Source organism: Panulirus ornatus, chromosome 13 (assembly GCF_036320965.1).
Source record: "Panulirus ornatus isolate Po-2019 chromosome 13, ASM3632096v1, whole genome shotgun sequence".
NCBI lineage: Eukaryota > Metazoa > Arthropoda > Malacostraca > Decapoda > Palinuridae > Panulirus > Panulirus ornatus.
The window spans coordinates 10,447,018-10,554,517 of NC_092236.1; the positions used below are offsets into that span (position 1 = coordinate 10,447,018).

The following is a 107,500-nucleotide window of genomic DNA, read 5'->3' on the forward strand; positions in this document are numbered from 1 at the left end:
GCATGTGAAGCGTCTGGGGTAAACCATGGAAAGCTGTGTAGGTATGTATATTTGCGTGTGTGGACGTGTGTATGTACATGTGTATGGGGGGGGGGGGTTGGGCCATTTCTTTCGTCTGTTTCCTTGCGCTACCTCGCAGACGCGGGAGACAGCGACAAAGTATAAAAAAAAAAAAAAAAAAAAAATATATATATATATATATATATATATATATATATATATATATATATATATATATATATATATATATATATAGAATGTGTCAAGTTTTTCTAATGCATCTTGCACGAACTATGCTGAACTCAGTTCGGGTCGAAATCCTTTCTGTTTATGAGGACATACGTAGTGGCAGTGGGAAGATTCATGAATTGCTGTGTTGCTTGAATATATTGAATTGACACGGCACTGGCTTGATGTTCACATAACGGGAGTATGTTCTGCTGTAAGGTTACAAGAAACTTGTGAAGGGCCATAAGAAGAAACCAGCTTGGACAAATGATTTTTTTTTTCATAGCCATGTGTACATGAACCACTTAGGGAATGAAGACACGATTCTGAACGCGGTAATAGGAAGTGGAGGCTAGAATTTGCATACCCAGAAGCCTTGGGTCTGAGAACAAGAGGATAGGTGTATCCAACACTCAAAGAAAAAAAAAGAAAAAAAAAGAAGGCGATGCTGAAGCCAGCTGCTGTCAAGGACACCATTCTATTCCCATTTTCTGCTTGATGTATAATGTTAATGTGAGCTGCTCTCTGTGTAGCAACAGCTCGACATTTGCACTCATGACGACTGGTTTTGTCCTGTCCGGGGCGTAGAGACGGGCCTCGTCTCTCTGCCCTGTCACCGGGTTTCCCCAAACCTCTAAACCCAAACAACAAACATTTCCCCTGCTTTTCGTAGCGTGTCTCCCCCTTGTCGATCACTGCTTGGCAGCCCATGCTACATTTTGGTCGTTCCTCAAAGTCTCTTGGGTTACCATTGTATTACACACATTGAGGGGTTAGTTGGAGGATGATTTGTCTCGGTGTAATTGTTTACACTCGCCAGCACTTTTGGATTAGCTGAGAGTAGCTCCAGGGTTTGTCTTTGTGTAACTGTTGACGTAAACTGCCACTGGATCAGTTCCACTTAGATTTCTTTAGAACATTTGACTGTAGAGCGCTTCTGCCTGATGATCAGTAGGCGGTGAAAATGCACACAACCTCTCCAGTCTCAGCTGGAACGTCGGACTTGTTTGCTGAGGTCCTGGCGGCATGTAGCCATCGATCGATTTTGCTAAAGTTACTGATTGAGCGGTTTTCCTGGCCCATATATGCTTCGTCATTGGTTCGGTGTTAACCGTGGTAAGTGCGGACCGCTTACCGTTCATTATATGTAGGTAGACGCAGGCAACATTTCCTTTGCCATCAACAACAAGTGGTGGTGTGGTTCCATAAGACTTTTGCTTCGTCAGTGACGAGGCAGTAGCCTCAAACCACTTGTTGCCTTGTCAGTCGATCAACAAGTGGTAAGACGATGCTTACTCACAGAGTGAGAACATGGAGAGATAGATGCGGTATTTTGTAGTGTGTATGATTGAACCACTTACGGTTTTTAACCTTTTCGTTGAAGAGCACGATTCGTGTGCTATGTTAACTTTATCAACTGTAGCCGTATAGGATGAGGTATTATGACTGATCCCGTGTTTGAATATATCGTTTGTGTATAACCGTTCTTCTCGGTTCCTGCGATCTTATGATAGTAGATATATGCATATTTTTGCATGTTTATTTTCTTTGGAGAGAGAGAGAGAGAGAGAGAGAGAGAGAGAGAGAGAGAGAGAGAGAGAGAGAGAGAGAGAGAGAGAGAGAGAGAGACATGGCCGTTCAGTTTGTGGTAACTTACTGTAAATTGTAGTCTTACTTACACTTATTTTTTCGGCATTATTTACTCTCATAATAGCCACTGTTCTTTATGAAACATTCGAGTTAATATCACCAACAATAATATGAATTGTTGTTGAGGTGATATTATCTCTGCTTAATTCTTACTGTTCGCCAGAAATTCACTATTATTACTCGCATGACTTTGTGGTACTTTCTTTTATTTTTTTCCTCATGAATAAGACGGATAGTTTCCCACGTCACTAATACTCCGTCATCAGTTTTGGTCATAATATAGTCTTATCAATGACAGTTTTTATCTTATTAATGAAGTGTTATCAGTGAGTATTTTCAACTCGCTGCTCACGTTGTTATTGTTCTTGCCTTATTGTAGATTGATTAATGACGTTTATTGCCTCTTGACTTTTCCCTTTTGATTCAGGCGATGATAATTGTTTCGTTATCATCGCCTTGATGCAAATATTATTGGTGGATATAGTCATTTAGCAGCACATTCAGTAATTACGTCATTATCGTAATGTACACACACACATGTAACTTACCGTATTACCATACTACACTTTCCCAGGTGGGGTAGTAGCATTTTCTTGCACTTTGAGACTGGAGCTGTTAGCCCCGTGCCGATCACTGCCATCACTGATTATTCCATCTTCACTGCGCACCGTTATTAGTACTGCACAAGGTTAGGTTATTGTGATTAGCGCTGCGGACTTATCATTTACTCATCTGTGACTGTCTCGCTGTACGGTATCATTTGCTCAACAGTAATTGAGTCTTACTGTGCAGTATTATTTACCAAGCAGTGAGTGCGTCTTACTGTGCAGCGTTATTTACCAAGCAGTGAGTGAGTCTTGCTGTGCAGCGTTGCTTACTAAGGAGTGACTGAGTCTTGCTGTGCAGTATTATGTACCAAGCAGTGAGTGAGTCTTACTGTGCAGTGTTACTTACTAAGGAGTGAGTGAGTCTTACTGTGCAGCGTTACTTACTAAGGAGTGAGTGAGTCTTACTGTGCAGTGTTACTTATTAAGAAGTGAGTGAGTCTTACTGTGCAGCGTTACTTACCAAGGAGTGAGTGAGTCTTACTGTGCAGTATTATTTACCAAGCAGTGAGTGAGTCTTACTGTGCAGTGTTACTTATTAAGAAGTGAGTGAGTCTTACTGAAGACTGTGACTCGTCTTCTTCAGTTTCATGCAGCCACACGTAACGTCCAGTATATACTTTCATTTTGTAGGTAGTTAGTACACTCGGTTTCGAAGCCCATGATGTGGCTGTATACTGTTAACAATAGTCTGGTGAATCATGCAGATTGTACCCTCTGTTTACGGTTGGGTGCAATGATTCCTGAATCTCATAGCTCATCTCATCAAGTTCATTGCCGAAGCTGAATGTCATTAAGACTGGAGAGAGAATCTGTGTTCCGAATCTAAAACGAGAGCGGTCGCTGTTTCGTCTCTAAATCGCTGAGGCAATTCCTTCCCATAGTTAAAAGGTCACTCAGCCAGATTACTATACACGTCAGACATACAAAGTACGGAAACGGATCGTCGACACCAAAGGCATAGAGGGGGGCAAACTGTAACACGTGATATGAGACAAACCCGAGGCTGTGATACAGATGGAGAGGTTTTTGCTCCCTGTTTCGACCCCTTTCTCCTGCCCTAAGGCCATATGGCTGATAAACGAGAGAGCAACTTTTTTTTTTTTGTTGTTTCAAGAGTAATTGAAGCGCTCAGGTGGTGGGTCTGCCGGTGAATTTCACTACGGTACCTGTTCCATGGATATGAGTTTCCGAAGGATACGCTGTTACTTACCTTCCCCATGGCTATCATTTACTATGCTCACGGCAACGCTTGAATCATGAGAGTCATTCCAGTCCATTCTCCTGGTCATACAGCTGTACTTGTTTACCAAATTGTGGCCTGCTGCGTCGTATATTGCTTCTTACAGTGGAGGAATACAATCTTCTCCTACATTTATTATTGGATTTTTCTTATGATAATGATAATGATGACACTGTTAGTAATAGTGATAATGATACTGATATTAGTGATAATGATGGTAATAGTAATAAACATTTTATTGAATTACCTGCAGCTGGAGGTTGAAGATACGTAGAAAAATAAAGAATAGTTGTTGGTGACACTGTTGTTTGTAGTGGCCTGCAATAGCCTGTGTGTAGGTTCGATGTTGTTGTGGTACCGAACTATCATAATTCGGGGACGAGGGATCTTAGGTGGCAGTAGGCGGTGGTGGCTGGCGAGGATGGTACACCGTGATGGTTGGAGAGAGTTGGGAGAACAAGTTTATTAATGAGCACCACTTGATAGGTGGTTTGAAGTAGGGCCCGAGGATGGTCTTTTACGTGCACTACTCAGCCAGTTACCTTCCTTTCTAGTACAGTAGCTCGTTGTGAGGTGGGCGGTGAGGAAGATTTGATGTGTGCTCCTGGATGTCTCTTATCATCTAAAGGTGCTGTTCACAGTATTATTTTTCCCCCTGCCTTCTTATTATGCTGGAATACAGTTAAGATGCATCCGTATTTGTAGAGTACAATTCTTATAAGTATCGTACGAGGCAAATGGCAAATTACAATTATGCCATTGTTTTGTGATACGAATATATATATATATATATATATATATATATATATATATATATATATATATATATATATATATATATATATATATATATATATATGTTTATATATACAAAATTGTCACATGACCTCCTTTCCAGAGTTAAAAGTTTCCACATTCAATTTATTCCATTGATCATTTACTTTTACACTATATAAAAAGTACATTTTTACTTTTTTCTATCAAGTTTCTTTCTCAGTTTCATGTAATGAATTCTGGATGTTCTGTTCTTGTATATTGTCGAAGGGTTGTCAATGGAAGCTTCTTGGAGTCACAGGACGAAAAGATTTATTTTCTATATCTAGTTTTACCACAAAAGATCATGAAAGGATGGTGCCCTTGAAGTACGCTGCTGGCTCGGGCCCACCTTCATTTAAATGCCGTGTATGAGCACTGTGAAACAATCATTTTTTTCATCAGGTTTCAGTGTCTGAATGTAACGACGCATGAAGAAACTGAACGCGGATGGAAAGTCGTATGTAATGGAAATGTCGAGATGACGAATGTGTTGGACAGAGATTCCTTTCGCAAGACGAGTTTGTGTTTATTGAATATGCGGCATCACCGATGGAGTTGGACGTTGAACTTGGCGAAGGTGTGGTGTGACGCTGTCGTCATGTATGGAGATGCTACTGCCGCCGCTGCCTGATGAATAATACCTGATTGATGATGAGTGGTTTGAACTGTGCCAGTGCTGTATGAGGCGTGTGTTTTATGATTCTTATATTCTTTGTATGAAGAACTATATGTTACGTACGGTATCTTGTATACGTCCTGTAGTATTCAATGACGAACGGCTTTCATGAAACGCCATGGTATGAGAATATTTCACGATCATCATCGCATCAAGAGGTTCTGTAGATTCGCTTGTCTGAGGCACGCCTTGCATGACTGGATGCTGCTTGATGAGTGTCATGTCAGACAGATTGCTGCATAATAAGTACGTTACACATTTGTTGTATAATGAGTCTGTTAACAGTATGCTGTTAGCTACAGTATGTGATGGATGGTGAATTGATCATGTGCAATGGGTAACGATAAATTTTTTTATTCAGATTTGCCTATTCATAATACTGTGGATCGTAGTGGTCTTCAGTCATCTTTATCCTAAAATGTTCCACCATTTTCTTCCTTGATGAATTTGAATTCAGGACTGTTGTAAGCATCAACCATCGTCCGTTTACACCCGTAACCCTACTTTTCCTGAACCTTTTTTTATTTTTCTCTCTTGGGGCTTATATGAGTGTAACCTGTTCTGGGACATCCACTCGTACCCCAAACTACTGTTAGGGTACGTTTTATAATGCCTGTCGTCCATGCTGGATGTGCGCTTATGTGAATGCATTTGTTGGCACCCGACGCTTTAAAGTGCCTGATATGTATAGGAACCAATGAAGATGCTTTAACATTGTTCGAGAACCGTTACTTTCGATTAAATGAAACTCCTCTCTCTTACCTTGCCTCTGAGCTGCTGTCATCACTTTACCCCCGTCGTCTTCGTCTGAAGTCTGTCCCTGAACTTTTGATATTGTGATACCCTCTGAATCCTCTAGAGTATTTCAACCGAGACTCTCGAGAAGTGACTGGTGCATGGTCCTTTATCAAGCTATCCTCATCTCGTGCCGATCCTGCATCTGATGTGGCCCGTCACTGAGGGGAAAACTGTGTTTTATGGTTGGATGGAAATCAGGAAATTCTTAATGGAAACCCGCTGACCAGATTAAAACAACACTTCGCGGAAATTATTTTGATGTCATCTTTTCGTGCCGATCTGACATCCAATATGGTCGCCAGAGTCCGTCGTTGGCTAGATTCGACTGAAATGTTTAAAATGATATTTTCGTCACAAGCAACGGTGCCAACTGAAATGAAAGTCAGTACAAATGTTCAGGAGACTTTATTGATCATTTTTGCGTTTTTCCATTTCACGGCTAATATGGCCGCCTCGCAGGCAAAGTGGTCTGTCGTAAAAACTCTGGAAGGCTATTGTCGGAAACCAATGATCAATGCACATTGAACCAAAACTTGACGGAAATGATTGAAGGATGGCCATGTATCAGCTCGCCTCTTGCTTCCCCGATCTAACGTTGATTCAGTTCATTTCGTTTTGCGGTTTCGAGGTTGATGACAAGAAGATGGGTGACAGTGTTGGGTTGGATAGGCTATCCAACGTTTGTATGACCCCAAGGTGTGGTGCCTGACGATAGCTAGGCTATCCAACGTTTGTATGATCCAAGGTTTGGTGCCTGACGATAGCTAGGCTATCCAACGTTTGTGTGACCCAAGGTGTGGTGCCTGACGATAGCTAGGCTATCCAACGTTAGTGTGACCCAAGGTGTGGTGCCTGACGACTAGCAGAATGTTTGTGTCGTACTGCCTTTAGTAAGAGAAGTGATTGAGAGGGTGATGGCATACACGAAACATCTGATTGCGCAGAAGCGATGTGGCTTCCAGTTAGATATGTAAGTCGTGCAGTCCATGTTTTTACTCTGAAGAAGTTTTGTGAGAAATGCCTTGGTAAAGAGCGCGAACTACATATACGTGACATTTATGGATCTGATAGAAGTCTTCTTAATGGATATTTTTGCAGATCTTATTTTTTTTTCTGTCACTGCATTACTGAAAGTCTGATATCAGAGACATCTCAGGCACAGTCGATTATTTTAGTGATCTCTGACTAGGGGTCATTGTTGTTGCCATTAGGTCAGTTTTCTTTCTTCTGTCTGACCTGATTTTCTTTTAGTTTTGTTATCAATACCCAGAAGCAGATATGTCTTTTCTTAGTTTATACCTCGTAAAAGAAGAAGGATTTGGAGTTGATGTCATCTGATTGAACATTTCTTTTTTCATTGGTTTATTGTTTAATGATTTTTATGCACATCCGTAAATAATATTTCTCTCTCACGTATGGTAAGACCAGTTAGTAACAAGTGACTGAAAGACGATGACCTGTGATGGCGTAATTCCTTGTTTTGCTTGAGTGATAATGTACGTATCTTATATAATTTTGCAATTCGGAGAAAACGGGTATTTCATGTAACATGTGGTGCGCTACGGCCGTAGAATTGAAGTTTTTGCCAACGTTGGGAGGGAGGGAGGGAGGAAATGGGACGGACAAATGCTCTCACACGGTGAAACTTTTTGAGTCATTATCATAATTCAACAAATCCCCTCAGAGAAAAAAGCAAACTGGTTGTTTATATCAGGCGTTGCTACTTCGTGACAAAAAAAAAGTGCATTTGTGTTCTTATGAACAGTAGTGACTACCTTCCTTGAAAATATACTTTCATCTACGGTGGTAAAGATCATGGTTTAACGTTGAAATATATGATAACTTTATCTGATTTGGTCGAAGAGAAGACGACCATTCTGATTAACCTCCTCACTGATTCAGTAGAGTTATTGTCGGTGGAAGTATCTTTCGTGTGTACTTAAACCGGACGGTAATGTTTCATTTTGCTAACATCCATTACGTGACTCGGAGCTTAATTGGTAAAATTAATACACTGGGAATATGTAGTCATTGCTGGCTGAAATATGTTCCATTGAATGGCATTACATCCTTGTTTCCGTAGGCAGGGATAAGGCGTTCAGATGTAGGAGTTGTGGAGTGCTTCCATTTAGCTAGGTAACGAGAACATCGCTTGAGTACATGAGAGGAGTGTATCCATAGGTGAGGTTTTGTACCATAGTTGTCAACTTCGACAGCCTCAGAATCGCCGGTAAGGCGTGCATCAATACGCTGAAAGACGTGCAAGAATGCGGTCTAAGCTTTGTTTTGGTTATGAAGCCCCTGCCGATGTTTGTAACGGACACACAGGATAAGAAGAATCAACCAAGCCACACATTTTTCATTCGTCGTTAGGGTTAGGTAGAGAATCTTTCTTTTTTGTTTGAACAGTTGAAAGCTGAATGATCTAAGTCTGTGGAATGTACTGTAGCTCTGGGGAGTGAGTGATTTCACCGAGACTAACCCAGAATTAGTGTTGTGTGGCGGGTTGGTTGGTTGCGTATCGAGTGCACGTCATTGCGTCAAGACGCCCTGAATTCTGTTAAGGACACAACCAGTGAGAAATGTTAGAAATACTTCTACTTGACCAGTATCCCTTCCTTACAATCTGGCAGCTTCATCGTCTAAAGCTGAGGCCGCAACTTTGATACTCATCGTGTATGTACCAGTGTTGAGTGGCTTATGTACCTGATTAGGTTTCTGTTGCATTAGTAGACCCTAGACACCACGGGAATGTGTAATCAGTAAAGGTTTCGTTCGGGGAGATACGCGTACTTTACGTGTACATTTTCAGCTCTGTTAAGAAGCTGGCTCGTAGAATAGATTGACACAGTTGATCCCTATAGAAATGGTTAGGTTTTAGAAGCCATTGATGGACCAGTTCATGCTATAGACTTAGTGGGTGGCCGTTACGACTCTTAGTATGTCCGTGGGGTCCACTCTGCTTGTGACCCTCATTGCTGCATAGTGTCTTTCATATTCCAAGGTGTGACTTCCGGATTACGTGCAAGAGTTTTAAGGAATTATGTTACACGTTCTTCGTTCTATATATATATATATATATATATATATATATATATATATATATATATATATATATATATATATATATATATATCGTGGACCACAAGTCATGAGATAAAATATACCCCAGACGAAGCCATGCTACTTGAAAGAGTAACATTGTCTACAAAAAATGGGAGGTAGTATATATATATATATGTATATATATATGTATATATATATATATATATATATATATATATATATATATATATATATATATATATATGATAAATGAAGACAACACTGAATGCTCGGATTATGGAGTTGTAAGCCTCTTGAGTGTACCTTGTAACATGTGTGTGGGAGAGTGACGATTGAGAGGATAGTGACATGCACAGTTCATTAGAGGAGGAGCAGTGTGGCTTCAGGAGAGGTAGACGATTTGTGGACCGAGTGTTTGCTGTGAAGATGTTGTGTGAGAAGTGCTTGCAGAAGGCGTGTACCTTACCTCCGTCGGGGTGCCTACGAAGAACTTCTACCATGTGGCGAAACTAGCGCGCCTGGCGCTTTCCTTCTCGAAAGAGAGTGAGAGTGAGAGAATGAGAGTGAGAGTGAGATTAGTAGAGGAGTAGGTTGACTCACTGACAAACGATTCTTGCTCTCTATGTTGTTCATGATTGGAAAATGAGAGTGATTTAGATTATATGAAGACAAAAAGGTGTGTGGAAAATGTTTTGCATAGTGCCCCCTAAAATTAGAAAAATTGGCTAATGGTTTTCTGTCATGGATGTGGTTGGTGAGCCTGAAGCAAGCGTGTTTAGGGGTTGCACTGTACATTGATGATCTTGCTGTTGAAAGATAGATTAGTGCAAGCATGACGGTGTGTGTAAATTGATCTGCCTGTGTAGCCTCACATTGCAGGTAAATACAGTTTGCAGTTCTGAAGCGAGATAGTTTCCTTGACATTGGACTCAAGATTCTAGGATTGACAACATTTCAACTGACCGTAAATGTTAATGAAACATTTTTTTATATAATGACATGATTTTGGGGAAAAGTAGTCACAAGGAAATGTTAAGAATTAAGAATTAAGAATAGTGTCCTTTTCCTCTAGTTCGTGCGCTTAGTTCGTTTATGGTGGAAAGCTTTCGTGTTGGGTAGTTCGTGCGCTTAGTTCGTTTATAGTGGAAAGCTTTCGTGTTGGGTAGTTCGTGCTCTTAGTTTGTTTATTGTGGAAAGCTTTCGTGTTGGGTAGTTCGTGCGCTTAGTTCGTTTATGGTGGAAAGCTTTCGTGTTGTGTACATTTTAACGCCTAGTTCACATCCGGGCTTAATGACGTATAGCCATCAAATCTCATTGCATGTAGATCCCTTTCCATTTACCCTCGTGAGGAAGGCAGTTGTGCTCTTGTGAAGTTGGAACGTTAAAGAAATAAGTCTCAGCGCTCACCCGTTCGTCTCCATATAACCCCAGTTTCCACATCATATATAGTAAGATACGTTCATAAGGTCACTTGTATTAGTCTCTACTTACAGGGTTTAGGGGTATCTATAATGGAAATTAATCCTTTACGTTTACAGTTCCCTCTCAAAATTAGCAGATGATATAACGTTCGTGATTCCTGTCATCGCTTTCAAGCATAAAAGCTTCATAATTGCAGTGTGATGATGATGTGTTCCATTGACACCATACAGTAGGGTCGTGTTGGGGGTGTTGATCGAGGGGTGCTAGCCATCATTTCAGGGAAGATTGCTGGAGTCACGAGTTTCTTGTAGACGTCAGTTTTTTCCAGTTGCAGGAAGGATTCTAAAACTGGCATGAGAGTCAACAGCTTTTCGTCCTCGGGTCATAGAGAAATAATACGATAAGAATAACGTCCTTCCTTTGAGAATGGTGTGCTCGTGAGGTCTGGGGTGCCTGGAGCTTGTGAGATCATTGACATACCTCGGAAGTGTGGCTTGATCGTAGTTGGTGGACGTTGTCTCATGGTCCTTCATAAGTATTTCCAGGTGACGTGTCAGAACGTAGTGAAGAGTAGAGTACCACGAGATGCAGCTGTGGTACGTTACTGTTACAGGCAGCGTTAACTTGATATTTACTTTAAGGCGAGAGTGAATTAGGTTGAATTGGTTTGCAAAACCACTGAATAGTAGGAATGGTATAACCAAAGTTTGAATCATTTTACATATCCAGGAGAGTCACATTATTTTTCTTAAAACTAGAAAAGTAAAAAGGTCCTGTTCTTCTTAGTATGGTCATCACAGCTGGAGAAAAGAAATAGTTCTGTAAGGGGTTGTAGCCCCACCTGCATCTGTAAACACACCTTAGATCTCAAGGGGAAAGAAGAAGGCACATAACCGGCCATCCCTGACTTACCAAGGGTCAATGGATTTATAAGAGTCGTAGTGGCCAGACTTGGCCAAAGGAGAAAGCACGAAGGCAGCGAACTGGCGAAAAAAAAAGAAGCCATATTAGTATTCGTAAGAGAGAGAGAGAGAGAGAGAGAGAGAGAGAGAGAGAGAGAGAGAGAGAGAGAGAGAGAGAGAGATGGGGGGGCTCTGGAACGGTGAAGAAATGGGGTTCAGGTTGAAAAATGAGAGAAAGAGAGAGAGAATTGGTGGAGCGACCATCTTTATGTGGACTGACCTCTGCCGGGACGGAAGGTGGAGAACGAGCCACCCAGATGAGGAATCAGTATTCCATATAGGGACAGACCAGGCTGTGTAGCTGTTGTGAAACGTGAAGTGGAAAGTGCCATGAGAAGGTAAGCAAGCAAGTGAGGGTGTTTAACTCAAGAATTGATGAGTAGTATGATGATGGAGGATGGGTGAAGATCGGGTGATTACTTTAGGAAGGTTTTAATTTTAGAAAAATGGACAGAAAAGTAATCAGGGAATACGAAGGAGGACGGGTGATACAGTTAATGCTAATAAGATGGTCGTGTTCATAAAGATGGCTTATGCTGATAAGATGGTGTATCTCAAAGCGGAGGTGGAAATGATGAAGAGATGGCGACCATCTTGTCGGATAGGATAGAGGGAAACACACCTTTGCCGTAAACTCGTCTGTGATTGAGTTGAGTATATTATGTTATTAGAAAGAAATCCTTGGATGTGTCACTTCACATGACGTTTACGCTTTACCCATTTTCTGTTCTGGGTTGAGTGCATGACGTCATTGCTTACAACGATCGACTATCTCAACGGCATAATGGGTCGACCTGTGTGATCGCTCCCTCTCGGCGTCGACTTATTTTCTTGTTGAAGGTAGATAATACCCAAAAGGGAGATAACAGTGATGGCACCTTTCAACTGGTGAATTAACGTAAATTCCCATTCAAAACGAAAATCATTATGATGGATTGTTACCAGATCTAAGACAGTCACGTCGTGTATCATCAAAGTCTTGATTTTTTTTTCTCGTAACTTACTAGACATCCAGTTCGTGGTAAAATGAAAAGAGATCAGCGAGGATAATGATAATACTCTAAAGTGATGGTCAGGTTTTATGGTGAGGAAGAATAGACGGTAGGTAGGGATCTGCGAGGACAGTAATAATACTCTAAAGTGATGGTCAGGTTTTATGGTGACGAAGAATAGACGGTAGGTAGGGATCTGGACAGATCGGTATGAAGGACAGATGTTGTCGATCAGACACATGACAGAGGTTTTGCAGTGGCCATCATGGCATGTTGTGGGTCGACCTGCTGGGTAGTCATATACTGCCAGTCTGGAGTTCAATCAGTAGTACTCGGTCAGTCATTTTCGGTCTTTTTTTTATTTCAATTTTTTTTTATATTTTTCGGAAGATTCTGTTTTCAAACCTTCATAAGACGCGAAAGTGGTCGTTGTTCTCTTGTGTAGCAAAGACAAAGAAATAGAGTCAACCTTTAATTTCACAAAGTGGACTTCCCATGTACAGAGTTCCTGCAAGATACATCTCGGTGATGATACTGTTCAAGGAATGGAGTTTTACACGTAAAGTGTGATGATTTTATGCATTTCCCGAAGACAAGTTGTGATTAGCTGATGCTGGAAGTTTGTGATCAACAATCATGTCAGATCTTGGTGACACCATGTTGTTGTTGTTACATTTCCAAGATATTGGTGTCATCCGTGAAGAAATGGGAGACAAGAGGTGTGAGGCGACCGAAGACGCTTGTCGTGGACACGTACGTAGTGGCTGGATGGCTGTCGTGGTTTCAGTAGACGCCGTGTTCTTGATGCCACACTGCTCATACCTCTGAATATGTAGTCAGCTTCACCGTACATGTTGACTTACGGGACCTCGTGCACTCAGCAAATAACTTACCGTCTTTTATGCTTAGATTAATATGTATTATCAGAAAAAAAAGTTTACTCAGTCGCAGCTAAGAGGTAATATATATATATATATATATATATATATATATATATATATATATATATATATATATATATATATATATATATATATATATATATATATATATATGATTTCACAAATGATATTTTTTTTGTACAAAATCTTGTAATCCTTTCTGCTTCTAGGTTAAATCGAACTGACAATATAGTTTATACTAATATTTCATTCGTTTGTGTGAAGCTTTACATGTTTCTTACAAGGAAAATGTCGACTTTATAAGCTGGGATGGTTGAGTCTCTGTGGACTCAAGAAATCAGTAAAAATAATTGTTAACGACCGTAAGGGTCGAACGGTTTAGAGGGTGTTGGGTAGTTATAGCCGCCGGTATTGCAGTTGGGTTGAACAGTCCTTGTTGCCGTCACTGTGTTGTACTGCTGGTTGTAGACGGTGGAGGTGACGTAGTTGGTGTTGTAGACGGTTCTGGTCTGGTACTGCGTTCTGGTCTGGCCTGGAAGCTGCTGGGTTCTGACAACAGTACGGTAGACAGTACGGTACTGGGTCTGGGCAGGCAGGGTGATGACAGATGGTACCACTTGTTGACTGTAGATGGTTGTGGGTACCACCTGTGTTGAGACTTGTGTTTTGATCACCTGCTGAGGTACAGTGACGGTCCTGGTGACGTACTGTGGTACCTGCTGTGTACGGTAGACAGTGGACACCTGCTGCTGTACCTGGGTGCGCGTTACGTATTGTGTCTGAGTGTTGGTTAGCACCACCTGGGAGAAGATAGTGGTGGTGACGGGAACCACCTGGGTGGAGGTGATGACCTGGGTCTGGCCTGGTTGTGTGATGGTCTGGGTAACAACATTGGTCCTAACTACGGTAGATGTACGCACGATATCTTGACCAGGTACGACGACGGTAGAGTAGATGGTGCTGTACTGGGTTCTGTCCACGGTACGGGTCTGTCCAGGAAGCTGCTGGGTCCTAGTGACCGTCTGCGTTTGGTAGACGGTGCTAACCACCTGCTGGGGTACGACTAATGTGGATACAACGTTCCTGATAATAGTTGTAGGAACCTGTTGCGTGCGAGTTTCATATCTTGTTTGGTATTGTACCTGTGTCCTGACTACCTCTTGTGTACGGGTTACGTAGTTGACCTGAGGCGGGAGAGTGATGACCTGTGTGCGGATTTGCTCCTGGGTGCGGGTGACCGTGACTGTCTGGTACTGGATAGAGGGCACCACCTGGGTACGTACGACCTCAGAATAGACAGTGGTGTAGACTGTCTGTGTCCGGTAGGAGGTCTGGGTGATATACTGGACGTCGTTGTTGTAGACAGTGGAGGGGATGACCACGGTAGAATACTGCGTCTGGGTGCGGTACACGGTGGAAGGCTTGCAGTAAGGCTCCTCCTTCGGTGGCAGGTAAGACAGAGAAGACTGTAAATCGATTCCATTTCCTAAAAGTTCCCGACGATGTCTGTTTGTATAGCTTCCATGAGCGAAGCTCGCCAGCAGGAGCAGCAACACTGGCCTCATTCTGTTGGGAAAGTCATGGATGTAGACTCACGATTATCAGTAAAGAAGGAGGCACAGTTATGATTCAGTTGATGGTATATGCTCATCGATGAAAATATAGTCCTGAATACTTACGTGCGCTCCGTAGATTGATTCATCAGTGTCAGGAGCTTATGCTAAGAAAAACAATTATTCTGTTAAGTTTTAATCATTCAAAACTTTGGTACATATCGGTACCGAGTGATTCCTGCTTACTGGACATGAAGAAATACACCATCTTATGAGTATACTTTTATCGCATTTTACTTCTTCTTTTTTTCGGTAACTTAGTTCATTGTACATAACAAAACTGTAAATATGTGAGACATAGTTCATAGATTATTTTCGATAGTTGAAGGGAATGGCTGGGGTGTCGTAATTGTATCCTGTATTTCCACAGGTGCCTGTGATGGTCTGTGTAACTGTAACCTGCTGAGGTCGGTTGATGGTCTGGTAGACGATCTGTTGCTGCTGTTGGGTCTGTATCGCCTGCTTGGTTACTACACGGTCCGGGCCGGGTACCTGTACCACAGAAGTTTGGGTTTGTTCTTGGGTTCGGATTACAGGGGCGGGTGTTACATACTGGGTACTGACGACAGTCTGGACTTTATAGACAGGCTGAACCCGTGTCTCATAACGGGTGGTGTAGATGGTGTTGGGCACCACCTGTGTGCGTACGACTTCCTGAGTTACCACCTGAGTCTGGACCCGTGTTTGAGTGACATAGTTGGTCCTGGTGACGACCTGCTCTCGTGTAACGTAAGCATTCTCGTAACGGGTGTTGACGGAAGTGTAGGGGATGACCTGCTGGCGCTGAACAACGCTGGTTCTTATGACGTTCTGTCCGGGGATTACTTGTGTCTGCACCACCTGCTGGTAGCGTGTTGAGGTTACATAGCGCGTGTTGGCCGGCAGTTGACGCGTCACGATGGACGTCTGATACTGGGTCTGCACGCGGGTCTGGGTTATGTCACGACCAGGGATGGTAACAACGCGAGTCTGTTGCACTACCTGGGTACGGTAGTTGACTACGGGCTGGTTGACGGTCTGTACCTGCGTACGAGTGACCTCCACAGGGACTACCTGTGTTTGAACTTGTGTGCGAGTGACGTAACTGATTTGTGGTACAACACGGGTGGATGTTATGTAACGCGTCTGCTGAATGGGTGGGCTTGGGACAGTCTGCGTTATCACTCTGTCAACAACGAGGTAGGTTGTTTGTTGGATTACGCTATTCTGGTACTGGACTTGGGTGATGACTCGAGTCTGGAAGAATGTGGTTGGCACGACCTGCTGTCTCACCATCGTTGTGGTGATGTACTGAGTGTTGACCTGGTTGACGGTCTGTACTTGGACTGACGTCTGGACGCGGGTGTCGTACATTATCGACGTGACTGTTTCACAGACGGGGTCTGGCCGTGGAGGTAAGTACCCACCCTGTGGGGTGGCTGAGGCCAGAGCCACCAGCAGCAGCGTCGCTGTCAAGCGCCACATCCTGCAAAGAGAAATTCCACAGATTAGAACAGCGGTGATTGGAACCCCCGCGTCTCAGCAACTCATTTGGGAATAAAGTCCAATCACGCGCCGCTCCCTCTGTGCAATTTCTCCATGCGTTGTGGGCTGACCCGAGAGGACTTTATCGCCCAGATGAGCCGAGAGCGCTGACCTGGATTTTCTTGCTCAAGAACACTTTTACTTGACGCAGTGTGTAACTCATCCGCACGCACATCCCTGGAATGCGGATGAGAAGCCAAATGCTTTCATTTATGTCTTCTCTTTGACGTGAAGGTAGTTTTTTGCATCGCCTGCGTAGCGAGGTAGACGCCAAGGTATTGTTATATCCATCGTCAGTGTCCGTTACTTGTCTTTCGTGGGTTGTCGTGAGTCGCGCGCTGGTTTGAGTGAAGATGCGTTTGACTGAACCCGTAAGGGACGGACGGATTCTGACGCATCACATTGTATACTTTAGAACTCTAGTCTGGATTTTGTCTGAGTTATGTCCCCTATTGAAGGTTCAACCTGGAATTTAACGTAACTCATAAAGAAAATCCCACCTTGTGACATGGCACGCAATACAAACGTTTTCATAATTTCCAAACAGTATTCTTACCCATTCTTATTTCAATCACAGTAACCATGGTGCAATGCAGGCGATACGTGTCCCACAGAACATCCTTCAAGCTTATAACCTCGATATGGTTGCATATTTGTAAGCTGGGTGCTCCGAAAACTTCTGAACTGATTTTACACGCGTTGAAATTCTCTTAAGTTCATCTTCGACATCTTCAAGAATTTTGACCTTTTTTATATTCTTTTACGTGTAAAAATGTGAAGACCTATTCAAGTCACGAGAATTTAGATGTGAGTCAGCTACCATAATCTTTTCCTCATAGAAAATCTAATCTTGTTAACTCCGAAAGCTTATTGTAAGGTGTGAAATGGTTAAAAAAACTTGTAAGCCATCTTGTATATGGCAGGGTTTGCCAGAATGGGCCAAATAACTCGCTCACTATATCTTATTTCAAACGTAATGACTATAAGCCTCGAATGCTGGCAAAGGAGATATCTAATGCAGTGTGTGAACTTGTTAGGTAGATGGAGTATGGGTGTGGGCGAGTGAGATGGACCGAGAGAAGGAAGAGGGGATCAAGAGAGATGGTACAAATAGAGGAGTGGCTGGCTGGCTGACCAGGTAGACGATGGAGTACCGTAGGGCAGTCGGTGAGCGGAAGAAATGATTGTGTACGAGGGATGGTGATCAGAGAGGTACGTATGAGTGAGTGACAAGTGTGGAGGAAGACCGAAGGTAAGTGTGGAAGATGACAATGAGGAAGTACGCCGATGAGGCGCCTGTCGCGATGGATGAGTCTGCGGAAATGTGCAGACGTCATGTTGTGCACTCTTGAGGGGCGTATTGAATGTCGGCAGGTCGAGCGAGATTCCGCATACTTCTAACATTTTTTTTTTTTGTCTTTTAATTCCCATTGACATGGGGTGGATCAGGTGACCATGCAGTAAATGCACCGGTTTTAGAATTGGGGTTTTGCCGTGCAAAGATCCCCCAGCCGTGATTCAGCAGCCCGGCTTGAGGGTAGAGTAAGACTAGCGCGTGCTCAGTGCTTGGGTGAGGAACTGTAGCCATCTACTCTGATAAGACCTCTGCTTTATGCTGGAAGTATTTCCGTGACGAGTTAAGGAAATCTCTTGAGTGCGCGAGAATTAGAATACCAAGCACCGGAACTAAACCACTTCCGCTTTCGATATCAGGTTCTTGTGACTCAGCAGCTGAACACCAGGAACTTTTTTTTTTTTTTGTCACCGATATTCATTGGATAGACTTTGCAGATGTCACATGTATAACGTCTTACGTCGATTATCAGTGTAGAGAAAAAAAAAAGGCATGAAAACACTTGTCACATCAGTTCAACAATGTTCACTTGGTGCAGTGCAGTATTTCACTTCACTTTTCTCGAACGGTATTTTCTGAAACACATAATTCCAAATCTTGAAAAGAACAGAAAAAATCTTATCTTAAAAAAAACCCACCTTGTGTGAGATGAGTTAGGCAGAAGTTAACACTGAGGACGACTCAGCTAGAATGAGGCACATGATTGGGCGGGCAATATTTATACTGTGGCTGCGGGAGAAGGGGACGGGCTGAGGTGAGGGCGGGAAGGCATACTGGGCGAGTGAGAGGCGAGTGTCAGGAGTTCCTCAAAGATGCTGGGTCACGGGTTTTCCTAGCGATGTCCTCCAGGGGAAAGTAAGCCTGCGAAAAGCGCTTTCTCCCTGGAATAATGCCAACCAAGAGCGCTCGACGGAGGGGAAAACTTTCGTAACGTGTTGAAACTGGCTTTGAGGGAGTGCAGTAGCATGATGATCAGTATGCCACGTACTGGCTCTGTGAGCAACGTGCTACGATTCTGAAGTTTGGACATCCAGTCCTGCGAGAGAGGCAGTCTGTGCCAGTGAGTCTCATTACCAGTAGATGACGGTGTTCGACGTAGTGCAGATGTAATGTTTGCATAGAGTATTGATGGAGTGATAGCGTGGCTTGTAAAAGTTCCTTGGTTCATCATGTGGTTGTCTTTTGCGCCGTCGTGGTAACCACGTACACGTCGCCCACATCTGTGGTGTGACGCACACAACCAGTCGAACATCAAGTGTGAGCCATCGCTCTGGGCCAGCCAAGCACCCGACGGGCCTGGTCGGAGGAACATATGTTTCAACCGTTTGCACACACTTCGTCACACAACCACTGGTCAGGAAGAGACCTACATTCTGATTATACTGATGATATATATATATATATATATATATATATATATATATATATATATATATATATATATATATATATATATATATATATATGTATATATATATATGTATGGAGTATCACTTGGTGTAGGAGGGTAGCAAGAATGATATATGGACGGAGAAAGCAGTGCGGGGTGAAGAGGTTTCTGCTGGGCGTGCCCTGTGATCCCTTTCTCTCGTCGGGTATGTTCTGTAAACCTGCTGTAAGGTTCATGTTACTGTTATGTATATTGATGTGTGTTCCTCTTGTCGTCAGTTTTGTGTATGTCACTCTGGTAGTACAGTGTCTTGTATTCAAGGTATATATATATATATATATATATATATATATATATATATATATATATATATATATATATATATATATATATATATATATATATATTTCAATTTTGCGCTCATCGTTCATATATCTGTTTGTGTACGTTTTTTTTTATAAAGTACTTTAGAAAACGTAGTTTGTGTATTTTTGGTATTTGATTTTTCTGTTACTGGAAACTGTTATATCGTAAGGTTTAATTCATTACTGTTCTCAGCTGTGTGTGTCGACTAATATGCAGCCACCAGTGATTAGCCTTCCTGCTTAGGCAGTGTTGTGGGAAGGAACACGTTTTGTTAAACTGACGCCGGTAATTTCATGTCATAGGACTTTTGGTCTTGGAAGAATGCGTGGCTTCATCTCCAGGCGAGGTACAAGTTATAGCCAGCCACTAGCCTGCACAGCGGCGAATCTCCCAAGACTTGAGATTTGTAGGTGTCGTGGTGACGTACAGCCTTCCATTACGTGTACGTGAGACTCGGCACCGCAGCTGTTACCGTGATAATTATATTCTTTTTACCTCTCCTATTTATACGAAGATGACGTGACAATTTCCACGGGGGGGGGGGAGGGGGGAAACTCCAGTACAGTTACAGGGAACTGACAGGTTTGCGTGCTCGTATAGTGTGACATATTTACATGAAATTTACTTGAACATTTAGTACGAGCCACTCAAGTCCATTTACGTGATATAAATGAACATTTGAAGTCCAGAAACTTTCTGTCACGTTTACGGGAATTTGATCACTGCATTAGTAGACATGAAACCTCTCCATCATATTCATACTAAGCTGGTGAATACCCCTTGTGGTGTAAGACTTTACCCGACACACGCACAGAAGTGACGGGTGCTCGTTTGTAGAGAAACTGAACGCCACATTCATACAGAAATTGATCAGTACTGTATACCGAGTTGTATACGTCCCTTATGCTGCTTTGGTTCTCATGATTTACGCAGGAAGTGCAGTGAAAAGAGCGGGGAATTTTGTCGGTTTAATGACCCCATAAATCCTGCGCTAAACTCTTATAATAAGTCAAAAAAGAAAATAATATACCGTTCACATCACCTGAAGTTACCTTTTGTCACCAGGTAGGTGTTGGTTGATGCCTGAAATGCATAAGAGTTGGTTGGTTTATTGCGTTGTTGGCGCAGTTTTCTTAGCACAGATACTACATCATCCATAAAGAATTTTTCTGTGCACACTTTTCGCGTCAGCGTCAATTCATCCCCATCGGCTACTGAAGAGTTGAAGAGTCTTCGTGGGGTTGTGGCACAGACTGGTGCTCTTTTGTTCCGACAGGTTAAAAGCGCCTGTAGCCCACCTGCTGAATGACCTATTTCTTCGGTATTTTTACCCAGATGTTATACTCACGTGCCTTCACGACCTTTACAGGAGCACAGCTTTTGATTGTCAGTCTTGTTGGCGTTTCAAAGACTTTCGTTCGAGTGTCTGGTCATGAATATTAATGTTACTCTCCAACCGTTTGGTGCTTCTTTAACGTAATCATGTTTTTCTACCAGCGTTTGTCTTCTCAATATAACTAATGAACTTTTTCCTTCCTTGACCCCAATGTTCCTCGACATGTCTTAACATGAGGCACCTCAGTGGGTGATGTGAATGTAGCGAGGCAGTGAGTACCTCAGCGGGTGATTGTGAATGTAACGAAGTTGTGAGTACCTCAGTGTGTGTTTTGAATGTAATGAGGTTGTAAGGACCTCAGTGGGTGATGTGAATGTAGCGAGACATCGAGTACCTCAGTGTGTCTTGTGAATGTAGCGAGGCAGTGAGTACCTCAGTGGGTGATTGTGAATGTAACGAGGTTGTGAGTACCTTAGTGTGTGTGTGTTGTGAATGTATCGAGGCAGTGAGTACCTCAGTGGGTGTTCGGCATACAGAAGTGCACCCTCATCTCTCTATTCATGGTGGTCGGCACGAGTCTTCCATCTTGCTCCCTGTGGATGCTCTAGGTGTGGTGTTTGTTTGTTAGTGACAGACTTGTCCTTTCTTCCACATATCTCAAAGTCATCTCCGTCCACATAATTCACAGTTTACTTACAGTTTCCTTTGTGTTCTCAGTTTGGATTTTTTTTTCTGTCATATTCTACGGGAAGAACTAGATGTATCTAGTGAATATATGTGAATATATACCGATTTGATAATTGCTTGTATGTGATCTGTCAGTATATGTATTATTTGTGCTAGGAATGTTGCCAAGACAGTGCTTGACGATGATATATACACATGGAACACCAAGTTCTGGGACGCTGGCGAGGTTGTTACTAGATCTTCAAGACGTTAAATGTTAGAACAGTGAGAACAAAGCAACAGCAGCAGCAGCAGCAGCAGCACCTGCATTAGTAGCATGATCATAAAGCTGAGATCACTGTTATACACAAGAAGATTTTCTCTCTTCATAGTCAGATCTGTGAGTTATGATAACTGGAATTACATGGAGGTTGTGGTGTCAGCCCAGCAAATGCGCCGTTTGTCTCTCTAGTCTTCTGTATTACCGTCTTTAGCAGTAACATGAACTGTTCCTTTCTTTCTTTCTTTCATACTATTCGCCATTTCCAGCCTCAGCGAGGTAGCGTTAAGAACAGAGAGAAAAAAAAATAAAATGAGAGGGGAAGATTTCCAGCCCCCCGCTCCCTTCCCTTTTAGTCGCCTTCTACGACACGCAGGGAATACGTGGGAAGCATTCTTTCTCCCCTATCCCCAGGGATTACATTATTCTTTTTCATTTATCTACTTAATTTCTTTTTTTTTTTTTTCTTTTTCAGCCTGTAAATTATGGATTACCTTCGCATACACTAGGCTTCTCGACTGCACGTTTGAGGGTTATCGCAAAATATACTATCAAATATATGAATACAAAATAAGAAAAGATACGATGGTCTTGTTCAAGATCTGACACTGATTACCCTGTCAATACACACAGCAAATAGTACTGAAACCACTATTATCGGTCGAGTTCACCAGTCCGATTCGTTATATATATATATATATATATATATATATATATATATATATATATATATATATATATATATATATATATATATATATACACACACACACGTCGTTGCTATTTCTAGCGTGAGCGAGGAAGCGTCAGGGAGGGATGAATGAACCTTAGAGGATAAAACTCGCTCGGCTTCTTTTGGAAAGTAATGCAAGACAGGAGGATTTCGAGCCCCACCTCTTGCACGCCTCTTAGTTGCCTTGTCCGACGCGGAAGAGATACGTAGTGTGTGTGTAGTGAGTATAAATCATGAAGGTAGTATTTTCGTTGTCCATGGCCGCCCGTCTGAATGCCACTGTTGTCGAGTTATGATATTCATAAGGCAGAAGCCTTGGCTAATGGGTTTCACTCTCGGCTTCACGCCCTTGATGGCTCACGGTGACCCACACAACACTGAATCATCTTCATCGTATCTCCGCCTATGTTTCTTATTTCATCTGTGTTCGAGGTTAGGTCTCTTCCTACGTATTCTTTTTTGCCTCATGGTTAATTTGTCTTCTGTAATGTATTGCCTCTTGGTATAAGTCTTGCAGGTTATGGTGTATTAGAAAGGAACATAACTATACCATGAATCCCTAACCCTCCATCCTGCTGCTCCTCTGCGCTAGCTTTGATTCAGCAAGTCATTGGCGTATCTTTAAAATGTCCTCCTCACAGCATGTACGGCACTTACTGTGAGTTTTAGAGGTAGTACTTGCACGGTACAAGAAAGGGGGTTTCTTGCCACATACCCTGGCAGGTTTCCCCGAGGCCGCTGCTCTTTCAAACCTTTCCCATCCAGGTGTCGAGGCTTGTTGAAGAAGATGAATATAGACGGAATATACTGATATAACGGTTTTCCCCGTCGTCCTCGACCAATCCGCGAAAGTCTTTTGATATTCATTTTTTGGAATACTTTCACCAGCTGCAAGTTGGTTGCATTGACAGATTTTTTTTTTTTTCTTAATGTTAGGCGAGACAGCACGGGTAGCCGAGGCCCTCATCAAGGTAACCGTTTTATCGACCAAACCTTTAGGGGTGGGGGAACCGACTGCCGCAACCAGGATTCGAACCTATGCGCTCGACCCAGGCTGGGCGGACCGTGAATGAGTCACTGTCAGGAACGCTAACCGTTACACCACGGGAGGCCACATATGCATAGGAACATATACGCGTTGCATGCACTTCGTGAAGAAATTGATGTTCGATGTTTACGCCTCTTTTTTTTTTTTCTGATGGTGCTTACCCACGTGTTTTCATTGTGCAGTCGTCATTCATTGTTATGTCATAACCTCCTGTGCTCTGGCTCCCGGAGCTACGTATATCTTCTTCAGACTACGTGTTTTTTTTTTCCCCTTGACCTTTTGACATAACCTGTTGAACCGCGTCTCATTCTTCTGCGAACCCTCTTCTCATTTCTCCTCAATCCTTCCTTGCTCCCACATCATAGTCGCCACGAAAGTCTTTTTGGGTTTCTGGTTTTATCTCTTTATAGATCCAAGTAAATATTCAGGATTGTGACTTATGGTCAATTATTCATTATCCTCTCCATCCTCGCCTTCAGTCTTAATCGTTAGTTTCATTTCTCTTAGGCTTTGGGAACGGAGAATGATGTACACAAGCCTCTCAACAGTGAAAGGGATATTTGTTTTAAAACCTGGCCTCAGTAAACTGGCCTCACACACACACACACACACACACACACACACACACACACACACACACACACACACACACACACACACACACACACACACACACACACACACACACACACACACCACACCACACACACACAAACGCATACACACACACACACACACACACACACACACACACACACACACACACACACCACACATACACACACACACAACGCATACACACACACACACACACACACACACACACACAAAATAAATTTTCAGTTAGGTAGTTACTGCAAAATTAGCAAAAGAAAAAAAAAAGATGCATTTTATCTGGTTATGATTCAGCTCCGACATGTGGTATTGTCTGCTGTGTTTCTTATGTTGTATAATTCATACATTTATTTTCTGTCGCTTTTGTGTTGGGGTTATTGAGCACAGGTCGTTAGTGAAGGTAATCTTCCCCCGATACAACACGGATTATCTTTTTTATATAAGCGTATTTTCTTTTTTTTTTTGTCAATACAAGACTTTCTCAATCCTTTACAAGATCTTTTTTTTTTCATCACTAAAATCCTTAACTTAACCCCCCCCCCCTTGCCTCGGTGATCAGTTTATTACGGTTAATTGGATGAAAAAAATGGAATGAGTTTGTCTAAGGACTCGAGAGAAGGTCCCCAGGACTCGCCTGGCCTCGGAGGGAGTCAAATCATCATAATCTAAAGAGTTTTTCATCTTACATGATGTAAATGATTACTGCTGCGATTGAGACTTATGCTACACCCTGTCATGGTTACTGTTGTAGTTGAGACTTATGCTACACCCTGTCATGATTACTGTTGTAGTTGAGACTTATGCTACACCCTGTCATGATTACTGCTGCGATTGAGACTTATGCTACACCCTGTCATGGTTACTGTTGTGGTTGAGACTTATGCTACACCCTGTCATGATTACTGCTTTGGTTGCGACTTATGCTACACCCTGTCATGATTACTGTTGTAGTTGAGACTTATGCTACACCCTGTCATGATTACTGTTGTGGTTGAGACTTATGCTACACCCTGTCATGATTACTGTTGTAGTTGAGACTTATGCTACACCCTGTCATGATTACTGCTTTGGTTGCGACTTATGCTACACCCTGTCATGATTACTGTTGTAGTTGAGACTTATGCTACACCCTGTCATGATTACTGTTGTGGTTGAGACTTATGCTACACCCTGTCATGATTACTGTTGTAGTTGTATTGTGTATTATGGGATGGGCATGCTATTCGAATACGCATGTGCGTTCAGAGATAAAGTTCCGTTCCAGGTAAGAACATTTATGCAGCTCGTTTGATTCACTTGTCTCGGGAGAAGGGAGTGCTCCTTGGAGATACGAAAGTATGGGAAAGACCATACGGTGAAAAAAGGTAAGTCTTGAGGCAAAAAATAAAAGAATTAGATTCCCCTCAAAGAGATGGAACAGTGTGGTGTTATGAAGTGTGTTCACAGCTGTGCTGTACCCTAAAAGGAAGAGAAGACCAAGTGACTCTGCAGAAGCTTTACAGACAGTCATAACTAAGAATTAAAAGCTATGTTAGTGGGAGGGGAGAGGTCAGCCCACTTTTTTTCTCTAAACAAAGGAATTTTTGACCTTAATAGTATTAGATTTGCAACGATTTTCGTCATGTTGAAGGGGAGTGTTCCCATGTTTGATAACGTCCGGTCCCGGGGACGAGAGTGAGCAGGCAATGGAGGGGTACGAATGGCGGTCTTAGAGGAAGACAGAGGAACGAACGTCTCTACACCCTTTACCTTCAGGCTTGCATCATGTGTTCTGCAAACAAAGGAGAGATGCAAAGTCATCCCTAAGGAAATTCGGCATAGAAATTCGTATTTTTAGTTCTCCGGGACTCCCTAGATTGATGTGGTTGGCATGCGACTTCGGAAGGGGAACTGGAGAAGCTGGGGATCAAAAGAGAGGAAGCAATTGCAAGATTGCGATCAGATATCACTCGGGGGTGGTGAAGCCGTGTTGTGGTGGCAGAGAGAGGGTTAGAGATGATGATGAGATCGAGAGTAACGGTCTTGTGTCGACGCTTGGGAACACGAGTGTGGGGAGGGATCGTTGAGAACCGTAAGGGGATAGTCCTCATCATTTCCATTAGCTTGTAGGAGGAATTCAGCCTGTCATTGTGGTGTATGTTAGAGCTCCTTGTACATGCGGCTTAAGCAGATGGGTAAGATTTATATATATATATATATATATATATATATATATATATATATATATATATATATATATATATATATATATATATATATATATATATATTTTTTTTTTTTTTTTTTTTTTTATACTTTGTCGCTGTCTCCCGCGTTTGCGAGGTAGCGCAAGGAAACAGACGAAAGAAATGGCCCAACCCCCCCCATACACATGTACATACACACGTCCACACACGCAAATATACATACCTACACAGCTTTCCATGGTTTACCCCGGACGCTTCACATGCCTTGATTCAATCCACTGACAGCACGTCAACCCCTGTATACCACATCGCTCCAATTCACTCTATTCCTTGCCCTCCTTTCACCCTCCTGCATGTTCAGGCCCCGATCACACAAAATCCTTTTCACTCCATCTTTCCACCTCCAATTTGGTCTCCCTCTTCTCCTCGTTCCCTCCACCTCCGACACATATATCCTCTTGGTCAATCTTTCCTCACTCATTCTCTCCATGTGCCCAAACCACTTCAAAACACCCTCTTCTGCTCTCTCAACCACGCTCTTTTTATTTCCACACATCTCTCTTACCCTTACGTTACTCACTCGATCAAACCACCTCACACCACACATTGTCCTCAAACATCTCATTTCCAGCACATCCATCCTCCTGCGCACAACTCTATCCATAGCCCACGCCTCGCAACCATACAACATTGTTGGAACTACTATTCCTTCAAACATACCCATTTTTGCTTTCCTGGATAATGTTCTCGACTTCCACACATTTTTCAAGGCTCCCAAAATTTTCGCCCCCTCCCCCACCCTATGATCCACTTCCGTTTCCATGGTTCCATCCGCTGACAGATCCACTCCCAGATATCTAAAACACTTCACTTCCTCCAGTTTTTCACCATTCAAACTCACCTCCCAATTGACTTGACCCTCAACCCTACTGTACCTAATAACCTTGCTCTTATTCACATTTACTCTTAACTTTCTTCTTCCATACACTTTACCAAACTCCGTCACCAGCTTCTGCAGTTTCTCACATGAATCCGCCACCAGCGCTGTATCATCAGCGAACAACAACTGACTCACTTCCCAAGCTCTCTCATCCCCAACAGACTTCATACTTGCCCCTCTTTCCAAAACTCTTGCATTTACCTCCCTAACAACCCCATCCATAAACAAATTAAACAACCATGGAGACATCACACACCCCTGCCGCAAACCTACATTCACTGAGAACCAATCACTTTCCTCTCTTCCTACACGTACACATGCCTTACATCCTCGATAAAAACTTTTCACTGCTTCTAACAACTTGCCTCCCACACCATATATTCTTAATACCTTCCACAGAGCATCTCTATCAACTCTATCATATGCCTTCTCCAGATCCATAAATGCTACATACAAATCCATATATATATATATATATATATATATATATATATATATATATATATATATATATATATATATATATATTTTTTTTTTTTTTTTTTTTATACTTTGTCGCTGTCTCCCGCGTTTGCGAGGTAGCGATATATATATATATATATATATATATATATATATATATATATATATATATATATACGCTACCTCGCAAACGCGGGAGACAGCGACAAAGTATAAAAAAAAAAAAAAAAAAATATATATATATATATATATATATATATATATATATATATATATATATATATATATATATATATATTCCTATGAGTCCCGGGGAAAATGAAACACGATAAGTTCCCAAGTGCACTTTCGTGTAATAATCACATCATCAGGGGAGAGACAAGAGAGAAATATAAGTCAGTTGATATACATCGAAGAGACGAACCTAGGACGCCATTTCGTCTCTTCGATGTATATCAACTGACTTATATTTCTCTCTTGTGTCTCCCCTGATGATGTGATTATTACGCGAAAGTGCACTTGGGAACTTATCGTGTTTCATTTTCCCCGTGGACTCATAGGAATATCTTGATCACGCGCAAAATTGTGATCCTTTCCAATATATATATATATATATATATATATAAGTTTGTTGAGTATTCCTGGTAAATTATATGGGAGGGTATTGATTGAGAGGGTGAAGGCATGTACAGAGCATCAGATTGGGGAAGAGCAGTGTGGTTTCAGAAGTGGTAGAGGATGTGTGGATCAGGTGTTTGCTTTGAAGAATGTATGTGAGAAATACTTAGAAAAGCAAATGGATTTGTATGTAGCATTTATGGATCTGGAGAAGGCATATGATAGAGTTGATAGAGATGCTCTGTGGAAGGTATTAAGAATATATGGTGTGGGAGGCAAGTTGTTAGAAGCAGTGAAAAGTTTTTATCGAGGATGTAAGGCATGTGTACGTGTAGGAAGAGAGGAAAGTGATTGGTTCTCAGTGAATGTAGGTTTGCGGCAGGGGTGTGTGATGTCTCCATGGTTGTTTAATTTGTTTATGGATGGGGTTGTTAGGGAGGTAAATGCAAGAGTTTTGGAAAGAGGGGCAAGTATGAAGTCTGTTGGGGATGAGAGAGCTTGGGAAGTGAGTCAGTTGTTGTTCGCTGATGATACAGCGCTGGTGGCGGATTCATGTGAGAAACTGCAGAAGCTGGTGACGGAGTTTGGTAAAGTGTGTGGAAGAAGAAAGTTAAGAGTAAATGTCAATAAGAGCAAGGTTATTAGGTACAGTAGGGTTGAGGGTCAAGTCAATTGGGAGGTGAGTTTGAATGGTGAGAGGCTGGAGGAAGTGAAGTGTTTTAGATATCTGGGAGTGGATCTGTCAGCGGATGGAACCATGGAAGCGGAAGTGGATCATAGGGTGGGGGAGGGGGCGAAAATTTTGGGAGCCTTGAAAAATGTGTGGAAGTCGAGAACATTATCCCGGAAAGCAAAAATGGGTATGTTTGAAGGAATAGTAGTTCCAACAATGTTGTATGGTTGCGAGGCGTGGGCTGTGGATAGAGTTGTGCGCAGGAGGATGGATGTGCTGGAAATGAGATGTTTGAGGACAATGTGTGGTGTGAGGTGGTTTGATCGAGTAAGTAACGTAAGGGTAAGAGAGATGTGTGGAAATAAAAAGAGCGTGGTTGAGAGAGCAGAAGAGGGTGTTTTGAAATGGTTTGGGCACATGGAGAGAATGAGTGAGGAAAGATTGACCAAGAGGATATATGTGTCGGAGGTGGAGGGAACGAGGAGAAGAGGGAGACCAAATTGGAGGTGGAAAGATGGAGTGAAAAGGATTTTGTGTGATCGGGGCCTGAACATGCAGGAGGGTGAAAGGAGGGCAAGGAATAGAGTGAATTGGAGCGATGTGGTATACAGGGGTTGACGTGCTGTCAGTGGATTGAATCAAGGCATGTGAAGCGTCTGGGGTAAACCATGGAAAGCTGTGTAGGTATGTATATTTGCGTGTGTGGACGTGTGTATGTACATGTGTATGGGGGGGGGGGGGGTTGGGCCATTTCTTTCGTCTGTTTCCTTGCGCTACCTCGCAAACGCGGGAGACAGCGACAAAGTATAAAAAAAAAAAAAAAAAAAGAAATATATATATATATATATATATATATATATATATATATATATATATATATATATATATATATATATATATATATATATAATATATATATATATATATATATATATATATATATATATATATATATATATATATATATATATATATATATATATTTATATTATCCTTTTTATCCATATTTTTTTTTAGTGTCATGGGCGGCAGAGGAAAGGACCTTCGATAATGTCAGAGGTGGAAAGTGAAGTGAAGAGATGAAAGGAGACAGAAATTCTGTGGTTTAACAGATAGAAATGAATTAATGCTCTGGTGAAGAGACTCTATATCAAAAGTGCACGTTGGGTTGATAGTAGTAATTGGATGGTTGGTCAAGACTCAGGTCAGTGGTTGTAGAGTCAGGTGGTATGCAGTGGTAGACGTTGGGGCGTTGGCATGAGGTGTAGTGTTGTGAGGACCAGTGGTTGTGGTATTAGTAGATGGGACGGTCAGTGGTTGTTCAACGGGTTAGGTGGTGAGGTGCGTGGTTGCTGAGTGGTTGGTGATGGCAAGGTGAGTGGTTGCTAAGTATTCATTGGTGGTAAGGTAAGTGGTTGCTGAGTGGTTAGTGGCGGAGAGGTAATTGGTTGTTGCGTGTGTAGAGGTGGTGGAATGGTATGGTTAGTTGTCACTCGGTAGTAATGGGAAGATCATATGTTGGAGGTTGATTTTAGTGAAGAAGCATCTTGGTAATTAGGTAGATAGAATAGGGATGGTCAGTGGTTGCTGAATTTTGGTAGTGGTGTAGTCATTTGACAGTGGATGGCAGTAATACGGTCAGTGGTTTTCGAATGGCAGTCTTGTAGTTAGTGGCGGGAGGATGAATAGTGGAGAGAGAGCCGGGGACTGGAGGGCGGGTAGTGGCGAGGAGGTCAGGGGTTTGGAGGATGGCTGGTGATGGGAGGGTCAGCAGCTCTGGGCTATGGAGTGGTAGTTAGAGAGAGCGAGAAGGACGTGTCCAAGCGTAACTAATCGTGAGAATACCGGATGGTAAGGTGCAAGGTAATGATGCCTCGGGGGAGGTCGTATAGGTGTGGAAATTCGGTAGAAGTCTTTGTCGGGCAGCGTTGTTGTGTTAGGCTCGGGAGGGAGACTTAAAGTGCAGTGAGGGAGTATCATTAATACTCAGTCAGATTGAGAAGGGAGAGGATGGATAGTCGGCGAATGAACAAATGATGGGGAACGGTAGGGTGGACATCAGGGCTGGAATGACTTAAAACAGGCCACTGTTAATCAGAATATGTGTATACTGGTACGGTAGACCTTGAACACATGCGTCGTTATATTGCTTCATGCTTATGGTTGGTTGACGACAGCTGTGTTACTACCTCACGGAGCGCTACTCCCTAAGTTTCCACGGTAAATCTTCGCTTCTTTTCATTGATTTTGGTAGAATCAGACTTAATGCTGCGTCTTCACACCTTACACCTTACCTGGAATGTGAAATATTAGTATGCACCATCACTCTTGAGTAATCATTTTGCCCAGTGAATAATAATGGCGACTTCGATTAGTAATCTCCTTTCATATAGTTTTAATGTATTTCTCTGTAGAATGCAAATTTGATAGGTAATGTGTACTTGTTACATGAGTAATTTGAGGGAACTGAAACGGATACAGTGGCGTTACGCTTTAAATACAGAGACAGTAAGTATTGCAGGCAACAGTTTATACACACTGATAAGTGAAGGGATTGCCACTTCACTGCTGAAGGATCACAATGTAAAGCATTTTCAGAGCTTCAGTTTCAGAGTATTTTCTTTGAGGCAAGTTATTTACACGATTAGATTGCTATGACCATCATTCTAGGCTCTGCCCCAGCGGATGGACGGTTCCTGGGACTTCGCTAACCTCTGGTTGCATCTCAACGACCGTAATGGTTAAAGCCTGTTGAGGGTCGTCGGTAACCGTAGCCTGTGTTGCAGTAGGGCCGTATGGTACGCGTGGTCGCCAGGGTGTGATGTTGATGGTTGAACACAGTCGAGGTCACGTAGTTGGTGCTGTGAACAATTCTCGTCTGGAATATCGTTCTGGTCTGGCCGGGAAGCTGTTGGGTTCGCACGACGGTGCGGTAGACCGTGGTGACTTGGGTCTGGGCGGGAAGGTTTACCACAGATGTCACCACGGTTTGGCTGAGGATTGTTGTGGTCACCACCTGCGTTGCTACTTCGGTGCTCACCACTTGTTGCGATACGGTCTCGGTCCTTGTGGTGACCGTTGTCACCTGCTGAGTGCTGGAGACCGTGGATACCTCCTCCTCCACTTGGGTTCGTGTTTCGGACACTGTCTGCGTGCTGGTGATCACCTCCAGGGAGGATATGGTGGTGGTGACGGGAACCACCTGTGTGGAGGTGATGACCTGTGTCTGGCCTGGGTCTGTGTTGGTCTGAGTGACGACGTTTGTCCTTACGACGGTCTCTGTACGCACGACGTCCAGGCCCGGTATTACAATGGTGGAAAATACGGTACTAAGGACGGTGCTCTGCACGGTGCGTGTCTGACCCGGAACTTGCTGAGTGCTGGTCACCGTCTCCGTGTTAAAGATGGTACTGGACACCAACTGAGTCACGGTGACTGTCGAAACAACGTTTCTGGTGATAGTTGTAGTTACCTGCTGTGTTTGGGTCACAAACTGGGTTTGCGTCTGCATCTGAGTACTCAAGACTTCTTGGGTCTGTGTGATGACACTCACCTCCCCCGGGAGAGTGACCACCTCTGTTTGGGTGTTCTCCTGAGTCCGGGTGACCGTGACTGTCTGGAACTGGATGGAGGACACCACCCGGGTACTTACGACCTCGGAGAAGACAGTGGTGAAAACCTGGTGCTTCTGGACGTTGGTCTGGGTGACATAATGCACGTCGTTATTGAAGATGGTGGAAGGAATGACCACTGTGGAGTACTGAACTCGTGTTCTGTACACCACTGACGGGTGACATGTTACGTGGTTCTTCGGCGGCAGGTATGATATGGAGGACTGTAGATCGATGCGGTTGCCAAATAGTTGACGAGGGGCCCTCTCAGCAGAACCACTCAGGGCGCAGCACAGCAGCAAGGGTAAGAAGACCGCCCGCATCCTGTCCAGAATATAAACAATAGAGAATGAAGCCAAAGGTTGTCAAGAAATAAAGGAAAACTCACATATTTCAAGTGAGAAATGAGAATTTCCACGTACTTACCCTTAACATCAGCAGTGTTGCTGCTTTAAGGCCATTGAAGGTAATCATATAACTGAATGATAATATTATGTAAACATTGTTTAATATACATAAATACAGAAGTCCTTGAAATTAGGTAAATGTTTTCGATACTGCATTTCCTGGAAGTAATGTTGTTATATTTTGCTTTACATTGTTCCCCCCATAATAGTGTTACATGCTGGCAGACTTTACTATTGCTTTCAAGTCGTCCTTCGTTTGTTTTTTTGGAGTCGTCAGCTTATTTTCCGTGCCTGAATGGATTAGCTGGGGGGTTGTAGTCGTAACCCCCAGATTGGCCACAGAGACCTGTAACAGTGAGTGTGACAGCAACCTGTCTGACGTTATTGACAGTCTGGAAGATTGTATGTTGTCGTTGCTGAGTCTGTACCACCTGCTGTGTCACCACACCGCCCTGGCCGGATGTTTGTACCACAGAAGTTCGGGTCTTCTCCTGGGTTTGTACTACAGGGGAGGGCGTTGCGAACTGAGTGTTGACCACGGTCTGCACCTGAGTGGTTGACTGAACCTGGGTCTGGAATACCGTGGTGACAACGGTGTCGGTGACCACCTGTGTCTGCACGACCTCCTGGGTAATGAACTGGGTTTGAATCTCGGTCTCAGTGACGAGGGTGGTGCTCGTGACCACCTCCTCGCTAGTAACCGTCGTGGTGTCGATGCGGGTGCTAACCGAGGTGACGGGGATGATCTGTTGGCGTTGTACAACGCTGGTACTGAGTACATCCGGACCTTGAACGACAGTTGTCTGCGTAATCTCCTCCACAACTGTAGACGTCACGGTGATGGTGTTCCCTTGTTCCTGACGTCTGATGATGGAAGTCAGAACGACTGTCTGGACGCGGGTGCGCACCACATCGGGGCCAGTGACGGTCACGACACGGGTCTCCTGTTTGGTCTGAGTGATGAAGTTCGTAACGGGCTGGCTTGTGGTCTGGGTCTGAGTGCGAGTGACTACCACAGGCACCACCTGTGTCTCGACTTGAGTCTGGGTGACGAAGGTGACTTGTGGCACGACGCGAGTGGATGTAACTAAGACAGTCTGTAGAGTAGGCTGGCCTGGGATAGTCTGTGTCACCACTTTGTCGTTGATTATGGTGGTTGCCTGTTGGATAACACTGGTCTGGAGCTGGACTTGCGTTTGGACACGGGTCCGGAAGAATGTGGTTGGTACAACCTGCCGTGTGAACACGGTAGTGGTGATGAACCGTGTGTTTAATTGGTTGACCGTCCGAACGTCTATGGATGTCTGCACGCGGTTGTCATATATGATGGAATTAATGACTGGACAAGCGGCATTGTTAGGTCTTGGTGGTAAGTAGTATCCTCTCTGGGAAGAGGCTGAGGCTGAGGCCAGAGCCACCACCAGCAGCGTCGCCGTCAAGCGCCACATCCTGCAAAGAGAAATTCCACAGATTAGAACAGCGGTGATTGGAACCCCCGCGTCTCGGCAACTCATTTGGGAATAAAGTCCAATCACGCGCCGCTCCCTCTGTGCAATTTCTCCATGCGTTGTGGGCTGACCCGAGAGGACTTTATCGCCCAGATGAGCCGCGAGATGCTTACCTGGTTAGAGTTGATTTCAGAGAAACCTTAGTTCCGTTTCATTCATGAAAGGAAGGTAGTTCATGCTGAAAAGTCAGTATATATCTGTGGTGTGTGTGTGTAGGCTACTGTTTTCACATTCCATTCGTAAAATTACAGGCTTCTCCAATGCTTTCTCATCTGTTTAGTATTTACACACATAAACGCACAGACAGCAAGAACACGTGCGACCAACCCCTGTTTTCGTTAAAGAATGGAGGAACTACAGCTTCATCAAACCCATGATACAAGTAGAGGGAGTGAAGAAATTCTACAAGGGCCCTTGAAAATAATAATAAGGGGTAAATAGAGAGGCTTACGAGAGTAAATTAGAAAAAAGTGCTCCCTGTTGCTAATAGGCAACTGAGCCATGTGTCGATGAAACAATCCCAATTACGTTCTGAGATCATGATTAAATTAAATTAATTCTGGTTCTGAGTTTGGCCGTGAACATTCTGAAGACACGTGGGTGAGCTGCGTACGATTGAGGATCTGAGAGAATGTTGTAATAACTTTCATACCGAGAGACTTAAAGCATGGAGGATTGTCATCATAAGTCCTGTGCCAGGCTGATGATATGAACGGCAGTGGAGCTAGGCAGGGAAAAGGATCTTGGGTTTGATATTGTCTCTCGATCATCTAGAAGGACATTGGATGAAAGGTATTTTGGGAATGGTGGAGGGGGGGGGGGGGCAGCGAGCGAGACTCGCACGCCTTAGAGTTGGTAAGTTTCTGATGATGGAGAATTTGATCTATAGAGAAATGGGACGTGAATACTTGGAATCACATGGGAGATAAAAGGTCATCGAGAAACAGTTCTTTAGAATGTTTTTAAGAGGATTTCTGTTCATAATGGTGTTGTGCACAGTAGAGTCAGGGGCTGATACAGTGAGTACGAGTTCTTATCCTTATGTGGTCATTGAGGAAATGGAAAGACAAGACGTGACGCCGGACTTCTTGAGCCTATGGTGTTGTGGAAACTACACAGATGTAACGAAGTAGCTTCTTTGGGAACATGAAATGGAAAGTGGAATTCCATAGTCAGAATGTAGAGCACTGTTATAGCAGGTTCTGGGAAACTGCAAACCATTAGAAAAGAGAATAATAAAGTTCGGTAAAAGACGTCGAAAAATGAGAGAATAAGATAATGTACAGTGCGGTGTAGAATGACAGGTATCACTGGAAAGGTATGAGAGAGAGAGAGAGAGAGAGAGAGAGAGAGAGAGAGAGAGAGAGAGAGAGAGAGAGAGAGAGAGAGAGAGAGAGAAGACAAGGAAGATTTTGAAGAAAAAAAAATGGACAAGGCAAATGGGAAGCCTAAGATATTCCATAGATTTAGCCGGAATAAACTCACCTAGACAGGCGATAATCAGGCAGAGGCATTCACAGGGGAAAGGATGCTGGAGATGAGAAAATGTTGCTAGGAGACGAATGATAATTTCAGGGATATTCACCGTGGAAGACACTGTAACCCCACTCCATATGGGATGGGATAGCGAGGAAGACTTGCAAAATATGGAAATTGTTAGAGAAGACATGGGTAGGCTAGCGAAGGTTTTTGATCCCATTCAAGCGTTTGACTCAGTTGAAATATCTCCATATGTACCCAAGGAATGTGTAGAAACACCTGATAAGGTGTTTGAAATGGTCAAAAGAAGGACTTCGTTGGAAGGTTGAATAGTGTCACGAGTGGAAGAGCATCATGCCGATTTTCAAGAAAGATGGTCGAGGAAACTGCATGTTTACGTGAGGTGCAAAATGAGTTCATGGAATAGAAGTGATGCTTAACGAATCTGTGAGACACCTGTGGTAGAGTGAGCTCCGCCTCAGACAGAAGAGATGGATGGGTAGATTGTGTGATCTTGAACTGCCAGGACGACCTGGAACTACAAGTTAGTTGGGGAGAGTCTGAGGGACTCGGATGGCGCGAAAGGTCTTGGGCTATTGGTATAATGCACTTCATCATTTGACGGACATATTGGGAAGGATGTGCGAGGATAGTGGGAAGGTTGTGCAAGGTCTGTTATTGGGAAGGATGTGCGAGGATAGTGGGAAGGTTGTGCAAGGTCTGTTATTAGCAAGAAACCGGGCCAAGCTGGACCAGGCGAATCTTTACACACACACACACACACACACACACACACACACACGCTCACACACACATACACATACACACACTTCAGTAGAATTTGAATAACACTATATGGTTTTCTATGGTAATGACGAACTGGTAATTACAGATTAGTCCATATAATTTCATCCTCCTTTTTTTTTCATCTCCCTTGTTTGCATATGATCAACATTAGTTCTTTCTTTTTTTTTCTATGGCTCCCTTCACTAGCATAAGAACATGTACTCGTAATGGACTTCATAACGCCCATGTACCACCAAGGAAAAGTTCTAATTCAAAGCAGTTTTATTCACATTCATCACGATAGGTCAAAGCGGTTCCATCGCACTTGTCACTTTGCAGGCGCGGTGGCCGGCCGGGCAGTACACACCACGTATAGAAACCTCGTTACCGGAGTCGCACTTGAGCAGGTAGACACACCTACCTTTCGATCGAGAATATAGAAGCGACAGTGAGAACTGTACGCTGGGAGCAGTACAGCCAGAGTGTTGCAAACGTTCTGGTACAAGAGCATATATACCGTAGTGTAGCGAGGGCGAGGGGGGCGGTGTTGCAGGTGGGGGGGGTTGGGGCTCTGCCAGTCAGGGGTGAGATGCTGGGGTGTCACTGGTGATGAAGGGGGGGTGTGTGTGTGGAGGGGAGGAGGTGACCTGGCTGAGAGATTTTTGTCATGGTTCTGGCGACAACGTCCAGTGCCGAAGGACAGTAATCACAGCATTTTTCCTTTTTTTTTTTTTGTTTGTGGTCTCTCATTCATATTTTGAAATGCATGACACACACACACACACACACACACATATGCATATTCGTCATTTTTTCGCGTTAGTGAGGTAGATTCAGAAACAGATTCAAGCTTTAGAGGGAAAAATCTTCACTTGGCTCCCTTCTCTTTTCCTTCTTTTGGAAAATTCGAACAGGAGAGGAGGAGTTCCAGCCTTATGCCTTATCCTCAGGAATGATGTGTGTATATATATATATATATATATATATATATATATATATATATATATATATATATATATATATATATATATATATCTTTTCTTTCAAACTATTCGCCATTTCACGCGTTAGCGAGGTAGCGATATATATATATATATATATATATATATATATATATATATATATATATATATATATATATATATATATATATATATATAATCTATATGTATCTTTTGACCTTAGGGGTTTGCTTGATTTATGTGTTGTGTATAAAAGAAAGAGTCTTGTTCACAATTACATTCTTTATGCTTCTGAAGAGTTTATGTGGACGACGCCATAAATTGAGAGATTATTCACGTGTGAGACGCAGGAGTATGAGCAGAACTTTGTTGTCACACCTGTCATTCAAAATCACTGCTTTTAAACGCCGAGACTTACGGCAGGGAAGGCATCGCGTAGTGTAGTGTAGAGAGAGAGAGAGAGAGAGAGAGAGAGAGAGAGAGAGAGAGAGAGAGAGAGAGAGAGAGAGAGAGAGAGAGAGAGAACGGTCGTGTCCTGTGTTTACAGGGAGAGGAGAAATCTCGCGTTTGATAAATATGAATCGACACGAAAAGTCTTCATCTATGATCAAAGATTTTGCCCATCGTGAGGATCGAGGAACAAGTGACGTGTGTAGAAAAAAAGAATGTATATATAGCCATCTAATCTGGATACACTGGGTGTGTGAACAGGTCGTCCAGTGTTACGACACGAGGTTCCCGCATGGCTGCCCCCTCACGTGCAGGGAGCGACCGTGGTGGATGTGACAGGCGTCATCTCGACGAAGGAGGGGGTTTGTCGGTGGAATTCTTGGTCAGTGAAATCCCAGCCAGGCTCTCGTGATTGGTTGTGAGATTACGATTTCTTTTGTACGAAAGAAAAGGATGTCCATAACATTATATATGCATATACATGTATATATATATATATATATATATATATATATATATATATATATATATATATATATATATATATATATATATATATGTATATATATATATATATATATATATATATATATATATATATATATATATATATATATATATATATATATATATATATATTGGAAATGATCACAATTTTTTGCGCGTGATCAAGTCTATTCCTATGAGTCCACGGGGAAAATGAAACACGGTAAGTTCCCCAGTGCACTTTCGTGTAATAATCACATCATCAGGGGAGACACAAGAGAGAAATATAAACCAGTTGATATGCAACGAAGAGACGTAGCTAGGACGCCATTTGGTAAACGTGATTGTCCAAGACAGGCAACGAGCATATCATAAACTTATGATGTGGACAAGAAGGTGAATTGTTTAAAGATTTTATTAACATTAAAGTTATCCAATTTGTATAGACCTTCACTGATTCTAAGGTTATAATTCTATGTGTATCTAATGATAGAAGGTTCAATAATATTTCTCCTGGATGCACCTATAAAGTGCCATGTAGAAATTGTTGTTATGTTAGGCAGACTGGTAAGGATCTTTCTGTTAGACTTAAGCAATATAGATATAGTGTAAGAACAGGACAACAATCAAATGCCTTGTTTAATCACGTTAAAAACTATGAATATACTATTGACTGGAGTAATCTTATTTACTCTAACTCCATTACCACGAGAAATATTATTGAATCTTCTATTATTAAATACACAAAGTATTATTTACATTTTATTTATTATATTTTGTCTCTGTCTCCCGCGTTAGCGAGGTAGCGCAAAGAAACAGACGAAAGAATGGCCAACCCACCCACACACTTATGTATATACATACACGTATATACATAACCTTATTATAACCTTAATATTAGTGAAGATCTATACAAATTGGATAACCTTTTGGTTAATAAAATTTGTAAACAATTCACCTTCTTGTCCACATCATAAATTTATGATATGCTCGTTGTCTGTCTTCGACAATCATGTTTATCAAATGGCGTTCTAGCTACATCTCTTCGTTGTATATCAACTGACTGTTATATTTCTCTCTTGTGTCTCCCTTGATGATGTTAATATGACACGAAAGTGCACTTGGGAACTTATCGTGTTTCATTTTCCCCGTGGACTCATCGGAATATGTATATATATATATATATATATATATATATATATATACGAATAAAGTGTATATGAACGCGCACCTTCATAGAACATACAAACCTCCAACAGCCAGGATCGAACCTGGGACCCCTTGTGCAAGAGGCAGGCATGCTAACCGCTAGGCTAAGGGACTATATAATAGGAAACAACTATTCGAAATACTAAGTACTCGAATACCCTTCGTCTCACAATGGTGAGCAACGGGGTCTATCGGTTGTTTCCGAACAGAACGCATAGCCAGGTGATAGCGTTGGAGGTTTGTATGTTCTATGAAGGTGCGCGTTCATATACACTTTATTCGTATTCATATAACTCCGCGTTGTACAGTTAGGTTCGGTAAAACGCTATCAGCTGGCTATGTGTTCTGTTCGGAAACAACCGATAGACCCCGTTGCTCACCATTGTGAGACGAAGGATATTCGAGTACTTAGTATTTCGAATAGTTGTTTCCTATTATACAGTCCCTTAGCCTAGCGGTTAGCATGCCTGCCTCTTGCACAAGGGGTCCCAGGTTCGATCCTGGCTGTTGGAGGTTTGTATGTTTTATATATATATATATATATATATATATATATATATATATATATATATATATATACATATATATATATATATATATATATATATATATATATATATATATATATTTTCTTTCTTTCGTACTATTCGCCATTTCCCGCATTAGCGAGGTAGCTTTAAGAACAGAGGACTGGGCCTTTGAGGGAATACTCTCACCTGGCCCAATTCTCTGTTCCTTCTTTTGGAAAATTAAAAAAAAAAAAAAAAAAAAAGAGGGGAGGATTTCCAGCCCCCCGCTCCCTCCCCTTTTAGTCGCCTTATACGACACGCAGGGAATACGTGGGAAGTATTCTTTCTCCCCTATCCCCAGGGAAAATATATATATATATATATATATATATATATATATATATATATATATATATATATATATATATAATTCATTCATTTTATAAATCATTTATATATACATATAATTACCCGGAACCTCTTTCTGAGTCCTGATGCTACCCAGGACCTATTTCAGAAGGATTCTGCGAGTCCAAGGGTGCGCTGCGTCCAGCATCAGGGAAATGTGGACTCCCTTGGAGTGTGAGAAATCCTTTGACGAAACTGTACTCCCAGTGAAACAGCCAAGCTAAAGGTGACTTTTCACTCGCGGTGTTAGCCGTGATATATATATATATATATATATATATATATATATATATATATATATATATATATATATATATATATATATGTAGTTATCTATGATTCATTTGTTCATTTGTATACTATCAGCGATTACGGATACTCACCTCACGGTCAGGTTTGATTGGGAAAAGTATATTGCTCTTTGAAGATGGGCTGCCTCAAGAAGACATATTGTAGGGGTCAGGGGTTACACTGAAGTAGATTAAAGAGCTCTCACAGTCTGGTTGTGGAAGGAAAGAAACCAACATTGACTTCGTCAGCCTTGGGCCGTAGTGACCTGTTGGATGCTGTCTCACCCAACCAGGGAACGTGGCACGCAAGCACCCAACCAACTCTCGACACCAGAAGCTTCGAAATCATATGATTTTTTTTTTCTTCTAGTCAGCCTGAGGTTGTTTATTGTCAATACTGCCATATATAGAAAAATGTGTCTGCTAAAGATAGCAATATGTATGGTTAGCCGTTTCCATAGATCACACAGCCTTCATCGGGAGGCACTCTGGCCGGGTTGGTTCCCCTGCGAAGAGCAGCTTGGAGACTATGAATGAAGTTTGTCAAGGACATCGGCTAATTGGTGGTAATACAAGGAGATATGCGTGTATCTGTGGGTGTGTTCTTATCTGCAGATACTTATTTCTAGGCCTCTTACTTCCCTGGCTGCTATCCTTCATCATTATCCAGTCAGTCACTCAATACACTGTCTTGTAGTCTTGAGTATTAGCATGAGTTGATGAGCTATCTCTGTACGTATACTATATGGCTCTAGGATAAGCAATTAAACATGTCTTAGAATACGTATGCCTTCTGTATATGCGTTTTTGACTTTTAACAAATAAGTGTCACCTTTTGTGACTCCTAGCCCCCAGAGTATAATGTCGTGTACCGTAGGACATTGATTGTGGTTACTGACTGTGGTATAAGTTTTATCCACATCCATTGACTCAGTCTTCAGATACTCTAGGGCTTGCGATCTTGACCTTGATAATGAAAGAAAAAGCAGATATTTTTAAGTATCGGCAATACAAATTTGGTCCGTAGCGAATATACAGGTCTTGAGATAACGTGTGCACGACCATGTAGTAGCGATCAGTATACAAGACCTTGCGATCATGACTTCCAAAAGTGAAACATGCGGGTATGTTTTGTATGCAGTGTTCGTTCTGCTAATTGGGTCCGAGTCTAAACCTCTCAAGTCAGGGGATTTTAACGCATGATCGGGACGCCCAGACTCAAGCACGGGCAAGGACAGAACAGAATGGCTTTCCGCCTGATATATAAGGTGAAAAGGGTCTGTTAGCGTTGTTTTCCCTCATTTTCTTTAGAACGTTTTCGTTGGTTATGTGAAAGATTTCAGGGGTATACTTATTTTGTTTTATTTACTGGTGTTTTACCAAGATGATTCATATCATTAAGGTAGTTGTAGAGCTTTGTAGCTCTTTAAGAACCTTCTCAGTAGTGAGCCAGAGTTCCCGACTTACCATCTAAGGGTGCATCACCAGTTTTGATTTGTCTGTCGCTCGAAAGGTATCTCTGGTAACATTTCTTGTTTTCTGTACTCTCTTGAGAGAGAGAGAGAGAGAGAGAGAGAGAGAGAGAGAGAGAGAGAGAGAGAGAGAGAGAGAGAGAGAGAGAGAGAGAGAGATGGTTAGCTCATAGATGTCACATCAACTCAAGATAAGAATGCACTAGATTCGGAACGTATTAGGTCACCCTCGTGTGCCTGGTTTCCAAACAGAAACTTAGGGAAGCCGCAGCCAGTTGCGAGCCGTTAGGTCCAATGATTAGCGACTGGGACACTCGTACAAAGCTCACGTAACCACTGTATTATCCGAAACAGTAGCCGTGGAAAAGAGAGAGGGCAGCAGCATCGTAGAGAACCGAAAGGAGTGGTTGAAGGTGATATCAAGACAGATGACAACTGCAGAAGGTTTTTGATTCCACTTCAGCTTAGAGATATATGTCAGTAGAGTCACCCTGATGACGCGATCACTGCTCCATGCTGGGTCATGTAAGACTTCTGTGGTTATGAAACAGCTGCGCACCAGAAAATTTATTCGGGCACTAATACGACATCCCCAGCTTTTGGAAAGCAGATTCTATGTTCGTATATGGTGGGGTTTCCTAGCAGGTGTGGAGGAGGGTAAGGTTATGCCAGTATCTATGTGCCCAGTATTGTAGGGATGATGTGTAGTGCTTTGAAAATCAACGGTAGGAAACTAGAGAGGTTTTAGCAAGAGGTAAGGGTAGAAATTGTGGTTTTGCTGATTCGAATTTGACCAAGTTACTGCTTCTAATTCCGAGATGCTGCTCGGTTCCGAAGCACAAGGAGAATATGTTCATGGCGAGTTCTGAATACAAGAGGGGAGGGAAGGTGGGATGGAGTGTGTAAAGTGAAACCATCCGCGTAAGAATTGCATCCACGTTAGTGTTGTAGTTTTGGTTAGGCAGTGAGAGAGAGAGAGAGAGAGAGAGAGAGAGAGAGAGAGAGAGAGAGAGAGAGAGAGAGAGAGAGAGAGAGAGAGAGAGAGGACTATGAAGCAGATTGAAGTACCTTGTGATTGAATAAGTTATGTTTACTAAATCTTGGTTTCAGATTGAGCTCAGTTACACAACAGATAAAGAAAAAACTGCTGAAGTTTTCCTTGCTTCGTCAGCTGTTTGAAAAGCTGGTGCTTAATGTTCCCATTATGGTGTGTGGTTGGATGTGCCATGATCGTGAATACAACGAATCTTTTCATGGTTAATATATTTTTCGTAATATAAATATGGTTAGGTGTGCCGTTTCATAATGCAGCCTCATTTCTGCTATTTTTAACCCCTTAGCAAAATAAGAACCGTAAACATGTCAGTGAGTATGTTCATCTGATAGTGCATTCTGTTTTTGAGGTGATTCATTCTGGTGTGAGGGTTTGATTCCGCATGATGGTAACTCATTCTGATCAGCCTGTGTGAGTGCTGCTGGTAATGGATTCATTTATTCAGAGGTTAACTTCAAATTTCTCTTTCTATTGCAGTTCAGCGATGGATGACGGCTTACGGGTAAGTAGCGACAGTAGAGTCTAGTGTTCCTGATAGACAAGTGTAATGTATTTCATGTGTTGTAGTTTCAGATGTAAAAGACAAAGATTTATTATTTCATGGTCTTGTAGGACTAAGTCATTACCATTAGCTGTTTATTTCCAATGGGGTGAATTTTAGTTCAGAATGGACGTTATACCAAGGTGGAATAAAGGTTTTATGCCAAAGTTAACTTTATACATGGTAAGTAGAGCTTATTATTTTTTTTCTTTTTTGTAGAAGTCCTGGGAGCATATTCTAATATTTTCCTTTCGTGAGAAGTTGGAATTATTTCTTTTTTTCTTGGAATTTAGAGAGGGATTTTAACGTGGACTGGTCATTATTAAGTTCTTCCTGAGTCATGTTAGACGCGTTGATTTTACACATAAAGGGCAGGCCGAGTGCACATTCCATTGTAACTTTTGAGTTGCCAGTGTTCACTCTGGGTAGCTTTGTATTGGGTGGGACTTGGGATGAGCGTTCGTATCAAAGCTGAATTTGATTTACTTGGAAAATATTGCGTCACTGGTCGTGGCTGGGTTGTTTATGTCTTTCATCTTATTCATTAATCACGTATTACATTTTCATTTCTATTTCTTCTTTTGTTCAGACTTGTACAAAGTTTGATTAGAGATGTTATATATTTTCTAATTTGGATCTTTTGGAGGCTTCTTAATGTTATAAGCAGAAAATCATTATACCGCACGGAAAAGGTGAGTGTATTTGTCCATCATGGTAGTCAAAAAGGATATGTTATCAATGTCATTACAATATAGTTATTTTTCTCTTTATCCATTTTTGTTTCAGTTGCTTGTGCGCGTGGAAATCAGCTGTTGATTGTAGTGGGAGAGGCTGAGGGATGTAGTCCAATGCACGTGTCATAAGGCCCCTTTCCTTTTTGCTCTGATTTTAGAACATATTACATATATTTGATGCGTCAGTAAACATCTCTACAAGACCCTGACAACAACACTTCACGTCTTCAGACCAGACCTGCCTGAGGAGCAGGCACAACACCCTTCAGCAAATCTCCACACGGTTTCCGTCTTTATTCATAATTCTAAGATGTTTGCTGTCAGCTGCATCTCCGTGGACTTCCTCGTTGCTCCTCCCACTTTTGAAGGATTTCGATACCTCCTCCTCCTCCTCCTCACATCCCTGTCGCTGCTTTCTGACCCCACCTTCCCTCCGTTATCCCTGTCGCGTCGAAGGTCTTCATCCTCTGTACTTTTGCTTCAGATGAGGGTGTTATGATAACCTTACCTCACTGTGTTGCATGGGATTCCACGACATATCAGAATTGCTTAATGACCTTACATCTTTCCTCTAATACCCTCTTTGATGTTTAGGAATTTGGTCAGCTTTCCCTATGAAAATTTCCCGTCTTGTGTGCCCTCAAACACGGAATGATTCTTCCATGCTCCTTGTCTCTGTGACTGTCTGTCTTCTTAGGGTTGTGGTCATCATTCTTTTCTCCCCGAGTTTTGCTCTTGGAATTGCAGTCCACATTTGATTTGTGTGAGCGCCTTCCGCTAACGTCATCCTATCGTCAACGCAGCCTCGTAGCCGCAGAATTCCGCATGGAAGGGGGTCATGAGATTATAATTCATGGTAATGATGTTAATGACAACATTATCATTTTTTTTCTCACTTGTTCGCCGTTTCCTGGAGGTTGAGGTAGTGCCAGGAGCAGGCGATGACGGCCTCATTTGGTCACATCCCTTGCCAAGCTGTCAGGTATATGTACAATGTCATAAAGGGGGCTGACGTATGTTGTCACTAGGGGGGGATGATGTACGTTGTTACTAGGGAGGATGTTGTATATTGTCACCATAATATAACACACACACACACACACACACACACACACACACCTTACCTTCCTGTTCCAGGAGTTCCTTCTGTTGTTTGTGGGGTTCTTGCAGCGCTCAGGAAGCCGACCACGTTCACTGGACAGGACCACAGATCGCAGAATGTAGTGATGTTCTGTGTGTTTATTTGGGGAGAGTGCGGGGCAATTGAGCACTGGGTGGTCAGTTTCTTCATTATGGTAGTTGCATCTTAGGCATGAAGAGTGTTTAGATATGTTGATTTAGTGTGGGGATTGTGTAGATCACGAGAAAGTGTAACTCGTGTATGACTGGGGGTGTGTGGTTTTGGATGGGTGTATATCTAGTGAGGTGGCATTTAAGACTTAGAATCGGGAGGGCTGTTGTTTAGTTGCTTGTTGAGTCATTTTTGTGAGTATATGCCATGTTAGTGTTGTATTTTTCGGGATGGGAGAATCTGTGAAAAAGACAGTTGGCAAATCAGTGTTATATCATGTCAGAGTTTTTTCATCCTTTTCCTGGTCGAAGAACCTTATTAGCGGCATAAGATATTTTCTGGAATCCCGGTTTCAATCCATCCATTCTCTCCCTTTCCTTCTAAATCAAATTTCTATACTTTCGTCAGAAGTTTGTAGAAGCCGTAGCCAAACTCAAGTGAAATATTGTGTATTTATATGATCATGAATTACTTCACCTTCAGGATCCAGTTTTTAAAAGTTATTACAGAACCATTGAAGGATGCGCATTGAACCCTTGCTATGCAGGGAACATTTGTTGAAAAACAGTGTCGCAATTGTTATACTTAACATTGGCAATAGAGACAGTAGATGTCATATACAGCTTTATTAAATAGTACAAAGGTCGTAGAATGCACCGTAAAGTTGTCAATCAGTGCTGTCTCTAGTTACAGGAAAATACACGTACAAGGGGCACTTCATGAAGCATTTTCTCGTTCTGATTGAAGTAACCTTCACATTGTTATTATGTTATGAGTCATTATAGAGGTGCGACTGTTCTGTAAGCCTTTTTCGTCTCCTCACCTTTTTCGTGTTGGCGTCTAAGAACGTCTTCATCCCCCCTAACCACCGATGACGAAGGGATTGGAAGGTTCTGGGTAGTTGTATCCGGTTTTGCAGTCAGGTTCGAGTGTGCGTGTGGCAGTGACGGTGTTGTACTGCTGGCTGTAGACGGTGGAGGTGACGTAGTTGGTGTTGTAGACGGTTCTTGTCTGGTACTGCGTTCTGGTCTGGCCTGGAAGCTGCTGGGTTCTGACAACAGTACGGACGACTGTACGGTACTGGGTCTGGGCAGGCAGGGTGATGACAGATGGTACCACTTGTTGACTGTAGATGGTTGTGGGTACCACCCGTGTTGAGACTTGTGTTCTGATCACCTGCTGAGGTACAGTGACGGTCCTGGTGACGTACTGTGGCACCTGCTGTGTACGGTAGACAGTGGACACCTGCTGCTGTACCTGGGTGCGCGTTACGTATTGTGTCTGAGTGTTGGTTAGCACCACCTGGGAGAAGATAGTGGTGGTGACGGGAACCACCTGGGTGGAGGTGATGACCTGGGTCTGGCCTGGTTGTGTGATGGTCTGGGTAACAACATTGGTCCTAACTACGGTAGATGTACGCACGATATCTTGACCAGGTACGACGACGGTAGAGTAGATGGTGCTGTACTGGGTTCTGTCCACGGTACGGGTCTGTCCAGGAAGCTGCTGGGTCCTAGTGACCGTCTGCGTTTGGTAGACGGTGCTAACCACCTGCTGGGGTATTACCTGTGTGGACACTACTGTTCGCACGACAGTTGTGGGTACCTGTAGAACGCTGGTTGCGTATCTGGTTTCATACTGTACCTGTGTTCTGACTACCTCTTGTGTACGGGTTACGTAGTTGATCAGAGGCGGGAGAGTGATGACCTGTGTGCGGGTGTTCTCCTGGGTGCGCGTGACCGTGACTGTCTGGTACTGGATAGAGGGCACCACCTGGGTACGTACGACCTCAGAGAAGACAGTGGTGTAGACCTGCTGAGTGCGGACGGAGGTCTGGGTGACATACCGAACATTCGTGGTGTAGACGGTAGATGGAACGACGACGGTGGAGTACTGGACTTGTGTTCTGTAGATCACAGATGGCTGGCAGTTGGCTTCTTCTTTCGGTGGTAGATACGATAAGGAAGACTCCAAGTCGAGACTGTTACCGAAGAGTTGTCTCCTAGGTCTTTCAACCGCAACTCCAAGGGCGCACCCCACTAACAGGGACAGCACCACAGCTCGCATCCTGCGGGGGCGTAAAGAGCTGTGATTAGGACAGGTGTGCGAGATTCATGAGGTGATATATGATCTCAGTCAACAGAAATAATGATGCCATCAAAAATGTCATGTACTTACTTCTGTAGATGAAGGTAACTGTTAGCTGTTTGGTAAAGGAATGCTAATAAAAGTGATGGCTAATAATGTTACACTGTATTTTCATTTACATAAATATAGAAGCAGTTTCAGTGAGTAAGATGGTAACAGATTGCTTCACTTTTCCAGTCAGCATATCTGCACATACGGAAAACGCTTCGTATAGTGCCCTCTTGTACGTGATGTCTCTTATTGGCTCGTATCATAACATATATATAGTATTCTATTGTCCTCGTGGAAGCACATGCAGTAGTCGTTTAGAAATTGAAAGGAATGGCTGGAGCTTCATAGTTGTATCCACAGGTCTCTGTGACGGTTCTTGTTACGGTGACCCGCTGGGTCTGGTTGATGGTCTGGAAGACAACCCTTTGCTGCTGTTGAGTCTGTACCACCTGCTGGGTTACAACACGGTCTGGGCCGGGTACTTGCACCACGGAGGTTCGGGTTTGTTCCTGGGTTCGGGTTACAGGGGCGGGGGTTACATACTGGGTACGGACGACAGTCTGGACCTGAGTGAAGGGCTGGACCCGTGTCTCGTAGCGGGTGGTGTAGATGGTGGTGGGCACCACCTGTGTGCGAACGACTTCCTGAGTTACCACCTGAGTCCGGACTTGTGTCTGAGTGACAACGTTGGTCCTGGTGACGACCTGCTCTCGTGTAACGAAAGCATTCTCGTAACGGGTGTTGACGGAAGTGAAGGGGATGACCTGCTGGCGTTGAACAACGCTGGTCCTGATAACATCGCGTTCACGAACAACGCTGGTCCGCACCACCTGTTGCACGCGTGTTGACGTCACATAACGCGTGTTGTCAGGCTGCTGACGTCTGACAATGGAGGTTTGAACGACGGTCTGGACGCGGGTACGAACGACATTAGGGCCGGGGATGGACACGACACGGGTCTGTGTTCGCACTTGAGTCTGGTAGTTAGTGACGGGCTGGTTGACAGTCTGTACCTGTGTACGAGTGACCTCGACAGGTACTACCTGTGTTTGTACTTGTGTGCGGGTGACGTAGCTGACCTGCGGGACGACGCGGGTGGACGTAACATAACGAGTCTCCTGGCGAGGTGGTGATGGGACAGTTTGTGTTACCACTCGGTTAATGACGCGATCAGTAGTGCGTTGGATTACACTAGTCTGGTACTGGACCTGGGTCTGGACGCGAGTCCGGAAGACAGTGGTTGGTATAACTTGCTGCCTGACCACGGTGGTGGTGCGGTACTGTGTGTTGACCTGGGTGACAGTCTGGTATCTGGTGGAGGTCTGGATACGGGTGTCATACACTACCGAGGTAATGGGTGCAACCTGGCATGTTTGGTCACTCGGGGAGGGTGGCAGGTAACCGTTGTTGAGTATAGGAACGTTGAACTGGGGGACGGCTGAGGCCAGAGCAACCAGCAGCAGCGTCGCCGTCAAGCGCCACATCCTGCAAAGAGAAATTCCACAGATTAGAACAGCGGTGATTGGAACCCCCGCGTCTCGGCAACTCATTTGGGAATAAAGTCCAATCACGCGCCGCTCCCTCTGTGCAATTTCTCCATGCGTTGTGGGCTGACCCGAGAGGACTTTATCGCCCAGATGAGCCGCGAGATGCTTACCTGGTCCATAAGGCATTAACTATAACACTTGATAAATATAGGTGTTTGGAGGGGGGGGGGGGAGTAGTAGGGATGAATAGGGTATGGTTACACACATTTGCCGTACTTACACCTTCTGTATAGTATATGCCGTCAGAGGGTATCATTTGAGACTCGGGAAAGAGTAAAACGAAGTGGCCGCGTGTACCATATGAGGTAGCCATCACCTGCATGCAAGCGCACCCAGACCTGTGGTAATTAATAAGGTAACATCCACAGATGCGTGAGGCGTAACGAGGCGCCTTGACCTGCGTGTGATTTGCGAGTCCGCTCCACACAAAGCCGTACGCCCGAGACGGCTCGACGACCATGGTTGCGACGCTGTAGAATTCATCGCTCTCTATAACAGCGTTGTCTTAAGATTTAGACAATATCGGCGTTTCCGTAATAGTTGTTGAATCGTAGATGATGCGTGTTTACGTATGATTATCATCTTTTCATATTGATGAGTTTGAGTTTAAAAAGAAGTAAAGGATTAGTAGTGTCAGGGGATAATCGTTGTAGAAGGGAAGGACGAAGGATGGGAAGGGACAGAGGCTGTAGGGGAGGTGAAATCTACGCCACGGTGAATGGAGCTGTGGGAGACGAGAGGAGCTGAAAGGTACGAAGGTGGGCAAGAGGCGGCGGGGACTGAGCGTGGCTGTGGGTCAGTTATGGATATGGTGTGTGGGATACTTCTCAGGCGGTTGGTGGGGCGGGGCTGGGAGAGGGAAGGTTAGCGGGAGGTGGGGGAGAAGAGCAGCAGTGGGAGGGAGGTCAGGAAGAGTCAGCCAGGGACGGTGAAGGGCGGAGCTGACAACAACAGCCGGACAGTCGTATAGGAACTTTCAGGGTCCCAGATGGTGAAAGGAGGGTTCCTCCCGCCCTACATGTTCCAGCCACTCATTTATAATGCATTACCCTAATTGCCTTCCTCTTGATGTTCAACGTAACTCATCCTTAGCAGAATCTTCGCTTCACGGTGTGATAATTGCTGAATTCAGCTTTTTCTTTTTTCCTGTGCGTATCTATACTGAAGATGAGTGAGCGTATCAGGGAAAGTGGAGAGGGAGAGTGCAGTGTGAGACCCGGTAAAGAGGTGAGAACCAAGGTTGCAGAGTGAAGGGCGTTGGAGTTGTACCATGAGAGGGAGGTGGACATACGGTTGAGGGCGAGGGATGGGGACTGGTGTTGGGTAGGGTGAAAGTACGGGCGATAGACACAATGGAGGGCTGGAAGGTGGGAGAGAGAGGGTGTAGAGTTCGATGCAGGGGCGATGAGTAAGAGGCAGGGAGAGGGCAGGAAGATTAGAGGGGGGGGGGGGGGTGAGATGGCTGGAGGGTGAACGGCAGGGCGGAGATGGATTAGAAGAGTGAATGGGAATGTTAGAGGGTGAGAGCAGGTAAATGATAGGGAGAAGGGAAGTGGGGGAGATGGATGGTAAGAGGCAGGGAAAGTATGGGGAAGAAGAGGGATTAGGGAGGTTGGAGGGTGAGAGGCAGGGAGAAGATGAAGTGGGAATGGGAAAGAGGGATGTGCGACAGGGAAAGTATGGGGAGGAAGAGGGATTAGGGAGGTTGGAGGGTGAGAGGCAGGGAGAAGATGAAGTGGGAATGGGAAAGAGGGATGTGCGGCAGGGAGATAATGAGCATGGGCGTCGTGAAGTTGGAGGGTTGGAAGACGGGGGGTGAAAAGGTTAGGGAGTGAAAGGCAGAGAGAAAACGGAGAGGCAGGGAGTTAAGAGGGTGATGGGCAGGAGGAAATGACGTCGAGGTGGTGGGGCATCAATGTCATAGACATGAAAATGAACGGAGACGGGAGAGTTGCACAGGTGAAGATTGAAAGTTGTGGAAGGAAAAAAAGGGAGAACTTTAAGGACATGGGACATGAAGGAGAGAATGCGACTCCTACATCTTAGGGAGAGAAATATGCCATACACTGGGAACCCAAAGAGGAAATTGTATAAACAGAGTGCGGGAAGAGGTGCGAAAGAACGAAGGGAAGGAATGAAATGTGAGAATGAAAATCGGCATGAAAATGAAAATATGACCTACCTCTCATTATTCCCTGTAAACTTTGTCCTTAAACGCATATGTACTACATGCGTAAGTCATACAATCATGTGGGTGTAGTTTTATATATCTTTACACACATACAGCAGATGTCGTGTTGGGATGGCTGGGGGAAGGGGGAACAAAATCTTACTCTCCTGTATAATCGCATTTTAAGAAGTAGAATCACAGGAGGGAGCACAAAGAGGATTTTTTCCTCGAAGGGTAAACTGGTCTATATATTATCCCTGGGATAAGGGGTTAGTCAACTGTTCTTGAGGCTACCTCTCTTACGGGGGAAATGGCGAGCATGTATAAAAAAATATATATATATGCATATGTTCTTTCAGACAAGTTCGACGTTTCCCGCCTTAGCGAGGTAACTTTCGGGTCAGATATCTGAGCTTTATGAAAAATAAAATCCTCATTCAGCTCTTTCCACTATTCCTTGTCTTGGAAAGTCACGATACACCTCTTAGTCACCTTCTACGGCAGAAGGACCAGTTAGAATTGCTTCAAGCTCAGCAAGTCTTGAATTGCCGTGAATGTCATAAAGGAGACGGCAGCGTGTTATATCACAGAAAGCGAGTGGCTGGAGACCGGGTTGGTGCAGGAGCAAGGAGAGGAGGGACCAGTTTACACTGGATGGGGATCATCTTCCTCTCGTGCCCGATAGGTTAGCCGCCACCAGTGTGCGAGAAGAGCACGTCACAACCTTTGGGCCGTGTATGGTGCTCTGCACGCCACAACCTATGAGACGCCGCTGCCAGTTCTATCCGGCGGCCGGGCAGGCCTAACCAGGTGGTGTCTTCCGATACTTGCACGGGCCGGGCGGGCTAGCCTGTCGGGTCAAGACGCCCCCGAGCTATGTTAACCCTTCTCCTCTTAGAGGAGATCTACTCCATGGGAAGTAAGAAACGCTGTATAAAAACATCAGCTTTAGCTTAGAGCTTGCAGGGTACAACGACATGCGTGTCATTTACATTAACTCTTGAAATGGTTCGCCCTGATACATATCTATTTGGTACTGAAAGATCACCCTGCACACAAAACGGTGAAGATCATGTCTTGTACCGAGTTGAAATCTCCAGATGCTTCTCACGGTAATGCTTCGTACTGCAAGCTTATGTGCTGCTTATTTCAACCTTTTGAATATATATATATATATATATATATATATATATATATATATATATATATATATATATATATATATATATATATATATCACTTAGTAACAATACAGTGGGTACCTGCTCAGGCTAGGAGATATATATATATATATATATATATATATATATATATATATATATATATATATATATATATATATATATATATACATCGTTAATGGAATGGCCTTGATTAGGGCCCCAGCTACCCTTGCCGTCTCAGCTAACATAAAAAAAGAATGCACAAGGTTGTTTTCTGCTAGTAGTTACACTTATAATCGTACTTCACTTTTCTTTCCTCTTTTTTTTTTCCAGTCACATGAAGACAACTTTTCCAGCAGAAGTTACCAACCAAACATCGGTCTTAACACGTACCTTACTTAGTATGAGAGACGGGAGGGGGAGCTCTTAAGAACTGAACACTTGGCTGAGTTCTGCGACTCTGACTAGCACCTGCTGGTTAGGCAGTATTTATACTCGAGAGTAGGGAAGGGCTGGTCTTATTTCATCCCTTTTTTTTTTTTTTTTAACCATTTCTAGTCCTGATCAAGTTCCCCAAGGTAGGAGGCGCCAGGTGGTGGGAGGGGCAGAAGGATATCCTATGGGAGGTGGGTGTGCCACCGCCTCTCCGGGGCGTATCTCTTATCTCTCTCTTAAAGATAGCTGTAACGTACACACCATTGGAGTATGGTGTACTTAGGAAGTGTAGATATTACGGGGATAACTTCATATCAAAACAGGATGAAGGTCAGAAAGGATTGTTTGCCTAGGATGGAGACGGAGGCGTTTGGCAACTCAGGGTCGGCCACAGGTCGGGATACCTTCTTCCGACCAATCACAGGCAACTTTGATTCTCGACTGACTCCGCCTGCCGATGCCAGGTGTTTATGGTTTAGAATACTATACTGTAGTATTTTTTTCTGGTTCAGTGATAGGAATTTTGCACAAAAGTGCCGGATAAACATTTGCTGGACCATAGAACCTTGGACTTGTTTGGGGTGTGGGTTCGTAAGGCAGACGCACGGCCGAGGATTGTGCCATGTTTCCTGCAGACTCATGGGTTCCCCATATGTGCCCACACCAGGTTGTCCACCCAGCGCTATTTACGGTGCACGTGGTCAGTCAGTCTTGTGGTGGGAAGCCTAACTACTGGAGATGTGCGCGCCAAGCCAAGCCAGTAGGACAATGTGTTTACTTGCTCGATATTCTCCAAGTTACGGACCAGCACTGTCGAGGGAACCATCTAAGTGACATCCACAACGTTTGCACTGAAATAAAATGCTGACCAAATGTTTTTTTTTTATCTTTCTTTCCATTAGGATCGTGAAGATAATCGTAAAACGTTTGTGTCTTTGATGCTGTGTATTTGTTTAACGTTCAGGAGTTGGTTATAGTATATATATATATATATATATATATATATATATATATATATATATATATATATATATATATATATATATATATGGCTACAAACATTCCCAGGTTGCTCATAAGTAACATCTTCCATACCAAGATGTGTCTTCTACCTTAGGAGATGTAAGGGTGATCACGTGAGAGAGTCTTTCCATTTTATTGTCCTTCGCATGGATGGTCCCCTCCTTTACCCTCATTCCCACCAAAGGCCAACTTATACATGAGTGATAGGAGTTCACCCTCTGCTGTTTTTCCACCATGCTCTTCTTTTTTCCCCACTACCACTTCTGCTACAACCTCTCATCCGTCATCCCTTCCAAGTAAGTTGCTCGATTTCACAGTGTAGTGGGAAAGCAGTGGCTTCAACCTTTGATCAGCAGAGCAGTTCATGGAGCCCTAAGGCAGCTGTTGTGGGTCAGCCCTACTGTTATGTGACGAGGGAGGAAGGCGAGTGTACATAACTCACTGTTTGGACACAAGTCTGTATGTTCCACCCGCGTCGCTGCAGGGAAGGGCTTGCATATAGAAAAGGGCTTTATGTAACTTTCCCAGACTGATTACACAGTGCAAGCGTTGCTCAAACTACCTCACAGAGCTTTTGTAAGTCAGTTAAAAAGATATGTTGTACTTTGTAATTACACATAATGAGGCTGGCCTCATACTAGAGTACTCTCTAAATTATAAGGTAAAGACTACCTTTGGAAACACGTAATATTGTATACTTAGCTTATGACATGGCTGCGCATTGTATCCACTCACTGTGTAGGTATGGGGGCAGGATATAGAGCATTCAAAGTTACATTTACAACTTCCTAAGAGGAAGTATTCACTATGTTATAAATGTTGTGCGTTCTTCATATGCATTATTGTTTTTTAATAATTACTTCCCTGTTAAAACAAAGAGTTCATCTTCATGGATACGGTCATAGCTGTAAGTATACTCTTTGTATATACCTTGCATATGTAGTTTTACTGATCATCATTCCCTAATTAGGAGTTAATTATTGGAACTCATGAACTACTGTGGTCGTTACCGGAACTCATGAACTACTGTGGTCATTACCCGCTGGAGATGACGTTTAGTCATCAGGGTGGGTGGGACAGCCTTGGCCGTCTATCGGTCTTTAGCACCCGTGAGTCAGTCCTTACGGCTTACATTTGGTGAGAGAATATCACATCGAAAATTTTAGACTCGTCGCGCGCGATTCGGTCAACCTATGCATGTGATTTCGTGCTCGCGGAGTCAACATGCGTCACCATGATAAGACGCTCCACGTCCTGGGGAGGTTACTAGGCAGCCAGCCACTCCTACGTGTTGTTCATGCTGGCGGGAAAGGTCCTTTGTTTGACAGGTGATTATCTTATACTTTCCCAAGCAATGGATGAACCCTCCACGTGTTACTGTCAACAAACGCTTTAATCATATATATATATATATATATATATATATATATATATTTCCAGCCCCCCGCTCCCTTCCCTTTTAGTCGCCTTCTACGACACGCAGGGAATGCGTGGGAAGTATTCTTTCTCCCCTATCCCCAGGGATAATATATATATATATATATATATATATATATATATATATATATATATATATATATATATATATATATCCTAGCCTAAGCCAGGTGCCCAATTTATGAACCAAACCCCCCGAAGGGAGTATGAACAGTTGGTTAGACTGGACCGACTGCCGCAACCGGGACTCGAACATATGCGCTCGACTCCGGCGGCCCGTGAATGCAAAGAATAAGTGGCTCACACATGTGGCAGTGAAATAGCTTTAGCTGAAATGCGTCGGAAACAAACACGCGCGCGCACACGCACACACACACACACACACAGCTCTGCATCAGTGACTTGTCAGGAAACATATAGTTTGTGTGGGCACGTTCGCCTGTCGGAAGGTCAGAAGTGTGAAGAGTGTAGTCATTTGATCTCAGGATATGAAAACCACAGAACTTAACCGTGTGTCAAGATTGGGGAAGATGATGGCTGGAGAGATGCGCTTGTGTACCACTTCAGTTAATGACCTGCCCTGCTGTGTTTACTTTCTTTTTTTTTTCGGAATTTTATCGTTTGTCGGCATGTTTCTTTTTTTTTTATTGTACTTTTATGTATCACTGTCGATACATTTTTGGAGTAACGTGAGAGCTAAGTCCTACAACGCTCAACGGTGCCACCAGCAATACGGAACCATATGAAGTGTCCAAGGTTTAGTAATTAAGGCATAGATTATGCTCTCTCTCTCTCTCTCTCTCTCTCTCTCTCTCTCTCTCTCTCTCTCTCTCTCTCTCTCTCTCTCTCTCTCTCTCTCTCTCTCTCTCTCTCTCTCTCTCTCTCTCTCTCTCTCTCTGGTATATGAACTGCGCTTTAAGTCCCCTTACATCAGTATCAAATATAACAGTAACTACGTATTCCCGCCATGCTCTTTCGGTAGTGGATATGTTGAGTGTATGCACCGCCGGCGGAGACTACCCTGAGTGTAGGTAGAGGACATTTCCATCAGACGATGAGAGCCAGCCAGCCAGAGGGTTGAGTAGGTGTCCCATCGGTTATGATCTGGGCTTCCCAGTGGATATCCCTGGCTCAAGTTGCAGTGGCCCCTTGGGCGACGGAGGGAGGCTGTCCGAGGAATTTGCTCAGGGGACTTGGTAGCGGTAGCAGTTAGGTGACTGGAGGGAGAAAGCCGTTTTGTGGGAAGGAGGGCTGGGTCTTGATGATGGGGGAAGGTCGTCGGTAAGAGGGAAGGAGTCGCTGGGCTTGTGGGTAGGACTGGCGGGTTCCTCAGCACAAGGTTGACTGAGGTACGCCAGTTGTCGTCAGCAGCAGCCGGTCGGCGCTTCTGTCAAATGATGAACGCATGGGAAAGGAACGAGTGAAATGAAGTGATGGAAAGTGTGGTTACCAATGCCTGTGCAGTGCAAGTAGCTCACTCGAAAAGGAGATTGGGATAAAGAAACGAACAATATAATGCATGGTTTTACTGCCTCTAAAATGATTCCATTTGAAATGAACTGCCACTCGCATGTGCACCCTCTTAAGATATGAGCAGACCTGTTTCTGGTTTCTGCCCAGCATTCGATTTAGATGGGTCTTTCAGCCCTCGGATCTCTCTGGTGTTTCAGCAGGACTTCCACATACACTGGGGTGATCATCAGCAGACATGAGCTGTGTTTTCAACCATTGTAGTTTATCTCCTCTATCTTAAAGGCAGGTCGACCTTGAGCGCCACATAATACCTACATGATAACCACAAGGAGGAGCTAAAGCCGTAACTTCCTGTCCAACCTCCTCTTTCTGCGCCATAGAATGGCTCTGGCAAGTTAGGAGAAGGACATTCATTTTGCCATGGAATTTATTTATTCTTTATCATGACTTTTACTTTGTTATTTTGTTAAATGCTAGTTTCATCTGGTTCATCACCATTACATTTAGTATCTCTTCTATCTTTACTGAGGTGTATACCTACTCTTACCACACCTTTTGTCCGTTTCTTTTATTTTGTCTTTATGGCATCTCTGTTGTGTTCTGTTTGGTCCTTGCGTCCCTGTTCCTCTTAACTCCTCCTTTCATTGCCTTCCCTCTGCTGTATTACACCTTTCCTCTGTCTCCCAACATTATATCTGTATTATTCACCCATCTTTCACTCCCTTTTTCCTTTACATTTCTCATTTTTTGTCCAGCTTTGTATATATATATATATATATATATATATATATATATATATATATATATATATATATATATATATATATATGAAAACGTCTTGAAATCTTTGTACCTCATTTTCCTTTCCTGCAATACCATTTATCAAATCATTTTTGGTACATTTCCATCTCTTCTTTCTCATCAATCCTGCTTCTCTCTTCCATATTCCTCCTCTTCCTTCAAACTCATTTTCTTATCTCCTAACCTCTTCTCCAGTTCCTTCCCCGTGCCTTAACCTTCTTTCCTTTCAACATACGTTTCCTCTTGCCATATCCGTCTCACCAGCCACATTCTCTGACCTTCGCTGTCCCTGCCGCTTCGTGATGTGGGTACCTGCACAAGGCTTCACACCTCCACCCTGAGCCTGTTCTCCTCGTAGAGCCACCAGTACGAAGGCGCGCTGACGAAGGGGTGATGACGAAGGGGCGCTGTGGGGTAAGTTCGACTTCACAGGGAGATGCAGGCTTGCGAGGTCTTTGACAAGGATAAAATGGAATCATCAGCGATGTAGGGAGGGATGGAACCTAGCGATAGAGTGCAGGTACTTGGAGCAATGTGCAGGAAATCGATGCCGATATGCTCGAAAGTAAACATAGAGGAGGTATGAGATGGAATGAAGTGGGGTGCTGTAATTGACAGAACTCAGCGTTTTCTAAAGTCACACGTAAACATAGTACACGTAAGCAAATGAATATGGTAAATATCACAAGAAGTAGAGATAAAAACACATGTTTACTTGTCCCCATCTTATATATTAGTCAAAAGTAAACGTCACGCTTTTTGTTACGCAATTCCATGCTGACTGTTTGGAAATGAATACATTCATCAACAGGAGAGATGGGAATTATACCAGTAATGGTAACTGAAGGGGAAGTGCCTTTGTTGGAGTCTATTTTTAGGTCGTGGCTGTCCATCGTAGTCGATGACGACATTGCTCCAGTCTGTAATAGGTGAGTAGATGATTGATACATAAACAGTCTGCAGTACACTGAAGGTTGGGAGTCTTGTACTACAGTGCTCTTGGCGCAACTCCCTACAGTGCAAAATACATTTCGTGAGACCAAATGAGAAATAAAAAGTCGCCCTAATGATCCATTATACGAGGATTATATGATTGTGCTGTAGATGTATAAAGGTTAGACATCTGGGTGATATTTGTATATTGGGACACTGGCCTCAGGAGTGAATGCGGCAGTATCCACACCAAGTCATTGTTCCTTCCTGTCAGCACTGGTATGTGTTAAAGGTTAACGTTAGAGTATCACAGGAGGAAATGGCCGCCACCCAATGGTAGTATAATGCTTCCCTCCACTTCCCAGCTTGTTTAGAAGCTGATTAACCAGAGGAGGCGGAGAGAGATCACAACGATGGATTCATTGTCTATAGAAAACGCTATTGATGCGATCGTTGAGGCTCTTTTTTCCTTTTTTATCGCTGAAGGTGGAGGAAAGTGTTATACCAACTTAAATGTAGCAGATGATTGTTTCTCCCTCTGTTGTTCTTACTTTTGGTTAAAGGTTTTTCCTGTTGGGTTCTGTTTCAGAGTGAGGGATTTTCCTGCTGGCTTGTGGCCCAGACTATGTTTCACCTGTTCTGTGGTGTTTCAGGCTTAAGGTCTCCCCCAGTTATGTTATGGCTCACATTTAGGATCCTATCTCTTGTCACGTGGTCCAGGATGAGGATTGTCTCTTGGTTTAACCAGAGGTTCCCATCTGTTACCTTGCGGCTTCGGGTCCTTCTCGTTGTCTTTGTGTCTCGGTTGAGAGTATTATCTACAGCCTTTTGGTCTGGGCTGAGGATTCATCCGGTTGTTTCCTGGAATAGGATGAGTTGTTTGACGTTAATGGCTGCTTTTGCTGTGCTTCCCAGCTGTGCTGAAAGCCACAGGCTCGCGTACTTGCTGGTTTGAGGAACAGTTTGTTAAAGAAATTTACAAGCCGGGAAGCTCTTAAAATCCATGTGATGTTCAAGACGATGGAATCAAACTTAAATGAAGACTTAAGAGATATCATAGTGGGTGAATGTGCATATGTTTTGTCCTGTGAAAGTCGACTGTGTATGGCCGGTGTTCAGAGATATTATGACCAATATTGTCTCCCTCTTTTCTTGCGAAAATAGAAAACTGGCGTTGTCGTAGAATGCAGATTTTCTCTCTCTCTTTTGTGTGTGTGTGTGTGTGTGTGTGTGTGTGTGTGTGTGTGTGTGTGTGTGTGTGTGTGTGTGTGTGTGTGTGTGTGTGTGTGTGTGTGTGTGTGTGTGTGTGTGTGTGTGTGTGTTTCTGTTTGTTACAGGAGGGAAGATAATGCTCAGGAAATTCCCGACCCGAAAGCACTGTAGTTTGTAACTTCCCTCCTCTGGTATTTCCCTTTCTTCCTTACAGCTGAGTTGCTAGAATCCTCGGGCACATGACCTTGGCTGTGTGTGTGTGTGTAGACATCTCTCATGACTCATGGGCGTCCCACTACGTCATTATTGATTCGGTCGTTTATATCCTGAACTACCACTATATCGCTGACATTTGGTGAAGTCTTGGACTTTGCTGCATTTGCCCCAGAAAAGTGCCATGTATGTGAGAAAGACGAAAATATTTCAAGCATAATCATTTCTATATAAAACTTCTACCAGGAGTATTATGTCGTCACACTAGAAAATTGATAGTATATAAGACTTCAGACAATAACTTTATCACACGTAAAGATATGTTTGTATTCAAGTCCCTCGGAGCGATGAGAAGCGGGCAGTGGGGTGATGATTGAAGTGATGAAGTTAGATGTTATCGTCTCGAATGAAGATATTGTCCTGGATAAATTAGTGTATTATAATGACTGATTCTTAGTCAGTAATTTTAGTGGCTTGTTTTATGAGGTCATGAAACATGACCCCAGGAGTGGCGAACCCAATAGGAGGTGAAGACCACAATTTTGCGTCCGTGGCACAAGGCTGGGGAACAGACTGAGCAAGCAAACCTCCACAACCTGAGTAAGCCACAGCCTTCCTCGAAACCCACACCCTGAGGGTGAATTGTGGTGCTCTGTGGTATATCTGTAAACTCTACGTTGTATGTCATCCTCTTCTACCTCCACCTGAGGATTGATATGGCGTTTCGTCGGCCTTAGGCCAGAATTGCATGTGATTGTAAATGAAACCTCCACACAGTTCATTACCTAGGAATGCACGGATGTTAACAGAGAAGGACTCCTGTGGTGTATCGGTTAGCGTTCCTGACCGTGACGCATTCACGGGCTCCCCAGGGACGGGCGCATAGGTTCGAATCCTGGTTGCGGCAATCTGTCCACCGTCAACCAAGCTGTTCATCCACCCTTAAGGATTGGTCGATAAAATGAGTACCTTACTCAGGCTAGTGTATATATATATATATATATATATATATATATATCGTTAATGGGATGGCCTTGATTAGGGCTTCAGCTGCCCGTGCCGTGTCAGCTAACATATAAAAATAAAGTTCTTTGCCGTGATCTTGTACTTGGGAACCGGACATAAGTTCCGGCCTCCTTATGTAAGTAGACTGAAATTATGTAAGTCAGTGTTGGATGCCAAGGTGTCAGATTCGTCTTATACCCGACCCAAGGTCGCGGCACTCGCCAGACCTCGAGGCAACGAAGGAGCCGCCGCCGACCACAGATCGTAAAGTATCAGAGGCCTCGACTGTCAAAGCTGCTACATGTGAGAACAACAGTGAATTTGTTTGGGATGTTCCTGCTGCCCTGGGATGCATAGCTCCGTCAGCTCTTACGGGGCTAAATAAATGTTTGCGAGGTGGATGAGGAAAGTACTCTTACTGGAAAACGAAAGTTCATACAAACACCACAAGCTCGATGAAGCGCAGGGCCATGCTGAGAACCAGATAAAGGAATTCTATGGACCATTCTGTGGAAAGTGTTTGTTCATAGCCATATTCTTTGGAGAAGGATATCTCAATTACCACGGTAGCGAAAGGGAAAAGAATGTTATAGATAAACACCCGAGAAATATGTGGTTGTTCAGATTATATTGCATCATTAATCTGCCGCGTGGGAAGTGATCATCGCTATCGTATTGTTTTATCTTTTCGTGGACGACGTAGATCTCTATACTTTACCTGGAGTATATCACAGGGTTTAAGAGGGAGGAAGTTAAGACGGACGTACAATTACCCTTTGGCCTCTCCTGACTTTCCTTGACATGCTGACGTCACCTGGGTATGGGCGTATATGTTATGGTAGATTCTATAAGAGGAGGATGACACTGAGCCGCCGTGACGCAAGGAACTTCCAGACCTACTGGGTTGGGTAGACTGCACTAACTCTTCGTCTATCTTGAAGCAGACGAGGGATGTATTCCTCTATTTATGCTACGTGAATAAAGGTAGTTACGTATAGATATAGTGTAATGTATCACAAGAGTTTCTCTGTGGCATCAGGGTATCTATAGCAGTATATGTCCTGCAGACATGGATTATGAGATATCCGAAGTGTGAATTCTATTAACGTATTCTCATCTCATAACATATGATTTCCATGTAACCTGCACTATAAGATCATCATATTTTCAATATGCTTATGATATTCTGGACGTTTGCTGTAGTCGGTCATACCTTGATTAGGATCTACATATTCATTTTGATCGCACACGTATTTTTTCTGCTACAGATTCAATCGCACATCATGGATTTTGAACATGAAATCCCTTTTTTTTCCTCGCATTGTCTCAAGTACTTATTATCATCGCACTCTGCTGTCCTCTAAACACGAGGTCATTACCGCTGCGGGCACACATGTTCATAATGTGAAAGCATTCAGCATACTACAGCAGACACAAGGACCTCACGGTGGAAAAGAAATACAAATGGTTTGAGTAAATATTGGTGGGCGGTGCACGCCGCTTGTGATATCCGCAACGCTGAGTCCACAAACCTGACCTTACACTCTCCACCTTCGCCACCCTCGTCATCTCTGCAGCCACCAAATGCGTCACCCGAGGGAGGCATCATCGGAGTCCGTCGGTAATGTTCTGTTACGTGGGAGTAATCTCAGTCACCGAGGCCTGTGGTGTGCACAGTACTCTCAGATGGACCAAGGTTTTCATGAGCTTAATTACTCACTTCATCCAGACCATCTTCCTCACTTTTTCCTTCGTGTGGGCGTCTGGCTTACCGCAAGTGCATCATCACAACAGCTTAATTGTTTGTACTTGCTCCTAGGAAATCACGCTGTGGTTTCTTAAGTTCTTCGGTAATTTGTTACTCGTGTTTTCGTATGTGTTCGTAAAGAATATCTTATACGGTAGTGTATGGACTGTGACGATATTTCATTGAAGTATCATGGACATAACTGGGTTTCGCGGGGTGCATGTGATATATCAAGGTTAGCACACGTTTGGGTATTGATGGCTCGCCCGGCGGGGGATAATCCATTTAACGTTGGTAGGTGTGTTGCCAGTCGTCCTTGAAACTCTAGTGTCCCTTGTATGGCTTGTGGATGCACTGGCCGCACAGACATCTATCTGTAGGTGGAGTTTCTGGCTCTTCCGTGAACTTCACTTGGTGATGCGTGCGGCAATTACTTCCTCAAACATTAAATGCTGGATATGTTTTCATTAATATCGCCTCCATTCTTTCGTTGTAACTCATAAAGTAGGGCAGGCATTATCTCGTAAAGACGTTATGGTCTCCCTTATTAGAGCAATATTATTATAAGCGTCTTTACTGAGGGTGCCTCTAGTGCTATCAGGGATAAATTATTGAGACACGAAATACTGCTAGTGATTATACTCATATATCTTTGATCGGTCTTAATGGATGAGAATAAAGGTACTTTATTTATAAGACTGATCTTACCCTTTGTTGTTCTAAAATTTAACCGCCATATGGCGCTTGCACTAAGAGTCTGCATTATCATTGCCTGGAGGGACTTGGCCTGCTGCCCCCTCGTCAAACTTCACTCACGTACCGGAAGACAACCAGAGGATCCTCAAGCTTAAGTGTCAAACTGGACACCATACAGTATATACACACGGCTGATCAGTGGTGAATGCTGCATGACTGGTATCAAGAGCAGGACATCGTAAAGCGAGACAGTTTTATTTGATATACCGACTCTGATACAGTAGTTCAGGCCATATACATGCGAATCATTATGGAGAGTCTGAGTAATTCCCCATCGTTCTTTTTTAAGGTTATTACTTGATGCCTGTGTGAAGAAGCCAAGGGTCGCTGGGTCATTCCAAGCACCCACACACACACACACACGCCTCCACCCACTTGTGGTGATGAGTTGTGAGGGCCGCTGGAACAGGTCTTATTTGTATCTCAGTGACTTTGGACGTTTATCAAGTAATTGAAAGACAATTTTGACATTGAAAAACGTATAGATTACCTTCTCTAAGTCTGCTAAAATTTGCATTTACTTGGCAGGATGAGTAACCTGCTATATGAGTCTCTTAAGTCTCTCACACGTACAGTCTTCTAATATCTCTAAGTGAGATGTCAGCCAAAACCTGGTTCAGTTGTATATAATCATGTATCTGAACAAAGCTGGAGCCTCATCGAGTTTCCTTGCTGTACGTCACCATTCTGGACGTTCCCTTCCTCTCTCTTAAGTGTAGCATTATCTGCCGTTATACTTATGATTTGGTTCATGAAAAGTCATTGAATTTTACATATTCAGCAGTATGAGCGGCTTCAAGACTGAACCTTGTGGCACACCAATTATTATGTTGATCCCACATTGAAAAAGCACCTCCGGCTTGTGTCCCACCTTTTTCAACACCGCTTATTTCAGACTGATTCATTACTATAGGTGGTATCAATATGATAGTGTATAACATTATGACCAGCACTTTATAGTTCTGTATTATATGTTTTTCATAGACGCTGGCTTAGGTATAACATATCGTAGATTATCCTTACTGATATACATTATTTCAGCTATATATATATTTTTTTCATTGATTTGTGTACTCATAAAACCTGTGGTGACTACAAATTGGTGTCCAGGTTCTATGGTTCTCCTACGTACTTACGTCGTTGGATTTACTCAGGTGTATCTTCACACGGCCTTCATCTGAAGGTCACCAGTGAGACGTCCACATCCTCCTTGTCGCTATGAATTCCTGGAGGAATGCTGACCACTACTCTCATTATCATGTGTTGTGGATTCCCTTTGTCGTGTTCTTTCGTTGTTAATGCTCCACGGTGCAGACTGATGACCTTAAGTTTCTAGTGGTGTAAATGGCAGTGTGTGTGTTTAGGGGGGGAAGCGTATGGAAGGAGAGGGTTGGGAATAGTTGTGAACAAAAGTGAGGTGATCAGGTGCAGCAGGAGGATGAGGCAGGATGCAATGAGTGTAAGTTTAAATGCTGAGAGCCACGGAGGAGGTGAAGTGCTTTAGGTACCTGGTATTGGATGTCTTTCCGCACGGAATCATGGGGGCTTAAGTGAGTCATAGGGGTGGAGGAGAGGGTTAAGGTTCTGGGTAGGCTAAGGAGTGGAGTGCATGGACGGAGAAGTTAGTATCTGTTAGAGTAAGGGTGGATATGTTTGAAGGTATGATGGTCTCTTACAATGTTTTATGGGTGTGAGTCTAAGGCCTTAAATGTAAAAGAAAGAGAGTAAGTGGAAAATCTGAGGACAGTGTGTGGTGTTGGGCAGAGTGATCGTACAGGGGATGGTGGTGGTATGAGAGAGCTGATCACTGTGTGCTGAAATGTTGCGGACATGTGGGAAGAATAGGCGGAGAAAGACCGACCCTATGAGGAAGGATATACGTGTCAGATGTGGAGGCAACCTGGGGTTGGGGAGACCGAAGAGGGGATGGAAGGGTTTAGTGAAGGAGGCTTTAGGGGGTAGGAACTGGGGACTGGCCATACATGCATAAGGGAAGGAGCTCAGAAATGACGGCAGGAACAAGATAGCAGCGGAGACACCAACTGTTGACACATTCAAGACCTGGACAGCAGCACTGATTTAGGTTCTTAAGGAGCCTGAAAACCCTGGGAGAATCTCCAGTCATCCATCCATACACATATGGTAAACACTTCTAATCTTAGCTTAACCACTTCCCTTTATAAACCAACTCACACACACACACACACACACACACACACACACACCACATTTATCCTTTTAACTTTTTCCAGTTCATCCACCGTACCTTCCTTTCCAACTATGATCTGTCAGTGGAGAAAAGTTATATTGCCACAAATTTATGGCATAAACCTTAAGCTGGGCAAACGGGGTGTACCGATGATGGCCACTAGCAGCATAGCAGATTGGCATGACAAGATAGCAGCACAGCACCAAGTGTGTGTGTATGTATGTGTGTGTATGTGTGTGTGTGTGTGTGTGTATGTGTCTGTGATGCCCACACCCCTACATCCATTAACAAAGTTCAGGTGTACCTGTATCCCATAGGCTTCCTGAACCAGTACCTCCCGTCGCGTGTCCTGCCACATAAAAAAAAAAAATTACCCTAACCCTTCCTCCGTCTCGCTTGCCCCACCACTTCTCTCACCTTTACCCTCACACTTGATGGTATTCGGTTGTCCCAGTGGGGGTCTCCATAACGTCATTCACCAACATCCGGACAATTACTTCGTTGCGATCATTACCTCAACTGTCACCTTTGCCTCACTCCATAGGTTCGGTATGTGTTTCGCAATTCCATCAATCACCACCACCCTAGCCAGTGGTTTAATCCACCTTCATCTCACGGTGGAACTGTTAACCCTCGTGGTACTTAGTCTTGTAGCTTCAGTCATCGCTACCTTGCTTGAGAGCGTGGATCACCGCAACCCTCCCCAGTCATCACCTCACTACCTACCACATCCACTACACACTAACAGCTGACCGCTAATGATCTTCGCCATAACATCAGTTTAAGCGGTACCTCTTCATAACCCTCTCCACTACTACTATGATACTCCTCTTCCCTACAGACCCCACCCCATAACAGCACACACCAGTCCTAAATTCGTCTCAGCTCCTGACCCATCCTAACTCCTCACAAGCACCCATCCACACCACCCATCATCGTCTGCCCCTATCAAGGTGGGACCTAAAGAGGTGTCGTAAATGCCTCTGGTGGCCTCGACCAGGGTCATTTCCAAGGTCGTCCAGTATCATTGTTGACCAATCCCGTCACCACCTTAATGGACAGATAAACACAAACATTACCGAGAGTTGGCGTAAGTATGGTCAAGTCGTGTGTGCGTGTGTGTGTGTGTGCCTTAACCCGTACCTCTCGTCAAGCTAGGAGTTTTGATGGTCTTCATATGTTTACTCGGTCTCTTGAGAACACCACATGAGGACCACGGTAATGTATGCTAAGACTTGCCATGTCATATTTCAAGGACAGCGTGTGAGATGTGGTTCTGTATTCCGTATAGCAACACGCCCATGGTAATTGTCCATGATAATTGTGTGGGACGCATGCTCTTAACCACATGAATTCCCGCCTCACTTGCGGTGAGTGAAGGGTGAATTATTCCGCCAGCTGGAGGTCCTCTTTTTTGTACCGCTCGAGTAATATGAATGTACTGACCTAAGGACCGATGCCTGTTACAGTTGATCCAACGTTATCGCAGTGACACACCTCCGTATGGCACCTCCGTATGTGCTGTCATTCACCGTCTCAGGATCTCCGCCGTTGCGGCGGTCTTCCGCCCTGTGCTGTGCGCCATTCCCTCACCTGAGGGCTTGTCCTTGTTGTGCCATTACAGGTGGGGTGGCATATGGACCATGCTAATGAGACGGGTATCCTCGTTCGCTCGACTGATTTCACACGAGTCTATCACGAGAACAGTTTATTTTCCCCCCTCGTATATTTGCACTGATAAGCTGCCTTCATTAATATTTCCATTACAACGAATGTTCAAGTTGTAACGCTAAGTTATTGTTACGAGTGCGATTTCATCGCAAATTTGTATCAGAGTTAAAAGTTTAGTAAGTCTGTTTCAGGGAATTGGGGATACATGATATATATATATATATATATATATATATATATATATATATATATATATATATATATATATATATATATATATAGATAGATAGATAGATAGATAGATAGATTTTTTTTTTTTTCATACTATTCGCCATTTCCCGCGATAGCGAGGTAGCGTTAAGAACAGAGGACTGGGCCTTTGAGGGAATATCCTCACCTGGCCCCCTTCTCTGTTCCTTCTTTTGGAAAATTAAAAAAAAAAATGATGAGAGGGGAGGATTTCCAGCCCCCCGCTCCCTCCCCTTTTAGTCGCCTTCAACGACACGCAGGGAACACGTGGGAAGTATTCTTTCTCCCCTATCCCCAGGGAATAATATATATATATATATATATATATATATATATATATATATATATATATATATATATATGCCTATGTCAGTATTTTTCTTTATATTAGTAAAGGTAAAAATTTCAAAATAGAAATGTCATATTCCTGTGGCAGTTTAAACTCATCTTAATAACTGTATCTCAAAGTACTTGCGTGTCAGAAAAGTTATCTGAGTGAGCCACAAACCAACAAAATGTGTTACATAACCCTACGCATCACAGCTGTGGGCACAGAACGACCGATCACAAGGAAGTGTACACAGAAAACACGGAATCGCAGAAAAAGGGAAATTAAGAAACGGGATATGTTGACACTGGCGTCCCTCACGCCATTTGTGGTGGACTCTCCATAGTTCTTACCTCACTGTATGGCTTTTGACGTCACGTGCGATGGCCTTATCGTGATGAAATGGTCGAGTACTTTGAGCAGCGTACTTAGTGTACATTCCCGACGGAACTGGTTAGTCTGCCTCAAGACGGTGCATGGTAAGGTAGGTTTCCGTCCTGCAGACTATGATGACTACCTTCCCATTCGCTGAATATGATACATCTTGATGTGGCCTCGTATTTGTCTTGAATGTTTCCCATTGATTATTGAAACATTAGGGCCTTTTTGTTATATGAAGCCGGAAATCTTGCTGAGGAGTTGAATATTGACTTTTCCCATACCATCGTCATTGCTGAGAAATTATGTAACGTATTATTAAGTTAAAGTGTGCATCTTAGGTTAAGTCTTGTAGTTAAGTCATGTTTGTGGGCGATGGTTTAAGTTGCCTTGTATTTACAAAATCACGTCGCAGATCACCTGAAGTGAGATTACGTTACCATCCTCTCGTGTATTTCCTCGTGAAACACCTAATGGGGAAAATTGATCTGTGCCCCTCCTACACGTCGGGTTTCGACCAGAACCCTCTCATCAGATGTCCAGTGAGAGTAACAAAGCAAAAATAGATTCCAGTTTACTTAGATTGATGTCGTAGAGAAACTGTTGCATAATCAAAGTAAGAAGTTATAGATATTTATGTGTATGTGAGGATGCGGCTAATCTCTGGGATTGTGTGTGACTCAGCTGCTAACAAGAGGGAAGGACTTATGACGTAGTTGTGTCGGCTTATCTTAGCTCTTCAGTTCGGTCCGAGTCTTTTCCCTCCATCCTAATCATCGTTTCCGGTCTGTCCGTTGATCTTTCTCTTGTTCGAGAAATTACTTCTTCTTTCATGCTGCTCTCGTGGGCCACTGTTGTATGGTGACATCTCCAGTGATTCTCCTCATACCTTGCGCTACGATCTAAATCCAAAGTTCCTTTTCGGGAGAGGGATTTGTGTCTACTCCAGCACCAGCCTCGTGGGCCTTGCGTCTCTAAGTCGATATCATTTGGTTCAAGGCTTGTGTCTTAGCCACAACTGATATTCTTTTCCAACCATTGTTTTTTCTTACAAACTTATTTTTCAACTTTGTGACTTCCTTCCACGAGGCAGTGATATCCTTTTAATCTTAGCTAAGATCTGTACACAAGGAACTTCAGCTGTACCACATGGGGCTGCTTGAAATCCTCCCGCATTAAGGGGTCGGCGGTTGGGGTGTCTGGAAACCTCACGTTTTCTATTCATTGTGATCTGGAGCAGCAAGTCAGCAGCCGCCCTACCGATATGACAGACCTTCACGACCACTTTCCCAACACAATGGATATGTTCTTCACCTTTGATCTCCTGCGGTATAATTACACAATTTCACCTGTATTAGGGCTTCTCATTACATTCTTGTATGTAAGTTTTTACTCACAGCTTCATCTCCACCGACCACAGCAGAACAAATGACCGATATGACCACATCGCTCACGTGAATGTATCTCCCAGAACATTAAAGGCAGGAACCCTACTTTTTATTTTGATAGTGGGTGGGAGGTGTTTGACACCTTACCTCGCTCGGGCTACGCTGCTGCAGAGCGTGTAGCTAAGGTTATTGTTATGGAAATGGAAGCATGTTTCCCCTTCCCCCACAAGGCTGCGTCTTTGTTCAGTGCATGGTTTAGTCTCTCCTGTTCTGAAGCTGTTTGAATGTTTATGTGAATTTCGGTAAGGCTGCGTCTTTGTTCAGTGTATGGTTTAGTCTCTCCTGGTCTGAAGCTGTTTGAATGTTTATGTGAATTTCGGTGATAAAACGAGGAGAGAAAAAGATATTCGTTATGTGAGACTTGAATATGCTTGAACGTTATGAAAGCACTGGTGGTTTATGACTGTTAAACAGTGTGAACAATATTCATCAACATTCGTTTCATTACATAATATTTCTAAGTAGTGTTTTTGCACCTTCATTGGAAGGGGTCGTAATTATATAACAAACATACTAACGTCTGGAACTAATGATAGATGACGAAACTTGAGATCCTAATGGTGCTAAATTGTTGGCCAGGATTGCTAGCAAGATGCATTTTCATCATTTCGTGTTGTTTATATTATCAGGTAAAGTTGAGGTTCAAAGCTTTAAAGTTAATTAAGAACCTTAAGTAATTTTGAAAGTAATTGATAATAGATACTAGTCGACCCTTCTCATAGTCATGGAAGGTTGCCTTATACAATTCTCAAATTGGCATTTTCAAGGACATCAGATTAAACGATTTTTACACGAAATTGAATGTAATATATAGACTCATAACTCCGCTCGTGACTTGCAAATCCAGGGTGATGAGAAATATGTTTTCAAGTACAACGCATAGTGAACTAGTCACACATTCTTGATGGACATACCTGACGACCTAGAAAGATTAGCTGTAGAAGAGCATCTAACAATGTTAAGCATCAGCATTGGTTCTTTATCAGTAACTTGACACGTGTATCCATAGACAAGTTTTATTCTTTGCTACAAAACTTGGCTGTCTTTCCTCCTGTTAAACTATATTTATTGTAGGTGCGTTGAGGGGTCGCAGAAGAGATAAGTGTGAGGTGATTGTGCTCTTAGGGTGTAAAGCGATGGTGGACTAAGACCGAAAACTGATGCACAACTGCGGACGATTTCTATTCCAATTTTTGTATTTGTTCGATAAGATAAGATTTATTGGCCAAGGTTAAGAACAGGTGGTATGATCAGTGATTAGTGGCTGTAGACGGCATTGTAGGAAGAGTCTTCACACGGCACAGTACTCACCTTGTGGTGTTTGGAGGGGCCTGTCCTGGTAGAACAGGTCTGTGGTGTCGTGTCTCAGGTAGCCTCAGGAAGTGATGACCAGGAGTGGTCGTCTACAGTTGCATCATTAGCCTGGGGCATCGAGGGTGAGGCCAACAGCTGGGAAGGGGCTTACCAGTTTGACCCTCCTTCACGTGTTTGGAATGCTGGGGTTTTCCTTATGCTCCACGGCAGCCGAAGATATGCTCCATGACAGCAGTCTTCGGGTTAGGCTGTGTGGCCTCTTCCTCCCTCAAAAGGTCTGTTGCCTGTTTGAATTCCTTACGATGCGCAAAATATAGGGAAGTCAGTTTATAGTTGTTCAAGGTTATGGCTGCACATGTTGCTTCATAAACATCGTGAAATACCGCCTCCCCTTTTAATGGCGTGACGGCCATGTGCGATAAAGTGGAGGCACGGTATCAATTACCTCCGTATTAAACATAGGTTGGTATCTAGCTTTCAGTTCGGATGTATGTTGCAATTCTCTTGGAAATAATTGGACACAGATGAACTTTTTTTGTTTTGAATTACCTCATTGTCTGCTGCTTAGATTTAAGTCACCCTTTACAGAAACTATAAAATCTGTTACTCTAACTCTGCTACCCACCTCACAAGCTCACTCGTTCATAGATTTGATGGTAAGAACGCTTGCTCTCATGCTTATAGTATATGAATAATGGTTCATTATTCGTTGTGGCTGCGCATACCGTTTGAAGGAAGTAAAAATGATACGATGGTTATTATCTTTTTCTTTTACCAAGCATCATTGAGATCATATTTGGGCCTCACCTTTGGTAATGTTGGTTAGTACACTGTGTAACTTGAATAATATTGTTTGTAAAAGCTTCTTACTGTGTCGTAAAGCGAGGTAGCAAAGCAGACAGTGGCATGTTAATTAAGAAGGTAGTGTTGTTTGACAAAGTCGTCGGCAATGACTCGCTATTAGTTAATGTCAATTCCCTACTGAAAAATGTAGTTCATAATGATATTGGTTACATTTCTGTAGAAATTAAGAATAAGCTTAATCAGAAAATAATGGTAAGATTAGAATAAAGGCTCCCTCTGCGGGCACTAGAGGTAGCTGGAAGGACTTTGTGGTCGGTTAGCAGAGATTGGTAATGAGCACGATTCGATTATAATGGAATCGATGTCGGGAGAATCACTTTCCAGTAGCTCCGGGCCTAGGCTACACAAACTTGCTTCATAGAGCTGTAATACAGTTCACCGAGAATCCCACATGTTAGACTTTGTTCTAGCCACAAATTATGATCTTGTCTGTGATGTTGTGGTTGTGATCCCAGACAAATCGTGCTAGAATTGATTCACTGTTCTGCTGGTAATGCTGGTCAGCACGTCAGTCGTGAAAAAAGAATACTAGATTTTAGAGCCACAGATTTTAACATCCTTGGTATTGCTCTTGACGGGATAAAGTGAGATGCTACTGTCAGTATCTAGAGTATAGCAAGCAAGCCCTAAAGAATCATTACCCAGTCAACTGGTCCATTGATTACGGAAAACGATGCCTTGGTTCAAGACAATGAAGACATAGCAAAGATCTTAAAACACAACAGTTAGTGTTATATGGAATTACAGTAAACAAAACGGCAGGGTCTGATAATCTTCGTCCCAGATATATATATATATATATATATATATATATATATATATATATATATATATATATATATATATATATATATATATATATATATGTATGTGAGATAGTTTAGTTCTTGACTGTTCTTTTCAGTAAGCCACTTGCTACGGTATGGAATGATTTACGAATAAAAGTAGTTGAAAGCAGCACCATACCCTTCAGAAATACTTCGCTTTATGTCCTCGAATGACCTTATTTTCGCCTCTGTAGTGATATAAAAAGTTTATAGTCGTTTATTCAGAGGTCATTTGTTTGACTTCTTACTCTTACCACAGTGAATACTCTGCCTGCTTTCCTTTGCATTCCTTTGTTATTCGTGTCATCTTGTGAGGTGTTTAAGTCATTTCATGCTGTTGTTGGAGAATAACTTTCTAATGGATACCCGTGGCGAAGCAGGGAGCCTCGGGTATGCCTCGCTCAGTGTGTAACATCAGTATCCTTACTTATCACAGCCGGGGTACCGGCGGGGTCTGGGAAGTACCGTGGGTAGACATCTGTGAAGGCTGCGGGCAGACAGGAGACGTCGATAGATCTAGGAAGACGGGTTGGGAAGGGCATCGTGCAAGGACAGGCCAACCAGCCAGCCAACCACACACGTTGAGGTACATTTGCCGAGTTTGGGTGGCTCTTTCGAATAACACGTTGTCTTGTGTTGTTTTTCTACTGAGGAGAATTTACTTTATGAACACCTGCTGAGTAACTTCTTCATGTATAAACAGATACAGGTGTAGGTTTACTGATAGATGTAAAAGCTGCAAACACATTGTTACCAGTGTGTCAGCTGACTTGGGTTCATAGTCTTCTGTAGCCGTAGAGTAAGACACACTTGATTAACAAACATTCCATGAGAATTGTATAGAAGTACGTCGTTACCTGCGCCCAGAATTCGAACTCATGCAGGCCTGACCCTTGGCGGGCCCGTAATGACTCATAGTCAGGAACGCTAACCACTAGACCGCGGAGGTTCTTGGTGTGTGTGTGTGTGTGTGTGTGTGTGTGTGTGTGTGTGTGTGTGTGTGACATTGAAGATCATATGCCTTTCGAAACGTAGAATACTTGTATGTCGCAGTCTAGCCAATGTTTCTGGACATTCAGGCGCAGTGCAGGAGCGGTGCAGATCACGTCTTTTGGGAGGTGTGGCTCACGGTCCAAACCATTGTAATCCATATTTCTCTCGCCTATATCTTACGTGCCCTGGGCAGAGTGCCTCTCGTGGATGGTGTTGGGGAAACGGACTTGGAAGCGTAGAGTGCGTCTTGCGCTCAGTTTGGAGTACTACTGAGTGGTATATGGCAATGCAAGTTCATGTCATGAACTCTGAACGTTTGTTTGACTGAAGTAAACAATGCCCTGTGCCTTTGTGTCTGAACTTTTGAGACGCACGGTTGAGCATTTCTGTTTTGGACTACACAGAGTTCGTTTCCTGGGCTATGTAGAACAGGTCTGATGGGCAGTTCGGCGCACGTAACTTTGCCAGTGTAGACAACTCGACGGAGCAGCGTGACAGCAAATTCTTTGGTGATTTAGAAGCAAGTCCCCTGGGCATCGCACTACGATTCTTAATGGATTGTAGAGCGCACGTTTCCGAAGGCAATAACAGCTCTGATTACTGTTGAACATCAAGAGGGCATTTCTCTTGAGCAATGTGGTGAATGTCTTCTGAAGGTCAGAGTCAAGGAGGATTCCAGTGATCAGGTTCAGTGTTTGGTGTCCGCTCCACTCCATTAATGAAGAGTCCTGAAGACACAAATGCGTTGACGCTACTTGTCCCTCCAAACCAAAGCATATGATTTGGAGCTAAATGGCCCACCTTGCTGCATACCAGGAGATCAAAGCCGAAACCAAAGGCTCCGAATCCTTGTTGATGTTGGGGAGGTGGTAGGGGAAGTACACAGACAGGGGCTTGTCCACGACCTTCCATCAGTCTCCTGCAGGAAATGCCAGAAAAGTTCGAGCTGGGCGCTTCAGGAAAGCTGATTATACGTATTAAAAGGTCGAAGTTTGTTACGTTCGAAGAAGTAGAAAGGTAGTTTAGTCGACGATCAACCTGTTTGCCTTGAGCGTGTGTTCAAGTAGGAATTCTTTGTCACGAGACATTTTACGTTCGTGTTTAACATGTTAAACAGTATATTTTTGGTAATTAAGGATTTGCACTCTTATGGATTGTCGAAAGGACTGTCAATTCGCATGTGTTGTTTTGAGTCGCGTCTGAGTGTTCAAGTTTTGATGCAAACAAACTTAAGAGGATCTGTTCTTCGATCGTTACGCAAGCCTACGTCGTACCAAGAAACTCTGTACCGATTCGACTGTAAGTGTCGTGAAGCTGTGCAATCATTTGTCAGTATTAGGAAATTATGATTGATGTAAAGGAAATGATAGTTCTTGTGAGACTTAGTTCGAGAAGCATTTAGCTGGTGACAGCTCTCTGTGACGTGTTCTTGCCGGCTGGCTAATTCGGGAGTCATTTTTGTATTTTGTCATAGATATCCGCTTTCACAGTTCATGGCAACACAGACAGACAGACAGATAGACGAAGTTGATTGAAAGTAAAAAGGATGTTCAAGAGATGGGGGCCACAAGGGTGTAAGACTCCCTCCCCGCACAGTACAACTTTGCAATTACAAAAGATAACCAACAGGAGCACCTTACCCTACCGTGCAGGTGCTCTTACAACGGACGGGCGAGCAATGAAACCGTGTCCCGTGACACGACCAGGTTCTGTGGCACACAGCCGAGCGGAAACTTGGCTCACTCCTCCCTCACCTGCTCAGGTGCACCTGGCGACGTGAGTTCAACTCAGATTCTTGATCACATGACTTTTTCATTCCTTTCTATAGCACTACGTTTATGAACCTACCAGCTGGTCATATCAGAATGCATATATACTGGCCGGTTGTGGTAGCCTGCGTATGTAGTGGAAGCGCTGATTTTTAGTATGCCTGTAATGGATGATCTTTTGAGATGTTGTCAACGAAATATTGAAAAGAAAAATTTAAGAAAAAAGTATCACAGGATATATAAAAAAAAAGATAATTTAATTTGTGTATCTATCTATTTGCATAATTTTTTTGGTATCATCCTCTCTCCCCCCCCCTAAGAAAAAAGTATCACAGGATATAAAAAAAAAGATAATTTGATTTGTTTATTTTTATTTGCATAATTTTTTGGTATCATTCCTCCTCCTCCTCCTCCTCCTCTTGTCACGGCCGAAGTCTAGTCTCAGATAACCCCTGTCCTCCATCGGGTCCCCGCCCCCTCCCACTATCTTAAAGCTGTCATGTACAGCTGTCAGTGTAATGAGACGAAATCCCTCAGTACGCTCGTCCGCAACCGCAGAACCCATCCAGTAGTACTCACGGAAGATCAGGTTGCAGGCGGGTGGAGCCGAGCGGTCGGTGAAGGCTGTGAGAGCTTTAGGGACCATCGTGATTGAAATGATTACTGGAGTGAGCGCGGCGATAGGGTGAGCCGTGACTGGACGGTCCCAGCTCACGGCGGCAGCACGGCACCTACGTCAGATTAGCGGGTCATGCGCCGCCTGTGGAGGGGGAAGAAAAGCGTACAGGTTGGCATGGTGAGGGTATAAAGGCCAAGCCGTGAATGGAACGTCGGTGTACACAGTCCGTGTGATGAATCTTTACCTCTCCATCACACTTGGTTCTCTCACGGACACTCTATACCTGCCATTTTCTCTTATCTCGAAACACACTTTGGAAAATACAGCTGCCTCGCCAGAGTTTGCTCAACATCCTGCCATGTACATACAGGAAATAATTCTAAAAGGAAAATGTACATTGTAATGAAAAGAGTTGTAAAGAGGCGGTGCCATTTCTGGCGAACGGTAGTTAGGTTGGCCGTCTGTTCTGTGCACCGTGGCGGCCCCACCGTTGATGAAGATACCAGGGGATAGCTGACGACGGGGAGGTATCAGCCAAACCATCCCCTGCGGAGGCTCCGTCAAAGCACCCACCACTGAGGGCGACGCTGGCGGCGCCGCGCCGTGACGGGGAGCATGAGTGGTACTCCATAATGACAGGTTGACAGGTTAGGTTGACCTGAGTGGCCTGTGGTAGTACGATCCGGGGTGGTATCCCATGGTAACAGAGGGTCGCCTCTTAACTGTTTTTGTTAACGTTTCCAACACTGTCATTACCCGTGCCAGTCACCTCTTGCATTCAAGATTATAATGTCACTGCTGGCGCTCTACAGTGACAGTCATCGTTTGCAGTGAAGGATGACACCATCAGCATACGTGGAGACTGACGCTTCACGGTGCACACTCACCAATGTCATTCCACCGTAACATTTACCTGTGACGCTCCACCATGACAGTCACCACAGCCTCTCTACAGTGACAGTCGTCATTGCCAGTCTACAGCGACAATCACTGTCGGTCCTCCACGATGACAAGGTCATCACTGACACCACAGTCACCGGGTTACCTGTAGCCCCTCACAGTGAGCCGCCGTCTGCACTCCACAGTGACAAGGGTGAGTCACCATTGGAAACCGACGATAACAGGATAATGACTATTAGTATTCCATGTCGGCAGAGGGTCGCCCCTCTCCCTTCAAGTTGCCATGGTCGTATCATTAGCATTCCGCTACGGAGGGGGTCACCATCACCCTTCCCCGAAGGATCACACAGTGAGAGCGCCAGGACGACAGGGTCATCAGCGACCCGCGGTGAAATCACACGATGACAAGGGTTTGTAGACGCTCCTTAATGACTGGGTCGTCATTATCACCGTGGGCACCACCATAACAGAACACCAACAGCACTTCGGTAGCAGTCACTGTTGGTCCAGTACACTATGGGCTATAGCCTGGGCTCACCATCGTCTGCTTCTCTCGGCAGCTGTTGTAGGTTAAGAGTTAAGGCTTTCATTGTAGGTGTGGATATAGATTTTTCGGGCAGCACCTTTGCCATTGTCTTCCGTGCTCGGTTATCGCCTGACCTGTAGATGATATGCAGGTTGGTGTTAGAAACTTTTCTCCAACCTTCAAGCTCCTCCCATGCCTAACGTTAGCCTTAAAACCGGGTGTGGTGAGGGAGCAGGTCACAGATGGAGAGAGGCAGCTGGAGGGCTGTGTGTAGCGGGTTAAAAGGCAGAAGGATAGTAGGAAGACGAGGAAAAGGAGGAGGAGGAGGAGAAGAGATTGGGGAAATGTAAGGGAGGGCGAAGAAGAAGTATGAAGGGATGGAAGTAATGGGCGGAAAAAGATAGCTGGATGGAACAGAAGGGAGAGAGGAAGGAAGGAATGTCACATGAGAACGTTGACGAGACGAAATAGAAGCGGATTGCACACACGGCTTTGTCACGTGTCTGTCTGCTGGGATGTGAGAGTGAGTGGAAGAGAGGCGGGCTTAAGACGACTACTGGTTTGCCGTGATTGTGAGGAAAACGAGCCTTAGCGTCAACGGGAATTAGCCCTTAGTCTTTTCCACGAGCACCACTTATCCATGCTGTCATCAACAATTAAACCCGTTCTTGCAAAATGAAAATTCCATATCATGTCAACGCAAAACTGATCGACATATTCCTGTCAACAATGGCGTTTTTAACATTCAAGGAACGTGGTCTGTACTTCACATTCTTTTACAATATCCAGGATGTACATAATCCCGACTGTAGAAGGGGAAATCAAACAGCAAAAGCACGAGTGAATTAGTCCAGTGGATTTGCGTGAGGTCCATAAAGCCTCAGGCACTGCAGACTCACGCTGGCAATTATTCCGTCGGCTCGGCCTGCACTTCGCGAGGCGTGCGTGGGTTGCATCACTCCTGGGTTGCTCGAGGACACATTAAATACAACAGGACCTGAAACTACTGACACCTTGGTTTCACACTGAGAATGCTCGTCTCGGAGGAAATAACTTGTGGCGCGAAACTACTAGGTAGTCAGTCAGTCATGTCTGGTGTGCCATCGTGTAGGAGGCGAAGCTTTGTGATGGGTTTCGAGTCTGAATCCTCGAAAAGAGGAGTCACCACTGCACTTGTTGACAACCTTCCCTGCTGACTCCTCCCCTGGGGGCGTGAACGTGAATCACCCCAGGATACGAGCACACCTGCAAGTTTTCTTTTTTTTTCTTTAATTCTATTTTTTTCGTAATCTTAAGCATCTGTTTCCTCACTTTTGTCACCACATACCTTTTACTCTCACACTTTTAGATCCTCTGTAAAATGATTTTTTTCCTACCTCCTCTGCTGTCTCCACTTTTGGGAGACTCGTTGCCTGTGAACACTTTCTGTACTGATGTAACAGCGTGTTACGCCACCTCACGATCATCAGTAAACGTTGAAGGTCATGCAATAACGTATGGCCGTAGATATTCTCCCACATTACCAGGAAAGTGGTGGAAAGGTCAGAGTCTTAGCAAGAAGGTTAATTTTCATTCGACGGCTACACTGGTTCAGACTTGCGTTGCCACACCGACAGCAGAGCTTAGTGTTGACCGTCTCACGATCAATTTCTATATATATATATATATATATATATATATATATATATATATATATATATATATATATATATATATATATATATATATATATATGGAATAAAAGCTTATACAGTATTTTATTTCAGTCGTACGTCGAGTATAATGAAGTATCATTTGTCAATAGATCCAACAAGATTCACATTATAGATATATGTTTTACTGTGGTGTTGGCCACCTGTTGGAAAAGAAGCGGTGAAGTCACGTACTGGGAAGATATAACGGCGGTGCAGGTTATTGAGAGTGAGTGGGAGGAACACCATCCGGCGCCTCAGGCCCACATTGGAGATGGTGTGTTTTTTTTCTTGCAAGAGAGCATTAAGACAGCAGCGACCGCATGACTTGGACGCTGAGGGAAGGAGGCCAAGCGTTATCATTACTCCGACGCTGGTGAAAAGGGGGTGGAGACTCGCTCGATAGGCGTTCGAAACGAGAAGGTCAGGAAAGAAGACTTACAACTGGTAGTAGAAAGTCTTGGATGTTTGAAGAAGAAAGCTTTGTCTTGCTGCCCCAACGAGGCAGATAGTGAAGAAAGGGCGCTTAGTCCATTGCCTCCGTGTGTGATACGTGTATCAGAGATATGAAGGATCTAAGTAAAGTATGATACTTGGGAATGCAGCCATAGAGAAAGCTTGGCGTTTCGGTAACGTCCCTGTAGCTCGGCTCTGAAAGCTAGTTGTAGCTGAGGGTATTGTGGGGAGCAACACGACAAATCAGTCCATCCAGACAGACTAAAAGTATAAGACAGATAGAGGCGGCACCACAGCGTGAATGGGGAAGGGAAGGTCACTAAGTCCTGACAGCCCAAAGACGCGATAGTAGAGGATCATAATTATGAGGAGGAGAGGAGAGAACGGGGACAAAATGATGGGAGGAAGGCTGGGAGCTCCAGGACACGGGGAGCGAGAGGAGCATAACTGATTTTGACGTGCTGGAGACGACGATAGCGAAAGGAGGAGGCCCTAACCTTGACGACCAGGACACGGATAGGTGGTGGTGAAATACGTAGTTTAAGATCCTCAAGGCGGGCACTGTGAAGAAAGGAGGAGATGCGAACGTCCCAAGACTCCGATGAGAAGGGCTGGCAGCACACACACACACACACACACACACACACACACACACACACATATATATATATATATATATATATGTATATTTGCGTGTGTGGACGTGTGTATGTACATGTGTATGGGGGGGGTTGGGCCATTTCTTTCGTCTGTTTCCTTGCGCTACCTCGCAAACGCGGGAGACAGCGACAAAGTATAAGAAAAAAAAAAAAAAAAAAAATATATATATATATATATATATATATATATATATATATATATATATATATATATATATATGTTAATATTTATTTAACTAACTTCAGATTAAGGCTTAAAATATCCGGAGAAAATGCGCACAACATATACAGTGAGGCAATATAAAAGGGAAAGGTGGGAGGAGGAGCCGGGAGGGCCAGTGCGTGAATCATGGTCAGCGACGCTGACCACGGAAGCCCGTGTGTGTGTGTGTGTGTGTGTGTGTGTGTGTGTGTGTGTGTGTGTGTGTGTGTGTGTGTAATCACATAAGAAGCAAGACATGATACATATATCTACGAGGTTAAGAGATGAGGCAATACAAGTGTAAAGCTTGGTCCCCCGAAGCACACTTGTCATTACTGATAGTAATACACACACACACACACACACACACACACACACACACACACACACACACACACACACACACACACACATTCCTCACGAGGCTTCAGTATCCTATTAACAACACAGAACACAGTGTTGTAAAGCGTGCAGGTAATGATGGTACTCAGTGCATCGCTCTGTCAGAAGATAGTGATTGGCACTGTGCTTAATGCCTCGGGACAAGAACCCGTAAGTTTCTTTTTACAACCCTCAGCTCTTTTTGGACCAGTCTCTTCTACACCGAGAATTCCCAACACGAAAACTCTTTTGATATTTTGATATTTCTTGGCATTATATTCCAATGGCATAAGTCTTGTGTGTTTTTTGGCATCCGTATAACAAATAGAAGCACAAGATTAGTGCTTCGCTGACGGTCGTAACGCCAAAGATATGATAATGTTTATCTTCATGAATTAATGATCAGAAATGATAACACAGGGTAAGCCGTCTCCCAGGCGACCCTGAGTAGACGTGAAGGGAATGTAGGAAGCTGATCGCCGCCCCTGACCAACACCATCACCACGACACGACGGGCAGCCCTCGGTGTGAATGCGTCTCAGTTTGACCTAGATGACTGTAACCAGAGAGAATGGCAGGTTAGGTGGGCGTCATAGCCATATCTAGCCGACTGTAACTGGAAGGAACCGCGCGATAGATTGGGCGTTTCATCTTGACCAAGATAGCTCTTAAACCAGGAGTAAGTGCAAGTTGAATGGGCTATCTCGACTGTGATACTTGTGATGATCGCCCCAACCTGACCAAGATGACTGTCATCGGACGGACTCCATGTTGAGCGGGGGCGCTCTTATTTTTCTTTATTACTGAGAGAAGTGACTCTTAAAGGTACTTGTAGGTCGGAGGGCGTCTCAGCCGGATATAGATAACTGTAAACCAGAGGACTGCAGGATGGGTGGGTGTGTGAGTCAGAAGACAACTGTATCCAGGAGGGATTGCAGCTTGACTGGTGTCTCAACACGACTAACATACATAACCAGGCGGAACTACAGGTTGGGCGGGAGTCTCATATTTAATTAGATAAATGTAACGAGGGGGATGTGCGTGTAGGGAGGGTATTTCAAACCATGGCTCGGGCGTGTAGACATAAAAGCAGAGAAGATATTCTAGCTAGATTGGACGTAAAGAGAAATTGCGGGAGTTTCAACCAGAAATGCGAGCGCTCAGGCCTGATATTACCCGCTACCAGGAGTCTTCGGAGAGCACGCAAAAAAACTGGAACCATATTATGTTCCTGATGTCCTCATGAAAGGAAGCTCTTTCGAGAACAGGTTTTATAACACGAAAAGGTGTTGATGTAACTTTATCTGAGGATACTTTTGTGACAACTGAAGGGGGAGACATATTACTCTTATGACGAAGTCAATTTTTGAAGGTTCGAGAGATGGTACAGTTAGCTCAGGTGGAGTCTGAGATAGAAACCAAAATACTTACGAATAAGAAATTGAGTTTCTGGCAGTTACATGTCAAACAGTGTAGAGAAGTGTAATGAGTTGAAGTATTTTCTTTATGTAATCTCTTATGCTTTCTGCCTCTCGCGTGTACGTGAGGCATACCCAAAACCTCTTCCGAGTTCTGTGGCCATCCATGCATGGGGCTTCCAGAGGGAATTGCAGATAACCTCAACCAGACATTCTGCTGAAGCATAAGCGCCCCCGGTATACCCCTGACTGTGTCATTCTGTCTCTATGTAGACACGTAAGCACGGAAACAATACATGAAGTCACGAACCAGATGGGATTATTAAACTTGGGTAACAAACTAAACCACTTATTAGCCTTAGAGCCTACGCAAATAGCATTCAGGTATTTATCATTCATGATGCTTAGAGTGTCTATCTAAAGTGTCTTATGTAGTTATAACTACCTCGTTCCCATCGTTTGTAATTAACAAGTTGTTAATACCATCGTTTCCAAGAATGTTGCTGAAATCGTGAGGAGTCTTTCACCGTTCGTAAGCAACATATCAGGAAGTGATATATTCAGCTGAATATTTATATTATATGTATGATTACAGTACGAATGGTTATATTCATGTGATCTTGGTATCTATTGTGTACGTTAGTTGAGGTATTCGCTTGGTTGGCTCCCCCAGGTGAGAGACGTGCTAACCTTTGGCATTCGACGAATATATTCACCAAAACATTTATCTTCTCACAGAACTCCATTAACATTTATAGTTGTCTTTTTTTTGCCCTCAAATACTTTATCATTATCTGTTGATGATATCTTTTTAGAGACAGGGACGAAGACTTTAGCGGTGTCCTACGAATTGTCTGGATTACCTAAGCATGATGTATGATGCTGCCGCTAATATATGGTCGGTTGTTTTGCTCTGTGGGCACATGGTTTATGAAGCAATTTTCCCGTCTGTTGGTTCATCAAAAGTGGCCACGCGGGGCCACTCTTGCTGGGACATGCATAAGTCAGTAGCGTTGGCCCGTGAGGACGCGGCCCACATGACAAGCATGCCTGTACCCTGCGCCGTCCGCCTGAACACCTTACATAACCTGCCTGCGTCACGGCGAGAGAGGGAGTAAAGCTGGTGGAGGACCCGCACTCATGTCCCTACTCACAATTTGTCTTTCGACAAGTTTTATCATCCCCGTTAAGCTGAAGAAAACGTTGAAGTATTGACGGGCTCCTATTGACTTTGGAGGTTAGGTACATGCGACGTTCTGTGGATCCCCTGTCCCCTAGTTAGTACTATACCAGAAACACTTGGGCGTCACTGCTGAACCATCTCGCATAATGCTCACTATTATCAGGCGTCGACTTTTTGTTCCAGTTTAGTCAGGGGTGATGGGTCAGTCAAGCGGTAGTTGTTACGTGACATAAACATGGGTTTACAGATTATACTGGAGTTCTATTTGAGGCTGAGGAATGTGAGCTTCTTGTTGACAGACGCCTCTCGCTCTGATAACCCTCGTGAAAACGCTGATCAGCTGCTGTTGAAGCTTCGATCAGAAGTGCCTGTCTTGAAGGAGTGGCTGGTTGCATCTTGAGCACGTCCTCTCACTCTCAGAGGCCACCTGACCTACATATAGACACCATTTCTCCTCTCTCTCTCTCTCTCTCTCTCTCTCTCTCTCTCTCTCTCTCTCTCTCTCTCTCTCTCTCTCTCTCTCTCTCTCTCTCATCGCTGGCATTTGTCTACAAACGCTTACTCTCTCCGTCTCGCACATAACACTTGAAAACGCGTGCCTCATAAGTCTTTGTTTTTATCTTGCTCCAGACTTTATATTGCAGTAGATATATGTATATGTGTACATATATGGTCTTGTATTTATCATGTGTATGTGTAAATGGTGTGTGTGTATATATGTCTATGGAGGTTGTGTATATATTCTCGTTGGTATGATGTGAGGCAATAAACTTAACTGCTCTAAACACTCGGTAGTCAACACATCTCCAGATCATCTTGATGTGTGCAGTACAGGGGACAGCTGAGATGGTACGTGCATGAGCATCTTTTTCAGTCGTGACTCTTCATGCACGACGGTACGACCCATAGAAATGATGACCTGCCCTCTGACCTGACGGTCGTGCTCAAGGGATTAAACACATTTTAGAACAGGTTTTCGTATCTTCCTCCACACTCGGAGTCTCTCATCTGTATAACTTGTTTTGCTCATTGTTTCTGTGCCCTCTACACTCAAAGTCTCTCATCTCTATCACTTTACCATTTGTTTTCCTCATTATTTTTTTCTGTTCCACGCCAGCTGGATATTGCATATTGTTGATAAGAGGTGTCTACGCTGGAAGTCTTACGCTGCCCCTGTAACCCTTCAACGGCACTTTGATCTGCCTCAATCTTCAGTGCTCTTCTTCAGTAACAATCTTAGCGAACACTTCTGCTTCCGGTGGATTATGCAAGCAGCCTGCACGCTGCTCGCCAGATAGTATACAACACTGTTTGCACAGCCGAAGATAAATACTCCTCAGGCACACTCACGTCTCCTCATTAGGTTTTGTACAAGTTACGCTCTACATGCAGTGATCTGTTATCTTTGAAGCTGCTGTTATTATTCACCCACCCTTCCGTGTGTTTATCTGTTTGTTTGTATAGATGTACATCCTCGTTACGGCACTGTATGTGTATCTTGACAGGCTGTTGTATTTTACAACGCCCGCTGGTAAGGCAGTAAGTGATACCCTCTTGACATTTTGTTTGACCTTGCATTACCGTTAGCATTGCTGAAAATCTTAATGTTCTACAGCGTGTCTCAGGAAACTTTTCTGATGGTTAATGTACGTAAGGATGACACTGATATCGCATTTTATCATGGGTCTTAAGTAGAGGCTTGGCTTGTGTGGGGCTGGCTGCTGTGTGTGTGTGTGTGTGTGTGTGTGTGTGTGTGTGTGTGTGTGTGTGTTATAACCTTATATCAATAATTACAATTTTATATTTCTTTGAAGATATATGACAATTGACGTCGCTGACAATGCATGTTTTATCTTTAAGCTCGTCCTGAGAAAACATCATAGAGGTTCCTTTTATATCATCTATTCGTCACAAATTGACGAATGACATGCACACGCTCTTACAGTCCAACACTTAACCATTGATGTAGTCCACACGACGTGCTTGTGTGATATGTATTTCATGAAAGTAATGTTGATTAAAAGACCATTTTTCCTTTTGGGCAAGATTGGCTCCGTAGAATCAATAATAGTCTGCCAACTTTGAACCTGTTATCCTCCGCATGCACCCCCGGGCCTCAGTCCATGCTGTACATCAGTGGTAGAGGGTCTTCCCGTATGGGAATGGCGACTCCTCAGAGACATTAATCCGAAGTTTATCCTTCATAAGTTGACGACTGGATGAGCTGTGAGTCACGACTTCCGCAACACACGAGGCAGAAGACAGGCCCCGGCCACCTTGCGTAACAGCAGGTCAGCTGAAGCAGAACAATGAATGGTGGTAAACAACTGATGCTACAGGTATACTGCGAAGGTAAACAAGTTCCCCTTAGTTATACACGAGGGAGCAAGCTGTCTGTCCTTATGGGAGCGTCTTACCCCGTTTGATGAATGACAACTTAAACGGCTCTGTTCGAATCTCATCTTCAGTTCCTAACATAGTAAGTCATTGGTATTGGAGTATAGTTTCCGACCACAGACATGTGGTAACAACCATTCCCGACATTGTATAATTCACTGTGTGTTGCTAAGTAAGGGAAGGTTGAATGAAAGTAAAGTTTGGACCGCGGAGTAGTGGCGTGCCGTACCAGCCTGCCTTCAGGGGAAAAAAAAAAGACATAAGAAACTGACCTGGAACGTAGATTTGAGCGCCTCTCAATGAAACGAAACAGAGGCCAACTGGACAACGCGGGCAGCGCTCACCTGGCGGGATGAGCCACAATTTGTTATTGATGTGACACGTCTCTCACACGGTCTCCGTGGTGGATTACGTCCGAAGGCCAAAATATGTTATAGAAGTAAGAAGAAGAAGAAGAGGGAGAGACTATAGATATGATATTGCAGAGGAGCAGAGTGGTGATGTAATGGGGAAGATGGACTTAAGTGAAATTGAAGTGAGGGGAAAAAACGTTGTTAAATTGATTATATGATGAGAAAGATGATAAGGAATTAGATATGGTGGTAAGGAGAGGCTGGAGAAAGTGGTAAAATGCTTGTATAAAGAAGCACGTTGGATATATAAAGGAGAAATTCGCTACTGTTTGTGAGAAAAGATAGAGATAAGGAAAAATGAGGAGCGTGAGAGGCAAGAGCATGACTTGCAGTGTAGACGTCACCGTTGACGCAATGTGGCGAAGCTTATGTGTCAGAACGGTTGAGTATGGACACAAAAAACGATAACCTGGGGAGTTGGACGCCCGCCTCGGTGGCCCGCCAAAGGCCGGAACAAGGAGAAGCGTTCTTCAGTGATGTGATAAAACGTGAACGACCGAGTGCAGCAGATGAGTGTGAGGTGAAGAACGGCAAGCTTCCTATACGGAGAGTTAGAGTGGCTGGGAGGTTGTGTGTGTGTGTTTTGGGGAGGAGGGAAACGGGCTGTAAGGTGGATGGCGAAGGGAAGCGCTACGCGTTAAATTCCACTGCTTGGGAGGGGGGTGGTGAGGAGGAAGTGGATTGCTCCAGGAAGTTTTGGGGGGTCTGGAAGTGGTAGTGAAGGGGGGCGGGGGGGGGGGGGAGACGGTGCGGAAACAGGGGAAAGTAGTAATCTGGCACAGACGAGGGAGGAAGCTAGTTGCACGGAGAGTGAGAGTGGTTGGGAAGGCTGGAGGGTCGGGTGTAGCAGGTGAGAATGGTTGGTTAAGGAAGCGAGAGGTTGGTTACTTCTGAGCTCCGCGGAAAGTGAGAGTGGTTGGACAGGGCGGGGCCATGGAGAGCAGAGCCAGCCGTTCGAAGAGTGAGAGTGGTTTGGAGAGGTGGTTGACAGGTGACGGAGAGAGTGAGAGTGTTTGGGAGATGTGGAAGGCAGGTAGGTTGGTTGAGGTGAGGTGTTAGTAAGGCAGCGTGGGAGGCGAGTATGGCTAGATGGGGTTGACGAGAGCCACGAGAGTAACCGCTATAGGTACTCCAGTGGCTGAGGATGGCAAGCAGTGACGTGAAGCCACACGCAGCCACTCCCGTGTTCCAGACGTTCCCCGCCTTCGCTTGAGGACTTACGGTGCTCCTCTAGGGATAGACTTCCTCAGGAGGCCCCCGCTTCCTTCCCTCTCTCGATCAGGGCGGCCGTGTTTGAAGCAGTAACACGATCTGGTACAAGTCGGTTTTAGACCTACAAGACTAGCTGAAAGAAATGGAAATGGAAATTTTTCTTGCGAAAGTCGTGTGTGTGTGTGTGTATATATATATATATATATATATATATATATATATATATATATATATATATATATATATATATATATATATATGATGCAATTTATACATATTTAACAAACGCAAACACCGCAAATACCTGTTTCTAAATTGGAGACTACTCTCCTGGAAATTGTCACTAAGATGAATATTCATTCAACACATAGTCATCATTGTTGGCGTAAATAACAGCAGGAAATGAAATTGCAGAACATCAGGAGCGATCTCCTGTTTCTTCTTGTCAAGGCATGTACGTCCGTACGCGAGTATTAGCACAGGTGTGATCGATCTGGGAAACAGATTTCTCCAAACATAAAAGGCATTTGTACTGATACACTCCGCTGGAAACTGAAAGTTGTGTAAGACTTATGCACAAAAGACTTTGCCGTCTTGGTTTCGGGACCCCATCATTAGAGCTTCGGTAATGTTTAAGGTGTGTGTGTGTGTGTGTGCATGCATGATACGACTGGCTAAGTTCCTTCATCCATTTAAGAATGAAACCTCAGCTGGCCATCTGTAGACTTCGGCAACATTTTGTTGAAGTCCATTTCGAATTTTGTTTTATTGCCTCATCTTTTTAGTGTTTTTTTTTTTAATCCATATCTGCGCTCAAGAAAAACATTCAAGAAAAGTGCTATCAGTTTTTTAAGTGATGATCCTGCCCTTTAAATGAAGGCAGATTGTAGGGGTCGGGAAAACACACGAGGAAGTATAGAGTTCCGTAGGATAACTATATAAGGAAAGAGCCAAGGATTCGAATGCACCAACCTTCATGTTGCCAGTGCTTTTACATCTGCAGAGGATCTTGTTTGTGGCTTGGTAGATGGAGCGTGGCTTCGCCAGAGGTTGTGGCACACAAACACCCAACCAACTCCGGGGATCAGAAGTCTAAGTGATGTTTATAAAAGAAAGGGACAGAAGAGGCGCTGAATCGAAGATGACGGATTCGTGTTAAAGAGTAAAGTGAGTGCGAGTTGATAAGGGCGATCTGGTTTTTTGTCTGGGCTCTATATGGAAGGAGGGTGGGTAAAGACTTCCACGCCCCACATGTGAGCCATGCCTCATACAAAGAATGATCAATCCTTTATTTTTTTCTTCTTTGAGGAGGTACTCTGAAGGGAAGGAACACTCTACAACGAAACAGAACTTTTTTTTATTAGACAGTATTGATATGAAGTTTTCAGGTGGAGGTTCGGTTTATGGTATATATATTGACAGAGGTGTGTGTGTGTGTGTGTGTGTGTGTGTGTGTGTGTGTGGGGTGGGGGGGGGGCTTGACTGAATTTTTAAAGGAAATTAGAAATTAAGGAGGAACTGGAGAGGGAAAACAGTGAGAAATTGGGTGTTGCTAACCTAACCATATGATAATTATGTATGGAGGAAGGTCAGTATTCCTTACAGCATGTTTCATTTAGAGGTACAAAGAAACTAACATTGGTTGGTAAAAATGGAAAGAAGAAAGGTTAATGATAAAATGTGGCGCAGAATAAAGGGGTGTGGGTGGCGGGCGCAGTGAAGCAATACCTCCATACATATGAGTCTTATGACAAGGATTTACCACAGATGGTGAGCACAAGGCCATATGTTTATATGCAGCAGTGGACCATTAGAGTCGAGGTAGCGGAAGAGATAAAAAAAAAAAACACACAAGAGCTTAGTAACTAAGAGTGAAAGTAGAAAAGCAAACAAAGGACTTCAGGAGAAATATATGTCAACTGATTTAAGGAGAAAAAATATATGAACTGGATGCAGTATTATGTAAACGCAAATAGTGTTGGTTATGGTCTTAAAGCGAAGTATATGTGAAGTGTGTTTTTAAGTGTATTTATAGTGTTGCTCTCAGCTGCTCGTATTGGTAAATCATTCCATAGGTTAACATTGATGTGGAATGTTGCTCTGCTTATGTTTAACGTTTGCCTACGAGATCTATCCATTATTACAAGTCATATCAAACTGATTTAACTTGAAATAACTGCTAAGATGAAGATTGCCGAGGCCTTTCGTGACTTAGAATAACATTGTTAGATCACCTCTTGACCTTCTCTCTTCTGAGTTATTTGAGTTTTAAGTCACATAGTCGCAGCTTTCATTGGTATAGTTCGTTTCTCAGCCCAGGAATCCTCTTAGTGGCTCACTGCTTACTCTCTTGGTTCTGTTTCTTTTTTTTTTCACGCATGGCGACCAGGCAGAACACAGTATTCAAGGAAGGGACGCACAAGTGGTTTGTTAGGAGGAGTGTAGTTTCGTAGACTTGAATTGGAATGCCTCACCACTGAAGTCTTATGATGTTTTCCCTCGTTTTACTGCCCACTTGGCTTTAGGTCATCGGAGATCAGTACATCTAAATCTTTTCTGTCGCACTACAGTATTTCATATACAGTGTGGTATGCAGTGGTGTGTTCTTCTTGTTTTTTTTTTTACACTCGCAGATGATCTGATCCTCAGGGCCAAAGACCTCTCTAAAGTCAAGTTCTCGGGATTTTACCACGTAACTAAGTCTTCTGTGTCAGTGAGAAAGAGAGAGAGAGAGAGAGAGAGAGAGAGAGAGAGAGAGAGAGAGAGAGAGAGAGAGAGAGAGAGAGAGAGAGAGAGAGAGAGAGAGAGAGAGAGAGAGAGAGAGAGAGAGAGAGAGAGAGAGAGAGAGAGAGAGAGAGAACGGTGCTGTAAAAGTGGGTATTGGTATGTTTACGGTGTGTGACTCCCTGCCAGACCTCAGGGATGAGCAAGTGGGACATGGATGCTGAAGAAAAAAACAAGCCAGGAAAGACAGTAATGATTTTCAATTGAAAAACAGGAAGTAGTATTCATCATCTTTTCTCTTCCTATGCTTACGATGTCCAGACATGTTTACCACTAGTATTAGGACACACATGTCCATTCTACTGGCCCCCCCCCAAAAAAAAACAAAAATTCTGCAGATCTCTGTAATGGCTCTTGATGAGTGACGTGAGTGGTGAAAGGTTTTGACAAGCATCCCTCAGCCGATGACGTAACCAAGCCAGAGAACACGAAAGACAAATAATCATAGACATTTTCCCTCTATTTTTTGTGATATGACAAAAACGGTTTCCTCGCAAACATTTGTTTGTATCCCCATTGTTAAACTGATGCTTGTTTTCTCCATCAGTCTGTCTTCTTTCTTACCTCAACATTCTGTCTCTCCCTCCTCCTCCTCCTCTTCCTTCTCTTCCTCCTCCTCCTCCTCCTCTTCTTCTTCTTCTTCTTCTTCTTCTTCTTCTTCTTCTTCTTCTTCTTCTTCTTCTCTATTAGTTTTCTTTTTAACCTTTTTATTGTCACTCACTTTAACTACTTGTTCCATTGTCATTGGTCGTGTGAGGCACCCAACCTGTACAAGTTCCCATCACAGCCATGAAACAGCCATGACAGAGTCACAAAATAACGAGAGAAGTCGGTAGAGAGGATACTTTTACCTATATCCTACGACAGAAGATGAGAGACACTTGTGTAATTTGATGAGGGAAAAGTTCCCTGTCGCTCGAGAATTGAAGTGGTTAGGTTATTGTCACTCCCGTGTACGTGTCAGAAAGTTCCGCCATGTTGATGTATGGCCCATCTGGACGCTCAGGAACAACCAGGTGTGCGATCTGTTAGTTACTGACGCCGCGTGCTGTACGCCTTACTTTTGAATGATCCCTGTCATCTGATATGTCACGGTGGAGATAATCCTTGAAGGTTTATCTTCATGTCTGTTGAGAGCAGCATACTCAGGCCTCTGGTTCTAACCTAGATGGAAGGGAGCATTGCATGATACACTGTAGAGAATCCTTCGACCATTTCAACATAGCATGACCACCCTACTCCTCTGCCATCATGGACACACCGCACACTACACATTTCTCTCCTTTTCCTAGGGTCTGGTGGGTCTGTGAGTGGCACCTTTGCCTGTATTACCTGTCATTCTTCTCAGTTTTTCAAACCACGGATTCATTGTTCTTTGTTCCGGTGAAATAAGTACGTAAACTTTACACTCCATGATGCATTGTACGATCCTTTATCGCACGTTTTATGGGGCGTTGTATAACAGCGGAATTCTCAACATACTGTTATTTACGACCTCCGCGCTGCCACCATCTCATTGTTCCTGAAGTACTTGGCTTCTTGAGGGTGACCGTAAAAGTGATTTCATTTGCTTGAAAGTTTACTCTGCAGTTGACTTGGCTCCAATTGACAATCAGTTCAGCAGAAATAAAGGAGTAAATATTAGCGTAAAAGAAATGAACATTTTGCAGTTGGTACTCGCGTCATTCACGTGGTAAAAGCTACAGGTGTATTATATCTTCATATGTTAGACAAATGCTATCCATTTAAGATTATCTTTTAGTCTCTTTTCCATGATTTAATTCATTGCCATGATAACACCACAAATAGTTGTACATGATATTTAAAGGCGATGGAATAAAACAAGGTAATAAGTATAAGGTAATATTGTAAGATGAACGAGTCATAATGAAAAAGAATCGAAATGCGGACAACACGTTTGTCTTGGATCTTATATATGCCAAGGAACTGATGTTCGATAAAGTTTCAGAAAGCCAAATGAATCTGCACTGAGTTTTTACCGTTCTCGCAGTAGAGTTGATAGAACTGTTGCTGTAGAATGCGTTAAGAGCATGTGCAATGTGAGGAAAGTGGTGAGAGGATTGAGAGCTTATTCCCTTGAGAGCGTTGGTTTCAGCAGGATTATACAAAATGATGGGTGGCTCTGTCAAGGTGGAAATGAGGTGTATACAGATGCATCATCAAGAAGGTTATGGTTCGTTAGGAAGGAAGGAAGGTACAAGATCGATGGGAGTTAAGACTGTTGCATTTGGATGACACTCCGTCTGTAGGTGGAAGAACAGAACTACATGACATAAGGAGGTACTATAGAAGAGTTTATACATGGAAAAGAGAGCCGAGTGTGTATTCTTATAGGAGGAAGGGGGATTATTTAAGACAGGAAATGAGATACGGGTAGAGGACGGAGGGCGGGAGAGGAATCACCATCACAAATATCTGGGGGAGTACGAAATATTTTCGTGAAAGTGGACCAGTGGAAACTATAACCTTAAGTGAAAGTCAGGTAGTAGGGCAGGAGTGCCAGGAAAAGCTATAACTGGCAACGGTGTTGGTGTGATAGTACACGTCTCTACTTTACTTTCATAGGAGCGAAGCCTGGACGTCTAGTACGGGATGACATGGAAGATTTGTATCAGGCGTTGTAAAGGTTTGCACAAGTGGTGCCCATCTGAGATAGTAGAAGATGATATCGTCTTTTCTTTTTTTTTTTAGAACTAAGGATCAGTAACATTATCTTCGTGCCAACCAGCAGATCAAAAATGATCACAGAAGGCGGGCAGGCGAGCGACCACAGTATCCTACAGAGCATGGGTGTGGCATTGATCTCCATTCTCTTGGTTTCTTAGCAGCGTGCGGTAGAGGCTGTCGGTATACCCTTAAGGCACTGTGCCAGGGTGACGTAACACCACGGGGTTACTTTCTTGACGAACCGGTTATCTCGCCAGTCAGCCGCCCCGGGTCAAGTAGAATGTGGTGCCGGGTGAAGACTCTTACTCATAACGACACTGCTCCACTTACCACAACCACCCGAGGCCTGAAGTTCAAGGCCGTGGCTACAAAGACTTGTCCACGATGACCGACAGCATCACCACGACCCTCACCACCACCAGCGGCGCCTACCTCATCACCAGTAATGCCTCCATCATCGCCGTCATCGCTGTCTCCGGGTGTCATCATTCCTGTAATGATGATTTTATCGTCCTTGCTACCAGCGTCACCCCTCCCTCATCACTCCAATATCCGGGAGATCTTAACGTAGAGAAACGCTCCCCATAGTTAGCATCATTAGTTTTCATCCTTGGTCATAGAGCCTCAACCTTCGATATCTAATCTCCAGCTTGACGTCTTGACGTCTATCTCTATGGTTCTGTTTCTTTGTGATTTCAGAAACTGTATTTTTCTGTGTATCACTTCGAAGTCGAAATGGAAATACACCACACGTTTTAGTTACTTTTAGACAGCATGTTGGAGTAGTATTGTTATTCCTTATACGTAGATGTCCGTGGTTGGGTGTATATGTATGTATGTGCGTCCTTTTCAGAAAGCCGCAGGGAGTAGACAGACTCTTGGCCAGTTGTGTCCTTTACACACTATTGAAGCTGTGACATGCGTCGTTATCATCTTGAGAACATTCGGTTTAGTTCATACTTCCTTGACAGCTAGACCTTTCTAAGTGATGAGCATGATTTGATCTAAAGATTACTGACCTTTCCCATGTAATAGCAGTAGTAGTGCTCAAGAATACACCCAGCAGCAGACGATTAGAATGTTTATGGTTTAAGGAACATATTTCGTCACAGTTATACTCCGTTGATTATGCTATAAAAAAACCTATATACTTGAGAAAGATATTTTTTTAACGTGTACGGACGATGTCTCATATTCATCCCGACGCAGAAGTGCGCTTTAATGAAATACTCTTTCATGAAATGGAGAAACTTATCTTGTCGGTATTGTTTGGAGACCAGAATAGAAGAACGTATGAAAGGTTCGTCAGTAACGATGCGCGACCCCGTAACAAAAGATCTCAGGTGCTCAAGACATCTGCCCAAGGTCTCCGGTATGAAATAATATCATGTCAGTTTGCTTACTAGTACCTAACACCGCGTTCTCCTGTTGGACGATTTTCGCTGTAGCTCGTCAGCGCCGGTGATACGAGTATGAGTATGTAACTCCAGCGCTTTCACAACTATACATCCGTCTGGGCGGGAGCCAATGACGCGAGTGATTTTGCGGAGGAGGAGGCGGAGGGCGGCGCGGCGCGGACAAGGGAAGCGGATCGGTTCACGGCCACACGCCTTACGCACACACAAACCTGCAGGTGATTCAGCAGAGTGATGAAAGAGAATGAGTTATGCAGCATTGTAGTCCAACGTCAGTTGTCATTACTGAGGTTTATGAATCCTCCGAGAATGCATTGTTCTCGAGACGGGGGCAGCCAACAGGCGACTGACGAGGCAATACATGGGTGTTTATGGCAGCGCGCGGTGTACGCCTGGGAGAGAGAGAGAGAGAGAGAGAGAGAGAGAGAGAGAGAGAGAGAGAGAGAGAGAGAGAGAGAGAGAGAGAGAGAAGTCGCGTATGGTTCTCGTTGCGCCGTTTCCCAAGCTTTGCATAACCAGGTTCCCAAACGGCCCAAGTGAATGTGGTGTGATCGTGAATTTCCAGCCTTCAGCCCCTCCTTTGTCCCTCCATCATCCACCTCGACATCTGAACGCACACAAGCAATACCTCGGTCTCTGACCAATGGTAGGCTTTGTGAAAGTCGTTTTCTTTCTGCCGTTGTGTATATAGATTCTTTTTTTTTTTGCAGTTCTTAAAATGTTACGTAATTTCACCGTTATTACGGAAAATTGACTTGTGACGACCGCGGTGCTGGAGAGACACATTCAGCCCTCGTTGTAAAGACACTTCTTTTTTTTTTCTTATTATCATTATTGCTGCAAGGATGTCGTCAGGGAGTTCTTGGCTAATGATTTCCGAGTAATCTGCGGTTGTGCTTCCCAGGGGTGAGGAAGACACTTCAAGAAACAGACGGATTCGCTTTCATTCGTCTTCCGTCATGTCGCCCTCAGGAAGGTGCTCGTTTTTCCACCGTGTGTTTGTTGCCGAGATGTTTCACTACCTCCGCACTGACTTGTGGACGTGTGCATGATGCCACACTTCACTGCCGCTGCACCGGTTGCTTTATGGTGCATGGCTGTCGCGTTTCACTGCTGGAACGACTTCTGCATGGTGCATGCCTACCATGTTTGACCATTGCATATCCTACTGCATGGCGCGTGGTTGTCGTTTCACTACTGCTACGACACTGGCCTCTGCATGGTACGACATGTCCGCCATGTTTCATCGTAAGATGGCATCAGTTCTGGTCCTCTGGAAGACTTTTACTTTCTAAAATAGTTTATGTTTGACTTCAAGTATTTTTAGGGTTTATTTGAGTGTCAAAATTGTAATGATAGTGTAGGTATCTTGTTTTTAAGGATTTCTCTGCGTTTGATATTATCTTTCGTGCTTGCTGTGCTATAAGATGGAACTGTCGTGAAAGGAATTGCTCGAATGTAACATCTGCTCTGTCAGTGAGAAGTTCAGTAGTAAAACATATAATACTGCAAAGGCCCGTATGCCGACCGTGTTGTAGGGTTTGGTTTAGAATAAAAAACACGTACGAAGTAACGTCCTTATCTTCTGCGTAGGACCATCCGGGGATGCTTGTCCATTCAGACGCTTCCAGAAACGACTTATGAGAAACAAGTCTTATGCCTTTAATGCTGTTGGATTACGTACGTAGAAAGCCTCGTAGAAGTGTGGCGGAGTAACTCGTAGTCTGACGCTGCTACAGCAATGATATATGGTCCCCCACGGATCCTCCAGCCAACGCTGGGATCTTTTTAAGAGTTAGCACAAATCTCTGATCATTTACCTAAGTCCAAACCACTGGCGTGGAAACTGCAGATTTATTCTTCATACCGACTCTAACAAGCCAATCGGATGATAAGCAAGTCTTGCCCGTGCTGGGGAGCGTATGAATAAAGGAGAAAACCTTCCCTTACTCAGACGTAAATCCGGAGGCGTCATACGTTTCGCAGCAACTTATTGTATGCGACAATGTAAGCAACATGATTTTGATAAGCGTGTGTAAGCTAGATGTAAGAGCGAGACTTTGTTCTTAGGGATTCCTAAAGTTCGTTCCATCGCACTCATTACAGTACCTTCCTTGAGAAACATACACCGTGAGTAGTTTGAATCGAAACTCGTATTGTTCGAGTTCGGCAAGGATACGAAGCTAAAGCATCCAGTCAAATGTCCACTTTTTGACTGCGCTTTTGGACGGCTCATGACTTAACATGGACATCAGATGATAAGGAGTGTGTATTACCTTTGCCTTGTACACCGAGTGGTGCAATATTACGGCATTTGTGAAAGTCTTGTTGGTTCCTTTCTCCTTTCAAAATAAGGCTTATGAGGAACAAGGGAATTCCTCTTGGACGAAATGGTCCTTGTTCCTCGAATGACGAGAAAATGGCGAGTATCCCATGTGAGATGATTAGTCCACTAAGTTCCAGCAGCAAGCTAGCAGTACGACAGAAGACGTACAGTTTTACAAACATCGCACATCCATCAGCTGAAGTCACAATGCTTGCATACAGTTAGCAGGATTGCCCAAAATCACCACGGAGAGAGACCAGAGAAAAACCTTCATCAATCTCGCTGCCGCTTGGCATTGCATCTCAGCGAGCACCCACGTCCATCCTTGCTTCTGCTCAGTTCCATCAGCCTCACAAGTAGACAGTCGTCAGTGAAAGGGACTGACGGTAGATACTCGAGGCGACCAACTAGAGATGTCGTCAAAGTCAGAGCGTCAGCCGTCATCCTTAAGGAATTTCCCTCCACAGATTACACAAGTGTCTGTGGTAATAGTTGGTGATTGCTAAGGGAGTGTTTATGATGATGATAAATTTTAGCTGAAGGTCCTTAGATTTTTTAGCTGAAGGTCACTATAAACTTTCAGCAGTATGGTCTTAAAGTTATAAAACAATAGTCGCAATCATAGGAAATAGATATTGATTGACTGATAATGAAAAGATTGAACTAGTAAGGTCAATGGATACCATTGAATATAACATTGAGATCTAAAAATATCTGCCGTAAGTAGTTATATATAAAAAAAAAGTTCGGAAATTAGCAGTTTGAGTGACAGAAGTAGAATTACAGGTTTTATAATCTATATGAATGAAACATGTATTTGTGTACCGACTTCAAAAAAAAAAAATCATAAAATATTTTTCGGTGCAAAGGTTACAGTTGCTTATTTTGTCAAATTTTTGTAAGGCTAAAATCATTGTGCAGGTAGATGAATGAGATACTAAATTGGTGTAAGCAATTGGTTGTAATTTCGTGCTAAATTATCGACGAAGCGAATTCACCCGATGGTTTTAGATAGGAAAGCATGAATTACTTCAGCATACACGTCATAGCTTATTTATTTTCGTTCAATTATGGCCAAACTTTTATTTCAGTTATCTGTACAGCTTGTTCTGTCGCAGCCTTCCTCCCCCCCTTAACCAAGGTTATGTTGTTGTCGTTCTTGTTATTACTGATGACAAAATGTCTCTCGCTAATCTGTCTCAAATTTGCTGTTTCTGGATGATGAACTCTCAGTGAACGCTGCTGTGCCCCAGACATAACAACATGACAGGTAGAGGTCAGGGAGCCAGCGGCCCTTGCATTTGCCAAGTGTCCTGCCACAAGAGGAGTCCTTATAACGCTGGGAGCCTGAGCTCAGCGTGTCCGTGACCCTCAGCGTCGTGTGACACCTTCAGGGATGACTGGCGAACCCGAGTCCCGGCCGGTCGTGCCCATGACCCTCAGGGTCGTGCGACAGTTTACCAGGGTGACTCACACCTCCCGGTAGTGTCTGTGACCCTGTGCGACACTTTTTTTCTTTCCCCTCTCCTTGCAGGCGACTAATCACACCCACGTCCTGGTCGTCTCCATGACCCCTCTAGGGTCGTCACTACAGTTATGAGAGGTGACTAACTACGTCTTCGTCCTGGTGCGTCTGTGACCCTCAGGGGGCGTGCGACTGTTGCCAGAGACGACTTATCTTCGTCTGCGCTCTGGTCTTGCCTATGACGCTCAGGGGCTTACTACAGTGTTGTTGATCATTGGCCAGGCCAGCCAGTAGCTGCATAACTGGGCGACCAGCATTTCCATCATACCTGAAGAGTTTCATTACGAACTCTCAGACAAACTGATGATCTCTTCATCCACACAGAAGTCGGGTGATATCCACACGTAGAGTATTGCATATTGTTTCATGAGCTCAAGTGGTTATAAGTAAAAAAAAAAAAGTCATGGAAAGTTCAGACATGCAGATACCCAGGCGACGACAGTGTCCCGCAGTGCGTGTGTGCCAGGAGGAAAGATAAGAATCTGTGGTTAGTTATCAAGCGGTGAGGCTTTGATTGTGTGTGTGCTCACAACTAGGCCCCCCTTAGGCCTTTCCCAGGTCTCTCTCTCTCTCTCTCTCTCTCTCTCTCTCTCTCTCTCTCTCTCTCTCTCTCTCTCTCTCTCTCTCTCTCTCTCTCGTTTTGTGTCATTTTCACCAAAATTGGCTGTACATTGTACACTTTACTTCTCGGTTGATTCTCTTTGGTGTGTTGGGGCGAAAACTAAAAGTGTTTCCCTACACCCACGTGAGTTAGCACCAGCATCAGTATCTGAAGTCCTGTAAGTTAAGTTCAAGGCCATCAGGTTGCATCTTGCTCTCTGTTGAAGGTTATGACATTCACAAACCTGATATGTACAACGAGAAAATGAACACTGTACTTCCCTTGAGTGTAATATGGTCTCGGGTATATTGATACAGCCGTCAGTGTGAGTTTACGTTGAACTCGAAAAATTATGAATGTATAAGAATGATTCTGAATGAAGCTCTCGAAAACCGTGTCGTTAATTTTTGTCACTAATATAACAGAGACTGGTTCATGGACTCTCACAGAACACAACCTCCTCCTCCTCCTCCTCCTCCTCTCAGTATCCTACATCACTATGATCAGCAATGAAATCTTAATGTTTCTCGTCATGACAGCAGTTTCACTGTGCTTGAAAAATAGTTCCAACTGCTCTTAAGCGGAGTATTCAAGCATAAAGAGTAAACGAGGCATTACTGAATGGTTGAAGGTCGTCCAACTTTTAAGCTTCCAATTGTATTCTGATGACCAAGGGTCGTTGTTTATAATACAGTGAGCGTGCGCGGTCTTCGAATCATATTGAACATCTGAAGAAAGTGTTCATTTTTTTTCTACCTTCGATTGGTAGTTATGACTCGACATTTCCCGGTGGTCCTGACCATGGCAGTCGGTAGGCCTTAGAGCCCAAGTAACCACCCAGTCATCTTGAGGATGTCGGGCGTTGCTGGACCCGCCCTACGAACTCATCGCCCCGGGAAGCCCTTCGTCCGCGTCATCCCGCGTCTCACTAGACGTCTGCCCGCGATGGAATTTCCTTTTTGCTCGTTGCAAATTGTCGCGTATTATCATTACTGCCAGCGTCTTCTTTAGCTTTCGTGATGCGCTCCGGAATGTATTTTTTTTTTTTTTTTGGTATTAGAGAACGACATTGTCTTTGTTAATGAAGTGTTTAATTGTATAATTGTTATACTAAAAGATGATGTCTGTGTATCCATTTTCTTACTCTCAGATATTTCGTTTTCTTATATTCTGTTTTCCTTCCCTCTTTTTTTTTAATTCATGTTATCTTTCTGTTTGATGAAGCGCTCTTTTCCTGTACGGTTTTTTATGATTTCTTGTCCATGATTCCTCTGCCGTATAAACGATTCCCCGTTGCTTAGAGAAGTCAGTGGGGCGGCAGTTGCCGGGGAAGTGTCGGGGCTCTTGACCGTCAGAGCCGGTTGAAGATCATCGTGACTCGTTACTTCGCTCAGCTGGTTCACGTTCAGCCAGTTCTTGACCTTGAACTCTCTTCCACCTTGATAAATGACGTTTTACCGTTTTCTTTGCGTATTATTATTATTATTATTATTATTATTATTATTATTATTATCATTATTGTTATCATTATTATTACTATTATTATTATTACTATTAGTATTATTATTATTATTATTATTATTATTATTATCATTACTATTATTATTATTACTATTATAATTATTATTATCATTATTATTATCATTATTACTATTATTATTATTATTTAGAATCAAATGACCATTATTATTTTGTGATTGATAAATTTCTATGGAAGTAACGAATGTGAAGGCTATTGTTTACAGTTGCCACGAAGTTTATATACAGGCCTTGGGTCACCACAGGCCGAGCTTGCTACCTCGTGTCTCTCGTCAACAAAGATCACTCGAAGTACTGCTATTGAACTCCCTTGGATCCATATAATCATGGTCAAGCAGTACTGAGCACGCGATTGTATTCACGAGAATATTCACTCACTACAATCTGAATCAATATTTAGGACACCCAGGAATCTTGTCAGTGAGATCCTGATTGTATTCACGAGAATATTCACTCACTACAATCTGAATCAGTATTTAGGACACCCAGGAATCTTGTCAGTGAGATCCTGATTGTATTTAGGACACCCAGGAATCTTGTCAGTGAGATCCTGATTGTTCATGTTGACGCTGGGTTGTGTCCTTGGTGTGTGTTGTGTGGACGTGCCTCGGGAACTGTCCGTTTAAGAACAAGGGGTTAACCACGGACACTCAAGATGTACGTCATCTTACTCACCAAGGGAGAGTTGGTCTACTACGCTGAAACATGAACCGTTAGTGAACTGTGTGAGTGGATCTGAAAATACTGGAAACTGTAGGGCAAGAAATTTACAAGTCTAGCTAGAAAATATGTAATTAGTAAAGACAAAACAAGTGTTAAGATGACTTAGGAATGAAAGTACAATGAAATCAGCATAATAAGAATAGGGTTGATATGGCTATAGAGTTGTCTACATGGCATTTGGTGGTCTGTGAAAATTGGCTGCATCCGCAGTGCCATAAGATGGCAGAGTTATTGATGAAAGTATCTCTGAGAACCGGCTCTCGTAAGCCTGTTGAGGAATGTAATGTTTGGCTGTTTAAAGCCTGTGTTTAGTATTGCAAGGAATGTGTGTACTTCGTCAGTATACATTGCATTGTTCTCCTCACGTGCAGACCATTGTGCTAAGTACATGGGCATGTGTAGGCATGGCATGCCAATCGACCATCAAGAGAGGTCGATTATAACATTTTCTCATGTAGGTGCTGCGTGTTAGTGGGGGGAAAAAATGCATTGGTATTGCGCTGTGAGAGACCAAAATCTATATACCTCACCAAAAAGCGCTACGGTGTATGAATTTAAGAAAAGGAGTTAACAGAATGGCAATGGAAAGAAATTGAAGAACTCACCGACTACATATTTTTCTCGTCTTTCGGCTAATAAAAGTGAGTTACTCAGGTGGTGAGTGTCACGAGCGCGGTACACAAACCAGAGGCAAACACGCATCGTGGGAGTTCCCCGTCTCTCCCACACAGTATCTGGTTCTCGTATAAGACGACGACGCCTCCAGCATCACCAGGATGATACACAGGCGCGATGAGATCACTACCTTTTTTTTTTCCCCCGTTTTCACCAACCGTAGCGTGAGAGGAAATTCAGAGAACTGACTGACGACAAAAAAAATCACACAATACCCCCTAACCACCGTTCACCCCAGGCCAACACCGATTTTAGAGGTCACTGAAAGAGTCAGAAGGAGAAGATGATATAGTAATGGGGAAGTAGAGGTAGAATAGATTGATATGCTCAACGAAGGCTTTGGGATGATTGTAGATTTTACCAACCATGAATTTGAGATGAGATGTGTGTGTGTGTATGTGTGTGTGTGTGTATGTGTGTATGTATGTATGTGTGTGTGTGTGTGTGTGTGTTTGTCATTCTACACCAGGTACTCATTAATCGAGGAGTCCTGAAGGGAAAGATAAACAGCAGGGTTCGCTATGAGTCGACAGCCCTGGCTAGAATTCGTACCCTGGCGGGTCCTCACATGATTCGTATTCAGCGACGGTGGCTGTGAAGAGTGATGAAAGCTAACATAAAAAAAGGAGAGGGGGAGGAGGGCGAAGGGCGCAGACAAAGAGACAAGCAGAGAAAGGGAAGAGCAGCAAGAGGAGGGGGTTACCCTCTCGCTACAGAAACGACCGCCAAAATACCTTGGAATGATTATCTGATGATCAGTTCTCCAGGAAACCTGCGGAGTAACCAGACCGAGAGTTACGGGCCTTCAGGACAGGGGAGGCAAAAGCAACGACGCTGGTGCTTTTCTAGGTATCACTTCTCCAGCTAGGATGCTGTTGTGTGCTAACGTCTCCTTTCTTTGGAACGGGCGTAATTGCAGAATTAGAAAATGTGCAGAGATCTTTCACAAATCACACCCTCATATTTAAAGACCTGAATTACCGGGAAGGACTGAGAGCACTGACGCTGTACGTTAGAGCCCAGACGGGATATATATAAATATATATATATATATATATATATATATATATATATATATTTTTTCTTTTTTTTTTATACTTTGTCGCTGTCTCCCGCGTTTGCGAGGTAGCGCAAGGAAACAGACGAAAGAAATGCCCCCCCCCCCCCATACACATGTATATACATACGTCCACACACGCAAATATACATACCTACACAGCTTTCCATGGTTTACCCCAGACGCTTCACATGCCTTGATTCAATCCACTGACAGCACGTCAGCCCCGGTATACCACATCGCTCCAATTCACTCTATTCCTTGCCCTCCTTTCACCCTCCTGCATGTTCAGGCCCCGATCACACAAAGTCTTTTTCACTCCATCTTTCCACCTCCAATTTGGTCTCCCTCTTCTCCTTGTTCCCTCCACCTCCGACACATATATCCTCTTGGTCAATCTTTCCTCACTCATCCTCTCCATGTGCCCAAACCACTTCAAAACACCCTCTTACACTTGGAAGATATTAGAAGTTATGGCTCTCACTCTATGCTAAGATATTGTATATTGGTGCAAGAAGATTGGAATAAGATTTCATTACAACTTAAATATGAAGGTGGAAACCTTTACATATTTAGTGTGCAGAATTGCAGAACGCGTCTTCTGTAGTCGTTAAGAACATTATGGAGACCTCAATAGTGAGATTCACAAATCCTCCATAATGGTTCATTTAGTCCCATAATCATGGCTATGCATCTTAGACTCTTTGATTACTTGTTTACGATTTCTTACTCTTCGTTTGACCTCCGTCGTTAGCAGCGCTACGTACGTATCGGAAGGAAGTACAAACCGGCTGAAGATTCCCCCTTGGCCAGGGACGAACAGTCGCATGCATAATGGTCGCGTCGCGCTCTGGCGGCCCGAAAAACTAGCTCACCTAGGAGTTCTTGGGTTCCTGTTGACGACCTCCGCGCGAGACGCCACACACGGTAACAGAAGGACGCTTAAACCAACTGAAAAATACTCCAGACCGGCGATATAAAAGCTGGCAATTATCGCCTTGGCACCTTGCCTGACGTAAAAACTTGCTTGCCTACAAAAATTTCCACTTCTTATTGTCCACCCCGTTACTTAATACGCGGGCCATGTGAATCTAGATCATCTGAAATTGGTACTCGAGGGAGTCCATGTTCTACTGATTAAATCTTCTCTAACGTGAGGGTTGGAATCAGATGTAAACATCAATACAGAAGTTGTGTAGGTGACGAGGAACGGCATAGTGGAAAACGCCCCGCAAGACTGCTGGTGCGTCATCTTCACACTTGGATCCAGATCACCTTCAGCGGCGTCTCATCATCGCCTTCTGTAGGTCATCTGGTTACACAGTGGTGCACATCGTGGAGAGAACTGGTGCATCTGCTCCGTCCTGGCGACGTTGCGCACCCGGGAATTATCATCTATATACATATTTCATAGCCTCAGAATTCTTCATTCCGCTCAGAGCTCGACGGCTTTTTCTGCACGAAATTGTTGACGTTATGAGGACGAAGACAAAGACCAAATATTACACTCCGAATCTATTTCATATGATAACTGCAGGAAGGAGCAGCACTTTACCCACTCAAATGTGCATTGCAACAGTACTGAAAAAAATAGAGTGAGCATCGCAACGTTCACAAGCAGGTACATTTATTTACTTCAGTTACCGAGAACATAATATTTTCAACATTCGTCGAAGTAGTTTTATGATAATGGCGCTTATCGCCGCGTCATATAGTACTATGGAGTTTCTAACGCTTGCTTGTTGATCCCAAGACTGTACTTGATGCAGCGAGACGTCTACACCCGGCCCTGTTATCGTACGATGTTTGTGGTAGTTAGACACGGTTACACATAGACCTGACATCGCGAGAGGTACTGCTTGGCTGGTTGGTAAGCTGAAACCAAGTACACAAGAGATGGGTTGAGGAGTAACGACCCTTGCGTTTTAGACTCTTGACGCAAATTAAAGGTGAAGAGAGGAAGGCAAATCTACACTTAAGATAGAACTTATTGAATGCAGGAGGAGGCAGACAACCACTGAAAGAAGCTTTAGGTAGCGAAGCAGGTATGAGAGCAGGTTGTTGTATCTGCGTTACAGCACACAGGTTTGATTTATGCATCTTGAATCCGGGTTTGAAGGCTGCAAACTGACACCGCCTCGTCCCGCGCCCGAGAATCTTTTAAGGATCCTCGCGCGCGGAAGCAAAGACAAGTTTTTACTGCAGGTGTGTTCTTCTGTCCGTTCTTAATAGGACCAGTCAAATGCATATCCTACGTAGTTAAACTTTAATAGATACAGGTGATGTATGCACAAACGCGACGGTCGGTGTCGCACTTGTATATGTCGTTCATTTTAGATGGTGTCAGAGGGAACGCGTGATCCGTCCGTGACGATCACTCGCTGGGCGCGACGCGCGTCGCCCCCAGTCGCCAGGGGTAGGTAGGGGGTCGTCTGCCATAGCCCCCCCTTGTAGCTACCCATGACCTTCCCCAGACGCCATGGGAACTGAGCCGTGACTGTGGTCTGTTGCTGCCTATCTTACTTTCCCTCTAACATTCTCGTGCTGTAAAGGCCATCTATCTATTTCTTTATCTATCTGTCTATATATATATATATATATATATATATATATATATATATATATATATATATATATATATATATATATATATATATATTTTTTTTTTTTTTTTTTTTTATACTTTGTCGCTGTCTCCCGCGTTTGCGAGGTAGCGCAAGGAAACAGACGAAAGAAATGGCCCAACCCCCCCCCCCCCATACACATGTACATACACACGTCCACACACGCAAATATACATACCTACACAGCTTTCCATGGTTTTCCCCAGACGCTCCACATGCCTTGCTTCAATCCACTGACAGCACGTCAACCCCGGTATACCACATGACTCCAATTATATATATATATATATATATATATATATATATATATATATATATATATATATATATATATATATATATATATATATATATATATATATATAAGCTCTTTGCCACCATACTCACCCACATAATCGAATCCAGGACCATTTGTGTGGCAGCCAGGTAGCCTAACCACGAGAAGCTAGAAACAGCAACTCATTTACCACTCGCTGATTCACGGAACTCATTGATGCTACTTTTAGCTCCTCGTGGACTGGGTTTGAGGCTACCTTGTTGCCACACAAATAGTCCGGGTTTCGATTCTCGGGGTATTTTGGTAAATAATATACATCAGGTCAGATAACGCGTGTGTACTTTACATGGTTGATATGTGTTTGTGTGTGTGTGTGTGTGTGTGTGTGTGTGTGTGTGTGTGTGTGTGTGTGTTTAGTATATTAGTTTATGTATTCGCTTTATTGTATTTTGCATCATAGATAGAGATAAACTTGAACAAATAATTTCCACTGTTGACATACTGGAAATGGTAAGTTTATTTCTTTTATGGAATGAAATAGTACAAGCACGTAAAACTCCCGTATGCAGTCTGTCTGTCGTTCAGCTACAGTTATGACGAGCTGTGAGGTCCAGTTACGGGGAAAGAGGCGGCGATGGGACGTTGGGCGGGCAGTTGGTCCATCTGGCCACTTCGTTATTTCCGCCGAGGTCATCAGGGTAGGTGGCGACGGGACGTGAGGCCAAGGTGCCCTCAGTAGTCTGG

At 43.6% G+C, this 107,500-nt stretch overlaps 4 protein-coding genes across 6 annotated transcripts; all 4 read right to left on the reverse strand.

Annotated features, from left to right (window-relative positions):
• Window positions 1-12,914: 12,914 nt before the first annotated feature.
• On the reverse strand, window positions 12,915-18,639 carry LOC139752727 (uncharacterized). 2 transcript variants are annotated; one of them, XM_071668571.1, is made up of 2 exons: window positions 18,490-18,639; window positions 12,915-14,926 (listed from the first exon to the last, which is right to left on the reverse strand). In XM_071668571.1, the coding sequence occupies exon 2, from the start codon at window positions 14,923-14,925 to the stop codon at window positions 13,714-13,716; it is 1,212 nt and encodes a 403-aa protein (XP_071524672.1). In that variant the 5' UTR covers window position 14,926; window positions 18,490-18,639; the 3' UTR covers window positions 12,915-13,713. The 2 variants fall into 2 exon arrangements, with proteins under 2 accessions (XP_071524672.1, XP_071524673.1); XM_071668572.1 differs by lacking the exon at window positions 12,915-14,926 and adding an exon at window positions 15,094-16,438 and having other exon boundaries at window positions 18,490-18,637.
• A 13,021-nt stretch (window positions 18,640-31,660) lies between these two features.
• LOC139752591 (uncharacterized) lies at window positions 31,661-33,098 on the reverse strand. The gene has a single exon (XM_071668345.1). It carries the CDS (start codon window positions 33,096-33,098, stop codon window positions 31,890-31,892), a length of 1,209 nt encoding a protein of 402 aa, XP_071524446.1. The 3' UTR covers window positions 31,661-31,889.
• Window positions 33,099-33,308: 210 nt separating this feature from the next.
• LOC139752592 (uncharacterized) lies at window positions 33,309-37,436 on the reverse strand. Its single transcript, XM_071668347.1, has 2 exons — window positions 37,377-37,436; window positions 33,309-34,631 (listed from the first exon to the last, which is right to left on the reverse strand). Exon 2 carries the CDS (start codon window positions 34,628-34,630, stop codon window positions 33,461-33,463), a length of 1,170 nt encoding a protein of 389 aa, XP_071524448.1. The 5' UTR covers window position 34,631; window positions 37,377-37,436; the 3' UTR covers window positions 33,309-33,460.
• A 9,536-nt stretch (window positions 37,437-46,972) lies between these two features.
• Window positions 46,973-53,861, reverse strand: LOC139752729 (uncharacterized). Of its 2 annotated transcripts, none has more exons than XM_071668573.1 (2): window positions 53,774-53,861; window positions 46,973-48,429 (listed from the first exon to the last, which is right to left on the reverse strand). In XM_071668573.1, exon 2 carries the CDS (start codon window positions 48,426-48,428, stop codon window positions 47,223-47,225), a length of 1,206 nt encoding a protein of 401 aa, XP_071524674.1. In that variant the 5' UTR covers window position 48,429; window positions 53,774-53,861; the 3' UTR covers window positions 46,973-47,222. The 2 variants fall into 2 exon arrangements, with proteins under 2 accessions (XP_071524674.1, XP_071524675.1); XM_071668574.1 differs by lacking the exon at window positions 46,973-48,429 and adding an exon at window positions 48,600-49,985 and having other exon boundaries at window positions 53,774-53,858.
• Window positions 53,862-107,500: the final 53,639 nt, after the last annotated feature.

What these genes read in the sequence shown, in the direction of transcription:
- LOC139752727 (XM_071668571.1), bottom strand. Translation starts at nt 14,925, where the DNA reads ATGAGGCCAGTGTTGCTGCTCCTGCTGGCGAGCTTCGCTCATGGAAGC.
- LOC139752591 (XM_071668345.1), bottom strand. Translation starts at nt 33,098, where the DNA reads ATGCGGGCGGTCTTCTTACCCTTGCTGCTGTGCTGCGCCCTGAGTGGT.
- LOC139752592 (XM_071668347.1), bottom strand. Translation starts at nt 34,630, where the DNA reads ATGTGGCGCTTGACGGCGACGCTGCTGGTGGTGGCTCTGGCCTCAGCC.
- LOC139752729 (XM_071668573.1), bottom strand. Translation starts at nt 48,428, where the DNA reads ATGCGAGCTGTGGTGCTGTCCCTGTTAGTGGGGTGCGCCCTTGGAGTT.